Source organism: Panicum virgatum, chromosome 8N (genome assembly GCF_016808335.1).
Source record: "Panicum virgatum strain AP13 chromosome 8N, P.virgatum_v5, whole genome shotgun sequence".
Lineage (NCBI taxonomy): Eukaryota > Viridiplantae > Streptophyta > Magnoliopsida > Poales > Poaceae > Panicum > Panicum virgatum.
Window position 1 is genome coordinate 8,276,784 of NC_053152.1, and position 120,142 is coordinate 8,396,925.

The following is a 120,142-nucleotide window of genomic DNA, read 5'->3' on the forward strand; positions in this document are numbered from 1 at the left end:
ACAAGTTAGTGTGCAGGTACAGCTTATGGATGACCAGGAAAATGAAGTTGTTGGTAATAATGTTTCAGATAGTGTTCCTGATACTGTTCAGCACTCACCTCCAGTTTCACAGTCCGTTTTGCAGCAAGAGGAGGATCTAGATTTACCTATTACCCTTCGCAGATCAAAGAAGAGTTGTGGACCTCCAAATCGTTTAATTGAGGAGTGTAATCTGACTTATTATGCTTTGAATTGTGCTGAACAAGTGGAGGATGCTAGTGAGCTAGCAACATATTCTGAAGCCATTGATTCTGTTGATAAGGAGAAGTGAATCTTAGCTATACAGGACGAGATGCAGTCTCTTGACAAGAATGGCACATGGGGAGATTGTGAGCTTGCCTAAGTAAAAGAGCCTGTTCGCTGCAAATGGGTCTTCAAAAGAAAGGAGGGTTTATCTCCTAGTGAGCCTCCAAGATTTAAGGCAAGGTTAGTTGCAAAAGGCTTCAGTCAGATTTCTAGTATTGATTGTAATGATGTGTTCTCTCCAGTTGTGAAGTATAGTTCAATTCGGACTTTCTTTAGTATTGTTTCTATGCACGATTTTGAGCTTGAGCAGTTAGATGTGAAGACTGCATTTTTGCATGGAGAGCTTGAGGAGAAAATTTACATGGATCAGCCAGAAGGATTCATAGTGCCAGGCAAGGAGAATTATGTTTGCAAATTGAAGAAATCCTTGTATGGTTTGAAACAGTCTCCTCGTCAGTGGTATAAGAGGTTTGATTCATTTAAGTTGTTACATGGCTTTAAAAGATCTGAATATGATAGCTGTGTTTACATTAAGATTGTTGATGGATCACCTATATACTTGCTGTTATATGTTGATGATATACTTATTGCTGCCAAGAGCAGAAAAGAAATCACTACACTAAAGAAATTATTGAGTAGTGAATTTGATATGAAGGATCTTGGTGCCGCTAAGAAAATTCTTGGTATGGATATTACTAGAGATAGAAAATCTAGTTTATTATTTCTTAGTCAGCATAATTATATTAACAATGTTCTTCAGCGCTTCAATATGCATGATGCAAACCCAGTTTGTACTCCTATTGTGCCTCATTTTAAATTGACAACCGCTCAGTGTCCTAGTTCTGATGAGGATGTTGAATACATGTCAAAAGTCTCATATTCTAGTGTTGTTGGTTCTTTGATGGATGCCATGGTTTGCTCTCGCCCAGATTTATCATATTCTATGAGTTTGGTTAGCAGATACATGTTTAATCCTGGTAAAGAACATAGAAAGGCAGTTTAGTGGATTTTCAGGTACCTCAGAGGGACAGCAGATTCTTGTTTGTAGTTTGGGAGAACTGATCAAGGACTCATTGGTTATGTGGATTCAGATTATGCTGCTGATTTGGATAGGCGCATGTCACTCGCAGGTTATATGTTCACTGTTGGCAGTTGTGCTGTGAGTTGGAAGGCTACTTTGCAGCCTGTTGTTGCTATGTCTACCACAGAAGCAGAATATATGGCTATTGCTGAAGCGTGCAAGGAGTCAGTTTGGCTGAAAGATTTGTTTGCTGAGTTGTGTGCAGTTGATTCTTGCATTGATCTATTTTGTGACAGTCAAAGTGCTATATGCCTCACCAAAGATCAGATGTTTCATGAGAGGACAAAGTATATTGATGTCAAGTACCATTATGTGCGTGATGTGATTGAACAAGGTAAATTGAAGGTACAAGATCAGTACTCATGATAATCCAGCTGATATGATGACTAAATCAGTTTCTGTAGCTAAGTTTGAGCTTTGCTCAAGCTTAGTTGGTTTGACAGCTTAGCCTAAAAGGCTATTTGGCGCTAGAAGTTATGTTCTTTGTTGTGTTCAGGTGATGATTTGATATGCTACAAGAAAGAATTTATCTCAAGGTGGAGCATGTTATATTGTGATCCAAAATCTGTACAAAAAAAAGACCAACTTCCGACGAAGTGGAGCGGAGGCCCGACACCGTTAGGTGTTGTAAACACACACCCGATATAGTGAAGTTCTTACTGGCTGGCGTCCGTGGTTTTAATCTTTCGCATTGGAGGGGTTTTCCATGTTAAATCTCGTGTCTTCCTGCGGTTTGATCTTTCGTTCTTCGTCGTTTGTTTCGCTGTCGCTTCTAACAGAACCACCATCACGAATTAGTTTCTTACAAATTATTGGTTATCAAGGTCCCTATTTGCCATGTTGGATGAGGAAGCAACGCGATTATTCGAGTTTGGAGGCTATTATGTCAAAGCAAACCAGCCCATCACAATTCCTTTGGCTAATCGAACTATCACTAAAATTATTGCCGAACTTGAAGTGTCTCCAAGGACTTGTGGAGTTGCCTTCGTTGAAGAATTTATCGTTGACCGGAATGCCTAATTTGGTAGAGCTATGGATTACAAGTGCTTTGGAAATTGGATAGTAAGAAGTGCGAGTTCAGTACTGTTTCCCCGTGCTCACCAATTTATCTGTAAAGCATTGCCCAAAATTGTATGTGAAGCCCTACTTGCCACCATGGTTGGAGAAGTTTTTTTTTGATAAAACATACCTGTATTAACCATAAAGATACCGTACAAAGACGAGAACGCTTACAGGTACATTCTGGTAGAATACGGAGGACAGCTGTACCACCAGACTACTTGCACAAAGGCCCTTGTAAAAAAGTACAATTACAAAGAAGCCCCTAGAACCTTTGGACGCCAGATTCCGCCGTCGTCTGCACCTCCGACGAACATCCAGCACGATTGCCTCCAACCCCAGATCAGCCGGAACTCCATCGCAATGAAGCTTTGAAGAGCCGCAGTAGACACCCGTCGTTGTGGACGAGCTGAAGCTAGCGCTGCACATCCATCGGCCGGGAACACGCCCCGAGCTCCGGAGATCCTGGAGGCAGATCCACCGGCGACGACCGGAGCCGCCACCGGAAGACTAGATCTGCAGCTCCATCCTCCAGACCACCGTGAGACCCCAAAGCTGCCTCTGTGCCCACGAACCAAAAGCCAATCAAACTCACCTCCTTCACGGGTCGACGAGCCGACGGTGAAGATCTCCTGTACATGAGCTCCACAGCGGGAGCACTACCTCCACGAGCTCGCCGATAGCGTCGGAGAGAAGCACCACCGAGGCGAGGAAGAGCCCGAGAGGACTTATTCCGTCGCAGCATCGCCGCCGCCACCACCTCGTCGGCGATGCCCGAAAACCTAACCCTAGATGTACTAGGACCTAATACCCTACAACCTCCACCCACCGGCAAGAGGCCGGCGGTCTCCGCCCCCTCCCAACGACACATAGGCCATCGGAGGTGGAAGAGACCGCCGCCTCCGCCGGGGGCGACCAAATCGCCTTTCCGCCTCTCTCTCTCAACTGTAGCTGTGTGAGAGTTTGAGAGTGACAGTGGAAAGAAGCAACGAGCACTTGCTGCCCTCAAGTAGTTTGTTCTCTTGTCCTCTAAAACCAGATGTCGACAAATCCTCATCCTCCTGTAGCGCGCTTGGGGTGGTTCCTTGTCTCAAGGAACTGAGACTAGATGGACTGACGGTCTCATCATCGGTTTGGGAAGTTTTGCAGCACTTCAGTGAACTGGAGCTCTTGGGCATTCATGGCTGCCCTGACATGAGGCAATTACCTACGAGCATTGGCAGCCTCACCTCCCTCCGGCAGCTACAGATCACAAGATGCTCCTCTCTTTGCATGCTGCCTGAGGGGCTCCAGCACCTGACCTCCATTCAACACCTTGAATTGGCAGAATTGGATGCACTGACCATGATGCCAGAGTGGATAGGACAGCTTTCCGTTCTTCAGTCGCTCCGTATCAGCGAATGTCCTTCCCTTGAATCCCTGCCCCAGTCCATTAAATGTCTTACAGCTCTCCAAGAATTGTTCATTTTTGGCTGACGTGGCCTGACCAAGCGTTACGAGGAAGAAGTCGGGGATGACTGGAACCTCATCTCTCATATTCCTAGTGTGAGGATAGTTGATTTGGAGCTGCTAGCTCGGCGTCTCGGAGCCTGTACATCTGTTAACCCTTGAGTTAGGGACTATTGGGTAACTTTCTAGTATCATATCTCCATTAGCCAGTTCTATTTTCTATTAGCATCCTTTTAACTGTACTACTGTGCTTTAAAATGTTTAATATCAATGAATATTATCCATGCTCTCCTTTCCTAGGACACATGATGTGGTAATAATGTACGTCTAATCCTTGATATGATCTACATGCTACAACCCTTGCTTCTGCAAAAAGTTTTACGTTTGACTCTGAGTCAAACTGGATTTTTTACAAAAACTTTATTCACACCTTTCACTTTTTTGCTGGTCGCTTACCTGCTGCACTATCATTTTCTTTGGATTTGCGTTACTCAACTAGGAATTCTCCTGCTGTATGTACTTGTATTGCTAGTTGAACCTACTAGTATGGCTGTAGGTGAATTGGAAATCATATGCGTTTCCAAATCATTCAAAATAAACCAGAGCATTGCGTTGATTTTATGAAATAAAAATCAAGGGAAACTCTATATATCAGAATACTTATTATAACATCTGGAAGTTGATTTGAAATTTCATAACATTGTTGTACTTTCGTATGCGAAGCTCTTTAAGGGCTAGTTTGGGAAAGGAGGGGACTAATCCCCAGGGCATCATTCCCCTAGGGGGGAACCCCCAGCACCGATCGGACCCCGAGGTGCGCTCTCTGTAAGGAAAATGGCCTCATTAAGTCATTGTTTTGTGATTTTGGTGATTGAGTAACAACGCAATTAATGAGACTAATGTGTTTGTCAAGTAAACATTAATAGATCCCAGGGATGAAGCAAAAATGCCAAACAAAGCAAAACACGAAGAAGGGACTCAAAGAAACGATGATTTGGATGAGTTCCACAAAAAACAGCAGCACCGGATGAACCGGTGACCGAGCACCGGTCTATCCGGTAGGTCTCGGATGCACCGGTGCACCACCACCGGTGCATTTGGTCTGCGCAGAAGTCAGCCAAGTGCAGAAGTCCATGTTGCACCGGATACACCGGGGGTACTATCTTAAGGTGTCGGTGCATGCTCATTGTCATGCATCAGAGAGCATGTCAAGTGGCCTGGACGAGGTACTTCAGCACCGGTTGAATCGGTGGTGCACCGGAGGAAGCACCGGTGTATTGCAGTGACAGTTGCAAGGAAGAATAGCTGCACCGGATAGACCGGTGACTAGGCACCGGTCTATCCGGTGACACCACGTCAACTGTCAGAGACCCAACGGCTACCCCATGGCGCAGAGTGATTGGATGCACCGGTGTTATACCTTCGGATACACCGGTGCATGCGCAGAAAGTTGGGTAACGGCTCTAAACGGCTACTTCGACTTGGAGGCCTATATATATGCCATCCCCGGCCCTTTGAAGATTGTTGGAATTCAAAGAAGTCACAAATACACCCAAGAACATCTCCAAGCCATCCAAGAGCTTAGCACTCATATCTTTAGCTCTTAGCACACTTTGAGAGTGTTGTGTAGAGGATTAGCTCTTAGTGAGTGAGATTGCAAGACCAAATGCCTTTGTGCTGAGGTTCTTTAGTGAACCAAAAGAAGAATTCGGTGCGCCGGCACCTTGGAGCTTTGAAGGCTCGCCGGCACGTCATCGACCCTCCGACTTGGTGTGGAGCGGCGACGACAATTTTATGCGTGGGACGTAGAGACCCCCATCCTTTGTGGAGAAGCTTTTTAGTGGAACCCGGGGCCAAGGTGACCGTGATTGTGTTCACGGAAGAGACTTGGTGGCCGAGTAGCAATACTCTTAGTGAGTGCTACAACAACGTAAATGTAGGTGTGTCTTTGTGGCTAACCAAACCACGGGATAAACACTCGCGTCAAGAGTTTGCTTTCTCCTATTCCTCTCTTTAAGCTTCTGCATTTCATACTACCAATTTGTATGCCTTTACTTTCATAGAGTAGTTTCTTGTTAGGAAAAAATATAGGTTGCTAAACTCTTTTGGGATAGGAGTTTCACACTAGAACAATCATAGTTGCACATCTAGATAGTATGTTTTAGTTTAATATTGTGCAGTTTAGTTGGAGCCATAGGTCTAAGTTTTTAGTTACCTAATTCACCCCCTCCCCCTCTTAGGCTAGAGCGCGCTACCGGTCCTTCCAATTGGTATCAGAGTCGGGACTCACTTCTTTCACTAAGAATGCCAATTCCATTGGTAAATTGTGAAAACCGGCTCACTTGATCGGTTAGGCTTCACCGCCTAGTGAGTTAGCTCTTTGGGGAAGGGATGGATTCTCTAGAACCTCCTTCACGTTTCGATGGAACGGGCTTCCAACGATGGAAGATTTTAATGCAATCTCACCTCCAAGCAAAGGGCCTAAATATTTAGAGGTTAACTAGTGAAGGAATGAAGGGCAATAGTCAACAAGAGAAGCAATATGATGCTATAGCCAAATATGCTATTCTAAACTCTCTTGATGATAATGTGTTCAACCGTGTGTTTGCTTGTAAAAATGCCAAGGAATTGTGGAAAACTATTAGTGAGAACCATGAAGGAACTAAAGATGTTGCAAATGAAAAATATTATGTTTTCATTGATAAACTTAATAGTTTCAAGCAACTTGATCATGAAAATGCCGAAACTATGTACTCACGGTTGAATATTCTTGTGAATGAGATTAATTCTTTAGATGTAAAGAAAATTGATGATTTGGAGCTCATTCGCAAGATCCTTCATTCACTTCGAATGCCGGAGTATGATTTGGTGATCACAATTCTTTATGAGAAAGAGATAAACACCTTGACACCAAATCAAGTCTTAAACAAAGTGATTGCCCATGAGCTACGCCATGATATCAAGCCAAGAGCGCCACCTTCTTCACCAACACATAGCGCACTTGCATGTAAGCAAGTCAAAAAGTTGAAGAAGATGGCCATCAGGGGTAGCTCAAGTGAAGAGAAAGAAGAGGAGGCATGCTCAAACTCCTCAAATGATGAAAAAGAGCCAATGGACCCCAACCTTTACATGCAAGTCAATAAAATGAACAAATACTTGCAATAAATCAACTCAATTGGGTACATGATCTTCCTCAAGGATGGCCCTCATCACCAACTCATGAAGGTTGAGAAGAGATTCAAGAAGAAAAAAGAACAAAAGAAGGAGAAGAAGCCCAAGCATGAGTCATTTGCTATTTTTGGTGAATGGGTTAGTGGTGGTGAAGAATCAAGTGCTAACTCAAGTGATGAATCAAGCAAGAAATTCACCACCCGCACTAACATAGGATCATCATCTAACACTTGCCTAATGGCCAAAGGTATGGAGAGCGATGTAAGTGATGATGACTCCGATGCTCCTTCATATGAAGAACTTCTTGAACTAATTCATGAACACCAAAAAGTAATTAAGAAGCAATTAAATGAAATTGAAAACTTTAATGCTCTTAATGATTTTAATGCTATCTTTGCTACAAACTATAAAAATTTATTATGCAAATTTAAATTGCTTAGCGAAGAGCATGAAGAGCTCAAGTTAAAAATTGAGAGAATTAATGACGCTAACCATGCTTCAACTTCTTGCTTTGATAAATCTAACCCTTGTAATGAGAAATGCTTTGAGGATGTTGTAGAATCTTGTGATGATTTCATTGTCAAGGAAAATGATGAGCTCAAGCAAGAAGTACAAAGGCTCATGAAGGACTTGGCTAGATTGAAGGCAAAGGCATAGAGAGCAATGTCCAACCTTCTCAAGATAACCGTGAAGACATGGTGAAGAAGCTTGAGAAGGGGTCCACCGTGACTTGCTCAAAGTGCCATCACAAAGGCCACAAGTCCAATAAATGCCCTAAACCAAAGAAAAAACTTTCGGATGAGAAGAACAAGAAGAAACTCACAATCAAGAGTTCTCTCACCTACACCAAGCCCAACCGGAGGAACAAAAGTCATAGCACCTCCTATGTGATCAACAAAAAAACTAATGGCAAGGTAGTTACTCACAAGGTTGGAAAGCAAGAAAGTTCGGATGAGAAGAACAAGAAGAAACTCACAATCAAGAGTTCTCTCACCTACACCAAGCCCAACCGGAGGAACAAAAGTCATAGCACCTCCTATGTGATCAACAAAAAAACTAATGGCAAGGTAGTTACTCACAAGGTTAGAAAGCAAGAAAGGAGTTGGAATCACTCCATTTGGGTGCCCAAGGATGTCATCACCAATATGAAGGGGCCTCAAATAGTGTGGGTTCCAAAGGAGACTTGAAACCCAAGAATGGGTTCGGGGGATTTGGAGGCTTGGCTACCTAGAAGATGAAGGATTAAAGCTAAAGAAGCCAAACTCACATCTTGGATATTTATTGCCCAAGTCCCCCATAAGATAATGGTAGCTAGATTTCAATTCAAGCATCATGTAGCTCCATTGCTCTTACTAGGTTGTTTGCATTGCATCACCTAGTGTTATATATGGTGGGTTGCTTGTGTCATGATTCTAACCTATGAGCAATCTACATAGTTTGATAAGTGTGTAGAAAGCTACACAAGATTACATTTTCATGGTACATGGACTTCATAAAGTATTATTTCATTTGTGTACCATAAACACAAGCTATAGGATAAACTTCCTATTGTTGTCATAAACAATGTGCGTACTTTTAGTTGGTGATTCAAACACTAAATGCACACATTTATGGAGAGTTCATCATATGATTTGTGATATTGAGACTAACATGTTTACAAGTTTATCTTTTATAGTCTCATATTGAGCCATAGTCTATGGAACTAAATTCCATATCTAAGATCGTAGACTATGTGCTCAAAATTATCTTGATGTACCAAGTGTTCTTCAATTCAAAAACTTTCAATTGGTATTCAATTTCAATTGATATCATGACAAGTCACCTTCAAATTGATACATACAAAGTAACAAGGTCCCTCGGAGGTATGCATGGTCTATAACCCCTTCAATTAGTATTCTTGTCAATTCTATATTTTTAGGGCTATCTCCGTGCATGATATGATCTAAGCTTTCTCATTCAATGTTTAGTTGTGCACTTGATTTTCACATTATCATGTTGTGCACACGTTTTGTGGAAAGCTTAGCTCATGTCATGCTAGTATTATGTTTTTTTGATCCACCTTAGTAATCACTCATTTGGTATCTTTATTAATATCATACAATTGGATCATGATTCATGGTACTAACTCCGTAGGCTACTAATTTTTCCCTTTGAACTATATTGTTTTGCCAAAGTCTTTTTAGATGATTTGATTCCAAAGAGGGAGAATTTTGGATCAAAGCAAGGTGCAAATGAATATCTTCTCAAGGGGGAGCAACTTTGATTCAAAAGGGGAAGAAAAGAAGAAAAAATTAGGAGAAACAAAGGGGGATAATGAATTTAGGGAGATGCCAAGTCATTATTGGATGATGGTAAGCAACAAGCAAGTGTAAGTGGTTTTTAATTATTTTCAATTTGTATCAATTTGTCAAATTTTTGTAAATTTATGCTTGCTTTGATTGTGTTGTCATCAATCACCAAAAAGGGGGAGATTGTAAGGAAAATGGCCTCATTAAGCCATTGTTTTGTGATTTTGGTGATTGAGTAACAACACAATCAATGTGACTAATGCGTTTGTCAAGTAATCATTAATAGATCATAGGAATGAAGAAAAAAGGCCAAGCAAAGCAAAACACGAAGAAGGGACTCAAAGAAATGATGAATTGAATGAGTTCCACAGAAAACAGCAGTACCAGATGAACCGGTGACCGAGCACCGGTCTATCCGGTAGGGCTCGGATGCACCAGTGCACCACTACTGGTGCATTTGGTCTGCGCAGAAGTCAGCCAAGTGCAGAAGTCCATGTTGCACCGGATACACCGGTGGTACTATCTTGAGGCGTCGGTGCATGCACATTGTCATGCATCAGAGAGCATGTCAAGTGGCCTGGACGAGGTCCTTCAGCACTGGTTGAACCGGTGGTGCACCGGAGGAAGCACCGATGTATTACAGTGACAGTTGCAAGGAAGAATAGCTGCACCGGATGCACCGGTGATTAGGCACCGGTATATCCGGTGACACCACGTCAGCTGTCAAAGACCCAACGGCTACCCCATGGCGCAGAGTGACCGGATGCACCGGTGCTATACTTTCGGATACACCGGTGCATGCGCAGAAAGTTGGGTAACGGCTCTAAAAGGCTACTTCGACTTGGAGGCCTATATATATGCCATCCCCCGGCAATTTGAAGATTGCTGGAGTTCAAAGAAGTCACAAACACATCTAAGAACATCTCCAAGCTATCCAAGAGTTTGTGAGTGAGATTGCAAGGCCAAGTGCCTTTGTGCTGAGGTTCTTTAGTGAACCAAAAGAAGAATTCGGTGCGCTGGCACTTTGGAGTTTTGAAGGCTCACCGGCACGTCATCGATCCTCCGACTTGGTGTGGAGCGGCGACGACAACTTTGTGCGGGGGACGTGGAGACCCCCATCCTTTGTGGAGAAGCTCCTTAGTGGAACCCGGAGCCAAAGTGACCGTGATTGTATTCACGGAAGAGACTTGGTGGCCGAGTAGCAATACTCTTAGTGAGTGCTACAACAACGTGGATGTAGGTGTGCCTTTGTGGCTAACCGAACTACAGGATAAACACCCGCATCAAGAGTTTGCTTTCTTCTATCTCTCTCTTTAAGTTTCCGCATTTTATACTAGCAATTTGTGTGCCTTTACTTTCATAGAGTAGTTTCTTGTTAGAAAAGGCTATAGGTTGCCAAACTCTTTTGGGATAGGAGCTTCACACTAGAATAACCATAGTTGCATATCTAAATAGTATGTTTTAGTTTAATATTGTGCAATTTAGTTGGAGCTATATGTCTAAATTTTTAGTTGCCTAATTCATCCCCTCCTCTTCAACTAGAGCGCGCTACCAGTCCTTCCACTCTCCCGCAGGGGGTGCCATCCGGGCAGCATTTGGCGTCCAAAGCCCCTCCCCTGGCGATCCCCCTGTGATCGGAATGCACCAATTATTACCATGCACAGGAAAACCAGCACCTGCTATTTATTCAGAAAACCAGCGCTATTTCTTAAGAAAACAGGCTCGCAGGCTCGCAGAATTATTACCATGCACAGGAAAACCTGCTATTTCGGATGCAGCTTCAAAACAAGTAAGCCACGCTAGACTTGGCCGCAGCCACCAGAACTAAGAAGCAGCACATCCTGTAAACAACTCCCTCGAAAACAAGCTCGCAGCAAAAGAAACAAAAGCTGACAGAACATAAAAAAGAAGAACAGAACAGCTAAACACGGAAGCGCCCCAGATCGCCAGTCTTGCTCTCCATCTTAGATTGCAGCATCAGACTGCAGAGACTGCTGGCACTTCAGCCTTCAGATCGCTTCATTCACCCTGGATTGTTGTTCACCCCGACAGAGAACCACCCACCGCTGCATAAAGGAAATCAAACGAAAGACACAAACCTCAGTTGAGGAAATAACGACATTGTTAAACACAAAGTTATTTCTGATTAGCCACAAACTCCATGTTGCACAGCCAAGAGCAAAGATGTATATAGACTTAGTTTTGTTATTTGCACACTCCAGTCCAGAACACCCAATGAGTAGGTACATTGCACCATCAACAGGTCGATAATGAAATGCATATCCATTCCACCAAAACAATAACAGATCAGAGATTTTGGTGCACACGTATGTGCCTGTAGCAAGCAAGAATAAACTAAATCTCAAATCCAATCTGCTACAGTATTGTTTGTTTTGTATTTATCCAACTAGAAGGTAAAATTGATCCACTGGACACAAAGAGTATCACACATTCACACATGAATGGTACAAAGCTTCTGAAGTGACAATTTAAGAACTAGTCTTAACTCACCATCATGCCTTGTAAGTAGTCCTGGAGTGTCCATAACCTGCAAAAGGATGACATTGTTCAGTTGTTTAACAAAAAAAGAAGCAAAATTGGCGCGAAATCTAATGATTCTATGTGCAGGGTAAGCAGAAAGGCAAATGCTTGAACCTGAAAACGCTAATGATTGGATACAATGTGACCCATCAGAATCCCTCTTGTCGTGAATGGATAGCTGCACCGATCGTAACAAAGCCATGCACACAAACAAGCTTCTGCTTCTTATATATGTAACTTGCTAAAGTAACAAATCATCACTCCTTTAGTATAGCAGTTAAGCATCTCGGAGCTGAGAGCACCAACGGTCACTCTGTCATCTAGCTAATCTGCAGCTCCTACCTTATATGTGCAGATTTTCTGGATACTGAGCCCCAAAAAAGCTTTTTGCGATTTTCAGCCATTGCTGCGTTCCAACATTTGGAGATGGAGTAGGCGAAAGCAGCTGATCATCCAGGTACGTATGCACTATTGCTCTGATCTAAAACACAGTTGACACGATCCGTTCCAGCTCGTCTTTTTACCTTGGCCCCTGGTTTGTTTCTTCGGTAACCAACTCGAATCTTGTTCTCGGTCTCCTTGCAGTGAGTGCTCAGTCACATTCACGAAAAAAAGAGTGCCAGCGCCGCACACGCTCAAGGAGTTCACTGGGAACAAGTTAGTAAGCACAAGTGACGTTGCTGCTCCTCTGTAGAGAAGGTAATTGCTCTACGCCAATCAACTTTTTGCATCAGTTATTTGGTTTGCCAGTAGATGCTACATTAGCACTGACGACAACGAATTACTATAGGCTTGTAAAACTGAATGTATTAATTTGCTCCTTTCCTAATTTCTTTCTTACAGAGGCTCAAAACGAGAACCTCTGCAGTATGAGTGGAGTGGAGGCTGCTTTAGCGTCTGGAGTGTTGAAGACTGCTGGTGGCAAGCTAGTTTCACTGATATCCAGTGAGTTTACTTCCATAACAGGTGTCAAGAAAGACCTCTGTGAGCTCCAGGGAAAACATCAGGAGATAAGTAGCTGGCTGGCTGTAGTTCGTGACAGAGCATTAGGGAGTGGCACACAGCTTCCATGGGCGAACGAATTGAGAAATGTTGCCTATGATATTGATGATTTACTCTATGGAGTCCACCTTGAAGCTGAGAAAGACAAGATACATAGCGATGGTGACGAGCAAACAATAGCAGACTACTTCTGTGTAAAACCAAAATCATTACTGTTCAGATGCAAGGTGGCTAGTAAGATCAAGGCAATCAAGGTGAAATATGAGAAGATTGTGAAGCATGCAAGCGATGCCAACATTATAAGGAACAATTTACAAATGGATCATCCTGCTCGGAGCAGCAACACCAGGACTGCTGGAGAGCCCTCCATGCTATCTAATGTTGAAGACTCCAAAATACCAAGAAGAGATCAGGAGAAGGATGAAATTGTAAGTAAGATTTTAGAACCTAGTGATTTCTAAAGAGACAAACACATTCAATTTGAATTCAAATTCATAGAACTCAAATTCAAATTGAACTACAAACAATAAAATGATGCAAAGGCAGCATGAGATGCACAAAGCCTATTTAGCCTTATATTTTTTTTATGGCTAAACAAATTATTTAAATTCACGATAAATACTCTAAAGACAAAATAAATTTAAATAAAACCTTATCGAACCTATAATTAAAGTAATTAAATTTATTTGGGTTGCTAAATTAAAAATTAGGGTGTTACAGTCTAGCGCCGCCGAGACCCCTCCAGTGAGCTCTGACGGTGGCGGCGCGGTAAGGAACCAGCGGAGGTGAACAGTCCCGAGACAGATGATTCTGCAAAAATGGGAGAGGACCAATATTTTTCCAAGGTTCGTAATATACCAAATATAATCTCTAGATAGCTCATGTTAATTCATAATGTTCAGATCATGTATACTTATATCATACTTTTATCAGCAGAGCTGATTGGTCATCAAGAATCCAACTGAGGCAATCATGCACACCACCTCTGCAAGCACCATCGGGCACCTGCCATTAACGGATTCCCGTACTCTCGACCAGGCTTGGTCCTGATGCGATTGAAGGTGCAGCAGCCAGCAGGCCATGAGGACGAGGGAGGTAGCAGCCTGGACACAAGGAATCAGGTTTTCTTTTTTTTTTTTGACGGGAAGGGTTAGTTTTTTTTTATCCCCTGAAGACTCGAAGGTGATCGGCAGTCAGACACGCCTGCAGTGCGGACAAGAAAAAATTCTAGGCTATACTTTATAGAAATTATTGCAGACTACACTGCTACAAAAATGATTTATAAGAACACCTCATTTTTTCTAAGGACGGATCAAAAAACAACCTGTTTCTACAAATATGACTACTGTAGTAGTTGACCCGCCCATACAAATGAATTTTTAGGGGCAGGTGACGCTATCACCCACTCCTAAAAAGTGTTATTTTTAGAAGCGGATAATAGCGTCACCCGCCCCTACAAATATCATTTGTAGAGGCAGCTGCATCACCCGCCCTTAAAAATAGAGCGCTATTTTTAGAGGCGGGTGACACTGTGATCCGCCCCTAAAAAGTTTGAAAAGCGGTGTGTGAAGTTCGAAAAGCGGTGGCGCGGCGCTGGTCATTAGCATCAATGCATGCACACTCTCTCTTCCTTATTTATTTCTCCCCCTTTCGTCTTCCACCACACACGCGACCTCTCCTGTGTCTCTTTCTTATCTCTTTTTTCCCATCTCTCCCTCCCCTCCTCTGCCTTCCATGCAGGCTGCCGGCCGTGATGCTTGATGGAGGTGGCAGGTCTCCAACCTCGGGGGCCACGGACGACATGCGGTTGCTGTCCGTGAGCTGTGCGAGCTGCTGATGCGGGTGCTATTCATGAGCTGTGCAAGCTGCTGATGCAGGTGCTGGACGAGGCCGGCGCACCTCCAGCGGCCGTTCGGCGAAGCCGGGTGCCGCGCGACCCTGCAGCCGGACCTGACACTGGGGCTCTCGGCGCACTGGACCCAGGTGCCCTCATCGTGGTCCTCGCCGACGAGCACGTCTGCGGCCTGCAGGTCCGCCGCGGTGCCGGGGAGTGGGTCACCGTGCAGGGACCCCGACGACGGTGGCGCAACGACGGCTGCGCGCGGCATGGCCCACGGCAGCGGACCGGCGGCCAGCGCAGCAAGGCCCGCGGCGACTCGGCGCGTGGGGTGCGCGGCGAGGCCCACGGCGGTGCGGGGGAGCCGAGCGGCGGCGCGGGGGAGCCGAGCGGCGGCTCACAGCCCATGCTGCCGGTTGATTTTTTATTGTTTTATTTGATTTGTAGGCACGGATTGTGGCATGACTGTCCCTGAAAACTAATTTTTAAGAACGGGCCATGCCTCAACCCGCCCTTAAAAATAAGTTTTTAGAGACGGGTATAACATCCACTCCTACAAATAGCTATTTTTAACTGCGAAAAGCAGGGACAGGTGCAGTACCCATTCTTAAAAATAGTTTTTTACCCGCCCCTACACTCTTTTTGCAGTAGTGCTAATATTGTTCATGTGTTTTAGTGTGGAGAAAGAAAATTCAACCCACAAACAGCTAACTTAATAATTTTGGTTAATAATAAATAAGAGAAGGGGAGAGGGTGGTTATCATAATATTTGTTGTGACCGTTCACCCGCAATATTTCTGGCATATCGACGATAATGCTCAATGACAGTGGTCAGTAAATAAAAGGAAATATATGGAGAAATCGGTGAAGGTGGCATCCAAACAGAATTGAAGGTGGTGCGTACCTTCCATTAAAAGAAAGTTAACGAATTGAGGAGTTCGTGCCCTTGAGCATAATTATTTTGCTTCACCGTTTGTATTTTTTATCTTTCATAACCTTCTTCCTTTTTTTAATTTCTTATTACATGCTGATTGCGGTGGTTAATCTATTCATCCCGATTTGCAAAACTGTATAAGATTAGACCCCTTTACCATCCACGGGCGTCCGATCTGAATTTCCGAAATTGACATCCGGTCTGACTCTATCTCCGTTTCTTGAAGCCTCTCATCTAGGTATAGCTGTAGTATGAGTTCACACGTGCATGCACGCCCAACACATGCACACCTCACTCACACACCACATACTCACCCTACACACGCACACCTCACTCACACTCGACGTGCACAAACAAACCTACAACTACATTCAGATCTAGAAATCGCGTCCATCTTGACTCTTGAGATCACCTGATAACTCCGTTAGGCGATGGGTGTCTCGTAATCCCATTCCTTTGCAGCTCCACACGTGACAGGCTGCAGATTTTAACTGGGGAAAATCCCGGTGGCGGGCAGGCTGCACACCAGCAGCGCAACCAACCGAGGTAACGCTCGTTTTGGACTCTGTCTCCATTTTTCATTGTCCAGTAGTACATTAGGGCTACATACCAAAAGTATTTTTTTCTAGAAAAAACTGGTCCAGTTTGCCTTGCCGACTAAAGTAGTTTGATGCGTCCGATTGTCTCCTGCCACCAGCGAATGAACCACCGGTGCTCCCGACTAGTGTGAAAGGAATCGGGTGCTCGTAGCTTAAGAGACGAGAGGTGGATTAGGCAATTTAAAACCTTAACCCATGGTTTTAATTAGTTTGCACACAACTTAAACTAAAATATGCTATCTAAATGTGTAATTACGATTCATCTAGTGTGAAACCCTCATTCTAATACAAGTTTTGAAACCTATAGACAATCCTAGCTTGACGCTACTCTAAGAAAGTAAAGACACACATGTTGCAAGTATTAAATGCAGAAACATAAAGGGAATGAGAGAAAGCAAACTCTTAGACACAAGGGGTATCTCGTGGTATCGGTACGCACAAAAGACAACATTAATCCATGTTGTTGAAGCACTCACTAAGAGTATTGCTTTCCAGCAATCAAGTCTCTTCCGGGAAACCTTGACTTGCCACAAAGGCTCACGCCAAGCCCCTGATCACCTTGATCCCGTTTTCCACGAAGGAGCTTCTCCATTAAGAATGGGGTCTCCAAGTCCCCTGTACAAAGCCATCGACACTGCTCCACAACAAGTCGGAGGGTCGTAGACTTGCCGGGGGGCCTCCAAAAGTCCAAGGGGCCGGCAGACCAAGATACAAGCTTGAGTAGATCTCCAGCACAGCACACAAGGCACACAACCTTGCTTTCACATTCACTCACACTCTCAAGGATATGCTGAGGACTAAAGATGTGATCACTTTGCACTTCTATGGCTTGGAAAACTTCTCTAGTGTGTATGAGGCTCCTCTTATCTCCAGCAACCTCAAATGATCCAAGGTGAGGCCCTTATATAGCCTAAACACTCAAAGGAACCGTTGCTCCAACAGCTACAAAAATGCAACATAGCACCGTTTAAACCGATGCCTATTTGGGGGGGGGGGGGAGCATCTGTTCAACCGATCACCCTAACCCAGCATATAGCCGTTGAACCTTCTGACATGTTCTACAGCTGACTCATCAACCGTTGGTTAAATCGACGCTCAAATACCGGTTTAACCGATGTCCACATAACCTTCTTCTTCAGCTAACACACTCTCTGGATTATAGCAACATGAATATACCGATGCATGTTTTTTCTTAGCATTAGTCTAACCGGTGCTACTTGGTTTCTTCTCGTAGCTCAGCAATGCTCCAACCAATACAACGACGCTCTCAAACTTGACGCCATCGGCTTAGCTGGTGCCTAAGGCAGTTCTGCACTTGCCTTAGTAATGACTTATCCAGTGCACCGATGCCTTAGTGTCCGTTTAATTTAACTGGTGCAATGTTTTCTGCATCCACTGTCCAACTTGTCGTGGCTGTCATTTGCATTTGACATCTCTGGATTTTCACTATGATTTGGATATCTTGACAGCGAATTGGATACATCGGATTACATCCATGGAACCTTGAGATTCTACAAAGATGATCTTGAGGGACCGAAAGGGCGACCAGAGGGGGGGGGGGTGAATGGGAGCCGATTCAAAATTCTTGCAAACTGAAACTTCGTCTTAGTCCCAAAGTGCACACCCAACCCTAGAATCCTAGGTACAGTGTGGAGTAGCTATGGAGGAGCTACACCAACACAAGAAAGCCCTAGGAACAATCAAGAACAACCACGGAAGCAAACACGAGAAAACAGCGCAGAAAACGGCACGGTCTAACTCACCAGTTGATCCGACGCACTGATTTGAACAACGTCGGTTCAACCGATGAGCAGAGCCGGCAGCAGACAAAAGCCAGCACCGATTGATCCGACGCACATGTTTAGAAAGCGTCGATTCAACCGATGACCCTGCGCCGGATGATCCAACAAAATCAACTCTAATCGTCGGTGTAGTTGTCCAGAGACGCATCAAAACGTGCTTAGCAAGCAGCAGTTAAACCAACGCAAGCAAAACCAAAACACCGGTGTAGTTGTCCAGAGGAGCAGCAAATCGAAATGACCTGAGCACCGGTTTATCCAACGTCTAGAAAAAGCTATACGTCGATTGAACGGGCAAAACAACAAATTCAGTAGTAACACCGGTTGATCCGATGCATGTAGAGTCTGATGCACCGGTGCAACCACAGAAAACCCTAAAAACCCTAACACGTGATAAAACCACTCACCGGTTGATCCGACGTGGGTACTCTCAAAACGTCGGTTCAACCGGTGCTAGGGAAAAACTCTGTTCGAGTCCAGAAATGTTTTTCCAGCCCGCGTTCTTCGGAAAACTTGATGATTTTACGATCAAAACTCGTCCAAAGGGGCTCAAAATTTGCAGGCTCGATCACAAAGGACTTGTGAACATGTCCACGGAAGGTATCGACGAATCACTCCATGGTTTGAGAGGAATCGAGGAAAAACCGAGCTAAAATGGGGTTTTCTCAAGAATGTGAAAACTTCAAGAACTTCGATCCTAAAAAGCTCGTGATTCCTAGAGATTTTGCACTAGGCAAGAGGGATTAGAATCACTTCAAAGAGCTCAAAGAAGCATCACGATCTCGTTCATAAGAATCAACAAAGAAAAATCAAATTCATCCAAAACAAAACACAAATCGTACGAGATTGATTTGAATTCAAAACCCCGGAGGGCACAAGGAGGATTGGGCCTCCTTTCCCACACAATCTCAGTACAAAAAATCTCAACAATCCATACCTCTAATCCTAGGGAAGAGAAGGAAGAAGAGAGAGACAGGGAGAGGGCGCCAGGAGGAGGAGATGGTGGCATGCTACTGTTCTGGCTGGCGCAAGGGAGAGAGGAGAGGGGTGAGGGGGTATTTAAGGTGCCCACGTAGGGGTCCAAAATACCCCTAGACTCAACCTAGAGACTAAAACGCCCGTAGGGGCTAAACCAAAAATATTTACATGATCTCATCCAACGGCCGAGGTTCTTTCTTCGAAACGAATTCTTCTTCGCGATGCCGCCATGTCGATGAAGATCCGGTTCGCGGTTTTGATGGGTCCACGAAACCCGGGTAGGTGGCTGGTTTTGAGAAAACCGCCAAAACTCCACGCGCGGGAAGATTCCCGCCTCCACGCCGTAGCCCTAGACGTCGTTCTCGCCTCGGCCTTCTGACGGCCCCAGATGCCGTCCGACGCCCGTCACCTCCTCGCCCGCAGCGAGGCCCTAGACGCCGTCGACGCCCGTTCCTCTGCTAGTCCCGAGACTGATGCCCGTGCCTCCACAACTTGGCGTCTTCGACCGCCGTCCGCCTGCTTGGTTTGTGGCACAAACCAAGAAACCCGCCATCGACCGGTGCTTGCGCCCTTGATCCAGGAGTGGACGCCACAGCTACCGTCCGGCCCGAGCTCCGGTCCCGGTTGCCCTTCACCATCGTCCACCGCATGGTCCATCGGCCACAGCACCTCCACGGCAGCTCTCCGTCGACACTCGATGCCCATGTACCTGCAACCAAAGACCAAGCACACGATCACACCGCACAGTTGACAATTCACTCATCATAGCCAGGAGTGAGTACTGCTCATTCCTCAATCTCCCCCTTGATGAGTGTATTGTCAACACACCACCTGTAACCAGAGAAGTGAAAAATAAAAAGTGACAAGAAGAAAGTGAAAAACTCAAGCAAGTGACAAAAAGCTCAGAAAGGCAAGAATAGTCACTTGCTCAAGCAAAGATCGATTCCCTAAGACAAGGGCAACGGCTCGACGCAATCGATCAAAAGCCAAAACATGACTCCTCAAAGACAGAGGTAATGCTCGACGCAGTCATGCAAGAAGCAGAGGGAAAGCGAGGAAAAATCAGGAGCCAAGTCAAAGCAGACACTCCCCATGCAAAGTCTTTCCCTCTCACAAATGCAACTCTCCCCAAATGATGCACTCTCAAATCAAACAAGTCTCCCCCTTGTTCGATTCTCCCAAAAATTCTCCCCCTTGTTGGCACATGCACACATCAAGCCTAAAATATGCCTAAACCTCCCCCTGAAATCATGCTATGCAATGAATGTCGTGCAGAGGGTGTACGTGAGACCTTCAGGCATACAAGGATATGATCATCTAGTGACAGGCATGTGTGCTTCGTAAACAGGAACTGAATCTAGCTCATCAGGGTATATCAATCAAGTCTAGAGCTAGCAGGTTCAGTTCAACAAAAGTAAAAGCATCACCCATGGTCTAGCAACAGCAAGTAGGAGAAAGAAAGCAGTGCTAACAAACTCATACAGGGTGATCCAAAGCAGCCAAATTTTTTATCATGAATCAATTCTGCAACTCAAAACTTGCATTCGAATGATTTTTAACAGGTTATATCAAGCAAGTGATTCTGCCAGGGGTTGAAAGCTTGTCATGCTTTACTTAGCAGCGAGGCCAAGCCTATGCCAAAGGCAATCAGAAGCTTAAAGCACTCGCTTCAGTCATGCACAGCCTTGTCCGGGTTCTCACTAGTACTATGTGAGCCGTCCCGAAAGCTCGATCAGTGCGACAAGCAATCCCACCTGGATCTTTTCAATCCATTTCAGACATATATTCAACAATTTTAACAGTTTTAGCACATGTCAAGGATTAAAACCACACTAGCATGAGTAAGATAGCAACTCGTATCAAAGCAACCTAACATGCTAGTAGCCAAGACAGGGTGATCATTTTTTCAGATTTTCAAATCAAAATAGCTTAACTCAGATGATATGACATATACTGAAGAGCAAGCTATACATGATCAAGTCTAAGAAACTACACTAGCAAGCACAAGAAGATCATACCAGTGTATACAATAATGCTAGTACAGTGAAGCAATGCAAAATGCAAACATGTACAATGCAAATACATCTATCAAAAGCTAGAAAGCGAAGAGAAACAAAAACAAAGACCTACAAAAACTAACCAAAGAAAAGTCAGCAATCAAAAGGGGTAACAAACCCCAAGCTCCCCTCGCAAGTGAGCAAAGGTGTCCTGCTCAAGTGGTTTGGTTAGGATTTCTGCGGTTTGCCTCTCTGAAGGGACATGGTTCAAGTCTATGTAGCCTTTCTCATGGTTATCTCGCAGAAAGTGGAACTGGATATCTATGTGTTTGGTTCTGGAGTGTAGGACAGGGTTCTTTGCAATGCTAATGGCGGACATGTTGTCTACAAAGATCGAAACCCTACCAAAACTCAATTCATAATCCTGCAAGATTTATTTCATCCAAAGGATCTGGGAACAACAGCTAGCCGCGACAACATACTCAGCTTCTGTGGAAGAAAGCGCTACGCTAGCCTACTTGCGAGAGGACCAATACACCAAAGATGTACCGAGAAATTGACAAGTGCCAGATGACGACTTGCGATCCAACCGACACCCACCGAAATCGACATCAGAAAAACCCACCAAAACCAGAGAAGAATCCGTAGAGTACCAGAGACCAAACTTAGGAGTGAATTTGAGATACCTGAAGATGTGTTTCACCACTTGCCTGTGAGAGGTGCGTGGAGAAGCCTGATACCGCGCACAGAGGCCGACGCTGAACTGAATGTCCAGTCGCGTCGCCGTTAGGTACAGGAGGGAGTCGATCATGCTCCTGTACTCCTTCTGGTCCACCGCCTCGCCGTCCAAGTCCTCATCAAGTGCCGTCGAAGTGCTGATCGGAGTCGGTTGAGGAGACAAGTCACTCATGTCGAACTTCCGCAGCAAGTCCCTGATGTACTTGGCTTGATGGACGAACATGCCCTGAGGAGTTTGCTTGATGGACGAACATGCCCTGATGTACTCGGTTGAGGAGACAAGTCACTCATGTCGAACTTCTGCAGCTCACCCATCATGCTCATCTCGAACTCTCTGGACATCTGCTCAGAAAACTTGAAAATAAGAGTGTGAGAAGAGCCACCAAAGATAATATCATCCACGTATATTTGAACTAATAGAAAATCAGTGCCAGACCGCATGAGGAACAAAATTTTATCCATACATCCCATTTTAAAACCCTGAGCCAGCAAGAATGTTTTCAGTCTATCATACCAAGCTCTAGGCGCCTGTTTCAAACCGTAAAGAGCTTTCTGAAGTTTGTAAACTCGGTTTGGAAACTTGGGATTTTCAAAACCAGGGGGTTGTTTTACGTAAACTTTCTCTTTAATAAAACCATTCAAGAAGGCAGATTTCACATCCATTTGAAACACTTTAAAACCCTTGGAAGCAGCAAAAGCAAGAAAGATTCGAATCGCTTCTAAGCGTGCTACCGGGGCAAAAATTTCTTCATAATCAATATCCTCTTTTTGGCAAAACCCCTTGGCAACAAGACGAGCCTTATTTCGAACAACCAACCCATCCTTATCCTACTTGTTTTTGAAAACCCACTTCGTTCTGATGGGATTACAAGCAGGTGGAGGCTCGACTAAAACCCAAACTTGGTTTCTTTCAAAATTTTCGAGCTCCTCATGCATGGCATTGACCCAATTAGAATCAGAGAGAGCGTGTCCAATATCTTTGGGCTCAAAAGAGGCAACAGACACTGAATGAGCAAAGCCAGCAATAATTGTTACCTTGGACCATGTGACTCGCTCGTTGAGGTCACCTACCATCTGTTGAGGTGGATGGCAACGCTGAATGTGTCATGGTGCTTCCCTTGTCGAAGTCGCCTCCTCCTCAACCAAGGCTGGTGTCTCCTCATGTGCAGCTGGGGAAGGATGAGTCACCTGCTCGATCGGCCCCAGGGAAGTAGATGTAGTCGGGTCGGGGCCGTCATCATCGTCCGAGCTCGTAGCGGAGGCAGCTGGGTCCACAGCACGTGTGGTAGCCTCAGCATCACCCTCCACAGCTTCTTCCTCCTCATCTTCAAAGATGGGGGTGCCGAGCTCATCATCTCCTGCAACCTCAAAGACAGAAGAATTGCACAGTGCAGTCTCGTCGAAGGTGACTTGACCAGGCTCTCTGATGATGTTAGTATTAATAATCAGCACACGGTATGCTCTAGAGTGAGAAGCATAACCGATAAAAATACCGTCAGACAATCGAGACTCAAACTTATCAAGATTTCCTTCTTTCAGCACAAAGCACCGGCAACCGAAAACTCTGAGATGGTCAACACGGGGCTGGCATCCAAATCGCAACTCATAAAAAGTCTTGTGCATTAAAGCACGCAAGAAAATACGGTTGGACACAAAACAAGCGGTGTTCACCGCCTCAGCCCAGTATTTGCGAGGAGTCCTATACTCATCGAGCATCGTCCTGCCATCTCATCCAGCGTCCGATTCTTCCATTCTACAACTCCATTCTGCTGTAGAGTGTAGGGGAAAGATTACTGGTGTTCAAGTCCTTGATCACTGCAAAAGGTGTCAAAACAAGCGTTTTTGAATTCTGTGCCATTATCACTACGAATTGCTCTCATGGCCTGGGGTAGCTCATTTTTCAACCTCAGGATCAAGTCTCGAACAAACTCGAAAGCCTCATCCTTGGTTCTCATGAAAAAGACCCAAAAATAGCGAGAAAAGTCATCCATGATCACAAGAACGTACCACTTCCCACCAACTGACATCACCCGAGAAGGACCAACTGTATCCATATGTAGCAACTCTCCATGGTGAGCGGACATCACCTGATTAACAGGCGGATGAGAAGTAGAAATCTTCTTCCCGTGGCGACACGGATGGCAAACAAGGTCCTTTTCAAACTTCAATTTGGGCAATCCTCGGATCAGGCCAAGTGAGCTCAGTCTCGACAATAGACCAAAGCTCAAATGTACAAGTCTCCTATGCCACTTTCACAGATCAGAAGGACTAGCCAACAAGCAACAAGGAGGACCAAGAGATGTTCCAGAGAAGTCAACCAAGAAGACCCGATTGCGAGATAAAATCCAGCAAACCAAATCTCCTCTGGAATCTAAGACACGAGAACATCCCTCTTTGAAGCGAACCTCAAACCTCTCATCAAAAAGTTGCGAAACAGAGAGTAAATTGAACCCAAGGTTCGAAACCAAAACAACTTCTCTCAAGATAAAGCGATCTGAGACACGGACAGCGATCTGGTATATTTATCCGAATGTTAATTTTCACCCGTTCAACCTGCATTGGGTCACTTTGCGAAATCAATCCTCTCTCTATCGTTGGCATCCAGATTGCACGTCGGCAACCGTGTTTAGGCAAGTTGTCAACTTGTGGGACCCAGTTTTGGGTCCTTCTCGTGACAAATTCTTGGGTTTTTGCGTTGTCAGGGAAGTTTCATGGCATCTTCTCTTTCAGTAATTTTGTCCGCGTCCTCCAGGAGTCGATGTTGCCTCTCCATCTTTTGTTAACACATTGAAGAATTAAAATATTGTGATTATTGCATTTTTGTGTAATCCAAGTTAGTCTGGCCGATGAGGAAGCGTGAGTACTGAGTAGGCAGGTTATGGTAAGCTTTCCGACGGGCAATATTTGCAACTCTTTTAGGCCTCCTTTGGAACACAGGAAAGAAAAAACACAGGAATAGGAAAAACATAGGAATGCCATAGGAATACAGGTGCAAAACAGAGGATTTAGAAACATAGGAATTTTGTAGCAATGATTGTTTGGATGGCCTATAGGAAAAACACAGGAATCTTAGTTGAGTGTTAGCCATAATGCCTTGTGTTACTTTATTAGTTTATCTAATCAGTAGTAACTATTTCATTTGATGCTCACTGGAAAATGGGCCCATGAGCAAGAGGCATGATTAACAGCAGCAGTAGCAAGTAAGTTTCTCGTTCCTTGTGCACAGGAATTTTACAAAGAGGTTTGAGTGGATGCTAAAATTCCTATGGAATTGGTGTGCAAAAGGAAAGATTCCTATGGAATGCTAAGCACCGTTCCTGCAATTCAAAGGATAGGAAAGGAAAAAATCCTATGTGAACAGCATTCCTCCAAAAATCCTATAATCCAAAGGAGACCTTATTCATTTTTTCCTCTCCGTGATAGATGCGCGTGTTAAATCGCATTTTCCCTTGACTTTTTGTTTAGTTTTTACTCGATCATGGTTGTTAATTTATTCGGCCGGATAGTGAAATACTAAAATCTAAACTTGCTCCATCGCCGTCTGGTTTTTGCAAACTGTTCTGCTTTGAAACGTGTGGGGCCAAGAATTGATTGCTGGATGGCGAGGGCTGTTGTATTATTTGGAGCTGGCCCTGCCTTTTCATGGAATTTGACGTCCTTGAGAAATTTCATGGAAATTCTTGCAAAATATCTCGCCCCTGAGGTCTTTTATTTACTTGTGTGGCAGCAGTGTGAAAAGTGAATTCCTGTTTTGCAACGAAGTCTCGCCGTGGCTTCGTTTTTCTTTGTGGACCGTTCTTTGGCAGTGAAAGGGACCCAAGCAACGTGCTCTGTCCTTGCCTTCAGAGCTAGATGACAGTGAAGACCAAGACCCGGGAGCCCGTCGCCCAGAACTCCAGAAGCAAAAATAGTCTCCCTGCCATCTAGCTAAGCAACTCCATCCACCTCAGATCCACAAGCTCTGCTTTCGGAACCCAAAATCTCTGAACCTCAACCAGTTCCTCCTCTTCCAGCGCGCGTTTGGGGATCGGATCATTGCACTGGCACTGAGTTGGAACTAATCAAGGTACTTGCTCTGATCTAATTATGTAGTATGTGGTTCTCCATTACATCTCTTTCGTGCGTTCTCTCCTGGTTTATTCAGCAATATTAACTGAATGTTGATCTCACTTCTCACAGCCACCAGCAGCACAAGTGTCACACTGCAGTTGCTAGTGCTCTTGTCTTCTTTCTTTTTGAGGAATGAGCAGTACTCACTCCTGGCTGTGATGAGTGAATTGTCAACCGTGCGGTGTGATCGTGCGCTTGGTCTTTGGTTGCAGTTACACGGGCGTCGAATGTCGACGGAGAGCTGCCGTGGAGGAACTCAGGCCGAGCGGCAGCTGTGGCATCTACTCCTAGATCGAGGGCGCAAGCGGCGACGGAAGACGGGTTTCTTGGTTTGCGCCACAAAACCAAGCAGGCGGACGACGGTTGAAAACGCCAACTCGTGGAGGCATGGGCGTCGGTCTCGGGACTGATGGAGGTGACGGGCGTCGACGACGTCTAGGGCCTCGTTACGGGTGAGGAGGTGACGGGCGTCGGGCGGCGTCTAGGGCTGTCAGAAGGCCGAGGCGGGAACGGCGTATAGGGCCACGGCGTGGAGGCGGGAATCTTCCCGCGCGAGGAGTTTTGGCGGTTTTCTCAAAACCGGCCATGTACCCGGGTTTCACGGACCTTCCAAAACCGTGGACCAGATCTTCATCAAGATGGCGGCATCGTGGAGAAGACTTCATTCCGAAGAAAGAACCTCAGCCGTCAGATGAGATCGTGTACAGGGAGATGCTGCAGACCAACCGGTCTGACCGGTCCCTAGCACCGGTCTGACCGGTCTAACCAACCGGTCTGATCAGTCCATGAAACCGGTCTGACCGGTCTCCGCGGGTATAAATACCCCTTCACTTGTATTAGGTTATGGTTGCGGCTTTTGTATCTCGTCTGTGGATTGTTCTGTTCCTCCCAGGCCGCCGCCCATGTGTCTCTCTCCCCGTTATTCTCTTTAGATTAGGATTTGCTTATGGATTCGTGAGACTTTGTATTGGATTTGATTGGGAAAGGGGGCCCTATCCTCCTTGTGCCCTCTGGGTTTTTGAATCAATCCAATCACGTCCCTCTTGTGCTCTTTTGTGATGAATTTTTGTTTCATTTTTGGTGCACATGATTGCGATGGTTTGTTGAACTCTTTGTAACGATTCCGATGCATCTAGCCTAGTGCCAAACCCCCTGGAATCGTGAGTTCTCACGAATTAGAGTTTTTGTGTTCTTGAGAAAACTCCAATCCACTTTGATCTTCCCCCGAATTCTCAAGATTCTTTAATCTTTTGAGAGAGATCTCATGGAGATATGTTCACGGGACAGGTGTGAAGATATCCTCCAAGTTTCGTTGGATTTAGACTTCATTTGCTCGAGATTTGCCTTTTGAAGCTTTGGTTGTGGGCTGTCTGGGAGCGACCGGTCTGACCGGTCTGAGTAACCGGTCTGACCGGTCTGGAATTTCAATTTCAGACCCGACCGGTCTGACCGGTCTGAGCTAGCGGTCAGACCGGTCTGACTCAGCAGAGCTGTTGTTAGGGGAGTTTTCTCGTATTGCTTCTGTTTCTCTTCCTAGGTCTTTTTGCTTAGAGATAGCTAGTCCATAGCTACTCTCTCAACCTAGGTTCGAGGGTTTGTGGTGATTTTTGGGATATAGGCTGACGGATTGATTTCGAGAGAAATTTTGATCGGCTCCCATTAACCCCCCTCTGGTCACCAGTTTCGGTCCCTCAATTGGTATCAGAGCTCGGTTGAGGTTTTCAGTATCTTAACCGGTTCGAAAACCACTTGGCGACCATGGCGAGTCTTGGGAAGATCCTGGTATTTTCCGATGAGGACTATGCTTACTGGAAGGTTCTCATGAGAGCCGTCTTGCAGAGCATGGGAGCCGATATCTGGGATATTACCAAGAACTAGGCTTACGAGGTGCTTGCCGTTCGGACCGCACCTCTTCAGGTGTCCGAGCACGAGGCTAACGCCAAGGCTGTCAATGCCTTGTTCGCTGGCATTTCTCGTGCGGAGTTCTCACGCGTCCAGGGTTTTCAGGAAGCCCACAAAATTTGGACGTGCCTTGAGAACTACCACGAGGGCACACCTCAGGTGAAGGCTAGACTGTTCGGGACTCACCTGTGTGAATACGAGAACTTCACACAGGGGCCGGGTGAGAGCATTGGCGATATGTTCCGTCGGTTTCAATCGATTGTGAATAAAGTCAATGCGAACAGATCGGCTGATGTCCTTGAGTACACAGAGCACGAGAAGGCCCTCAAGTTGCTCTACACACTTGACCGCTCTGTGTGGGATCTCAAGGTGAGCACGATCATTGAGTCTGTTGACTATGAGACTCTGACCGTGAACGAGCTTTTTAGCAAGCTCAAGGCCACGGAGGTGGATAACCAGACACGAGACAAGCTCAATGGTGCCCCTCCTTCCAAGAGCATCGCTCTTGTGACTGGCCCATGTGGATCGAGCTCTAACGCTAACTCTGCTCTTGGATTTTCTCTTGCCTCTTTGTCGTCTGTTTCAGATGAGCAGTTGGAGACGCTGGGCGACGACGACTTGTGCCTCCTCATCAGCAAGTTCCAGCACGTCTACCACAACAGGCAGATGAATAAGAACCCTGGGTACTACAACTGCGGCGATTTGAACCACTTCATCGCCGATTGCCCCAAAAAGTCCGGCGGTGGCCAGAACAACCACTTCGACTACTACCGCCACCGTGACCGCGACGAGGGAGGCTCCAACAAGGAGCGTCAGCACCACAAGCACCGCAGTCATGACCGGGGGGGGGGGGGGGGGGGCGCTTCGACAAGGAGTCGCTCAAGAAGCGCTTCTAGTACAAGGCCAAAAAGCGGGAGAAGGCCTTCCTGGCGCAGCTCATCGACCTCGACAAGAGCTCCGACACCGATCGCTCTTCTTCACCGACCTCCGACGACGACGACAAGAAGAAGAAGAAGTGGGACAAGGAAGCCAGCGGCTTCATCGGCCTTTGCTTGGCGGCCGGTCGGCGCAAGAGCTTCTGCACCATGGCAGGCGTGGCCAATGGTGCTCGTGCGTCTCCAGGTGGACATGCTACACCGACGCACGATGACTCTTCTCCTGGATCCAAGAGTGATTCAAAGGTAAACTCCACGATCGACCTGCTTGATACTGAGGTTAGGGAGTTGTATGCCGCGCTCAACAACCAGAAGAGGCTGCTTAAGAAAGTAGCTAGAGAGCGTAGAAAGCTTAGGGCAGAGCTGGCTTGTGCTAGAGAGAAATCTAGTGAGGATGAGTGCGCTGGCTGCATATCTCACATGAATGATCTTGTTGCTCTCCATGCCAAGCATGATGAGAACGTTGCGAACTTAGATGTTGCTAAGACTTCGCTTGTTGACGTGTCTCATGAGCTAACCAAGGCCAAGCATGAGCTTGAACTTATCAAGGATGCTCCCATTGTTAGTGATGTGCTTGAATGTGATGAGTGTCCTATCTTTAAGTCTGATCTAGCTGCTTTGCAATCCAAGTTTGCTACTGTTGTGTGCGAGTTAGAGGAGATGAAGTCTAGGCCAGTTTTGCTTGGTGCTTGTAAGTTTTGTCCCATGCTTAGGTTGGAGCTAGATGAGAAGAACGCCTTGATTAAGTCTTTTGGGAAGACTAAGGTCGTGGAGTCTAGCTCACCTATTGATTGCTCTGTTTGCCCTGGTCTGATTTTTGATTTGGATGATCTTGCGATAGAGAAAGCCAACTTGGAGAATGAGAACACATATCTTAGGGCGATTCTTAGTTGGGTTTCGTCTAGTGAGCTGCAGTTGGGTATGATGATCAGTCAGTTTAACCGTGGTGATGGTTTTAGGGTCGGTTACACATACACGAAGTCTGACTTTGACAAGCTGTATGGTAAGATCGGCAAGACTGCTGGAGGTTCAAGTGCTCTAAACACTGCTAGCACGAGCACGCAGCCTTCGCTTGTTGACCCCATGGATGGTGTGCTTAAAGAACCATCGAAAGCACCTCCACAGAAGCAGGTTTGGGTTCCAAAACCCAATGAGCTGAGGAATCCCCTCGATACGCTCCCTGCTGCCACAGCCCAGGTTGCCCAGAAGAAGGGGACTGCTCCTCCCCGTCCGCAGGCTAGGACTCTACCTCCCAAGAGAGAGGTAAGGTACCACTGCGAGTACTGTGACAGAGAAGGTCACCTGGAGGAGTTTTGCTTCAGGAGGAAGCGGGCTGTGAGGGGTGAGCAGGAGAGACAGAACTCGGACATGTACTCTGCTTGGTTGCATGGTCCTTCTCGGCGTGGTGGTAGGCAAGATGCTAGGGCGCGCCGTGTAGGTGGAGGATAGGGAGACGGTGGTGCTTACCATGCTCCAGCGGGTGGTCGCTTTGCCGGTCGTACTCCTGGTCGTTTTCAGTACGGCTATGGACCACGGGACCGAGGCTTTGGAGGAGGTTACAATGCACCACGCTTTCCTCGCGGGGGTGTTCGTCAGTCACGCGGTAGACGGGACGAGGGATACGCTTTGCCTGGTTTTGCTAACCCTTCCGTAGAGCAAATGGCTCGACACTGGTTTGCTTCTCACTTTGCTAACCCCAGTGTTGATACATTTGCTCACCCTTTGTCTCACTACTGATGTGCAGGTTGGAGCCTTTGAGAACAAGTGGATCATGGACTCCGGTTGTTCGAGCCATATGACCGAGAATGACAAATGGTTCTCCAGCCTCACCCCGATGCGCTCAAATGAGTACATTGTGTTCGGGGATAATGGAAGAGGAAAGTTGCAGGAGATGATGAGCTCGGCACCTCCATCTTTGAAGATGAGGAGGAAGAAGCTGCGGAGGGTGAGGCTGAGGCTACCACGCGTGCTGTGGACCCAGTTGCCTCTGCCACGAGCTCGGACGATGACGACGGCCCCGATCCGACTACGTCTACTTCACGGGGGTCGATCGAGCAAGTGACTCAGGCTTCACCAGCTGCACCTAAAGAGACACCAGATTTGGTTGAGAAGGCAGTGACTTCGACAAGGGAAGCACCGCGACACATTCAGCGTCGCCATCCACCTCAACAAATGCTAGGTGATCTCAACGAGCGAGTCACCAGGTCCAAGGTAACGAGTATCGCTGGCTTTGCTCATTTTAAATTTTGTTGCCTCTTTTGAGCCCAAGGATATTGGACACGCTCTTTCTGATTCTAATTGTGTCAATGCCATGCATGAGGAACTTGAAATTTTTGAAAGAAACCAAGTTTGGGTTTTGGTCGAGCCTCCACCTGCTTGTAATCCCATCGGAACGAAGTGGGTTTTCAAAAACAAGCAGAGTGAGGATGGGCTGGTTGTTCGAAACAAGGCTCGTCTTGTTGCCCAGGGGTTTTGCCAAAAAGAGGGTATTGATTTTGAGGAGACTTTTGCCCCTGTTGCTCGTTTGAAAGCTATTCGAATCTTTCTTGCATTTGCTGCTTCCAAGGGTTTTAAAGTTTTCCAAATGGATGTGAAATCTGCCTTCTTAAATAGTTTTATCGAAGAAGAGGTTTATGTGAAACAACCCCCTAGTTTCGAAAATCCCAAGTTTCCAAACCGTGTTTATAAACTTCAGAAAGCTCTTTACGGTTTGAAACAGGCGCCTAGAGCTTGGTATGATAGACTGAAAATATTTTTGCTGGCTCAGAATTTTAAAATGGGATGTGTGGATAAAACTTTGTTTCTCATGCATTCTGGCACTGATTTTCTATTAGTTCAGATATACGTGGATGATATTATCTTTGGTGGCTCTTCTCACGCTCTTGTCTCCAAGTTTTTTGAGCAGATATTTAGGGAGTTCGAGATGAGCATGATGGGTGAGCTGCAGCTCTTTCTCGGGCTACAGATCAAGCAAACTCCTCAGGGCACTTTCGTCCATCAAGCCAAGTACACCAGGAACTTGCTGCGGAAGTTCGACATGAGTGACTTGTCTCCTCAATCAACTCCGATCAGCACTTCGACGGCGCTTGATGAGGACTTGGACGGCGAGGCAGTGGACCAGAAGGAGTACAGGAGCATGATCGGCTCCCTCCTGTACTTGACGGCGACGCGGCCGGGCATTCAGTTCGGCGTCTGCCGCTGTGCGCGGTACCAGGCTTCTCCGCGCACCTCCCACAGGCAGGTGGTGAAACGCATCTTCAGGTATCTGAAATTCACCCCTGAATTTGGTCTTTGGTACTCTGCGGATTCTTCTTTGGTTTTGGTGGGCTTTTCTGATACCGATTTCGGTGGGTGTCGGTTGGATCGCAAGTCGACATCCGGCACTTGTCAATTTCTCGGTACATCTTTGGTGTCTTAGTCCTCTCGCAAGTAGGCTAGCGTAGCGTTTTCTTCCACCAAAGCTGAGTATGTTGCCGCTGCTAGCTGTTGCTCCCAGATCCTTTGGATGAAGCAAACCTTGCAGGATTATGGATTGAGTTTTGGTAGGGTTCCCATCTTTGTAGACAATATGTCTGCCATTAGCATTGCAAACAACCCTGTCCTACACTCCAGAACCAAACACATAGATATCCGGTTCCACTTTCTGCGAGATAACCATGAGAGAGGCCTTATAGACTTAATCCATGTCCCTTCAGAGAGGCAAACCGCAGATATCCTCACCAAACCACTTGAGCAGGACACCTTTGCTCGCTTGCGAGGGGAGCTTGGAGTTTGTTAACCCTTTTGATCGCTGACTTTTCTTTGGTCAGCTCTTTGTAGGTTTATGTTTTTGCTTCTCTTTGTTTTCTAGGTTTGGTAGTTGTATTGTGCATATACATTATACTTGTTTGCATTTTGCATTGCTACACTGCACTGGCATTCTTGTATACACTGTTATGATCTTCTAGTGCTTGCTAGTTTAGTTTCTTAGACTCGATCATGTATAGTTTGCTCTACAGTATATGTCATATCATCTGAGTTAAGCTATTTTGATTTGAAAATCTGAAAACATGGTCACCCTGTCTTGGCTACTAACATGATAGGATGTATAGATGTGCTTTGCTATCTTATTCATGCTAGTGTGGCTTGTAATCTTTGACATGTGCTAAAACTGTTAAAATTTGTTTAAAATTTGTCTGAAATGGAATGAAAAGATCCAGGTGAGATTGCTTGTCGCACTGATCGAGCTTTCGGGACGGCTCACATAGCACTAGTGAGAACCCGGGTAAGGCTGTGCATGACTGAAGCGTGTGCCTTAAGCTTCTGACTGCCTTTGGCATAGGCTTGGCCTCGCTGCTAAGTAAAGGATGACAAGCTTTCAACCCCTGGCAGAATCACTTGCTTGAGATAACCTGTTAAAAATCGTTAAAATGCAAGTTTTGAGATGCAGATTTGATTCATGATAAAATATGTTGGCTGCTTTGGATCACCATGTATGAGTTTGGCTAGCACTGCTTTCTTTCTCCTACTTGCTGTTGCTAGATCATGGGTGATGCATTTATTTTTGCTGAACTGAACTTCCTAGCTCTAGAATTGATTGATATATCCTGTTGAGCTAGATTCAGTTCCTGTTTATGAAGCACACATGCCTGTCACTAGTTGATCATATCTGTGTATGCCTGAGTGTTTCACGTACACCCTCTGCACGACATTCATTGCATAGCATGATTTCAGGGGGAGTTTTAGGCATATTTTAGGCTTGATGTGTGCATGTGCCAACAAGGGGGAGAATTTTTGGGAGAAGTGATCGAACAAGGGGGAGACTTATCAAGGGGGAGACTTGTTTGATTTTTGAGACTTGTTGTGCACAGGGCTTTGAGAGTGCATCATTTTGGGAGAGTTGCACTTGTGAGAGGGAAAGGCTTTGCATGGGGAGTGTCTGCTTTGTTTTGGCTCCTGATCTTTCCTTGCTTTCCCTCTACTTCTTGCATGACTGCGTCGAGCATTACCTCTGTCTTTGAGGAGTCATGTTTTGGCTTTTGATCGATTGCGTCGAGCCATTGCCCTTGTCTTAGGGAATCGATCTTTGCTTGAGTAAGTGACTGTTCTTGCCTTTCTGAGCTTTGTGTCACTTGCTTGAGTTCTTCACTTTCTTGCTTCTCTTTTTATCACTTCACTGGTTACAGGTGGTGTGTTGACAATGCACTCATCATGGGGAAGATTGAGGAATGAGCAGTACTCACTCCTAGCTGTGATGAGTGAATTGTCAACCGTGCGGTGTGATCGTGCACTTGGTCTTTGGTTGCAGGTATACGGGCGTCGAGTGTCGACGGAGAGCTGCCGTGGAGGAACTCAGGCCGGGCGGCAGCTGTGGCGTCCACTCCTGGATCGAGGGCGCAAGCGGCGACGGAATGCGGGTTTCCTGGTTTGCGCCAGAAAACCAAGCAGGCGGACGGCGGTTGAAGACGCCAAGTCGTGGAGTCACGGGCGTCGGTCTCGGGACTGACGGAGGCGACGGGCATCGACGGCGTCTAGGGCCTCGCTGCGGGCAAGGAGGTGACGGGCGTCGGGCGGCGTCTAAGGCCGTCAGAAGGCCGAGGCGGGAACGGCGTCTAGGGCCACGGCGTGGAGGCGGGAATCTTCCCACGCGAGGAGTTTTGGCGGTTTTCTCAAAACTGGCCATCTACCCGGGTTTCACGGACCTTCTAAAACCGTAGACCAGGTCTTCATCAAGATGGCGGCATCGTGGAGAAGACTTCGTTCTGAAGAGGGAACCTCAACCGTCAGATGAGATCGTGTACATGGGGATACTGCAGACCAACCGGTGTAGCCTAATAGGGCCATGTTCGTTACATAGTGTGGTCCGGTGGTCTTCGTTCCCAATAGTTTTATTTTAGTTTTCACAGAATGTACAGTTAAATCGATTTCACAGGTCTTTGTTGGCATATGTTTATCTGATTATGTAGTCCTTGATCCTTTCTTGTCTGGTATATTTATCCGAATGTTAATTTTCACCCGTTCAACCTGCATTAGGTCACTTTGCGAAATCAATCCTCTCTCTATCGTTGGCATCCAGATTGCACGTCGGCAACCGTGTTTAGGCAAGTTGTCAACTTGTGGGACCCAGTTTTGGGTCCTTCTCGTGACAAATTCTTGGGTTTTTCCGTTGTCAGGGAAGTTTCATGGCATCTTCTCTTTCAGTTATTTTGTCCGCGTCCTCCAGGAGTCGATGTTGCCTCTCCATCTTTTGTTAACACATTGAAGAATTAAAATATTGTGATTATTGCATTTTTGTGTAATCCAAGTTAGTCTGGACGATGAGGAAGCGTGAGTACTGAGTAGGCAGGTTATGGTAAGCTTTCCGACGGGCAATATTTGCAACTCTTTATTCATTTTTTCCTCTAAGTGATAGATGCGCGTGTTAAATCGCGTTTCCCTTGCCTTTTTGTTTAGTTTTTACTCGATCATGGTTGTTAATTTATTCGGCCGGATAGTGAAATACTAAAATCTAAACTTGCTCCATCACCGTCTGGTTTTTGCAAACTGTTCTGCTTTCAAACGTGTGGGGCCAATAATTGATTGCTGGATGGCGAGAGCTGTTGTATTATTTGGAGCTGGCCCTGCCTTTTCATGGAATTTGACGTCCTTGAGAAATTTCATGGAAATTCTTGCAAAATATCTCGCCCCTGAGGTCTTTTATTTACTTGTGTGGCAGCAGTGTGAAATGTGAATTCCTGTTTTGCAACGAAGTCTCGCCGTGGCTTCGTTTTCCTTTGTGGACCGTTCTTTGGCAGTGAAAGGGACCCAAGCAACGTGCTCTGTCCTTGCCTTCAGAGCTAGATGACAGTGAAGACCAAGACCCGGGAGCCCGTCGCCCAGAACTCCAGAAGCAAAAATAGTCTCCCTGCCATCTAGCTAAGCAACTCCATCCACCTCAGATCCACAAGCTCTGCTTTCGGAACCCAAAATCTCTGAACCTCAACCAGTTCCTCCTCTTCCAGCGCGTGTTTGGGGATCGGATCATTGCACTGGCACTGAGTTGGAACTAATCAAGGTACTTGCTCTGATCTAATTATGTAGTATGTGGTTCTCCATTACATCTCTTTCGTGCGTTCTCTCCTGGTTTATTCAGCAATATTAACTGAATGTTGATCTCACTTCTCACAGCCATCAGCAGCACAAGTGTCACAATGCAGTTGCTGGTGCTCTTGTCTTCTTTCTTTTCAGAGATTCGCACTTGGCATGCTAAGCATAATCTTCCATTCGACTTTTTACCTCTTGTATACATGATCCTTACGGATCGTAATAACCAAGCCATGCACACATGTAACTTGCTAGTATAAGAGTTAAGCATTATCTCGAGCTACTGAAAGTACCAACGGCCACTATGTCATCTAGCTAAGCTGCAGCTCCTAACTTATGTGTGCAGATCTGCTGGATCTTGAGCCCCAAAAAACCATTTCGTGATTGCAACCATTGCTGCGTTTCAATATTTGGAGATGGAGTAGGCGAAAGCAGCTGATCATCCAGGTACGTGTACACTTGCTCTGATCTAAAACACAGTTGACCCCTGTTCCAGCACAAGTGTTTTACCTTGGCCCCTACTTTGTTTCTTCATTAACCAACTCGAGTGTTGCTCTCAGACTCCCCAGTGAGCGCCTGCGCCGCGCACGCTCAAGGACTTCACCAGGTAGTAAGCACAAGTGACGTTGCTGCCCCTCTGTAGAGAAGGTAATTGCTACTCCAATTAACTTTTTCCATCAGTTATTTAGTTCGCCAGTAGATGCTACATTAGCACTGACGACAACGAATTACTATAGGCTTGTAAAACTGAATGTATTAATTTACTCCTTTCCTAATTTCTTTCTTACAGAGGCTCAAAACGAGAACCTCTGCAGTATGAGTGGAGTGGAGGCTGCTTTAGCGGCTGGAGTGTTGAAGACTGCTGGTGGCAAGCTAGTTTCACTGATATCCAGTGAGTTTACTTCCATAACAGGTGTCAAGAAAGACCTCTGTGAGCTCCAGGGAAAACATCAGGAGATAAGTAGCTGGCTGTCTGTAGTTCGTGACAGAGCATTAGGGAGTGGCACACAGCTTCCATGGGTGAACGAATTGAGAAATGTTGCCTATGATATTGAAGATTTACTCTATGGAGTCCACCTTGAAGCTGAGAAAGACAAGATACAAAGCGACGGTGACAAGCAACCAATAGCAGACTACTTCTGTGCAAAACCAAAATCATTACTGTTCAGATGCAAGGTGGCTAGTAAGATCAAGGCAATCAAGGTGAAATATGAGAAGATTGTGAAGCAGGCAAGGGATGCCAACATTATAAGGAACAATTTACAAATGGATCATCCTGCTCGGAGCAGCTACACCAGGACTGCTGGAGAGCCCTCCATGCTATCAAATGTTGAAGACTCCAAAATACCAAGAAGAGATCAGGAGAAGGATGAAATTGTAAGTAAGATTTTAGAACCAAATGAAGGGGAGGATGGCAGAACGGTAGTATCTATTGTTGGATTAGGTGGGTCTGGCAAAACTACTTTGGCCAAACAAATCTGCCATGACAAGAAGATAAAGGAGAACTTCAAAGATATGATATTCTGGGTCTATGTGTCTCAAGAATTTGATGGAAACAAGCTTATTGGCAAACTATTTGAAGCTATCATTGAGGAAAAATCTGATCTTCATGTTCAACAGAAAATGCTCCGTGAAATTTCAAACAAGTTAAGTGGTAAGAAGTTTCTTCTTGTCCTGGATGATGCATGGCATCATAACAAGCATGACTGGGAACAACTCATGGTGCACCTAAAGAGTGGTGCAGTCGGAAGCAAGATTTTGCTCACTACTCGTGATAGGAAGGTTGCAGAAATTGTGAAATCAAGGCATATATTCAAGCTAGGGATGTTATCAGAGGCTGAGAGTTGGAGCTTGTTCCTAAAGAGCTCTGGGTGGGTAGAGGAGGATTTAGGCTCTGAGTATATAAAAGTTGGAAAAGTGATCCTGAACAGATGTAGTGGGGTGCCTCTAGCAATCAGAACACTTGGAGGTATCCTCTATGAAAACAAGGAAATAAGTATATGGAAAGCCATAGGACAGAGTGATTTATGGACGGATGAGAGTATAGAAGACAGAGTGTTCGCTTCTTTGAAATTGAGCTTCATTCACCTGCCAGATGAACTAAAGCAGTGCTTCACACTTTGCTCTATATTCCCAAAGGGCACAAAAATCTACAAAGATCGCTTGATTTCCCAATGGGTAGCCCATGGATTCATCAATTCAATGAATGGAAAGCAGCCAGAAGATATCGGAAGTGGCTACTTTGATTCTCTTGTAAAAGTTGGCTTTCTTCAGGATCCTTTTAAGGACAGGGATACTAAACAGCTAGTATGCAAGATGCACGATTTGATTCATGATCTCAGTCGACACATACTGCAGGATGAAGTGGTGACTTGTCCACCTAGTAATATGATAGCGAACCACACTCAGAGGTGCAGATACTTATCATTGACTTCATGTCCAGAGAAGGTTCATAGGAATTCATTTCACAAGGCCCGTGCTCTCTTTATCTCTGGAGGTAATCCAAAATTTGATAAACCAGTTAAGAAGAGCTCCAGTGTCCGCAGTGTTGTTCTGGAAAACACTCCATTTCCTCAATTCACACTGAAATTTGAATATATTGGATATCTTGAAATCCATGAGCTTGGTTGCACGAAATTTCTAGAAGCCATCTCAAGTTGTTGGAACTTGCAGTCACTTCATTTAATCAGGTGCAACGTTGCATTACCAGAATCTATTGGCAAGCTAAAGAAGCTCCGAATTCTAGAGTTGACTTTAGCTTATTGTCTTAACAGTTTACCTCAGTCAATTGGTGATTGTCGAGACCTTCAATCCTTGATTCTGTATCGTTGTGAAAATTTCAGAGAGATACCTGGCACCATATTTAAAATTAAAAACTTGAGGGGCCTTCATATATCTTCGTGTTCATTTCTGAAACAATTTCCGTCAGAATTCGCCGGGGTGTTCAGCAACTTGCAGACAATCAACTTAGCTAATTCTACAGAGTTTCAGGGGCTGCCAAGCACATTGTCATGTCCACTATTGTGTACACTTGATCTTTCTAACACCAAAGTTACCATGCTACCTCCATGGATTACTACAATTGATACTCTAGAGTGTATAAACCTTGAACAGTGCTCTGAGCTAGTGGAGCTGCCTAAAGGTATAGGTAACTTGAAAAGACTTGCAGTTTTGAACATAAAGGGTTGCAGCAAACTGCGTTGCATGCCGTCAGGTATTGGACAGCTGACCCGTTTAACACAGCTGGCCTTTTTTGTTGTCGGGTGTGGTAGAGATGATGCGAAAATCTCGGAGCTTGAAAATCTTGATATGCTAAGTGGTGAATTGGAAATTAGAAACCTTATGTATTTGAAGGATCCATGTGATACTGTGAAGGCTTGCTTGAAACAGAAGAATGGCATAAAGAATCTGGTTTTGGACTGGTCTTTGAGTGAAGGAGAAGAAGAGTTAGCTTCAGATGTGGAAAAAGAGCAGGGTGTGCTGAGTGGTCTTGAACCACCATCGCAAATTGAGAGCTTGGTAATTCGTCGTTACCAAGGTCCTTGTTTGCCACGGTGGTTGATGGAGCAGAATGGTTCTTCTTACTCTGAAGGCACTACGTTAAAGCAAACTGGTCCTTGTCAGTACCCGTCTTTAACCTGTCTGACACTATTTCGTTCTCCCAACTTGAAGCATATGCGAGGACTTATGAGATTTCCTTCGCTGAAGTCCCTCAATCTGTCGGAAATGGCAAGTTTAGAGGAGCTGTGGACTATAGCAAGCGGTATAGAAATTCAAGAGGTGGAATTAAGTGTACAATATTGCTTCCCTGTCCTATCGAACCTATCTATAACGGACTGCCCTCAATTGAGTGCTGTGAAACCGTACTTACCACCATCGCTGGAGAATCTGTCTTTAGATAGAAGCGACTTGCAGCTGTTATCCCCAAGTAACTTCTCTCGTCTGCTTCCATCACCTTCCAATGAATCCTCATCGTCCAGCAGCCTGCACTCAGCAGTCCCTCACCTTAGAGAACTGCAACTATATCACGGAATAGTAGGATCATCATCTGGCTGGGAATTATTGCGGCACCATACAAAACTGGAGACCATATCTTTCTATTTCTGCGATGACCTGACACAAGTACCTGAGAGCATTCGAAGCCTCACCTCCCTCCAGGTGCTGCATATCAGAGGATGCCCCGCCCTTGGCGCGCTGCCTGAGTGGCTGGGAGAACTGTGCTCCTTACGACATCTGAATGTCTCCCAAACCCCATTGATTTCTAGCTTCCCTCGATCGATAGGGAACCTAACGTCCCTCACCAAGCTTGAAATTGGATGGTGGGACAATCTGAAGATGCTGCCTGACGCAATTCAGCACCTAACCTCCCTTGAATCTCTCGAATTGATATATTGCCGTGCGCTGGTCGAGCTGCCAGAGGGCATCGGGCAACTATCTGCGCTTCGGCGGCTTTACATCGATGGTTGCTCTGCTCTTCAGTGCCTGCCTCAGTCCATCCAACACTTAACTGCTCTCCAGAGTTTGTATATTTACAACTGCCCTGCTTTGACGAGTCGTTACAAGCAAGGAGTGGGGCCGGACTGGCACCTTGTCTCACACATCCCTCGCGTGTGGATATATCCAAAGTTTTAAATCTCCCGCTATAGCTTCTGCTATAGACCGCTATAGCTATTTATGCATGGTGCCGCTATTTGAACTCACGTGTAATTTAGCCGCTATATCCCGCTATAGCCTCATTTAACCCGCTATTAGCTGTTTTCAGAATTCAGCCGCTAAACTCTTTAGCCCGCTATTTAGAACCTTGGATATATCCCTCCTAAGACATGCATGCGCGCGAACGCGGCAGCACCAAACTCCGTGGTACGTTGTAACAGCAATATTTTCGAGCTTTGTGTCATTACCGTGGAGATATTGATGGTTCTACAATGTGCTCTGCAGGGTTTGGCGGGGCGTTACAAGCAAGGAGTGCGGCCAGACCGGCACCTTTGTCTCCCTCATCCCTCGTGACTCATGCGACGATATAAACATTAACTGGACTATAGCACTCCTAATGGCCCAGCGCCTTGTGCCTTCCATATAATACGTGAACGCGGCAGCATCAAACACCTTGGTACGTTTTGCAATATTTCTAGAGCGTCCTATGATTTGCCTTTCGACACACTTTGTGCCACCGTCCGTTCCAAATTTCTAGAGCGTGCTAGTTACTACTTGTTCCTTCCTGATGGCATGGCAATGAGCGAACTGCAAACTGGCACATGTTCGGCCTCTCTCTGCAGCATGGTGCCTGCATTTATGTAGAATAACAATTTGACCAAAATTCGGCCAAGCTGTTCTACCGCTAAACGATCCCATTAATATATGTGACTCCTGGCTAATTACGCTTTCTTGTGCTTCTGCAGGATCGGATTGAATTTCAAGAACTATAGAAGGATTCGACTGCTGGTTGGTCCCTTTTCCCCTTTCCGTCTGGGCGGTGCGAAAAGCGACGACGACGAGCGAGTAGCTGCCAAGAGCGAGGGTCATTTATGCGCGCCCATGTATGATGCTTGTGCCCCCGGAAGTTCACGCCCGTCCCGTCGCCTTCCACTTTGCAAATTGGCACGAGATTGCCTCGGTTTCAAACATTTGGGGCCAAGTTTTGGGTCCTTTGTGATGTCAATGGATTGAATTATTTTTTGAATGGTCACGGGGGAGTATCCCCACCTTAATTGTATTCAAATAGTGTGGCAAACTGATCAAATACGTCATTCTTTTGGGGGAAATGAGACAAAAAAATCCTTGCTCCGATAATTCTGGGAAACAGGGCTAAAACCTAATAAGGTGGAAACAAGGCTAAACCAACACCAAGCCAAGCGCAAGAGCAATTTATGGGCGTAACCTCAATAGAAAAACACTACACCCGCGCATAAGGTGGAAATATGGCACAACCATTGAAAGCACCAACACAAGAGTCAGGAAGCTAGGGTAGTCGCTTGCACTGTCTTCCGATGATGAATTGCACTGGAAGAGCACAACAAAACTGGGCCACCCGCCTCAGTCCGCTGCAAGACCCTAGTTGTTCAGCGATGCCGGTGCTGCAAGCCTCGTCCTTCGATGCAGCCTTACGTTGCACTGACAGTATCTAAGCAACACCAGCCATCGTGGTTCACTGCAAGTAGTCAACCCGACAACAATGAGACAACCATTGGCCGCCACCCAACCGCAACCGGAGGCTGAGTTGGGTATCAAGAGATGATGCGGGCCGGAATGATGCCAGTGGCACGGCCGTCGCTCGTCCCGGCATGGTAAGGTTTTCAACCAGATAACTCGTGCGGTAGGGATTGGACTCTAAATGACGCCCCCAACGGGAGGAACGACGCCCTAGGACGCTGCTGCCATCGGCACTAGCAAGAATGTTGGTAAAAGCTTTCTCCTAGAGCATCCCACTACACGTACTCAGCCCTGACACACTACCAGCCTCCAGCGGACCACCAGGTCGGCCTTCCTTGCCGCAAATGATGTCCTCCGCACGGGCGCAGGTACGCACGGTCATGGATGGTTAGGATAAAAAAGAATGGACGGTTGTGATGATGAGTATCAGGAAGAAGTGAGGCAGGGTGGGTCAGATACCAGCGAAGAGTAGGACTAATAGGTCCTTAAGTACAATTGAAAAACTGGGTCCCTTTCACACTAACTTCCTGCCGGCGGAACATGGAAGTATAGTCAAACACGTTATATCTCCCGTTTCACCCAAACAAAATGCATATTAGGAGCTATATTTAAAATGGCTTGGTTCGAAAGGAATGTTCTAGCATTCGCAAAACGGAAGTTAGTAACTCAGATCCTTCTTACTGTTTAGTATCTAGGGTTTTACTGTTTAGTATCTAGGGTTTAAGATTTAGAGTTTAGGGTTCGGAGTTTCGAGTTCAGGTTTAATGTTTCGGATTTATGATTCCATTTTATGTTTTGCGGTTTATGGTCTCGAGTTTAGTGTTCAGTGTTTAGGGTTTATGGTTTATGGATTTAGGGTTTGAAATTTAGGGAATGAGGTTTAGAGTTCTAGTTTATTATTTAGGGTTTATGAGTTTAGTGTTTAGAGTTTAGGATCCCGGGTTTAGAGTTTAGGGTTTAGGGTTTAAGGTATTAGGGTTTAGGTGAAACGAACCGGGTTCCCGAAAGAGCAACCTGACTCCCTGTATCGTCGTGATAGTCCCTGGATCAGTCGCTATCACATACAGAACACATTTCAGGTAGTAATCACAGTCATTCCAGCGATTACAGAACATTCATGGGTTTAACTTATTACAGCATTCGGGATAACAGTAATAATCTCCGAGTACAAGCCCGATGGGCTAAATGAGGTGCAAACAGAAAGTGCAACGGTAACTAAGACTTCATGCTGTTCCTCCACCGTGAATCTTCTTCTCCACAGGCATCCTTGAGTGTAGCACGCATTCAATCATACCACCCATCGTCGTTGTTATCGTACTCCGAGTCATACGCTGCATCTACCCAATCTATCCCAAGGATGGGATAGGTCCACGTCACCATCCGTATGAAGCAATATGTGGATGCATTAAGGTAAAAACAATGCCAAGGAAAGGCTATGGTTTCCTATGCAAGCATTTATAACAAGTCATTCATTCTCCTTCAGACGCGGGCAGCTCCGGCACCCGGACTCCCGGTCAACTAACTTCCGCTACAACAACTACCCAAGTTCGGTGCGGGAACTCCCTCTCCCCGCACCTCAGCTGCTATCCGAGCAGGAAAGTGGACTAGAGGGAGGTAGAAAAGTATATGTGGATCTAACTACATTCATGGGGCCAGATCGAGAGTTGTACATGACCGAGTACGCGGCTATACGTATAGTTTTCACCCTGCAGGGGTTGTACACCTGTACCCACTCGCCCCGAATCCAGCCGGCAAGCAAATCCGACTATCTCCGAGGCACCAGTCAACAAAACTAACGGCTACGACACCATCCTAGTCCCGGTCTGGGGCGCGTCCTCCCGCAGTAGGTCGCCCGGGGCTGTGAAGCTATCTAGAATGGAATCTCCATGGATCCTGCGATCGGGGGTGATAGGGTCCTGCCCTCTCCCCCTGACACTGAAACACTATCGTCCTGCAGTAACGGTGCCGCACATAGCTAGCTCGCCCTGGGTCCACCCTCATAAAGGATAAGTGGTGTGCACGTTTGACATAGTTCCGTCACTAGGGCCACAAAGTCAAGTCCTTAACCTAGCAAAGGCAAGCGTCTTCGTCCACAGTTTGCGTTCCATAAACACAGTTCGCGATCGGCACCCATTACAGGTATTGCCACCTCAACTCCTCAACTCATGTTCCCACAGGAACAGCGTTGCACCCGCCACAAGTGCTCGTCACCCATCACAGGTGCTCACAGGGTCGTGCCCAACACACAACCCCAAGCTCCCGACCCTAAGGTCGGAGAAAGGGTCCGCTCGCCCCGCTGTAACCTATTCCCAACTCCTATATATGGGGAGGCACCTTCCAGCAAGCAAGGACTATATCATATATATATTCCCATACCCCAATCTCATACACATAGTAGCAATAGCATGTAACAACAATGATAAACATGGGAAACAAGGAATACGGTAGTAAATGGCTGTGCAAGCTCATCTCAACACTCAATTTGGGGGCGTAGCGTGTCTAGCAAGCAATGCCTAATAGGTATTCAAAACATGGATGGGTGTGAAGCTGGGGTCTCCTCGTAGTGCTCCTGGAAGTCGGGGTAGTCGTAGCCTCCGGTCTGCTCCTCGGTGTCAGGTCCTATTTGTAATTACGGGAAAGTATAAGGGTCCAAGTGCAAAGATGCACAAAAACTCTCCAAAACAAGATCCAAATCACAGCAACTCCTAGTCTAACTCGTAGGTCATGATTTTAGAAGAATTATGAAATTGTTTCATAATTTTCGGAGCTACGGTTGATTTATCATCAATTTTTAAGCCTAAAAGGATTTCTGAAAATAATAAAAGATTATCGGAAAACATAAAGGAAAAAATCAGTGACATGTGGCAGCCTCTGGACGTGCCACGTGGCATGCTGACGTCAGCATGACGTCATCCAGGGGCGGTTGTGCTGACGTCAGCATGGCCCATGCAGACGTCAGCGTTGACCAGGTGGGACCCGCGTGTCAGTGCCGTGAAAAAGAAAAAGAAAAGGAAAACGCACGTCGTCGGGCCGAAAGTCTTCATGGGCTCCTCTTCCTCTTGGGCCTTCTGGGCCGAACTCGGCCCATTCTCCTCTCCTCTTTTTCTTTTTCTTCTCATCCCGCTGAGTCTAGGAAGGGCCAATGGCGGTCTGGGACAGCTCTAAGCGCACGGACGCCGGCGAGGCGGCTGCGCAGCCAGGCGATGGCGGTGGTTTGCAGCACCGAGGCGGGCAAAAGCCTGGCCCCGGGCTCCCGTGTACGCGGGCACACGCGGCGGACACCAGGCAAGGCCATAGCGGGCCCGTGGTGGCGGAGCGGGGCAAGACCAGTGGCCTCCGCGGTGGCGCCACGGCACGCCAGCGGGGCGAATCAGCGAGGACCCATCCAGGGCGAGCAAGGGCGTTGCCCTGGTGGTCTGGCCGTGGCTGTGCGCACGCGCGCGAGTATCGGGTTCACCTGACCCGCGGTGTGGACGCGCGCTAGGCACGGCGGCGCTAGAACAGGGGAGCGGCGGTTTGCGCGGTTAACGGTGGTGCGGCTCGTCGGCTCCTGCAGGCGTGCACACACAAGGGGAAAGGGCTCCCTAGGGCTGTCTAGGGTCGGCTCAGCGACGGCCAAGGCATCGCCGGCACAAGGGAAGGGTAGGCGAGGCGGAACGGCGGTGCTCACCTGGCGGGCTCGTGGACGAAGGGCTCGGAGCGGTGGCAATTCGGTGCAGGCGGGCCGAGGCAGTGCCGTGCAGCGCGGCTACGGTGATGTCAAGGTACGGGTCGTCGGCGTGGGGAAGCTCCGGCGGCGACGGCGTCACCTCCTCCTTCCTTCTTCCCTCTTCTGTTTTCCTCTCTCTTGGCGGTAGCGGTGGTGAAGGGGGAAACCCTTGGGTGGCTAGGGTTTAGGCGTCGGAGCCGTGGGAGTTTTATAGCCGGGGTGCTAGGGTTTGGGGCCCGGACGCCGAAAAAGGATGGCAGCGATGTGATGGTCGCCGAGCAGGGGTATGTGGCAGCATCAAGGGCTCCGCGGCTAGGGTTTTCCCGGGCGCAGGCGGGTCGCGCGCGCGCGGTGGGAATCGTGGCCGACCGCGGGGGCAGACGCGGGCGTCAGCAGGGCAGGTGGCCGGCGGGAGACGCGCTCCGTGCGTTGTCGCGGAGTGCCGCGGTGAAAGAAGGGGCGAGGCGCGGCTGCGGGAGGAGAAAGGTAAAGCTGACAGGCGGGGCCCGCCTGTCAGCGACCCAAGGCGGCGGACGGGCGACACGGGTTGAAGCTAAAGGCTCAGCACGGACTGGGCCGGGCGAAGCAGGCTGGCTGGGCCTCGCGGGCTCGTTCGCGCGAGTGCGCGTGCAACCGGTCCGCGACGGCCGGTTTTGGGCTGGACGGGGAGGAAAGGTTGGTCGGGCCGGCCGGGCTAGGTGGGTTTCGGCCTAGTTTAGTTAGAGGGTTATGTTAGCTTTTGTTTTTAATTTGAATGGCTGATTCAAATTAAAAACCACTCAATTCAAACAAAAACCATTCAAACCAAATTGAAACAAGTAGAGCCAAATAAACTCCAAAGTTCAAATATAGCACACTAACATTTAGGTCCTTGTGTTAGAGTTATAGTTTAAATTCTTAAGAATTTGGGAAAGAATAGCATTATCCCTTGAGTGTTCCTAGCTACTAACACTTCCACGCATAAAGTTTTTGAAATTTCATATTTTTGAAGACTATAACATTCCGTAAAATTACGGGATGTTACAGTCTCCCCCCCTCACGAGAATCTTGTCCCCGAGATTAAGGGTTTTCCTGGGTTTCGAACAGGTGCGGGTACTTCTCCTTCAGGTCGGCCTCCTTCTCCCATTTGGCCTCTCGTTCTGTGTGATTGCTCCACAGAACCTTGCAGTAGGGTATAGAGGTCCTCCTCGTCTCTTTGACGGCTCTGTCTAGTATTTTCTCCGGGTACTCCATATACTTGAGAGTATCTTGCAAATCCACTGCTTCTGCCGGTATAGCTTCATCTGGCACTCGCAAGCATTTGCGTAGCTGAGACACATGGAAAACTGGGTGTACACCGACAGGTTCTTCTGGTAGCTGTAGCTTGTACGCTAGCTCTCCGATCCTCTGGATCACTGGATATGGGCCAATGTATCTTGGTGCAAGCTTCCCTTTCATATGGAACCTCCGAGTTCCACGAAGTGGTGATACCTTTAGGTACACATGATCTCCGACTTCAAAGGCAAGGTCGTTCTGCCTTTTGTCTGCATAGCTCTTTTGTCGGCTCTGGGCTTTCTTCAAGTTCTCCCGAACCTTGGTCACATTCTCGGCTGCTTCTTCGATTGATTCTGGTCCAAAGAAGGGTCGCTCTCCGACTTCCGACCACATTAGTGGTGTTCTGCACTTTCTGCCATATAATGCCTCGAAAGGTGACATCTTGAGACTTGCTTGAAAGCTGTTGTTGTAGGTGAACTCTGCATATGACAGTCTCTTTTCCTAGTCTGTGCCATAGGTCAAAACACATACTCTCAGCAAATATTTGAGTATTTTGTTGACTCTTTCTTTCTGACCTTCTGTCTGGGGGTGGTACGCAGAACTGTACTTTAGTGTGGTTCCAATGGACTTATGCAAGCTCTGTCAGAACTGGGCGGTGAACTGTGGCCCTCTATCTGATACTATACTCTTGGGTGCCCCATGCAGTCGCAGAATGTTGTTGACGTACAAATCTGCCAACTTGGCAACCCTGTATCGGTCACTGATGGGTATAAAGTGAGCCACCTTGGTTAATCGATCAACAATCACCCATATCGCATCATGCCCGTTCTGGGTACGGGGTAATCCCACGATGAAATACATGCTGATGTCGTCCCACTTACATACTGGAATATCCAAAGGCTTGAGCAGTCCTACCGGACGTTGGTGCTCGGCCTTGATTCTTCTGCACGCGTCACACTTAGCCACATACTCGGCTATATCTGTCCTCATATCTTTCCACTAGAATCGGTCTTTGAGGTCTGGATACATCTTCATACTCCCCGGGTGTATGGAGTACTTGGAATCATGTCCCTCTCTCAGAATCTCTCCCCTACTCTGTTCATCCTTGGGTACACATATGCGATCTTTCAACCATAAGGTTCCCTGCTCGTCAACTCTGTAGTCGACTGCTTTTCCCTCCTTTATTAGTTCTTGTATCTCAAGAATCTCGGGACACTGCTTTTGGGCTTCACAAATCCTGTCCTCGAGATCATACGTGATGTTCATTTCGCTCAGCTGCCCTTGCTCGATTATCTCAAGCTTCAGCTTATCTAGCTCGTCACACAAGTGAGGCTGTTCATCACAAACCATCACGTTATTGCAATAACTTCTTCTGCTGAGCGCATCTGCCACTACGTTGGCTTTGCCGGGGTGGTACTTGATATTGAGATCGTAGTCTTTGATCAGCTCTAGCCATCTTCTTTGCCTCATATATAGTTCCGACTGGGTGAAGAAGTATTTCAGGCTCTTGTGGTCGGTGTAGATATCACATTTATTGCCAATCAGATAGTGCCTCCAAATCTTCAGCGCATGCACAACTGCTGCAAGCTCAAGATCATGAGTCAGGTAATTGACTTCGTGCTTCCTCAGCTGGCGTGAGGCAAAGGCAACCACCTTGCCTTCTTGCATCAGTACACATCCAAGGCCTTGGTAAGAAGCATCACAATACACCACGAAGTCCTTCCGGATGTCCGGGAGCGTAAGGACCGGGGTAGTAGTAAGCTTGGACTTGAGTTCTTGAAAGCTAGCTTCACACTTCTCTAACCAGACGAAAGGTACACCATTCTTGAGCAGTTCTGTCATTGGCTTGGCTATCTTTGAGAAGTTTTCAATGAATCGGTGGTAGTATCCGGCTAATCTGAGAAAACTTCTGATGTCAGTGATGTTTCTTGGTTGTTGCCACTCTGTTACGGCTTCTATTTTAGCGGGGTCCACTACAACACCCTCGGCTGTCAGGACATGTCCCAGAAATGCAACCTTCTCTAGCCAAAACTCACACTTGCTGAACTTGGCGTATAGCTAGTTCTGCCTTAGCTTCTCGTGTACAATCCGCAGGTGCTCCGCATGTTCCTCTGCGGTCTTGGAATAGATTAGAATGTCGTCAATGAAGACCACGACAAACTTATCCAATTCTTCCATAAACACCTTGTTCATCATGTTCATGAAGTAAGCCGGGGCATTGGTCAGCCCAAAGGACACAACAGTGAACTCATATTGGCCGTATCTGGTCACAAAAGCTATCTTCGGAATGTCCTCGGGGCGAATCTTCATCTGGTGGTAACCGGACCTCAAGTCTATCTTGCTAAAGTACTTGGCCCTCTTGAGCTGATCTAGCAGATCATCAATTCTTGGCAACGGGTACTTGTTCTTGATGGTTACCGCATTCAAGGAGCGGTAATCAATGCACATTCTCATGGACCCATCCTTCTTCCTCACAAACAATACTGGTGATCCCCATGGTGAAGCGCTTGGTCGGATATAACACTTATCTAGCAAATCCTTCAACTGTTTCTTTAGTTCTACCAGTTCTTCCACCGACATCCGATAGGGCCGTTTAGCGATCGGAGCTGTACCGGGTACTAGGTCGATCGCAAACTCAATGTCCCTATCAGGTGGTAGCCCTGGCAACTCCTCCGGAAACACATCTGGGTACTCGCATACTACTGGTACATCATGTAGTGTTTGCTCTTCTGAACCTACTAGGCTGTACATCCGAGGTACCTCTCGGGATTTTAGGGGTTCTACCTCTATTTTTCTTCCACTAGGGTGTTCTAAGGTTACTAGACGAGGTGAGCATGAGATGACCCCCTTATGTTTGGTTAACCAATCCATTCCCAAGATTACATCTATCCCTTCTGACTTCAGTACAGTCAGATCAGCCATGAAAGGCATTCCTTGTATCATGATCCTCACCCCTTTGCACTCAAGGGTACACCTAAGATCTCCTAGTGGGGAATTGGTTACTATGGGTCGGCTTCTAATGGTCATAGGAAGGGAGTTTTGTGTAGCATACTTGGTAGAGACATAGGAGCTAGTCGCTCCAGAGTCGAACAACACCAAAGCTTTTGCACCATTGACTAGGTACATACCTGTCACCACCTCTAGCGCTTCACGGGCTTCCTCCTCAGTCATGTGGTTTAGGCGACCATGGTCGGCGGTGCGAGGCGTCTGCGCAGGATGGCCAACGGGTGCTGGGCCGTGTGTAGGCGTCTGGGTCTTCTTGTCGGGGCAGTCGTAGGACTTGTGGCCCGGCTTGTGGCAAGTGAAGCAAGCAACTGGAGTGGTACCGGTGTTAGCTCGCTGCCCCTGCTGGAAATGGTTGTAGCCTCCTCCACCTTGAGCCGGTCCCCTATTGCAGTTGTTCTGGTTGCCTCCTCCTCCGAAACTCCGGTTTGGTGGGACGGAGCCGGAGCGGTAGTTGCTCCTGGACGGGGGTGGTAGTGCACTCCTTTTCTTCTGGAAAGGGCGGTCGCGCATTGGCTGGCCAGCCCTTCTCTTCTTGTTGCGCTGGCGATCCTCCCAGGTAAGCCTATCCTTCTCTGCGGCGATGCAATGGTTCACCAGGTGGCAGAGCGTGGGGAACTCGCATCCAGCCACCAGCTGGCGAATACAGTGGTGCAAGCCGCGCTGAAACCAGAACTGTTTCTTCGCATCGGTGTTGGTGTCGTCGGGGGTGTATCGCATCATCTTCATGAAGTGGCGCTCGTACTCTTCCACCTTCATGGTACCCTGGACCATTGTGCGGAAATCCTGGGCCTTCTAAATCATCACTTGCTTCGGCACATGCTGGTCGCGGAATGCCTTAGCGAACTCCTCCCAGGTTATGTGAGCGGGGTCTACGTGGGAGTCGTAGTGGCTGTCCCACCAGGACTTAGCGGGTCCCTCCAGCCGGTGTGCGGCAATGGCGATGCACTCCTCGTCATTGCAGTCGGTGAGGTCAAGCTTCGACTCGATGACCCTGAGCCAGTCGTCGGCGTCCATTGGGTCCTCCGAGTAGCTAAACGTCGGCGCCTTCAGACGGATGAATCTCTCGATCTTCCGGTGCAGGCCTTCCTCCTAGGGGGCTGGGTGTGGTCCCCTGAGCTGGACCCCCTGCTCGACGAGCTGGGTCAGGCACTGCATCCACTGAGTCTGAGCAGCCATGACCTCAACGAGGTTAGGCAGTGGTGGTGGCGGTGGCGGCGCCTGTTGGTGCTGCGGTGGTTGTTCCACCTCGATCTCTTCATCGACTTCCTCGTCCTCGTCATCTTCTTCCTCGGCCTGCCCTTGGTGCTGTTGAGGGGCTTGGGCAGCCGGGGCTGCGCCCCTGCCACGCCCCGCAGGCGGTGCTGGTGCGGGAGCATGTCCGCGTCCGCGGCCACGTCTACGGCCACGTGCGGCGACAACAGCTTCCTCATGAGCGGCTTCCTCAAAGCGGGCCATGATCCGGTTGGACCGACGGATCGACATCTTTCAGAAACGAAGGTTAAAAGGTTTCACGAACGTCACTCAAAAAGAAGAGTCTTATACTACTTAATAATTATACAGTCAATTGGAAGAACGAAACAATAACATAAAGCATCAACATAAGATCCAAACACTCAGCCAACCATGCATGAGGTACAGAAGACACCAGTGCTTATCCGAGGCTAAACCCTAACCCTTGAATAGCACACCCAACTCATGCTCTAGAGAGATACATCGTGAAAAACTCAAAAGGGGTGACTCTTAATGATTACATGACACATCATGACAACACTGCCGGCAATTTGGTCCTCGGCACTACACTACTCATGACTCTCACGCTGAAATGGGACATCAGCGGCTACTGCTCTACAACTACCTTTTTCTAGCTCTACTACTCACACACCCTATTCTGAACGGGGGCTCTTGCAGAACAGGAGCACCCTCTTGATCTCCTCTGGGTAGTTGAGGGGAAAGATCTCCCTGACGGTCTTCAGGCTCTGTAGAACCTCCAGGGACTCAATCGCTGGCGGTAGGCTCTTGTAGGGGCAATGGTGCAGTTGTAGGTCTGTAGGGATAGGTTCGAAGTTCTCCTTGCAGACCTTGGTCCTACTCTCCTCTAGAAGCTGGTCCTGCAACTCCTGTAGCTCGCACACCCTCACTGCATCAGTCAGCCTCCAAGTCTGCTCCAGACGGTCGGCCTTGTCGCGGTAGTACGCGACAGTGCGGAGTAACTGGGTGAGGTTGTCTTGGTTCTCCCTCTAACGGGTCTCCATCTCAGTGACCATGTCGCTGACGGTAGTCTCCAGGATCCTCCGATCGGTGATGATCCGGTGAAGATCCTCCATCTGCTTGGCCATCTTGCGGTGCTCTGCCTTTGAACGTCGCAACTTCTCCTCAGCCTTGTCTCTGGCGTCCATCATCTTGTAAGTCTGTAACTCAGACTCGCGGACCTGGCAGAGCATCGACACCAAGTGGGTCTGAGCGAAGGCCATGTTCCTGTTCTCTCGCTCCAACCGTGGTATCAGCCTCGCGTGGCCTCATGAGGTAGAGTCCAGCTGGCGGTTCTCCTCAACAACGTCCTCCAGCAAACGGTCAGTACTGAGCAAGTACAAACCTATGGCATGTACCAACACACCACTTCTACTCCCCTCCTGGATGGGTGCTGAGAACGTCTCTAGACGGGTGAAGTTGGGGTCCTCTCCTGGTAGCACTGCTCGGGGAAGAAGACGGTAGCTGTTGTCTCAGAACTTGCCCTCCTAGTACTGAGCAAGCACCTTCTTCACCATCCGGTAGGCGGCGAGTTGGGCGCAGGTGTGGCAGTGATCGAAACTGCCTTAACCGACAAGCCGGTAGAGCCGGGGGGTAGTCGGATCAGGCATCACGACCAAGTCGGCGTCGTAGCTCTCAAAGTCTTCCTAGGACACCTTTTGTATGGCGAACTTGATGCGGTCCTTGGAGATGTCGACCTTCCTGAGGACTCGCTCGAAACATCCGAAAGCCTCGGCGCGGTGCAGCTGGTAAGCCTCCTCGTCGTGGCGGAGACACTGACTCAAGAGCTGCTCGATCTCCTCGACCTCGTCCATTTGCGCGTGAACGTAGAAAAATGTGTTAGCAAAAGGTGAGATGGTTAGATGAAGAAGGTGGTAAGAGTAAAGTAGAGTCAAAAGGGTAGTTATTTATAGTTCAAGGGGATATATAGGAGTAGATAGAGTAGTTTTAGATCGTTCCTAAGCTAACAACCATTCTAGGGCTCGTGCTATAGTCAAGTATGGCTCTGATACCAACTGAAACGAACCGGGTTCCCGAAAAAGCAACCCGACTCCCTGTATCGTCGTGATAGTCCCTAGATCAGTCGCTATCATATACAGAACTCATTTCAGGCAGTAATCACAGTCATACCAGCGATTACAGAACATTCATGGGTTTAACTTATTATAGCATTCGGGATAACAATAATAATCTCCGAGTACAAGCCCGATGGGCTAAATGAGGTGCAAACAGAAAGCGTAACGGTAACTAAGACTTCATGCTGGTCCTCCGCCGTGAATCTTCTTCTCCACATGCATCCTTGAGTGTAGCACGCCTTCAATCGTACCACCCGTCGTCGTTGTTATCGTACTCCGAGTCATACCCTGCACTACCCAATCTATCCCCAAGGATGGGATAGGTCCACATCACCATCCGCATGAAGCAATATGTGGATGCATTAAGGTAAAAACAATGCCAAGGAAAGGCTATGGTTTCCTATGCAAGCATTTATAACAAGTCATTCATTCTCCTTCAGACGCGGGCAGCTCCGGCACCCGGACTCCCGGTCAACTAACTTCCGGTACAACAACTACCCAAGTTCGGTGCGGGAACTCCCTCTCCCCGCACCTCAGCTACTATCCGAGCAGGAAAGTGGACTAGAGGGAGGTAGAAAAGTATATGTGGATCTAACTACATTCGTGGGGCTAGATCGAGAGTTGTACATGACCGAGTATGCGGCTATACGTATAGTTTTCACCCTGCAGGGGTTGTACACCTGTACCCACTCGCCCCGAATCCAGCCGGCAAGCAACTCCGACTATCTCCGAGGCACCAGTCAACGAAACTAACGGCTACGGCACCATCCTACTCCCGGTCTGGGGCGCGTCCTCCCACAGTAGGTCGCCCGGGGCTGTGAAGATATTTAGAATGGAATCTCCATGGATCCTGCGATCGGGGGCGATAGGGTCCTGCCCTCTCCCCCTAACACTGAAACACTATCCTCCAGCAGTAATGGTGCCGCGCATAGCTAGCTCAATCTGGGTCCCCCCCTCATAAAGGATAAGTGGTGTGCACGTTTGACATAGTTCCGTCACTAGGGCCACAAAGTCAAGTCCTTAACCCAGCAAAGGCGAGCGTCTTCGTCCACAGTTTGCGTTCCATAAACACAGTTCACGATCAGCACCCATTACAGGTATCGCCACCTCAACTCCTCAACTCATGTTCCCACGAGAACAGCCTTGCACCCGCCACAGGTGCTCGTCACCCATCACAGGTGCTCACAGGGTCGTGCCCAACACACAACCCCCAGCTCCCGACCCTAAGGTCGGAGAAAGGGTCCGCTCGCCCCGCTGTAACCTATCCCCAACTCCTATATATGTGGAGGCACCTTCCAGCAAGCAAGGACTATATCATATATATATTTCCATACCCCCAATCTCATACACATAGTAGCAATAGCACGTAACAACAATGATAAACATGGGAAACAAGGAATACGGTAGTAAATGGCTATGCAAGCTCAACTCAACACTCAATTTGGGGCGTAGCGTGTCTAGCAAGCAATGCCTAATAGGTATTCAAAACATGGATGGGCGTGAACCTGGGGTCTCCTCGTAGTGCTCCTGGAAGTTGGGGTAGTCGTAGCCTCTGGTCTGCTCCTCGGCGTCAGGTCCTATTCGTAATTACGGGAAAGTATAAGGGTCCAAGTGCAAAGATGCATAAAAACTCTCCAAAAGAAGATCCAAATCACAGCAACTCCTAGTCTAACTCGTATGTCATGATTTTAGAATAATTATGAAACTGGTTTCATAATTTTCGGAGCTACAGTTGATTGATTATCAATTTTCTAAGCCTAAAAGCATTTTTGAAAATAATAAAAGATTATCGGAAAACATAAAGGAAAAATCAGTGACACGTGGCAGCCTCTGGGCGTGCCACGTGGCATGCTAATGTCAGCATGACGTCATCCGGGGGGCTGGCTGTGCTGACGTCAGCATGGCCCATGCTGACGTCAGCGTTGACCCGATCAATGTTGACCCGGTCAATGGTCGATGGGGGCCCACTTGTCAGCCTGCGGGTCTCACCGACAGGTGGGAGCCGCATGTCAGTGCCGTGAAAAAGAAAAAGAAAAGGAAAACGCGCGTCGTCTGGCTGAAAGTCTTCATGGGCTCCTCTTCCTCTTGGGCCTTCTGGTACGAACTCGGCCCATTCTCCTCTCCTCTTTCTTTTTCTTCTCATCCCGCTGCAGCTGACAGCCCGGTCCCACGTGTCGGCGACTCCTGGATCTCGTGCGGCTCCTTCTTGATCCGGTGCGAACTCCAGCACGTGTGTGCGTGTGTGTGTAGGCTGCCAGTGCACAGGGTGCACGCCTAGGTCACACCGCGAACGCGACGTCGCGGCGCGGGTGCGGTCACCAGGGTGCAACGGCGAGGCAGCGGCGACGTTCCACGGCGACGGCGGCTCGGCTCCAGCGTGCTAGCGCGCAAAGGCCCATCCTTGGGCGTTGGCATGCACGCGCGGAGTCTAGGAAGGGCCAACGGCGGTCTGGGTCAGCTCCGAGCGCATGCACGCACCACGAGGCAGCAGCGCGGCCAGGCGATAGGGTGGTTTGCAGCACCGAGGTGGGCAAAAGCCTGGCCACGGGCTCCCGTGTACGCGCGCACACGCGGAGGACAACAGGCAAGGCCATGGCGGGCCCATGGCGGCGGAGCGGGGCAAGCCCAATGGCCTCCGCGGCGGCGCCATGGCATGCCAGCGGGGCGAATCGGCGAGGACCCATCTAGGGCGAGCAAGGGCGTAGCCCTGGTGGTCTGGCCATGGCTGTGCGCACGCGCGCGGGCATCGGGTTTACCCGAGCCGCGGCGTGGCCGCGCGCTAGGCACGGCGGCGCTAGGACAGGGGAGCGGCGGTTTGCGAGGTGAACGGCGGCACGGCTCGTCGGCTCCTGCAGGCGTGCACACACAAGGGGATAGGGCTCCCTAGGGCTGTCTAGGGTCGGCTCAGCGACGGCCAAGGCATCGCCGGCATAAGGGAAGGGTAGGCGAGGCAGAACGGCGGCGCTCACCTGGCGGGCTCGTGGACGAAGGGCTCGAAGCGGTGGCGATTTGGTGCAGGCGGGCCGAGGCAGTGCCGTGGAGCGCGGCTACAGCAATGTCGAGGTATAGTTCGCCAGCATGGGGAAGCTCCGGCGGCGACGGCGTCACCTCCTCCTTCCTTCTTCCCTCCTCTGTTTTCCTCTCTCTTGGCGGCGGCGGCGGCGAAGGGGGAAACCCCTGGGTGGCTAGGGTTTAGGTGTTGGGGCCGTGGGGGTTTTATAGGCGGGGAGCTAGGGTTTTGGGCCCGGACGCCGTAAAAGGACAGCGGCGATGTGATGGTCGCCAAGCAGGGGTACGTGGCGGCATCAAGGGCTCCACGGCTAGGGTTTTCCCGGGAGCGGGCGGGTCGCGCGCGCGCGGCGGGAATTGTGGCCGACCGCGGGGGCAGACGCGGGCGTCAGCAGGGCAGATGGCCGGCAGGAGACGCGCTCCGCGCATTGTCGCGGATTGCCGTGGCGAAAGTAGGGGCGAGGCGCGGCTGCGGGAGGAGAAAGGTAAAGCTGACAGGTGGGGCCCGCCTGTCAGTGACCCAAGGCAGCGGATGGGCGACACGGGTTGAGGCTAAAGGCTCGGTGCGGACTGGGCCGGGCGAAGCAGGCTGGCTGGGCCTCGTGGGCGCGTTCGTGCGAGGGCGCGCGCAACCGGTCCGCGACGGCCGGTTTTGGGCTGGACGGGGAGGAAAGGTTGGTCGGGCCGGCCGGGCTAGGTGGGTTTCGGCCTGGTTTAGTTAGAGGGTTATGTTAGCTTTTGTTTTTAATTTGAATGGCTGATTCAAATTAAAAAGCACTCAATTCAAACAAAAACCATTCAAACCAAATTGAAACAAGTAGAGCCAAATAAACTCCAAAGTTCAAATATAGCACACTAACATTTTGGTCCTTGTGTTAGAGTTATAGTTTAAATTCTTAAGAATTTGGGAAAGAATAGCATTATCCCTTGAGTGTTCCTAGCTACTAACACTTCCATGCAAAAAGTTTTTGAAATTTCGTATTTTTGAAGACTATAACATTCCGTAAAATTACAGGATGTTACATTAGGGTTTATGGACTTAGTGTTTGAGGGAACGAGGTTTAAAGTTCTAGTTTATTATTTAGAGTTTATGAGTTTAGTATTTAGGGTTTAGGGTCCGGTGTTTAGATTCTGGTTTATGTTTTACAGTTTAGGGCTTAGAGTTTATGATTCATGAGTTTTAGAGTTTAGGTTTCGTGTTTAGTGTTTAGGGTTTACCGCTTTATGATTTAAGGTCTGAGATTTAGGGTTCCATTTTATATTTTACAGTTTATGGTTTTAGAGTTTAGGCTCGGATTTATAGTTTATGGTTCGTACTTATTAGACTCTGTTTTCTTTGTAGGCGCTGGCCCTGCTATTATTATCCAATACCAATTTGTTGACGCATGGGCCCCTCTGTCGAACGGACCTGTAATGGCCCCGGAACCAGTTAACCTATCGCCCGTGGGGTTCAGGCTTACATTGTTAATGCTTACGACCAACCAACAACCAAGGTCATTAGGTGGGTGAGCACTTAAGCTGCACGAATCTTAAAGCAAATATGGATGGCAAATAAAGGGTGCGTACCTGTGCACCTGGATAGGAAATCCGTGTCGCCTTCCTTGCCCCACAACCATCTCCTCATTCGCCATCACTGGCGACCCAAGCGTGGTGGCTAATCCTCCAATGGCAAACTCGGAGTAGCCAAGCGGCACCTGGAGGCTGGTGGGGAGCTGGATCTTCCAAAAGTCAAGCTCGGCAAGGGGCGGTTGCATCGGCACCGCTGTAGCGGCGTTGCTATCAGCGGTGGCGACCAGGCCAGCCGAGCAGGAGGATGAGGGCTGCCACCCAGACTGCACCCCACGCTGCCCCCACAAAGTGGGCTGCAGCAGCACCCGCGCCACACACCACACTCCAATATATAATGTTTTTTCAGACATCAACGCATTCTTCAAAAACATAATATTTCAAAAAAAATAATTAGGCTTTCTGGAGCTCATTCTCTCTCATTTTCATTTATCTTTTCAGGCTCAGTAGTGTTGTCTCTTACATTGTTTCTGTATTGGTAGTTGCTTCTTTTTTCTGTCCTGTAGTTCCTATCCTGGGTTAAGCTGATGTCCCTAGCGGTCATGTATGAACAATATACTTTCCATAATAGCAGGAGTTTTTTTAAAAAAAAGAGTTCTCAAATAGTGTGGGCAGCTTAAAACCGAAGCTGCCCGCCAGCAGGGAAAGATTTATGCTGGCAGGCATTTATGTTGGTAATAGAATGGTACCTGTTCTGACGTTCAACATTGGTCACTGGACTAGTGTAAATCGCAACGATGGCAAGATCCGACCAAAACTTCTACATGAACTATCACTACAACCGTGTGTTTTAGTATTGTAAGTACACTCAATATTAACCCTTATACTAAATAGCATACAATGGACCGAACAGTCGGAACAGAACGTGGCAGAATAGCAATGTCCACGGATAATCTTACTATTACTAATGGAATGCTCCTTTTAAACCTTCACGAAGACATCTAAGATTCAAGGTGAACACTCTAAAAAAAGAAAAATTTTAAAAATTGTCACAAATATCAAAAACATCCAGCCATCCTAATAAATTAGCCACATCTGCCAGTTTGAAAATAGACTAAAGTAACCCTAAACATATATGTAAATTACCTACCTACTTCTACCATTATAAAATAGACTAAAGTAACCCTACATATGTATGTAAATTACCTACTTCTGCCATTATTATTGTCATCATGTAAATTGCTCACCTATGCTATTATAAAAATGATGCAAATAGCCCCCCCTAATTTTGCATATAAATCATCCAATTACATCATTATTAAAAGTTAAAGTAGCCCATAAACCTAAATCTAAATTATATAATTATAACAAAGTATTAAAGTGCACCAATATAAATTTCAAAATTACTATTTATATCATTACTAATATATTATATATATTATTATTAATTTAAAAATAGGTAAAATCTTTGGCTTCGTCTGCTGACATAAAAACAACCATTTCCATGTCTTCGGATTCAACCCAAAAAGGTTTGCCTGCTCCTAGATGCATAAACCCTTGTGACCATATCGCAAACTTTGTGTAACTGTTCCACTTCTAGTAAAAATTCTGACATCCTTGCTTGATAATAAGCACTAGCAGGTTGGTGAAGCATAATCCTAGCTTGAGGAAATGCTATATGTTTGGTGGGTTCTCCTTCAAGCAGAATGAAGGAGATATGGACCCACAATATGTGTTACCATGTATTAATGTATGATGGAAGAGATAATAATGGCAATTCACGAACAAATGGTTCAGTTAAGTATATATATTAAATACACCTAGAGGTGTGATGCAAAATAAAATATACTACAATTAGATAATGATAAATATATACTTTATAGTATGTGTTAAAATATTTAATAAATGAAAGAGGACATGAGATAAATAATTATAATTATTAGCTATAAGTCTATTTTTATATTAATTCGAATTAGCTCGTACGAGAGCATAGGTTGATAGACTAGTTAATAGCGAATGGGAGATTTGAATATATAAGCTCTAGTGATTTTATTGTAAATGTGTTATTAGCATATAGCTGGCTGATACTTATTGAACATTAGTGGTACGTAACCACGTCGTCATCACATCTATAGTGACACCTCATTAGAGCATTATCGATGATGCGATTTGGTTCAGCTGCGGCTGGGATGACAAGGTCTCTATCGCATCGCCCAGGGGCCACGCTGCGTATTTCACCTTGGTCACGAGTGGGAACTCTTTGGTCGGCTCCAAACCTGTACTCCACGTCCCAAGCCGTGGGATACGCAGCTTTGGCATCCTCCATGCTCAATGAGCAGACCTTCAACGCCGCATCTGCAATTGCGGCTGGAGTACTCTTCCCATTGGGCGCGTCGTCATTGATGATCCCGACCTGTGAGGCCCTGTCGTAGATGTAAGAAGCGACGTAACGGTCGGCCTGGCCGGCGCCACCGCCACCGTTCCACACGCCGTTGAAGGTGCAGTTCTTTGTCTCACAGTAGGCGCCCAGGTTTAGGGCTGCAGTTGCAACATCTCTGCACTTGTCGTAGGACGCACCTTCCGGTGGAGCTGTTGCATCATACTCTTCGCCATTGTAGGTGTATATACCTTGCATGATGTCGTAAGAGAGTCCCATCAGCAAGTAATAAATCAAAACAGTGGAATGCTAATATATTTTTTTCAAGTCCATGTACATATATTATGATGTGAAAGCAGGGAGGGGCAATTTTTGTGCCACGTACCTCTGAATCCACCGAGAATACAGTAGCTAAATGGTCCGTTTTTCTCTTTCAGTATCTCTGCCCGAGCAGCTAAAATTCCATAGTGCAAGTAACTGCAAAGGCATATATATATATATATATATATATATATATATATATATATATATATATATATATATATATATATATATATATATGCCTTTGCAGCTATATATATATGTTGCTTCTATTTATGGACAGTATGAAAAATTATTTCCGTAGAAAAAATCTTGCAACAAACATCATAAACACGTGAACTCATCAGTGAATGTACACAAATTTTCAACTTCAGATCACAAAAATATGTTAATAAAATGCATCTATGAAACCTGTGGACATAAAGATTGTATTGTTTTTCTTTGAGGTATTCCTTGGTAATATAAGGGTCCTGCCCATCTGATACCACAGGGGCGTTGGCAGCCGCACCATCAGATACAGCATAGGCCATCTGCACACCTCCAAGATCAACCACACCTACGGTCTTTGAGAAGTCACCTCCAAGGTTACCCAATAGATAGTTCAGGGCAATCTGTCACAATTACCATAAGTATGAAAAGTCAACACAAAATGATTATATTAAATCAAAACTTTTAAAACGATGTGCAGAAATGATGATGTAGAAGAAAAAAAAAACAATTATCAGTACCCAAAAGCTACATGAAGAGGCCTCTCCAATTAACCCTATCTCGAAAGCCTTTTTTGTAATTCCATCATATGAGCACAAAGAGAACTCTGCCCATCCACAGGGGCGGAGCCAGGAAGTTGTTTTTTCCATTATTAGAAGGGGCCAACCATACTAATTTATATAAAAATTTAATCAAATTTCCAATGTAAATTTGGGAACCATAGGGGGCCAGGCCCCTGTCCGCCCCCCTGGCTACGCCACTGCCCATCCATTAATGTTTTTGGGTACGGTTGGGTTGGGATGGAGAAGCAGAGGGACCAAATCCCTCGGACTTAAAACGTAATATGGGGGTGTAGGTCGGTTGGGCGTGGTGGTGGGCTGTGAAGGACATTAGGTGGAGAGGGATGGGGCGGGGACAGAGAATGATGGAGTGGTTTTGAGGCAGCGGTGCAGTGGCTGGTGAGGGCAGGGTGGGCTGGACAGGTGGTGTGTGCCAACGATGCAGTGAGGAAATGAGCGGCTGCCGAGAGTGGGAGATGGGTGGAGGCGGCGATCTGCCGCCGACCGTGGGAGGTGGGTGGAGGCGGTGGCTGGGGTGGGGTGTTGTTGCAGATGGAAAGACGTGTGGGGGTGGAAGATAGGGTAGTTTTAGTTTATTTTTCCACGGAGGGTCACGGAGGCAAGGCGAATAGATAATTTGATCTCGATGCGGCTGTCCAACGGAAGAGCTCCCTCGGTGTAGAAGCCTCTTGTCAGTATACTCTTGGTATAAAATAAACTATATCTATCTTCTCAGTAAATAAGTAATTCCTTACCCACATGTAAGAGCCCTCCTGAGATCCCTCAAGGATAGCGATCCATTTAGGGTTGTACTGGAATTTGCTCTTGCGGTAGACAAGATCGTGAACCTGCAAGCGTATAGTATTTCAGTATCTAGCACATGTTTAAGACAATGCAATTACTATGAAGATAAGGTAAAGGTGAAATCACCGCTTCAAGAATTTCTCCTGATTTCTCCTCTCCAATAAGTCGCTGTCCAGCAGTTGCCTGCAAATTAATAAATTGTTAGTATTGATCTCCGCCAGTTGGCCCAACAGCAAACTGGGCCCTTGACTCGCGTCCTGATCGGGGACGCCCAGCCCAAGATGAGGCTGGTGGGCCCCCGTCACGCAGCCCTATAAAGAGGAGATGGAGACTAGCGGCTCGTGAGATGAGGTTTCCCCGCCGTCAGTTCCCCACCGCCCATAACCCTAATCCGATGTAGAGAAGGGCTGTCAGCGACGGGATGCACTACCGGCGCCGCCCTCCACAACTCTGGCGGCCCGCTGCGTCAACGGCCCTCACCAACCTCGCCATCGCCACCGCGATGCCTCTGCGCCCCGCGTCGCTACCTAGAGCAGTCCTTCCCCAGCGAACCAGTGATGGCCAGGTCGAGTCCCTCAAGAATCAGTGAGTACTCCCACTCGATCTACTGCTAGTTGATCCAAAATATTCTAACAATGGTATCAGTTAGCTGATCTAGCGAAGTAGATCGATTTGTGAATGGATCTGACCACGGATCGAAAGAATCACATAAAGGAAAGAAAGAATTTCGATTTCGAATCGAATCAAAAGAGCAAAGACCCTAACCCTAGGGGATCGAGGCAGGTGGGACTCACCTCCACCGCCGGACGGAGCCGCATGGGAAGACCCATGAGCCCCGGCTCACCGTAGCTCCAGCGCTGCGCCGCAAATGTACGAGAGGCGCCGGCTCGCCGGCGCATGGCTGGCGAACGGCTGCCACGGGCGGGAAAGACGCTAGCCGCTGCGCTAGAGGAAGGATCCTCTCAACGCGCGCGCTCGGGGCCTAGGGCGCAGTCCCGGAGACGCTCGACAGCGGCGCGCACACCAAGGCGAGAGCGCACGCCGGCGAGGGGGCCCGCGGTGGCGCCATCTCCTCCGGCCGCCGCTCGGTGTGCTCAGGGAAAAAGAAAGAGAAAGGGGTTCGGGTCGCCGCCCATGGCACTGGTGACCGGACCTGGTCGAGCGCCGGCAAAAGCTGCCACCGGCGCCGGCTTGGATCGTGAGAGAAAGGGGAGAAGGGAGTGATCTAGGGTTACCGGGAGCCGTCCGGAGGCCGTTTTGCTCTAGCGAAAATGACGGGCGCCCGTCGGATGGATGTCATCCGACGGTCAGGAACGCCTGAGCGGCTTCGGGCCAAATTGGGCTAAGGAAGGGGCGAGCTTTCCCGGCCCAGGCCCAGGTTGCGGCCTGGGCGCGGGGAGCGCGTCGCGCGCAAGCAGGCCACGGGCCGAACTTTGAGATGGGCCGCTTTAACAGTAAAGTTTGCAAATTGTTTTATTCTTTTTCAGAAACTTTTCTTCCAATGAATTTTGCATAGTTTTGATCTCTAAACAAATTTGAACCAACGGGATAATTTGTTTTAGAGAACATTAAAGTTTATAGTACTATAGCTTCTGCATAAGTAAGTTTGTTTTGTTTCCGCTACAAAGTAAAAGTTTCATCCTCTATTTAAATTAGAACCAACGGGACAATTTAAATAGAGGAGTAGAAAGATATTGGTTTAAAGTTAATTATGGTATTGTTATTTTCTGACCAATGTTGATAATAACAATATTATAATTTCATTATAATTTTAAGTTCAATGTTAGATCTCTAACCTTTTTCATCAAAGTGATCAATTTTTCAGGGAATAGAGAAAGACAAAGAAAAGCTTATGAAAGAAAGAAAAGTTCTCCGCTGCAATAAAGAAAGATAAACACAGATGAGTTTTTCCCTGTGGGAAAAAGCAGCCTGTAAGTTTAAGGTTAAGAAAAGCTTCCGCTGTTGTAAGTCAAAGAAAGGTTGTTTTGGCACCATTTTGCCATTGTAAGTGTCAAGTAGAGCATTAGTTTGCTCTTAAAAGAAACGAAATATAAATTTTATTATGATGTTGTTATTTTCTGACCAAAGTTGATGATGTCAATATTATAATTTTTTATTCTAGTCATGTGTTCTATTTCTGCCCAACGGTGATATAGAATTGAAAGTAAGGGAAAGTTGTATATTTTAATTTTGACCAACATTAAATTAAGACATACAATTCTTCCCAAGTAGAGAGAAATTAACAAACAAAAGTTGATTCCAATCAACGTTACAGATAAAGTTTTGAGGTTACTCAGCTGTATAGTTGAGGTTAAGAAAGAAGAGTGCTTGTTCCATTCAGATTTTTAGTTGATATGGAAAAGAGATGCAACTTATTCGGAAAGGTTTTTGGTTTTTCTCTCACTAAAGTTTTTGTAATATAGAGATTTGTTAAATTTTCTGATTAAATTTGAACCAACGGGAAGATTTAATCAGAAAAGAAAGTATATATGCATATTTTATTCATTGTGACTAAAGTTTTGTCACTATAAATTTTTTTTTTGTCCTTCAATAGTAAAGACAATGGTTGAAATGAATAAGATGCATGTTCAATTCGACCAACGTTGAATTTAACATGTGAATTAGCAAAGTTGTTCATGTCCTGCATGGTAGGGAAAGTTTGTGATAACTCATGTACTACTTGAGTATCACAGAAAAGAGAAGAAGTCTGGGGGGTCTTTTAAGCTATCCCAGCAATACTCATGCACTTCAATAGTATCATGTTGGATAGTGACTTGGAAATAGTCGAAGGACAAAAGAAAGTGGTATATGAACCAAAAGTCAAGATTGCAAGCATGACTTGCAAAAGTATAGCAATATGAAGAACTCTTATGAGTTCTTTGAAAGCGTAATAGTAAGAAGAACTCTGATGAGCTCTTGAAATGAAATGAGGAAATGGTACTCCCATTGTTTTGCATGACTTGATCATGTGAATAAACTAAGTAATGAAAGACTCCTCGTTTCGCAAGTGTTAGAAATTATTTCGAAATTATGGCAGCAAAGTTTGTGCCATATTTCGAAGGGGAGAAAGATTAGAAAGACAAGAAAGATCCGCCAGTCTTCGTCAAGCAGGCGCTCGATCCGCCTTCGCACCTCGAGCCATTCTCGCGCGGACAACGCCGCCGATGTTCCTGAAGGAAGACGTCGTCGCCACCCCTGATCTGAGTGCGACACTTGCTGCAACCTGCGCCATCACCACCCCTGTCCTGAGCGTGACCTAAGTCACAAACCGCGCCGTCTACCATCGTCATCTGCCACACCATCCGGCTGCTGTCTTCGGCAGGAAGCTGCTGAGTTTGTGTACTCGAGCACCTCGACGACGCTTCGACCCGCGCCCCCTCCACGGCTTTGACCACGTCCACCTCGACTTCGGCTACTATGGCACTAAAGGGCTATCATCTGCATGAGTCTCCAGTCAAAGCTTTCGCACTGGCATTCCGACTACAGGGGGAATACGTCTCTATTGTTCTCTAGTCTGACCGTTCGTGTTGCTACCGCTACGACTGTCGGAGGGGGGGGTTAGAGTATATTAGGCAACTCTGAATATGGTTAGTTTAGAATTGATTGTAATCCCGGGATAACCTTCCTTCTAGGAGAGGCAACTTGCCCTCCAAGCCATGTACTCCTACATATTCGTCCTAGAGACTCAATGCAATACATCGACCACATTATACGCATCCTACTTTTCTACAGTGTCGTTCATGCGCTCTTGTAGTCTTGTCATAATCTGCCTTTGTTCTAAAGATGTTTAATACAAGCTAATCAGCTTTAAAATTAACTAACTAGCTTGTCCGAAACATGACGTACTATTTGAGAACGGAGGTAGTAATTAGGCCCTGTTTAGATCACAACCCGTAAACCCTGTAAACGCAAAAAAAAGGCACATCGAATGTTTGGACACATGCATGGAATATTAAATGAACTCTATTTACAAATTTTTTTGCATGGATGGGCTGTAAATTGCGAGACGAATCTAATGAGCCTACTTAATCCATGATTTACAACAGTGATGCTATAGTAACCATCCGCTAATTATGAATTAATCATGGATTAATTAGCATCATTATATTCGTCTCGCGATTTACAATCCAACTGTGTAAAAAAATTTATAAATAGACTTCATTTAGTACTTCAAATTAGTAAGATTCCATCGCAAAAAATTTTTGCGTTCCATCTAAACAGGCCCTTACATGCAGTAGGCCCGCCACGTCGGCTCCCATCTTGGTGTCATTAGTACGATGTTCCTTCGAACTAGCTAGAGGTCCAAATGCAACGAGCCAACGTCATTATCCTTCTACTAGAGCCCTCGTGACGCACCCAAACAAAAAAGAAATGAAATGATTGCTAAAAAAGAAATGAAATGATTGCTGGGAGTTTTAGCAACAACAGAGGACAGCATTCACCCACTACGTCCATGACAAAGGCTGCAGGGGCATCAACTCTTGGTACCACCACCACATGGAGTGGACCCTCGCTCGACCATAGTATTCCCATCCAGTCAATGCGTAGTCAACTACGTGTGCAAATTACAATGCAGTCAATGTGTAGTCAACTATGTAGTCATGGAGTAATTCTGGCCTTATACTCTCTAGATTCTGTTGTGCATTGGATCTGAGAATTTCGTACCATTTTTTTTAAATCCAAAGGCTTTATTATTTTTTGTTTTTTCCCCGGAAGTGCAGATGAGTTGCTCATCATTCTTCCATTACTACATATCGACATACACTCTGATTCCATTGTCCTTTCTTCATTATTAAAATGAATGAGTTTTAAAGGAAGAAGAGCCCGGGAGAAATGGGGATAATGCGCTGCACTATTCAATCAAACACAGAATAAATGAGGTTTCAGCCTATCCTACTGGAATTTGACGTCCTTGAGAAATTTCAGTGAAATTCTTGCACAACGTCTCACCTCTGAGGTCTTTACTTACTTGTGTGGCAGCACTGTAAATTCCTGTTTTGCAACGAAGTCTCGCCGTGGCTTCCTTTTCCTTTGTGGACCGTTCTTTGAAAGAAAAAAAGGGGAGACAAGCAACGTGCTCTGTCCTTGCCTTCAGAGGTGACGACCCGGGCACGACCAGAAGCAATAATGCTCTCCCGGCCATCTAGCTAGGAACGCCATACATCCACCTCAGACCCCCAAGATCTGCATTCGGAACTAATCAAGGTACTTGGTCTGATCTAGTAATACAGTGTGTAGTTTTTTTTTACATCTCTCTCGTGCATTCTCTTCTGGTTTCTTCAGCAGCTATAACTGAGTTTTGATATCAATCTTCTCAGCCATCAACACATGTGTCACACTGCAATTGCTTGCTGCTTCTCTGGTCTTCTTTCTGTTGAGAGGTTGGTATGCTAAGCAATCTTTCATTCGTTCTTCTCCATCATTCCAGGTAGACTCATTTCACTGCATCTTCACATATACATGATCCTTATATATGTAACTTGCTAAAGTAACAAATCATCACTCCTTTAGTATAGCAGTTAAGCATCTCGGAGCTGAGAGCACCGACGGTCACTCTGTCATCTAGCTAATCTGCAGCTCCTACCTTATATGTGCAGGTTTTCTGGATATTGAGCCCCAAAAAAGCTTTTGCGGATTTCAGCCCTTGCTGCGTTCCAACATTTGGAGATGGAGTAGGCGAAAGCAGCTGATCAACCAGGTACATATGCACTATTGCTATGATCTAAAACACAGTTGACACGATCCGTTCCAGCTCGTCTTTTTACCTTGGTCTTGTTCTTCGGTAACCAACTCGAATCTTGTTCTCGGTCTCCTTGCAGTGAGTGCTCAGTCACGTTCAAGAAAAAAAGAGTGCCAGCGCCGCACACGCTCAAGGACTTCACTGGGAACAAGTTAGTAAGCACAAGTGACGTTGCTGCTCCTCTGTAGAGAAGGTAATTGCTCTACGCCAATCAACTTTTTCCATCAGTTATTTGGTTTGCCAGTAGATGCTACATTAGCACTGACGACAACGAATTACTATAGGCTTGTAAAACTGAATGTATTAATTTGCTCCTTTCCTAATTTCTTTCTTACAGAGGCTCAAAACGAGAACCTCTACAGTATGAGTGGAGTGGAGGCTGCTTTAGCGTCTGGAGTGTTGAAGACTGCTGGTGGCAAGCTAGTTTCACTGATATCCAGTGAGTTTACTTCTGAGGAATGTTGAGTATAATATCCTGCTTGTGATGAGTGAATTGTCAACCGTGCGGTGTGATCGTGCGCTTGGTCTTTGGATTGCAGGTACACGGGCGTCGAGTGTCGACGGGGAGCTGCCGTGAAGGTGCTGTGGCCGATGGACCGTGCGGTGGACGGCGGTGAAGGGCAGCCGGGACCGGAGCTCAGACCGGGCGGCAGCTGTGGCGTCCACTCCTGGATCGAGGGCGCAAGCGGTGATGGAAGGCGGGTTTCTTGATTTGCGCCACAAAACCAAGGAGGCGGACGGCGGTTGAAGACGCCGAGTCGTTGAGGCACGGGCGTCGGTCTCGGGACTAACGGAGGCGACGGGCGTCGACGGCGTCTAGGGCCTCGCTGCGGGCGAGGAGGTGACAGCGTCGGGCGGCGTCCAGGGCCGTCAGAAGGCCAAGGCGGGAATGGCGTCTAGGGCCACGGCGTGGAGGCAGGAATCTTCTCGCGCGTGAGGTTTTGACGGTTTTCTCAAAACCGGCCACCTACCCGGGTTTCGCGGACCCTCCAAAACCGCGGACTGGATCTTCATCAAGACGGCGGCATCACGGAGAAGACTTCGTTTCGAAGAAAGAACCTCGGCCGTCGGATGAGATCGTGTACAGGGGGTGCTGCAGGCCAACCGGTCTGACCGGTCCCTGGCACCGGTCTGACCGGTCCCGCGGGTATAAATACCCCTTCACTTGTGTTACGTCAAGTGTGGCTTTTGTATTGTATCCGTGAATTGTTCTGTTCTCCAGGCCGCCGCCTCTGTGTTCCTCTCCCCCTGTTCATCTCTTTAGGGTAGATTTGAATGTTGTTTGTGAGAGAACTCTTATAGATTTGATTGGGAAAGGAGGCCCTAACCTCCTCGTGCCCTCTGGGCGGTTTGAATCAATCCATCTCCTCATTTTGTGCCTTGTTTGATGAAATTTCGATTTCATTTTTGGTGCACTTGATTGCGAGGAGTCCACGAGTTCTTTACTGTGATTCCCATGCCTCTACTTTGTTCTTGAACCCTCTGGAATCACTAACTCGTTCAAATTCGATTTCTTGGAGACTAGAGAAAACCCCACCCCCTTTGATCTCATCCCGAAATTCTCGTGCTATGGATATCTTTAGGGTGAGATTTCTTGGGGTAGGAATGAAGCTATCCTCCAAGTTTCATCCAATTTGGACGTGATTTGCTCTCGATTCACGGTTTTGGAACTGAATTTTCGGGGTTTTCTGGACGCCACCGGTCAGACCGGTTGGCGAGACCGGTCAGACCGGTCTGCCTATTTTTGAACTGCTTGACCGGTCAGACCCATTCACCACCCCCCTCTGGTCGCCGGCTTCGGTCCCACAATTGGTATCAGAGCTTGGTTGTGGTTTTCAATACCTTAACCGGTTCGAAAACCACTTGGCGACTATGGCGAGTCTTGGTAAGATCCCGGTGTTTTCCGGCGAGGACTATACCTACTGGAAGGTTCGCATGAGAGCCTTCTTGCAGAGCATGGGAGCCGAGGTCTGGGAGATTACCAAGAACTAGCTTTACGAGGTGCTGGCTGTTCGGACCACGCCTCTTCAGGTGACCCAGCACGAGACTAACGCCAAGGCCGTCAATGCCTTGTTCGCTGGCGTTTCTCGTGCGGAGTTCTCACGCGTCCAGGGTTTTCAGGAAGCCCACAAAATTTGGACGTGCCTTGAGAACTACCACGAGGGTACACCTCAGGTGAATGCCAGACTGTTCGAGACTCACCGGCGTGAGTACGAGAACTTCACACAGGAGCCGGGTGAGAGCATTGACCTGATGTTCAGTCGTTTTCAGTCGATTGTGAACAAGGTCAATGCGAACAGATCTGCTGGTGCCCTTGAGTACACAGAGCACGAGAAGGCTCTCAAGTTGCTCTACGCACTTGACCGCTCTGTGTGGGATCTCAAGGTGAACACGATCATTGAGTCTGCAGGCTCTGAGACTCTGACCGTGAACGAGCTTTTCAGCAAGCTCAAGACCACGGAGGTGGATAACCAGACACGAGCCAAGCTCAATGGTGCCCCTCCTTCCAAGAGCGTCGCTCTTGTAACTAGCCCAGGTGGATCGAGCTCTAACGCTAACTCTGCTCTTGGCTTTTCTCTTGCCTCTTTGCCTTCTGTTTCAGATGAGCAGCTGGAGACACTGGGCGACGACGACTTGTGCCTCCTCATCAGCAAGTTCCAGCACGTCTACCACAACAGGCAGAGGAAGAAGAACCCCGGGTGCTACAACTGCGGCGATCTGAACCACTTCATCGCCGATTGCCCCAAGAAGTCCGGCGGTGGCCAGAACAACTCCTTCGACTACTACCGCCACCGCGACGAGGGAGGCTCCAACAAGGAGCATCGGCGCCACAAGCACCGCAGTCATGACCGGGGAGGGCACTTCGACAAGGAGTCGCTCAAGAAGCGCTTCCAGTACAAGGCCAAGAAGCGGGAGAAGGCCTTCCTGACACAACTCAGCGACCTCGACAAGAGCTCCGACACCGACCGCTCTTCTTCACCGACCTCCGACGATGACGACAAGAAGAAGAAGAAGCGGGACAAGGAAGCCACCAGTTTCATCGGCCTTTGCTTGGCGGCCGGTCGACGCAAGAGCTTCTGCACCATGGCGGGCGAAGCCAATGGTGCTCGTGCGTCTTCGGGTGGACATGCTACACCGACGCACTCCGACTCTTCTCTTGGATCCGAGAGCGATTCAGAGGTAAAATCCACAATCGACCTGCTTGATACAGAGGTTAGGGAGTTGTACGCCGCTCTCGACAACCAGAAGAGGCTGCTTAAGGAAGCAGCTAGAGAGCGTAGAAAGCTTAGGGCTGAGCTGGCTTGTGCTAGGGAGAAATCTAGTGAGGATGAGTGCGCTGGCTGCATATCTCACATGAATGATCTTGTTGCTCTCCGTACCAAGCATGATGAGAACGTCGCGAACTTAGATGTTGCTAAGACTTCGCTTTCTGACGTATCTCATGAGCTAGCCAAGGCCAAGCATGAGCTTGAACTTGTCAAGGATGCTCCCATTGTTAGTGATGTACTTGAATGCGATGAGTGTCCCATTTTTAAGTTTGATCTAGCTTCTTTGCAGTCCAAGTTTGCTACTATTGTTTGTGAACTAGAGGAGCTTAGATCTAGGCCTCCTTTGCTTGGTGCTTGTAAGCTTTGTCCCACGCTTAGGTTGGAGCTAGAGGTGAAGAACGCTTTGATCAAGTCTTTTGGAAAGACTAAGGTCATAGAGTCTAGCCCACCTATTGACTGCTCTGTTTGCCCTGGTTTGATCTCTGATTTGGATAATCTTGCGGTAGAGAAAGCCAACCTGGAGAATGAGAATACCTATCTTAGGGCGATTCTTAGTTGGGTTTCTGCTAGTGAGCCACAGTTGGGCATGATGATCAAGCAGTTCAAGCGTGGTGACGGGTTTGGGGTCGGTTATACACACACAAAGTCAGACTTTGACAGGTTGTATGGTAAGATTGGCAAGGCTGCTAGAAACACTGCTAGCACGAGCACACAGCCTTCGCTTGTTGACCCCGCGGATGGTGTGCTTAAAGAACCACCTAAAGCACCTCCGCAGAAGCAGGTTTGGGTTCCAAAGCCCAATGAGCTGAGGAATTCCCTTGACACGCTCCCTGCTGCCACAGCCCAGGTTGCCCAGAAGAAGAGGACTGCTCCTCCCCGCCCGCAGGCTAGGCCTCCACCTCCCAAGAGTGAGGTGAGGTACCACTGCGAGTTCTGTGACAGGGAAGGTCACCTGGAGGAGTTTTGCTTCAGGAGGAAGCGGGCTGTGAGGAGAGAGCAGGAGAGACGGAACGCGGACATGTACTCTGCTAGGGTGCATGGTCCTTCTCGGCGTGGGGATAGGGGAGATGCTTGGGCGCGCCGTGTAGGTGGAGGTGAGGGAGACGGTGGTGGTTACCGTGCTCCAGCGGGTGGTCGCTTTGCTGGTCGTGCTCCTGGTCGTTTTCAGTACGGCTATGGACCGCAGGACCGAGGCTTTAGAGGAGGTTTTGAGGCTCCACGCTTTCCTCGCGGTGGTGATCGTCAGCCTCGCAGTAGACGGGACAGGGGATACGCTTTACCTGACTTTGCTTACCCTTCTGTAGAGTAAATGGCTCGTCACTGGTTTGCTTCTCACTTTGCTAACCCCAGTGTCGAGACTTTTGCTCCTCCTTTTGTTTCGATGGTGATGCAGGTTGGAGGCCTGGAGAACAAGTGCTCCATGGATCTTGGTCTTATGCAGGTTTGATCAAGACTTGATGGTTCTCCAAGGCTGATGGATAGCCCATGATGGCTGTTGTATCCTCTGTACATTTGAGTTTGTCTTTTGAGTTCTTTGTACATTGTTTGCGTGTGACATGTTGTAGATTCTACATCTCTACTTGTTTTGCTTGCTAGGTCTGTGCTTGTGCTACGGAGGACTAGCAGCTCTGTATGCTAGTTTTTGTGTTTTTCATATTGTCATGATTCTTGCTAGCTCAGGGTGTGTGCTTTGTCCAGTTTCCTATGCTTGTGTAGCTTTTGCTTCTTAGTTCTGGTTGCTAGCTCAAGTATCTCCTTCGTATCGTCTAGCTACATTGGTTCTTGCTATTGAGTGTCTTTAGACTTTTCTAGGGATATTTTCTGTCTTAATATGTTCTAGAGTATCTTTTGGTATACTTTTGCATGTAGCTTGACTAACACCTAACCGTTTGCTTGAGTTTTGCTCTGGATCTTTGGTGTTTGCTATTTCCTTGTGTCCTAGCTTCTCTTGTGCTAGGTATCACTTGTTGAGGGGGAGCTCTACCTCAGGTGCCGATGATGATCCGGAGTTACTGCGCCGGCTGCAGGCTCCAGCCCCTTCTGCTTCGACTACCTCAGCTCAGGAGGACGATCCAGTACCACTACTTCCACTTTGATCGTTCACCTCTACAAGAACCTGTTCGAGCAGAAGATGGATCCGCTGAGGACGCAGGGGAGGTGACCTCGAGCTTGCTATGCTCTAGGTCCAGCGGGATCTTCATCGAGGTTTGTGAGCGTTCGGCTTGTACGTTTTCCTCTCAGGATGGACTTGTGGTTTTCTGATTGTTGTCTTTTCCATGGTACTCAGTTGGATCCATGTGGTCTAGTCCTGTGTGTCTTTGAGCCGTTGTATTTGCTGAATTCTTCAGTTGCTTAAGTTTTAGCTTGGTTAGTTGCATTGTGCATATGCATTGTACATGTTTGCATTTTGCATTATCTCACTTGCACTAGCATTCTTGTATACATTACTATGATCCTCTAGTGTCTGCTAGTGTGAGTTGATAAACTTGATCATGTATAGCTTGCTCCACTGTGTATATTACATCATCTGAGTTAAGCTATTTTGATTTGAAAATCTGAAAACATGATCACCCTGTCTTGGCTACTAGCATGTTAGGGTGTGTTGATATGTTTTGCTATCTTATTCATGCTAGTGTGGCTTTTCATTCAGCAATTCATATTTGAAATGATCTAAATCTGATAAAATTGCTTGAACTGCTCTTGAAATGGATTGAAAAGATCCAGGTGGGATTGCTTGTCGCACTGATCGAGCTTTCGGGACGGCTCACTTTGCACGTGTGAGAACCCGGGCAAGGCTGTGCATGACTGAAACGAGTGCTTTAAGCTTCTGATTGTCTTTTGGCATAGGCTTGGCCTCGTTGCTAAGTAAAGCATGACAAGCTTTCAACCCCTGGCATTAAGAATTGATTGCTATAAATTTGATTGAAAAATGAATGTTGGCAACTTGTTTTGGCTGGTTTGGCTCACCTGTATGAGTTTGAGTAGCACTGCTTTCCATTTCCTACTTGTTAGTGCTAGATCATGGGTGATGCTTTTATTTCTCCTAAAACTGAACTTGCCTAGCTCTCGACTGATTTGATATACACTGTTGAGCTAGATGCAGGTCTTGTTTTTGGATGCACACGTGCTTGAGACTAGATGTTGCTCATATCCTTGTATCCCTGAATGCTTTCACTTACACCTCCTGCATTGCATTCATTGCATAGCATCTATTCAGGGGGAGTTTCAACTTCAGGGGGAGCTTTAGGTCTTTTTAGGCTTGATGTGTGCTTGTGCCAACAAGGGGGAGAATTTTTGGAAGAAGTGATCGAACAAGTGGGAGACTTGTTTGATTTTTGAAAAACTTGTTGTGCACAGGGCCTTGAGAGTGCATCATTTTGGGAAAGTTGCACTTGTGAGAGGGAAAAGCTTTGCTTGAGGAGTTTCTGCTTTGTTCTTGGCTCCGGGTTTTCCTCGTTTTCCCTCTGCTTCTTGCATGACTGCGTCGAGCGTTACCTCTGTCTTTGAGGAGTCATGTTTTGGCTTTTGATCGATTGCGTCGAGCCGTTGCCCTTGTCTTAGGGGATCGATCTGTGCTTGAGTAAGTGACTGTTCTTGCCTTTCTGAGTTTTGTGTCACTTGCTTGAGTTCTTCACTTTCTTGCTTCTCTTTTTATCACTTCTCTGCTTTCAGGTGGTGTGTTGACAATGCACTCATCAAGGGGGAGATTGAGGAATGTTGAGTACTCTATCCTGCTTGTGATGAGTGAATTGTCAACCGTGCGGTATGATCGTGCGCTTGGTCTTTGGATTGCAGGTACACGGGCATCGAGTGTCGACGGGGAGCTGTCGTGGAGGTGCTGTGGCCGATGGACCGTGCGGTGGACGGCGGTGAAGGGCAGCCGGGACCGGAGCTCAGACCGGGCGGCAGCTGTGGCGTCCACTCCTGGATCGAGGGCACAAGTGGCGACGGAAGGCGGGTTTCTTGGTTTGCGCCACAAAACCAAGGAGGCGGACGGCGGTTGAAGACGCCGAGTCGTGGAGGCACGGGCGTCGGTCTTGGGACTGACGGAGGCGACGGGCGTCGACGGTGTCTAGGGCCTCGCTGCGGGCGAGGAGGTGACGGGCGTCGGGTGGCGTCCAGGGCCGTTAGAAGGCCGAGGCGGGAACGGCGTCTAGGGCCACGGTGTGGAGGCGGGAATCTTCCCGCGTGTGAGGTTTTGGCGGTTTTCTCAAAACCGGCCACCTACCCGGGTTTCGCGGACCCTCCAAAACCGCGGACTGGATCTTCATCAAGACGGCGGCATCGCAGAGAAGACTTCGTTTCGAAGAAAGAACCTCGGCCGTCGGATGAGATCGTGTACAGGGGGTGCTGCAGGCCAACCGGTCTGACCGGTCCCTGGCACCGGTCTGACCGGTCTAACCAACCGGTTTGACCGGTCTAACCAACCGGTCGGACCGGTCCCGCTGGTACAAATACCCCTTCACTTGTGTTAGGTCAAGTGCTGCTTTTGTATTGTATCCGTGAATTGTTCTGTTCTCCAGGCCGCCGCCTCTGTGTTCCTCTCCCCCTGTTCATCTCTTTAGGGTAGATTTGAATGTTGTTTGTGTGAGAACTCTTGTGAATTTGATTGGGAAAGGAGGCCCTAACCTCCTCGTGCCCTCTGGGCAGTTTGAATCAATCCATCTCCTCGTTTTGTGCCTTGTTTGATGAAATTTCGATTTCGTTTTTGGTGCACTTGATTGCGAGGAGTCCACGAGTTCTTTGCTGTGATTCCCATGCCTCTACTTTGTTCTTGAACCCTCTGGAATCACTAACTCGTTCAAATTCGATTTCTTGGAGACTAGAGAAAACCCCACCCCCTTTGATCTCATCCCGAAATTCTCGTGCTATGGATATCTTTAGGGTGAGATTTCTTGGGGATACACTCTTGGGGTAGGAACGAAGCTATCCTCCAAGTTTCATCCAATTTGGACGTGATTTGCTCTCGATTCACGGTTTTGGAACTGAATTTTCGGGGTTTTCTGTACGCCACCGGTCAGACCGGTTGGCGAGACCGGTCAGACCGGTCTGCCTGTTTTTGAACTGCTTGACCGGTCAGACCGGTCCTCTATACCGGTCAGACCGGTCTGTGCCTGAGCAGATTCGATTTGAGAAGTTTCTCTCGCTTTTGCTTCCGCTTTGCGACTCGGGTCTTTTGCTTCGAGATAGCTTGTTCATAGCTATTCTCGCTGACCTAGGTTCGAGGATTTGCGGTGGTTTTGGGATATAGGCCGACAATTCGAATTTCGACGAAATTTTGATCGGCTCCCATTCACCCCCCCTCTGGTCACCGGCTTCGGTCCCACAACTTCCATAACAGGTGTCAAGAAAGACCTCTGTGAGCTCCAGGGAAAACATCAGGAGATAAGTAGCTGGCTGGCTGTAGTTCGTGACAGAGCATTAGGGAGTGGCACACAACTTCCATGGGTGAACGAATTGAGAAATGTTGCCTATGATATTGAAGATTTACTCTATGGAGTCCACCTTGAAGCTGAGAAAGACAAGATACATAGCGATGGTGACGAGCAAACAATAGCAGACTAAAGACAAGATACATAGCGACGGTGACGAGCAAACAATAGCAGACTACTTCTGTGCAAAACCAAAATCATTACTGTTCAGATGCAAGGTGGCTAGTAAGGTCAAGGCAATCAAGGTGAAATATGAGAAGATTGTGAAGCATGCAAGCGATGCCAACATTATAAGGAACAATTTACAAATGGATCATCCTGCTCGGAGCAGCAACACCAGGACTGCTGGAGAGCCCTCCATGCTATCTAATGTTGAAGACTCCAAAATACCAAGAAGAGATCAGGAGAAGGATGAAATTGTAAGATTTTAGAACCTAGTGATTTCTAAAGAGACAAACACATTCAATTTGAATTCAAATTCATAGAACTCAAATTCAAATTGAACTACAAACAATAAAATGATGCAAAGGTAGCATGAGATGCACAAAGCCTATTTAGCCTTATATTTTTTTATGGCTAAACAAATTATTTAAATTCACCATAAATACTCTAAAGACAAAATAAAATTTAAATAAAACCTTATCGAACCTATAATTAAAGTAATTAAATTTATTTGGGTTGCTAAATTAAAAATTAGGGTGTTACAGTCTGGCGCCGCCGAGACCCCTCCAGTGAGCTCCGACGGTGGCGGCGCGGTAAGGAACCAGCGGAGGTGAACAGTCCCGAGACAGATGATTCTGCAAAAATGGGAGAGGACCAATATTTTTCCAAGGTTCGTAATATACCAAATATAATCTCTAGATAGCTCATGTTAATTCATAATGTTCAGATCACGTATACTTATATCATACTTTTATCAGCAGAGCCGATTGGACATCAAGAATCCAACTGAGGCAATCATGCACACCACCTCTGCAAGCACCATCGGGCACCTGCCATTAACGGATTCCCGTACTCTCGACCAGGCTTGGTCCTGATGCGATTGAAGGTGCAGCAGCCAGCAGGCCATGAGGACGAGGGAGGTAGCAGCCTGGACACAAGGAGTCAGGTTTTCTTTTTTTTTTGACGGGAAGGGTTAGTTTTTTTGAACCCCTGAAGACTCGAAGGTGATCGGCAGTCAGACACGCCTGCAGTGCGGACAAGAAAAAATTCTTGGCTATACTTTATAGAAATTATTGCAGACTACACTGCTACAAAAATGATTTATAGGAACACCTCATTTTTTTCTAAGGACGGATCAAAAAGCAACATGTTCCTACAAATAGAGCTAGACTACTGTAGCAGTTGACCCGCCCATACAAATAAATTTTTAGGGGCGGGTGACGCTATCACCCGCCTCTAAAAATAACACTATTTTTAGGACCGATAATAGCATCACCCGCCCCTACAAATATCATTTGTAGAGGCGGCTGACAGCATCACCCGCCCTAAAAATAGAGCACTATTTTTGGAGGCGGGTGACACTGTGATTCGCCCCTAAAATGTTTGAAAAGCGGTGCGCAGAGTTTGAAAAGCGGAGGCGCAGCGCTGGTCATCAGCATCAATGCATGCACACTCTCTCTTCCTTATTTATTTCTCCTCCTTCCTCTTCCACCACACACGCGACCTCTCCTCTGTCTCTTTCTTATCTCTTTCTCCCATCTCTCCCTCCCCTCCTCTGCCTTCCATGCAGGCTGCCGGCCGTGATGCTTGATGGAGGTGGCAGGTCTCCAACCTCGGGGGCCACGGACGACATGCGGGTGCTGTCCGTGAGCTGTGCGAGCTGCTGATGCGGGTGCCTATTCATGAGCTGTGCAAGCTGCTGATGCAGGTGCTGGACGAGGCCGGCGCACCTCCAGCGGCCGTTCGGCGAAGCCGGGTGCCGCCCGACCCTGCAGCCGGACCTGACACTGGGGCTCTCGGCGCACTGGACCGGGGTGCCCTCACCGTGCTCCTCGCCGACGAGCACATCTGCGGCCTGCAGGTCCGCCGCGGTGCCGGGGAGTGGGTCACCGTGCAGGGACCCCGACGACGGTGGCGCAACGATGGCTGCGCACGGCATGGCCCACGGCAGCGGACCGGCGGCCGGCGCAGCAAGGCCCGCGGCGACTCGGCGCGTGGGGTGCGCGGTGAGGCCCACGGCGGCGCAGGGGAGCCCAGCAGCGGCTCACAGCCCGTGCTTTGATTTTTTATTGTTTTATTTGATTTGTAGGCATGACCGTCCCTGAAAACCAATTTTTAAGAACGGGTCATGCCTCAACCCGTCCTTAGAAATGAGTTTTTAGAGACGGTTATAACATCCACCCCTACAAACAACTATTTTTAACTGCGAAAAGCAGGGACGGGTGCAGTACCCATTCTTAAAAATAGTTTTTTACCCGCCCCTACACTCTTTTTGCAGTAGTGCTAATATTGTTCATGTGTTTTAGTGTGGAGAAAGAAAATTCAACCCACAAACAGCTAACTTAATAATTTTGGTTAATAATAAATAAGAGAAGGGGAGAGGGTGGTTATCATAATATTTGTTGTGACCGTTCACCCGCAATATTTCTGGCATATCGACGATAATGCTCAATGACAGTAGTCAGTAAATAAAAGGAAATATATGGAGAAATTGATGAAGGTGGCATCCTAACAGAATTGAAGGTGGTGCGTACCTTCCATCAAAAGAAAGTTAACGAATTGAGGAGTTCGTGCCCTTGAGCATAATTATTTTTCTTCACCGTTTGTATTTTTTATCTTTCATAACCTTCTTCCTTTTTTTAATTTCTTATTACATGCTGATTGCGGTGGTTAATCTATTCAGCCCGATTTGCAAAACTGTATAAGATTAGACCCCTTTACCATCCACGGGCGTCCGATCTGAATTTTCGTTAGGACATCTGGTCTGACTCTATCTCCGTTTCTTGAAGCCTCTCATCTAGGTATAGCTGTAGTATGAGTTCACATGTGCATGCACGCCCAACACATGCACACCTCACTCCCACACCACATACTCACCCTACACACGCACACCTCACTCACACTCGACGTGCACAAACAAACCAACAACTACATTCAGATCTAGAAATCGCGTCCATCTTGACTCTTGAGATCACCGGATAACTCCGTTAGACGATGAGTGTCTCGTAATCCCATCCCTTTGCAGCTCCACACGTGACAGGCTGCAGATTTTAACTGGGGAAAATCCCGGTGGCGGGCAGGCTGCACACTAGCAGCACTACCAACCGAGCTAACGCTCGTTCTGGACTCTGTCTCCATTTTTCATTGCCCAGTAGTACATTAGAGCTACATACCAAAAGTATTTTTTTTCTAGAAAAAACTGGTCCAGTTTGCCTTGCCGACTAAAGTAGTTTGATGCGTCCGGTTGTCTCCTGCCACCAGCGAATGAACCACCGGTGCTCCCGACGAGTGTGAAAGGAATCGGGTGCTCGTAGCCTAAGAGACGAGAGGTGAATTAGGCAATTTAAAACCTTCACCCATGGCTCCAACTAGTTTGCACAAAACTTAAACTAAAACATGCTATCTAAATGTGTAATTACGGTTCATCTAGTGTGAAACCTTCATTCTAATACAAGTTTTGAAACGTATAGCCAATCCTAGCTTGACCCTACTCTAAGAAAATAAAGGCACACATGTTGCAAGTATTAAATGCAGAAATATAAAGGGCATGAGAGAAAGCAAACTCTTAGACACAAGGGGTATCCCGTGGTATCGGTACACACAAAAGACAACATTAATCCACGTTGTTGAAGCACTCACTAAGAGTATTGCTTCCCAGCAATCAAGTCTCTTCCAGGAAATCTTGACTTGCCACAAAGGCTCACGCCAAGCCCCCGGTCACCTTGATCCCGTTTTCCACTAAGGAGCTTCTCCATTAAGAATGGGGTCTCCAAGTCCCCTGTACAAAGCCATCGACACTGCTCCACACCAAGCCGGAGGGTCATAGCCGGGGGGTCTCCAAAAGTCCAAGGGGCCGGCGGACCGAGATACAAGCTTGAGTAGCTCTCCAGCACAGCACACAAGGCACACAACCTTGCTTTCACATTCACTCACACTCTCAAAGGATATGTTGAGGACTAAAGATGTGATCACTTTGCACTTCTATGGCTTGCAAAACTTCTCTAGTGTGTATGAGGCTCCTCTTATCTCTAGCAACCTCAAATGATCCAAGGTGAGGCCCTTATATAGCCCAAACACTCAAAGGAACCGTTGCTCCAACAACTACCAAAATGCAGCATAGCACCGTTTAAACCGATGCCTTTTTTTTGGGGGGGGGGGGGCGGCATCTGTTCAACCGATTACCCTAACCTAGCATATAGCCGTTGAGCCTTCTGACATGTTCTACAGCTGACTCATCAACCGTTGGTTAAATCGACACTTAGATACCGGTTTAACCGATGTCCACATAACCTTCTTCTTCAACTAACACGCTCTCTGGATTATAGCAACATGAATATACCGATGCATGTTTTTCTTAGCATTAGTCTAACCGGTGCTACTTGGTTTCTTCTCGTAGCTCAGCAATGCTCCAACCAATACAACGACGCTCTCAAACTTGACGCCATCGGCTTAGCTGGTGCCTAAGGCAGTTCTGCACTTGCCTTAGTAATGACTTATCCAGTGCACCGATGACTTAGTGTCTGTTTAATTTAACTGGTGCAATGTTTTCTGCATCCACTTGTCCAACTTGTCGCGGCTGTCAATTGCATTTGACATCTTTGGATTTTCACTATGATTTCGATATCTTGACAGGGAATTGGACACATCGGATTACATCCATGGAACCTTGAGATTCTACAAAGATGATCTGACAAACTTGTTAGCCCATTGATTGCGTTGTCATTTGATCACCAAAATCACAAGAAATAATAGCACTACTACAGAAATGGCCTTTGATCCTGCACATTTATCCCGACAATCTTTGGACCCGGGACCAATGAAGGCTTTAGTCCCGGGTCCAACGGTTAGGGGGCATCCAGGAGCTTTAGTCCCGTTTGGTGGCTCCAACCGGGACAAAAAGTCACCCTTTAGTCCCGGTTGGTGGCTCCAACCGGGACCAAAAGTCCTGAAAATTTAGTCCCGGGTGGTAACACCAACTGGGACTAAAGGATGACCCTTTTGTCCCGGTTGGTGGCTCCAACCCGGACCAAAAGAGCCTTTAGTCCCGGTTGGTCGCTTCAACCTGGACAAAAGGGAGCTTCACGGGTTAGTTTGAAAGAAAGGCATCTCATTCAAAGCCACATGTGCAGTGTAGGTGGGGTGGTAAGGAAGTCACGTGCGAGTGTAGGTGGGGTGGTAAGGAAGTCACCCGTGAGGTGAGACATCTCAGGTTCGAGTCTTCAGTCTCGAACAGTCTGGCCTTCACCTGAGGTGTGCCCTCGTGGTAGTTCTCAAGGCACGTCCAAATCTTGCAGACTTCCGGAAAACCTTGGACGCGTGAGAACTCCGCACGAGAAATGCCAGCGAACAAGGCATTGACAGCCTTGGCGTTAGCCTCATGCTCAGTCACTTGAAGAGGAGTGACCCGAGCGGCAAGCACCACGTAAGCCTTGTTCTTGGTAATATCCCAGACCTCGGCTTCCATGCTCTACAAGAAGGCACTCATGCGAACCTTCTAGTAGGCATAGTCCTCGCCGGAAAATACCGGGATCTTCCCAAGACTCGCCATGGTCGCCAAGTGGTTTTCGAACCGGTTAAGGTACTGAAAACCTCAACCAAGCTCTGATACCAATTGAGGGACCGAAACTAGCGACCAGAGGGGGGGGGGGTGAATGGGAGCCGATCAAAATTTCTCTCGAAATTCAAACCGTCGGCCTATATCCCAAAATCACCACAAGCCCTCAAGAGTTCTAGGTGAAGTTTGGAATAGCTATGGAAGAGCTAAACCAACACAAAACACCCCTATAACGTGCGAGAGAAAACACGGAAGCGAACGAGAAAATCTGCAGACCTGGCAGACACGGACCGGTCAGACCGTTCTCTCCGACCGGTCAGACCGGTCGGGCTGGAGTTCAAAAACCCAGATCGGTCAGACCGGTTTCAGAGACTGGTCAGACCGGCTGCACCCAGACAGGTCGCAAACAAAGCTTCGAACGTCAAATCTCGAGCAAACGAAGTCCAAATCCAACAAAACTTGGAGGATAGCTTCAAATCTACCCGTGAACATATCCCCAAAAGATCTTTCCCAAAAGATTAACAGATCATGAGAAATCAAGGGAAGATCAAAGAGAATTGGGGTTTTCTCAAGAACCCAAAAACTCCGATTCGTGAGAACTCTCGATTCCAGTAGATTTAGCACTTGGCTAGAAGGATTAGAATCGTCACAAAGAGTCCATCAAACCACGAATTCAAGGGTTCGTCTCCTCCGAACACAAAACACACTAAAAGAGGAGAATCGAAACCCAAAACGCAAGAGAGGAAGGGGACGAAAAGCTCAGCACACACGGGTGAATCTCAAATCAATTTCATTCATAAATAATGGAGGAATTCACCTATACAAAGGCTAGAGCCGACCACACCATCATCCACCCTCTAGATTGGAGAGATTAGCTATAATCTAACCCTCTTTTGCATTGGAATCCTTGGCCCTAACCTAGAGCAGGGGCAGGGAGTAGGAAAAACGAAGAGAAAACAAAAGACTCAAGAAACTCACCCAACCACGGGCTGGTGGGGGTATTTATACCCAGCTGCTGCGGCCAGACCGGTCAGACCGGTTGGGTCTGCAGCAACCCGCTGTACAGACTCAATCAACGGCGGAGTTTCTTGGCTGCGATGCCACCACATCGACGAAGTTCCGGTCCGAGGTTTTGGAGGGTCCGCGAAACCCAGGTAGGTGGCTGGTTTTGAGAAAACCGCCAAAACCTCACGCGCGGGGAGATTCCCGCCTCCATGCCGTGGCCCTAGACGCTGTTCCCGCCTCGGCCTTCTGACGGCCCTAGATGCCGCCCGACGCCCGTCACCTCCTCGCCCGCAGCGAGGCCCTAGACGCCGTCGACGCCCATCGCCTCCGTCAGTCCCGAGACCGACACCCGTAACTCCACGACTTGGCGTCTTCAACCACTGTCCGCCTCCTTGGTTTTGTGGCGTAAACCAAGAAACCCGCCTTCCGTCGCCGCTCACGCCCTCGATCTAGGAGTGGACGCCACAGCTGCCGCCCGGTCTGAGCTCTTCCACGGCAGCTCACCGTCGACACTCGACGCCCGTGTACCTGCAATCCAAAGACCAAGCGCACGATCACACCGCCCGGTTGACAATTCACTCATCACAGGCAGGATAGAGTACTCTCGTTCCTCAATCTCCCCTTGATGAGTGCATTATCAACACACCACCTGAAAACAAAAAAGTGATAAAATAGAAACAGGAAAGCGAAAAACTCAAGCAAGTGACAAAAAGCTCAGAAAGTCAAAAATAGTCACTTACTCAAGCACAGATCGATTCCCTAAGACAAGGGCAACGGCTCGACGCAATCGATCAAAAGCCAAAACATGACTCTTGAAAGACAGAGGCAACACTCGACGTAGTCATGCAAGAAGCAGAGGGAAAACGAGGAAACCAGGAGCCAGAAACAAAGCAGACACTCCCAAACCAAAACTTTTCCCTCTCACAAGTGCAACTCTCCCAAAATGATGCACTCTCAAAGCCCTGTGCACAATAAGTTTTTCAAAAAACAAACAAGTCTAAGTCTCCCCCTTGTTCGATCACTTCCCAAATTCTCCCCCTTGTTGGCACATGCACACATCAAGTCTAAAAAGACCTAAATCTCCCCTGAAGCTGAAACTCCCCCTGAACAGATGCTATGCAATGAATGCAATGCAAGAGGTGTAAGTGAAAGCATTCAGGGATACAAAGATATGAGCAACATCTAGTCACAAGCACGTGTGCATCCATAAACAAGACCTGCATCTAGCTCAACAGGGTATATCAAATCAGTCTAGAGCTAGGCAAGTTTAGTTTAGGAGAAATAAAAGCATCACCCATGATCTAGCACTAACAAGTAGGGAATGGAAAGCAGTGCTAATCATACTCATACAGGTGAGCCAAACCAGCCAAAAACATGTTGCAAACATTCATTTTTCGATCAAATTTATATCAAGCAATTCTTAATGCCAAGGGTTGAAAGCTTGTCATGCTTTACTTAGCAACGAGGTCAAGCCTATGCCAAAGACAATCAGAAGCTTAAGACACTCGTTTCAGTCATGCACAGCCTTGCCCGGGTTCTCACAAGTGCAAAGTGAGCCGTCCCGAAAGCTCGATCAGTGCGACAAGCAATCCCACCTGGATCTTTTCAATCCATTTCAAGAACAGTTCAAGCAATTTTATCAAATTTATATCATTTCAAGTATGAATTGCTGAAAGAAAGGCTATACTAGCATGAATAAGATAGCAAAGCATATCAACACGCCCTAACATGCTAGTAGCCAGGACAGGGTGGTCATGTTTTCAGATTTTCAAATCAAAATAGCTTAACTCAGATGATGTCATATACACAATGGAGCAAGCTATACATGATCAAGTTTATCAACTCACACTAGCAGGCACTAGAAGATCATAGCAATGTATACAAGAATGCTAGTGCAAGTGAGACAATGCAAAATGCAAACATGTACAATTCATATGCACAATGCAACTACCAAACCTGGAAAACAAAGAGAAGCAATTAAAACCTACAAAGCTAACCAAAGAAAAGTCAGCGATCAAAAGGGTAACAAACCCCAAGCTCCCCTCGCAAGCGAGCAAAGGTGTCCTGCTCAAGCGGTTTGGTGAGAATATATGCGGTTTGCCTCTCTGAAGGGACATGGTTCAAGTCTATGTGGCCTCTCTCATGATTGTCTCGCAGGAAATGGAATCTGATATCTATGTGTTTGGTTCTGGAGTGTAGGACAGGGTTCTTTGTAATGCTAATGGCTGACATATTATCTACAAAGATGGGAACCCTACCGAAACTCAAACCATAATCCTGCAAGGTTTGCTTCATCCAAAGGATCTGGGAGCAGCAGCTAGCAGCGGCAACATACTCAGCTTCTGTGGAAGAAAGCGCTACGCTAGCCTGCTTGCGAGAGGACCAAGACACCAAAGATGTACCGAGAAATTGACAAGTGCCGGATGTCGACTTGCGATCCAACCGACACCCACTGAAATCAACATAAGAAAAGCCCACCAAAACCAGAGAAGAATCCGCAGAATACCAAAGACCAAATTCAGGGGTGAATTTCAGATACCTGAAGATGCGTTTCACCACCTTCCTGTGGGAGGTGCACGGAGAAACTTGGTACCGCGCACAAAGGCCGACGCCAAACTGAATGTCCGGCCGCGTCGCCGTCAGGTACAGGAGAGAGCCGATCATGCTCCTGTACTCCTTCTGGTTCACCGCCTCACCGTCCAAGTCCTCATCAAGCGCCGTCGAAGTGCTGATCGGAGTCGGCTTTGGAGACAAGTCGCTCATGTCGAACTTTCGCAGCAAGTCCCTGGTGTACTTGGCTTGATGGATGAACGTGCCCTGAGGAGTTTGCTTGATCTACAGCCCGAGGAAGAACTGCAGCTCAACCATCATGCTCATCTCGAACTCCCTAGACATCTGCTCAGAAAACTTGGAGACAAGAGCATGAGAAGAGCCACCAAAGATAATATCATCCATGTATATCTGAACTAATAGAAAGTCATTGCTAGACCGCATGAGGAACAAAGTTTTATCCACACATCCCATCTTAAAGCCCTGAGCCAGCAAAAAGGTTTTCAATCTATCATACCAAGCTCTAGGTGTCTGTTTCAAACCGTAAAGAGCTTTTTGAAGTTTATAAACACGGTTTGGAAACTTGGGATTTTCGAAACCAGGGGGTTGTTTCACATAAACCTCTTCTTCGATAAAACCATTCAAGAAGGCAGATTTCACATCCATTTGGAAAACTTTAAAACCCTTGGAAGCAGCAAATGCAAGAAAGATTCGAATAGCTTCCAAACGAGCAACAGGGGCAAAAGTCTCCTCAAAATCAATACCCTCTTTTTGGCAAAACCCCTGGGCAACAAGACGACCCTTGTCCCGAACAACCAATCCATCCTCACCCTGCTTGTTTTTGAAAACCCACTTCGTTCCGATGGGATTACAAGCAAGTGGAGGCTCGACTAAAACCCAAACTTGGTTTCTTTCAAAATTTTCAAGTTCCTCATGCATGGCATTGACCCAATTAGAATCAGAAAGAGTGTGTCCAATATCTTTGGGCTCAAAAGAGGCAACAAATGCTGAATGAGCAAAGCCAGCGATACTTGTTACGTTGGACCTGGTGACTCGCTCGTTGAGATCACCTAGCATCTGTTGAGGTGGATGACGACGCTGAATATGTCGAGGTGCTTCCCGTGTCGAAGTCGCCTCCTCCTCAACCAAATCTGGTGTCTCCAAAGTTGCAGCTGGTGAAGCCTGAGTCACCTCCTCTATCGGCCCCATGAAGTAGAAGTAGTCGGATCGGGGCCATCATCATCGTCCGAGCTCATGGCGGAGGCAACTGGGTCCACAGCACGTGTGGTAGCCTCAGCCTCGCCCTCCGCAGCTTCTTCCTCCTCATCTTCAAAGATGGAGGTGCCGAGCTCCTCATCTCCTGCAACTTCAAAGACAGAAGAATTGCACGGTGCAGTCTCGTCGAAAGTGACTTCACAAGTCTCTCTGACGATGTTAGTATCAATAATCAGCACACGGTAAGCTCTGGAGTGAGAAGCATAACCGAGAAAAATGCCGTCAGACGAGCGAGACTCAAACTTATAAAGATTTCCATCTTTCAGCACAAAACACCGGCAACCGAAAACTCTGAGATGATCAACACGGGGCTAGCGTCCAAATCGCAACTCGTAAGAAGTCCTGTGCATGAAAGCACGCAAGAAAATGCGGTTGGACACATAACAAGCGGTGTTAACTGCCTCGGCCCAGTATTTGCGAGGAGTCCTATGCTCATCGAGCGTCGTCCTCACCATCTCAACCAGCGTCCGATTCTTCCGCTCTACAACTCCATTCTGCTGTGGAGTGTAGGGAGAAGAATACTGGTGTTCAAGCCCTTGATCACTGCAAAAGCCGTCAAAACGAGCGTTTTTGAATTCTGTGCCATTATCACTGCGAATCGCTCGCATGGCCTGGGGTAGCTCATTTTTCAACCTCAAGATCAAGTCTCGAACAAACTCAAAAGCCTCATCCTTGGTCCTCATGAAAAAGACCCAAGAATAGCGAGAAAAATCGTCCACAATCACAAGAACGTACCACTTTCCACCAACAGACATCACCGTAGAAGGACCAACTGTGTCCATGTGTAGCAATTCTCCAGGGTGAGCGGTCATCACCTGATTAACAGGTGGATGTGAAGTAGCAATCATCTTCCCGTGGCGACACGGATGACAAATAAGGTCCTTTTCAAACTTCAATTTGGGCAATCCTCGGATTAGGCGAAGTGAGCTAAGTCTCGACAACAAATCGAAGATCAAACATCCAAGTCTCCTATGCCACTTCCACAAATCAGAAGAAGGAATAGCCAACAAGCAACGAGAAGGGCCAAGAGGAGTTCCAGAGAAGTCAACCAAGAAAACCCGATCGCGAGTTGTAATCCAGCAAACCAAATCTCCTCTGGAATCTAAAACACGCGAACAGCCCTCCTTGAAGCGAACCTCAAACCCCTCATCAAGAAGTTGCGAAACAGAAAGCAAATTGAACCCAAGGTTCGAAACCAAAGCAACCTCTCTCAGGGCAAAGCGATCAGAAACTCGAACAGCGCCAAGTCCACGTACCTTTCCTCTTCCATTATCCCCGAACACAATGTACTCCTTTGAGCACATCGGGGTGAGGCCGGAGAACCATTTGTCATTTCCGGTCATGTGGCACGAACAACCAGAGTCCATGATCCACCTGTTCTCTAAGCCTCCGACCTGCACATCAGTAGTGAGACAAAGGTGAGCAAATGTCTCAACACTGGGGTTAGCAAAGTGAGAAGCAAACCAGTGTCGAGCCATTTGCTCTACAGAAGGGTTAGCAAAACCAGGCAAAGTGTATCCCCCGTCCCGTCTACCGCGTGACTGACGAACACCACCGCGAGGAAAGCGTGGAGCATCGAAACCTCTTCCAAAGCCTCGGTCTCATGATCCATAGGCGTACTGAAAACGACCAGGAGCACGACCGGCAAAGCGACCACCCACTGGAGCATGGTAATCACCACCGTCTCCCTGACCTCCACCTACACGGCGCGCCCTAGCATCTTGCCTACCACCACACCGAGAAGGACCATGCACCCGAGCAGAGTACATGTCCACGTTCCGTCTCTCCTGCTCTCGCCTCACAGTCCGCTTCCTTCTGAAGCAAAACACCTCCAGGTGACCTTCCCTGTCACAGAACTCGCAGTGGTACCTCACATCACGCTTGGGAGGTGGAGGCCTAGCCTGCGGATGGGGAGGAACAACCCCCTTCTTCTGGGCAACCTGGGCTGTGGCAGTAGGGAGCGTGTCGAGGGGATTCCTCAGCTCATTGGGCTTTGGAACCCAAACCTGCTTCTGTGGAGGTGCTTTTTGTGGTTCTTTCAGCACACCATCCACGGGGTCAACAAGTGAAAGCTGCGTGCTCGTGCTAGCAGTGTTTCCAACAGCCTTGCCAATCTTACCATACAACCTGTCAAAATCTGACTTCGTGTATGTGTAACCGACCCCAAATCCATCACCACGCTTGAACTGCTTAATCATCATGCCCAACTGCGGCTCACTGCTAGAAACCCAACTCAGAATCACCCTAAGATAGGTATTCTCATTCTCCAAGTTGGCTTTCTCTATCGCAAGACTATCTAGATCGGCAATCAAACCAGGGCAAACAGAGCAGTCACTAGGTGGGCTAGACTCTACGACCTTAGTTGTTGACGTTCACTAACGCCCCCGATTTGTATACCGCAAGCGCACGGTTCGTGGTAGCTTTTCCCTTAGAGTATTCCCCCAATGTTTATCAATCCGTGGATCGACAATGAACTTACTAGGGTTTTCCATCTAATCTAACGGATCTATCCTAACATGAAGTATTAATTGCATATCAAAGGTGAACCTTTGATAGATATGAGTGATGTACGAAGGTTGATCTCATCCATGAACATCGGTAAGGATAAAGCATGACCGAAGGCATGACTAAACCTATCACACGCATTCTAGTTGTAGTTCTAGCTAAACGAGTAAGCTCAACATGCATCTCATCCAAAGCCTCTTTAAATCAAAACCTCCAATCCAATCCCTCGATACCCAACCTACTCTGTGGAGACGGCCTGTCACGACGCCCCCCTTTTCAACGGGATACCCTGAAGCAAGTCGAACCCCCTTTGGGTAGATCCGGTATGAACTCCTAGCCACCATAGCTACAAGAACACCCCATGCAATCTATCTCGAGAATAGATCTAGGAATAAGCGCACCCAAAGCAAGAACGAAATCGAAAGAGGAGAGACATGATCGCTAAATAGATCGGATGACATGAAGACATTACTCACATAATAGATTCGTTTGGATCGCCACCACCGCGTATACACCATTGACGACTCCAACTAGCTCATGAACTCCACCATGACACAACCACGCAGGGAGGCCATGGCGGATAGGGATGGCCTAAGCCATCTCCTAGACAACTTCGAAGACTTGCGGCAGCCGTCGTCTCCCTCCGGTCTTGGCCCTAGGTTTTCGTCAAGTTCTGGTTGGATGGATGCTTCGAGTTGAATAAGGTGCGTGCTATTTATAAGCCGAGGAAGCCACCGGTCGAAGGGGAAGGCAAACCGCCTCAGAAAAGGGCTGGGCCGGCCGGCCCCATGGGCCTAGGCCGGCCGGCCTACCCCTTTTCGGGCTCGCCTCGGTCTCATTTTTGGCGTGTAGACTCCTCGCATCTTCTAGAGTTTCTGTCCTTCACGATTGCACCCCTTTGGACGTTGTTATCTTGGAGATATCTTCGAGGAAAGGATAGGATAGGGAATCCTTCCTTAAATCTTCATTTGCTTTGCTTAATCCCGAAGTATCTTGATCTCATCTTCGTGGGCTTGGTCCTTTGGGCTCTCTTGGAGGATGGATGTGCATGAATGTGCTTCGAATCAACATGGGCTTTGGTCCTTCCTTTGGGTTTTGGCCTTCGTCTTTCTCCGTGTTAGCGCTCGATCACGGGCCTCGTCATTTCATGCTCCAAAATAGGCCAAAAACCTGCAAAAACGAAGTTCCTCCAACATATATGTGCATATGTGAAAATGACCAATAATTAGGCCGGGGTTAGGACGGTTAGTGATTTTGATATTGAATTCATGCCATTATCAAGGATAAACAAGGGATAAAATGGGTACTTAAGGAGCGCCAACATTCCCCCCATGCTTAAACCTTGCTCGTCCTTGAGTAAGTCTAGGAGCTTTGCTTATAAAGAAATCAGCGTTGCCCCTCAATGTCCTCTCTGCACTTAATCATACATAACAAGACATATTGCTCTCTCAAGTATTTAGCATTTAAGTTCATGTTGTGACTGGCTACTTCTTTATTATGGAAGATAGACTAGCAATTAAAGAACAAGCCACAATAATAAATAAATGCAATGCTCTCAAACTTAAGCGAACTTCAAACCTTTACCTTGTTTCATCGTGAAGAGTTTTCAAAAGAATGCATATCAAACATAATTGAGGTTCTCTTGCAAAAGATCATGGAAATACTCATCTCATCAAGTCGCTCAAGCCTACATTAGATTGTCTTCAACCTATTCTACTCATATGTAAAAGTGGAAGGCTTATGTGGAGCTTGGTAGGTAAAAACAATCCTAGCAAAACATTATATCTGAAATATTGTCAAACTAAGAGAGAGATCTATTGGATTTACTGAGACTAGTCAAAAAGGCCATTGGAAAATAATGTTGGAGAGGGGGAAAGATGAAACACACACATTTAGATAGGTGGACATGTGCAAGTGGCAAATGGATGATCCCGAGACACAAATGAAGTTCTTGTTATCGGATTGCACATGGTTGGAAGATTTGAGTATGGAATAATTCTTCAAAGTAACTTGGAAAATTAATGAAACAAAAAAGAACTAAGGAGCGTTTTATTCTTCTCTTTCTTTTTTTTCTCCCCTTTTTTTCATTTTTATTTTTTTTTCTTTCTTTTTGCTCCTTTTTTTCTTTCTTTTTGCTCCTTAGAACTTTTGATAACATAGAATACTTACCCAGCCATCCCCCCATGCTTGAACGAATGCTCGTCCTCGATTATGAATAGTGGGAGAACCAACTAGCTAGGGTAAGTATCTCAAATTCACCTTCTTCTTCGTAAAACCGCTTGAAGGTGTGTTCCAGGATCAAAACCTTTCCCTCCTGCATACTATCACTACACGAGGATAATCGGTAACGAACAACAAGAACACGATAGTTGATGTACTCTAGGTAAACCATGCAAGAGCAAAGGAAACCCAAAGCCAAGTCGCGATTCTATTAGGCATCAAAGTATCTCCGGGGAGCCTTGTCTCCCAAAACTTTTCTTTATATGGTGCCCTTGATTCTTTTGATTCCGTCGAAATGATAATCCATACTCAAATTGGGTTGTGGTCAAGGAGGTAGTCACAAAAAGATATTTTTGGTTTAGGGTGGATATCCAGCGAGGTTTGCAAAATTCCCGAAGTGGAAACTCACAATGCATGGATAAATAGGCTAGCAAAAAGAAGGTTACACAAAAAAAATGGAATGACCAGCTTCTTAGTCTCCTACCAAAGAAATCAATCTTAATCCAACTCATCAAAATATAAGTTTGCAATCTAAAGGTTTCATCATGAAAGAATATGCTTCTATAGGCTTTGGTAGGTAGAACTTTGCAAGAGATTCACAAATGTAGATAGCATAGGAATTAAGTTTTCAAATTAAACAACACAAGGTGTAAGGTCATCGGTAGACTTAAATCAAAGAGCAACATAGAATATGTGGGTTTAGAATTTAGTCATTTAACCTCCACAAATAAAAGAGCCGGTATTTAATCATTTTAATTCCATTTAATTGAGAGCAAATGGTCAAGTCATATACAACATAGCGTAGGTAAAACAAAGCAGCAACTTTCATCATTTTTCCATAAGCATAAGGCATTGCAAAAATGTATCAATGTGGTGAGCACAAAGTGATGGTGATCCTACACTTATTGAAAACAAAAACAAAACTAGGTTGTCCTAGAAGCCATATGATAGGTTGAGAGATATATACAAAGGTTGCATCTATGGTTGAAGGCATATATGTACAAGCATTTAGAGAAAGAGAGAGTTGAGGAAGAATTACCGTCCTTCTCGATGCTCGTAATGAAGTGTAGCGCGGCCTCCTCCATACTTAAGCATTGTGCTAAGCATGGAAGAAGAATCATAAGCATCTTGTGGCAACCGTGATTATCTTACTCCATGAGATCTTTCTTCCTTGTCCACGAAATCCTCCCCCATGCTTAGCATGATGCTAGGCGTGGAAGGAGAAGATGGACCATCTTGAAATTCTTGAAGTCCTTCCCTCATGTGTATGAATATCATTTTCAATGTGTATTCACCTTTGTTGCCTCAATTTCCTTCAACTTCTTCTTGTACTAAGTCATGGTCCCAATCATTGCTTCACGTCGTCGTCGCCACCTTCAATTCCTTGTTGTCTCATTGCTGCCGCATCTTCACAAATTTTTCTTTCAATTTCCAGAACAGAACCTGTACTGAAACATTGCTCCATTGCGAAGTGCACGAATTTTCCTTTCCAACGAGTTCTTATTCGCCCAAAAATTGATTCCGAACAAGAGAGTTATGTCCATTTTATCCCAGCGCTACAATCTGTCTCGATGAATTTCAGAACGTGCAACGTCCAATGTTCTTGCCATATCTCCTTGTACGGGTCTTCAAATTCATTGATCTTGAATGCGTTGGAATGAGAATTTGATGGAGCTTCTGAATATCAACTTTTTGCTTTTTTTGTACAGCTCTGAACATGTTCTAAAATTGATGAAAACAGCTGCATCCTTCTCAGGTTTCGATGATGTTGACGATCTTGATTGAAATTCTTTTGGTCTTGAACTCATGGGAGCGCTTCTTCATGCCTGCAAAATATTTTAAACACACACTACCCCCGGGGTGACGGTCGGGAGTAGAAACAAATGCCAACAAACCTACCATTCCTAAGATCTCAATTTGTGGCAAAGTTAACTTAGCGAAACTAGTGAGTGTATGTGTGTGCTAGTGTAAATGCAAATGATAGGAATGTATATAAACAAAGACAATGTTTACATCTAGTTCTAAACACCATGTTTACAACTAGATTGCCGAACTTCTCCATAGCCACAAAGACTTATTTAACCAAGGTCAAAACACCATGTCTATCCCAAGATCAATAGGCCTTCATAGCACAAGAAAAAATAAAGCGCATTGCAAAGCTTATAAACCAACCAAATGCAACCTCATAGCTTGGTAACTAAATGATGATGGTCTTCAATCATGTCTAAACACCATGTTTACACAAGATTGTAAAAAGGAAAATGCTCACGTGAAGCATTAACATGGATATGAAAGCTTTCATCAATAAAGTTGAGACCAAGCTAGCAAAATGAGTGCATGAACAATGGAATGGATGCAAAGTGCAAATGCAAAGTTAGCAAAAAAAGTGTTAGCAAGGTTGAAAGGACCTTTTGATGTTGTTCCGCAACTAGCTTATTCAAAAACAATTGCTAAGAGTGACAAAAAGCCTTCGCGGCACTTCATAAGAAGTGAGGCTTTTGTCAATGAAAAGGTTATTTATCGAAAAAGGATCAAGCAACCGAGCTAACAAGGTTTTAGAAGTAGGTTTATGGGTTTCCTATATTTTTGGCTTAAAACAAAATTTTTGAAGATAGAGAGTGTTGGGTATAGTCTATCTAAGGTGGTTTCAAAAAAAACTAGAGAGAAACAAAAGTTAGATTTTTTTTTGAATGAAAAACATACCCTATGGTTTTAGGATTGCTCTATGAGTGGTTTTCCTAAGGGTTTTAGGATCTCAAAAGCGAGGCTAGTCAATATTTTTAGAAAAGGGTTTTTTTTTAAATGCAACATGCAATGCAATGCAAGGGTGAGACGAACAACATGGTATGCAATGTAACATGGGGTGGGTGAACAAAATGATATGACATGATGAGGTGGTCTAAAACAAAACAAAAAGTTAGCCTAAGTTAACTAGCCACAAGTTTAGAATCAAAGGGTGGTGCAATGCTTCATAAATCTCTCTAAAAAGACACAAATAAAAAAACTCTAAACACTAATAGGCACACAAAAAGGTCTACAAGTTTCCCAAGATCAAATAACAAAGTGCTTCCTCAATGACATTTAGAATGAACAACATGAAGTTGTGGTTTTTGTTAGAGCAATGGTACAATGTTACTTGATATTCCGATTAAAGAGTGCAATGTAGACGGTCATATTAATATATAAAATAAAAGATCGGGTTGCCTCCCGCAAAGCGCTTCATTTAGAGTCATAGAGCTCGACTTTCTTACATACCTTCTCATTGATGCGAAGCCATGGTCCTTCATGCAAGAGGTGAAGGTGTTCCATGCAGCTCTTATTCCATTTCCCATGTTGGACATGATCAATCACGCTTAATGGAAAACTTGCCCAATCGTCTCTCACATCATGGTCACCTCCTTCTTTGTTGTCCTTCATCGCTACCTTTCTTTGCACAGATTTTCCTCTCTTTCCAGATTGGGAGTTGCACCAACCAATTGATCCAATGCAAGGTGCATGAAATCTTCTTTCCAACAAGTCTTCATTTACCCAAAACGCATTCCAATTGAGGGAGTTATGCCCCTTTTTCCCCGTTATTGCAATCTGCCTCGTGCTGATTTCAGTACGTGCATCTCCGATGTTTGAGACATCCTCCCGTGGGTTTTCAATTGTATCGATCATGGATGCGTTGAACCGAGGACTTGATGGAGATCCTGAATATTCAACTTTCTTGCATTATAAACCTCTGGACTTGTGCACAAAATTGATGAGGCTTAGCGACGTCCGTTCTTGAAACTTGAATATGTTGATGATGGTGTTCAAAATTTTGGGCACGGTTTCCCTCCTCATCATTTGAGTTTCATGTCCTGCATGGTTAGTGAAATCCCGGGATTCAACCAACATGTGCTCTTTTAGGGTCATGAGCTTGACCAAGCGCAAAGCAAGATCGAGATTTGCAATTATTTGTAAACATATGCAACATAATCACATCCTCAATTAAATTTCATCAACAAGGCATGGTGTAATTAAATGCGGCATGTGTTTCTTGCATAGCGCGGAGCTCATTATTAGGCATAGGTTCTTTAAGCATGAAATCAACCTTCTCAAGAAACTCTAGCCTATTATCATGAAAAGAACAAGGCATAGAATTTAAACTTTCATTCCGACTATTGGTTCGAGCATGAGATTTTTAATGATTATCAACAAAACCAATAGAAGCTTGAGAATTCACTGTATACCTTAGCCTCGGAGCTTTTTCATACTCATTGGAGTCGTGGTGCTTTGTGCAAGATGTCATCTTGATACACTCTTCGTGGTCCATCGTGGTTTGCTTCTCACGTCTCCATGTGTTGAATGTTGCGCTCTTGTAATCCGTCGTGGTTTGTTTGCAACATCTTCGTTTGTCGAAGGTCGACCGCTTGTGCCTTCATTTGCCAATGTCATTGGGGTTCTTCCTCTGCTCCAAGCCTCTGAATTTTATCATGTACGCTTGATGAAAACATCGCCCAAGCTCCTCTTCATTGTTGTCATCGTCATCTTTTCTATCTTGTTCTCATCGCGTTGCTCCTGCCTCTTCTTCGTAGAATCTCTCCTGTATACTCAACAGAACATATACCAAAATACAGCTCTATTGAAAAGTTTATGAAATTACCTTTCCAATAAGTGTTCATTCGCTTTAAACGGAGTCCAAACGAGTAAGGATGGATTCGGATCGGATACAGATGAAATCGGATCCGGATGTCACCTTTTACCACATTTTAATCCGGATACGAATATGAATGCGGATCTCATCGGATACGAATACAAAACGGATAGTTCGAATCCGGATACGAATCCGGATACCTTCTCGATTTGAAACATAGAGCTATCATAAGTATATTTATTTTTTCAATAATTTTATAGCAGATCAAAATCATTATACAAGTAGGGAGTAAAGGATTAGGAGATAGCTAATAAAAAAAGAATATAATTATCTATGCATAGCTTTTATATTAAATATATAATACTAATTATAAATGTAAAATAAATAAATATTTAAATACTTAATAATTACGATATATAAAAAAAGATTTTATCATTAAATAAATAATTAATTTGACTCGTATTAAATAATTTTAATCATGAAATAAATATATTAAATAGTTAAAGTTAATTTTTATATCATTATTAATTTTAATAAATATATTATTAGTTATCTAGCTTTTTAAATAATTTAAATAGTGTACATCATTAAGTAATAGGTATAAAGATAAGTTTAAGATTGTCTCACTAGTCATTTTTTCTTTGCGGATACGGATGGATACGGATGTGATCGGATATTCTTCGAATACGAATACGGAATCGAATAGAGAAAAGTTCTTAAAATCGAATTCGGATGCATCCATATGACATCCATATTAAATTCGAATACGGATACGGATATTCATATTTACGTTTTAAGCGGATACGAATACGGATAATTCGGATGTTCAGACATCCGAATCCATCCTTACAAACGAGGGAGTTATGCCCGTTTCACTTTTGGCGCTGCGTGCTGTCCAGAAATTTCCAGAGTGCACAACCTTCAATGTTTTGGCCATACCCGATTGTAGGAATCTCCGATTGACTTGGTTCTTGATTCGTTGGAATTGGAACTTCGTGGAGCTTTTGAATATCCAAAAATATACTACAATTTTCTTCTGAGGTCGAGCAGAATATTGATGAGAACAGTATCTTCTTGTGAATTCATCCGAAGATGTCAATGATCTCAATCATGTGGTCTTTGGAGCGTAGTGTCGTGCGTCCCTAGGCTTCAAGGTCATGACCATTGATTACCAGCAATCACAGCTTCAATGATGTGTCTTCTCCATTGTTCTTGCTTTAACCAAGGTGTCGGGATTGGAAGATGCTCATGTGCTTCGTGTTGATGATCCGAACGGTTTCCTTCCTTAATAGCATCACTCGATTAGAAGTATATCGAGCATCTCACTGGAGAAGATAGGTGGTGTTGTGGTTCTTCTAATCTTGTTGCCTCCAGCTTTGGTCAACTTCAAATCATCATCTTTTGTGTACACAGCCTTCCAATCATCATCGTCATCACCTTCTTCGTCGGTTGCTACTGCCTCTGTCCTAGTTGAATTCCCCTTCATCCAATGCAGAACATGTACTAAACTTCTGCTCCATTGCAAGGTGCATCAAATTATCTTTCCAACAAGTGGTTATTCATCCCCAATTAGACTCCGGATAAAGAAGTTATGCTTGTTTTATTACGGCGCTGCAATCTGTCCAGAGGGATTTCAGAACGCGCAGCGTTGAAAGATTTTACCATAACTCTCCACACCGATCTCCAAAGCTGATGGTTCTAGATCCGTTGGAAACAAGACTTGATGGAGCTTCAAAATAATTTATTATTTGCTCATGGTACTTCTCTGATCTTGGACGAAAAATTCATCACATTAGTAACACTTCATAGATGATGATGATCGCACGATTTTCTTCGCGGGCATGCTTCATACCTATTGCTTGAACAAACAATTCTTCCCCAAAACATCAGTGTTTAAAATTAATTGACATGGAGGCATACCTTATTTATCATATTTTTCTTTAGGGAGTGGGGACTCGATAGCGGATGTTGGGCCACTAACAAAAGTTAGCACCTACCACTAAAGAGTGAATCTTGATGTTGTTGCCATCATGTCGATGTGGACGTTGTCGATGTTCCATGTCGAGGCTCCTCGATCATCTTGTTGCCGATTGTTGAAATTTGTCGAAGTGGATTATGGACTTCTCGAAGTCTAAGTTTGGTGTCTAGCTTTTTCCACCTGCTTTCAAGGACACAAACAAGAAAACAAGGGTATATGCAATAATAAAAATTAAGGTTAGTCCAAAAAACTAGATAGATCGCCCTAGGGTTCGAGTTGCCGATCCCCGGCAACGGCGCCAGAAAAGCTTGTTGACGTTCACTAACGCCCCCGATTTGTATACCGCAAGCGCACGGTTCATGCTAGCTTTTCCCTTAGAGTATTCCCCCAAGGTTTATCAATCCGTGGATCAACAATGAACTTACTAGGGTTTTCCATCTAATCTAACGGATCTATCCTAACATGAAGCATTAATTGCATATAAAAGGTGAACCTTTGATAGATATGAGTGATGTACGAAGGTTGATCTCATCCATGAACATCGGTAAGGATAAAGCATGACCGAAGGCATGACTAAACCTATCACACGCATTCTAGTTGTAGTTCTAGCTAAACAAGTAAGCTCAACATGCATCTCATCCAAAGCCTCTTTAAATCAAAACCTCCAATCCAATCCCTCGATACCCAACCTACTCTGTGGAGACGGCCTGTCACGACGTCCCCCTTTTCAACGGGATACCCTGAAGCAAGTCGAACCCCCTTTGGGTAGATCCGGTATGAACTCCTAGCCACCATAGCTACAAGAACACCCCATGCAATCTATCTCGAGAATAGATCTAGGAATAAGCGCACCCAAAGCAAGAACGAAATCGAAAGAGGAGAGACATGATCGCTAAATAGATCGGATGACATGAAGACATTACTCACATAATAGATTCGTTTGGATCGCCACCACCGCGTATACACCATTGACGACTCCAACTAGCTCATGAACTCCACCATGACACAACCACGCAGGGAGGCCATGGCGGCTAGGGATGGCCTAAGCCATCTCCTAGACAACTTCGAAGACTTGCGGCAGCCGTCGTCTGCCTCCGGTCTTGGCCCTAGGTTTTCGTCGAGTTCTGGTTGGATGGATGCTTCGAGTTGAATAAGGTGCGTGCTATTTATAAGCCGAGGAAGCCACCGGTCGAAGGGGAAAGCAAACCGCCTCAGAAAAGGGCTGGGCCGGCCCCATGGGCCTAGGCCGGCCGGCCTACCCCTTTTCGGGCTCGCCTCGGTCTCATTTTTGGCGTGTAGACTCCTCGCATCTTCTTGAGTTTCTGTCCTTCACGATTGCACCCCTTTGGACGTTGTTATCTTGGAGATATCTTCGAGGGAAGGATAGGATAGGGAATCCTTCCTTAAATCTTCATTTGCTTTGCTTAATCCCGAAGTATCTTGATCTCATCTTCGTGGGCTTGGTCCTTTGGGCTCTCTTGGAGGATGGATGTGCATGAATGTGCTTCGAATCAACATAGGCTTTGGTCCTTCCTTTGGGTTTTGGCCTTCGTCTTTCTCCGTGTTAGCGCTCGATCATGGGCCTCGTCATTTCATGCTCCAAAATAGGCCAAAAACCTGCAAAAACGAAGTTCCTCCAAAATATATGTGCATATGTGAAAATGACCAATAATTAGGCCGGGGTTAGGACGGTTAGTGATTTTGATATTGAATTCATGCCATTATCAAGGATAAACAAGGGATAAAATGGGTACTTAAGGAGCGCCAACATTAGTCTTCCCAAAAGACTTGATCAAAGCATTCTTCTCATCTAGCTCCGACCTAAGCGTGGGACAAAGCTTACAAGCACCAAGCAAAACTGGCCTAGACTTCATCTCCTCTAGCTCGCACACAACAGTAGCAAACTTGGACTGCAACGAAGCTAGATCGGACTTAAAGATAGGACACTCATCACATTCAAGCACATCGCTAACAATAGGAGCATCCTTAACTAGTTCTAATTCATGCTTGGCCTTAGCGAGCTCATGAGACACGTCAGCAAGCGAAGTCTTAGCAACATCTAAGTTCGCGATGTTCTCATCATGCTTGGCACGGAGAGCAACAAGATCGTTCATGTGAGATATGCAGCCAGCGCACTCATCCTCACTAGATTTTTCCCTAGCACAAGCCAGCTCAGCCCTAAGCTTTCTACGCTCTCTAGCTGCTTCCTTAAGCAGCCTTTTCTGGTTGTCGAGAGCGGTGTACAATTCCCTAACCTCTGTATCTAGCAAGTCGATCGTGGAGTTTACCTCTGAATCACTCTCGGATCTAGGAGAACAGTCGGCGTGCATCGGTGTAGCATGTCCACCCGAAGACGCACGAGCATCATCAGCTTCACCCGCCATGGTGCAGAAGCCCTTGCGCCGTCCGGCCGCCAAGCAAATACCGATGAAGCCGGTGGCTTCCTTGTCCCGCTTCTTCTTCTTCTTGTCGTCGTCGTCGGAGGTTGGTGAAGAAGAGCGATCGATGTCGGGGCTCTTGTCGAGGTCGCTGAGCTGCGCCAGAAAGGCCTTCTCCCGCTTCTTGGCCTTGTACTGGAAGCGCTTCTTGAGCGACTCCTTGTCGAAGCGTCCTCCCCGGTCACGACTGCAGTGCTTGTGGCGCCGACGCTCCTTGTTGGAGCCTCCCTCGTTGCGGTCACGGTGGCGGTAGTAGTCGAAGTGGTTGTTCTGGCCACCGCCGGACTTCTTGGGGCAATCGGCGATGAAGTGGTTCAGGTCACCGCAGTTGTAGCACCCGGGGTTCTTCTTCCTCTGGCTGTTGTGGTAGATGCGCTGGAACTTGCTGATGAGGAGGCACAAGTCGTCGTCGCCCAGCGTCTCCAGCTGCTCATCTGTAACAGAAGGCAAAGAGGCAAGAGAAAAGCCAAGAGCAGAGTTAGCGTTAGAGCTCAATCCACCAGGGCCAGTCACAAGAGCGATGCTCTTGGAAGGAGGGGCACCATTGAGCTTGGCTCGTGTCTGGTTATCCAACTCTGTGGCCTTGAGCTTGCTGAAAAGCTCGTTCACCATCAGAGTCTCATAGCAAGCAGACTTAATGATGGTGTTCACCTTGAGATCCCACACAGAGCGGTCAAGTGCGTAGAGCAACTTGAGGGCCTTCTCGTGCTCTGTGTACTCAAGGGCATCAGCAGATCTGTTCAAATTGACTTTGTTCACAATCGACTGAAAACGACTGAACATCAAGTCAATGCTCTCACCCGGCTCCTGTGTGAAGTTCTCGTATTCACGCCGGTGAGTCTCGAACAGTCTGGCCTTCACCTGAGGTGTGCCCTCGTGGTAGTTCTCAAGGCACGTTCAAATCTTGTAGGCTTCCTGAAAACCCTGGATGCGTGAGAACTCCGCACGAGAAATGCCAGCGAACAAGGCATTGACAGCCTTGGCATTAGCCTCGTGCTCAGTCACTTGAAGAGGAGTGACCCGAGCGGCAAGCACCACGTAAGCCTTGTTCTTGGTAATATCCTAGACCTCGGCTTCCATGCTCTGCAAGAAGGCTCTCATGCGAACCTTCTAGTAGGCATAGTCCTCGCCGGAAAATACCGGGATCTTCCCAAGACTCGCCATGGTCGCCAAGTGGTTTTCGAACCGGTTAAGGTACTGAAAACCTCAACCAAGCTCTGATACCAATTGAGGGACCGAAACTAGCGACCAGAGGGGGGGTGAATGGGAGCCAATCAAAATTTCTCTCGAAATTCAAACCGTCGGCCTATATCCCAAAATCACCACAAGCCCTCAAGAGTTCTAGGTGAAGTTTGGAATAGCTATGGAAGAGCTAAACCAACACAAAACACCCCTACAACGTGCGAGAGAAAACACGGAAGCGAACGAGAAAATCTGCAGACCTGGCAGACACGGAACGGTCAGACCGTTCTCTCCGACCGGTCAGACCAGTCGGGCTGGAGTTCAAAAACCCAGACCGGTCAGACCGGTTTCAGAGACCGGTCAGACCGGTTGCACCCAGACAGGTCGCAAACAAAGCTTCAAATGTCAAATCTCGAGCAAACGAAGTCCAAATCCAACGAAACTTGGAGGATAGCTTCACATCTACCCATGAACATATCCCCAAAAGATCTTTCCCAAAAGATTAACAGATCATGAGAAATCAAGGGAAGATCAAAGAGAATTGGGGTTTTCTCAAGAACCCAAAAACTCCGATTCATGAGAACTCTCGATTCCAGTAGATTTAGCACTTGGCTAGAAGGATTAGAATCGTCACAAAGAGTCCATCAAACCACGAATTCAAGGGTTCGTCTCCTCCGAACACAAAACACACTAAAAGAGGAGAATCGAAACCCAAAACGCAAGAGAGGAAGGGGGGACGAAAAGCTCAGCACACACGGGTGAATCTCAAATCAATTTCATTCATAAATAATGGAGGAATTCACCTATACAAAGGCTAGAGCCGACCACACCATCATCCACCCTCTAGATTGGAGAGATTAGCTATAATCTAACCCTCTTTTGCATTGGAGTCCTTGGCCCTAACCTAGAGCAGGGGCAGGGAGAAGGAAAAACGAAGAGAAAACAAAAGACTCAAGAAACTCACCCAGCCACGGGCAGGTGGGGGTATTTATACCCTGCTGCTGCGGCCAGACCGGTCAGACCGGTCAGACCGGTCGGGTCTGCAGCAACCCGCTGTACAGACTCAATCGACGGCGGAGTTTCTTTCTTCGACTCGAAGTTTTTGCTGCGATGCCGCCACGTCGACGAAGTTCCGGTCCGTGGTTTTGGAGGGTCCGCGAAACCCGGGTAGGTGGCCGGTTTTGAGAAAACTGCCAAAACCTCACGCGCGGGAAGATTCCCGCCTCCACGCCGTGGCCCTAGACGCCGTTCCCGCCTCGACCTTCTGACGGCCCTAGACGCCGCCCGACGCCCGTCACCTCCTCTCCCGCAGCGAGGCCCTAGACGCCGTCGACGCCCGTCGCCTCCATCAATCCCGAGACCGACGCCCGTGCCTCCACGACTTGGCGTCTTCAACTGCCGTCCGCCTCCTTGGTTTTGTGCGTAAACCAAGATACCCGCCTTCCGTCGCCGCTCGCACCCTCGATCCAGGAGTGGACGCCACAGCTTCCGCCCGGCCTGAGCTCCTCCACGGCAGCTCACCGTCGACACTCGACGCCCGTGTACCTACAATCCAAAGACCAAGCGCACGATCACACCGCACGGTTGACAATTCACTCATCACAGGCAGGATAGAGTACTCTCGTTCCTCAGATGCTCATTGGAAAATGGGCCCATGAGCAAGAGGCATGATTAACAGCAGCGGTAGCAAGTAAGTTTCTCGTTCCTTGCGCACAGGAATTTTACAAAGAGGTTTGAGTGAAAAAAAACTTGACCTGCGGGGGGTAAGACCGCCCCCACGGCATTGTTTGAGAGGTAGAATGACCTTCTCACAGCAGGCCAAGAAAACCCCCGAACCCCTGCCCCACCCGTACACGGGGGCCCGTCGCCTTGTGAGTTTGGCCGGGCTCCACAGTGCTTTGGACATGAGGCAGGCGAGGAGGTTTTTTTAACCGGAGGCGGAAATTCGCCCCTTCCGGGGATCGAACCCACGACCTCCGGAGTGCCGCCGGACTGCCGGAACCAATTGGCCCGACATCCTTTGGCACAAAGAGGTTTGAGTGGATGCTAAAATTCCTATGGAATTGGTGTGCAAAGGGAAAGATTCCTATGGAATGCTAAGCACCGTTCCTGCAATCCAAAGGATAGGAAAGGAAAAATATCCTATGTGAACAGCATTCCTCCAAAAATCCTACAAAATCCTATAATCCAAAGGAGACCTTATTCATTTTTTCCTCTCCGTGATAGATGCGCGTGTTAAATCGCGTTTCCCTTGCCTTTTTGTTTAGTTTTTACTCGATCATGGTTGTTAATTTATTCGGCCGGATAGTGAAATACTAAAATCTAAACTTGCTCCATCGCCGGCCGGATAGTGAAATACTAAAATCTAAACTTGCTCCATCGCCGTCTGGTTTTTGCAAACTGTTCTGCTTTCAAACGTGTGGGGCCAAGAATTGATTGCTGGATGGCGAGGGCTGTTGTATTATTTGGAGCTGGCCCTGCCTTTTCATGGAATTTGACGTCCTTGAGAAATTTCATGGAAATTCTTGCAAAATATCTCGCCCCTGAGGTCTTTTATTTACTTGTGTGGCAGCAGTGTGAAATGTGAATTCCTGTTTTGCAACGAAGTCTCGCCGAGGCTTCGTTTTCCTTTGTGGACCGTTCTTTGGCAGTGAAAGGGACCCAAGCAACGTGCTCTGTCCTTGCCTTCAGAGCAAGATGACAGTGAAGACCAAGATCCGGGAGCCCGTCACCCAGAACTCCAGAAGCAAAAATAGTCTCCCTGCCATCTAGCTAAGCAACTCCATCCACCTCAGATCCACAAGCTCTGCTTTCGGAACCCAAAATCTCTGAACCTCAACCAGTTCCTCCTCTTCCAGCGCGTGTTTGGGGATCGGATCATTGCACTGGCACTGAGTTGGAACTAATCAAGGTACTTGCTCTGATCTAATTATGTAGTATGTGGTTCTCCATTACATCTCTTTCGTGCGTTCTCTCCTGGTTTATTAAGCAATATTAACTGAATGTTGATCTCACTTCTCACAGCCATCAGCAGCACAAGTGTCACACTGCAGTTGCTGGTGCTCGTCTTCTTTCTTTTCAGAGATTCGCACTTGGCATGCTAAGCATAATCTTCCATTCGACTTTTTACCTCTTGTATACATGATCCTTACGGATCGTAATAACCAAGCCATGCACACATGTAACTTGCTAGTATAGGAGTTAAGCATTATCTCGAGCTACTGAAAGTACCAACGGCCACTATGTCATCTAGCTAAGCTGCAGCTCCTAACTTATGTGTGCAGATCTGCTGGATCTTGAGCCCCAAAAAACCATTTTGTGATTGCAACCATTGCTGCGTTTCAATATTTGGAGATGGAGTAGGCGAAAGCAGCTGATCATCCAGGTACGTGTACACTTGCTCTGATCTAAAACACAGTTGACCCCTGTTCCAGCACAAGTGTTTTACCTTGGCACCTACTTTGTTTCTTCATTAACCAACTCGAGTGTTGCTCTCAGACTCCCCAGTGAGCGCCTGCGCCGCGCACGCTCAAGGACTTCACCAGGTAGTAAGCAAAAGTGGCATTGCTGCTCCTCTTTAGGGAAGGTAATTGCTATGGCAATCAACTTTTTTACATCACAGTTATTTGGTTCGCCAGTATATGCTACATTAGCACTGACGACAATAAATTAGTATAGGCTTGTAAGACTCAATGTACTAATTTGCTCCTTTCCTAATTTCTTTCCCACAGAGGCTCAAAACGAGAATCTCTGCAGTATGAGTGGAGTGGAGGCTGCTTTAGCGTCTGGAGTGTTGAAGACTGCTGGTGGCAAGTTAGTTTCACTAATAGCCAGTGAGTTTACTTCCATAACAGGTGTGAAGAAAGACCTCTGTGAGCTCCAGGGAAAACATCAGGAGATAAGTCGCTCGCTAGCTGTAGTTCGTGATAGAGCATTAGGGAGTGGCACACAGCTTCCATGGGTGAACGAATTGAGAAATGTTGCCTATGATATTGAAGATTTACTCTATGGAGTCCACCTTGAAGCTGAGAAAGACAAGATACAAAGCGACGGTGACAAGCAACCAATAGCAGACTACTTCTGTGCAAAACCAAAATCATTACTGTTCAGATGCAAGGTGGCTAGTAAGATCAAGGCAATCAAGGTGAAATATGAGAAGATTGTGAAGCAGGCAAGCGATGCCAACATTATAAGGAACAATTTACAAATGGATCATCCTGCTCGGAGCAGCAACACCAGGACTGCTGGAGAGCCCTCCATGCTATCTAATGTTGAAGACTCCAAAATACCAAGAAGAGATCAGGAGAAGGATGAAATTGTAAGTAAGATTTTAGAACCTAATGAAGGGGAGGATGGCAGAACGGTAGTATCTATTGTTGGATTAGGTGGGTCTGGCAAAACTACTTTGGCCAAACAAATCTGCCATGACAAGAAGATAAAGGAGAACTTCAAAGATATGATATTCTGGGTCTATGTGTCTCAAGAATTTGATGGAAACAAGCTTATTGGCAAGCTATTTGAAGCTATCATTGAGGAAAAATCTGATCTTCATGTTCAACAGAAAATGCTCCGTGAAATTTCAAACAAGTTAAGTGGTAAGAAGTTTCTTCTTGTCCTGGATGATGCATGGCATCAGAACAAGCATGACTGGGAACAACTCATGGTGCACCTAAAGAGTGGTGCAGTTGGAAGCAAGATTTTGCTCACTACTCGTGATAGGAAGGTTGCAGAAATTGTGAAATCAAGGCATATATTCAAGCTAGGGATGTTATCAGAGGCTGAGAGTTGGAGCTTGTTCCTAAAGAGCTCTGGGTGGGTAGAGAAGGATTTAGGCTCTGAGTATATAAAAGTTGGAAAAGTGATCCTGAACAGATGTAGTGGGGTGCCTCTAGCAATCAAAACACTTGGAGGTATCCTCTATGAAAACAAGGAAATAAGTATATGGAAAGCCATAGGACAGAGTGATTTATGGACGGATGAGAGTATAGAAGACAGAGTGTTCGCTTCTTTGAAATTGAGCTTCATTCACCTGCCAGATGAACTAAAGCAGTGCTTCACACTTTGCTCTATATTCCCAAAGGGCACAAAAATCTACAAAGATCGCTTGATTTCCCAATGGGTAGCCCATGGATTCATCAATTCAATGAATGGAAAGCAGCCAGAAGATATCGGAAGTGGCTACTTTGATTCTCTTGTAAAAGTTGGCTTTCTTCAGGATCCTACTGAGGACTGGATGACTAAACAGCTAGTATGCAAGATGCACGATTTGATTCATGATCTCAGTCGACACATACTGCAGGATGAAGTGGTGACTTGTCCACCTAGTAATATGATAGCGAACCACACTCAGAGGTGCAGATACTTATCATTGACTTCATGTCCAGAGAAGGTTCATAGGAATTCATTTCACAAGGCCCATGCTCTCTTTATCTCTGGAGGTAATCCAAAATTTGATAAACCAGTTAAGAAGAGCTCCAGTGTCCGCAGTGTTGTTCTGGACTACACAGAATACACTCCATTTCCTCAATTCACACTGAAATTTGAATATATTGGATATCTTGAAATCCATAAGCTTGGTTGCACGAAATTTCTAGAAGCCATCTCAAGTTGTTGGAACTTGCAGTCACTTCATTTAATCAGGTGCAACGGTCTTGTTGCATTACCAGAATCTATTGGCAAGCTAAAGAAGCTCCGAATTCTAGAGTTGAATTTTGCTTATGATCTTGACAGTTTACCTCAGTCAATTGGTGATTGTCGAGACCTTCAATCCTTGATTCTGTATCATTGTGAAAAATTCAGAGGGATACCTGGCACCATATGTAAAATTAAAAACTTGAGGGGCCTTCATATATCTCCGTGTTTATTTCTGAAACAATTTCCGTCAGAATTCGCGGGGGTGTTCAGCAACTTGCAGACAATCAACTTAGCTAATTCTAGAGTGTTTCAGGGGCTGCCAAGCACATTGTCATGTCCACTGTTGTGTACACTTGATCTTTCTAAAACCAAAGTTACCATGCTACCTCCATGGATTACTACAATTGATACTCTAGAGTGTATAAACCTTGAACAGTGCTCTGAGCTAGTGGAGCTGCCTAAAGGTATAGGTAACTTGAAAAGACTTGCAGTTTTGAACATAAAGGGTTGCACCAAACTGCGTTGCATGCCGTCAGGTATTGGACAGCTGACCCGTTTAACACAGCTGGGCTTGTTTGTAGAGATGATGCGAGAATCTCGGAGCTTGAAAATCTTGATATGCTAAGTGGTGAATTGGCAATTAGAAACCTTAAGTATTTGAAGGATCCATGTGATACTGATGGTTCTACAATGTGCTCTGCAGGGTTTGGCGGGGCGTTACAAGCAAGGAGTGGGGCCAGACCGGCACCTTTGTGCCTTCCATATAACACGTGAACGCGGCAGCATCAAACACCTTGGTACGTTTTGCGCTATTTCTAGAGCGTCCTATGATTTGCCTTTCGACACACTTTGTGCCACCGTCCGTTCCAAATTTCTAGAGCGTGCTAGTTACTACTTGTTCCTCCCTGATGGCATGGCAATGAGCGAACTGCAAACTGGCACATGTTCGGCCTCTCTCTGCAGCATGGTGCCTGCATTTATGTAGAATAACAATTTGACCAAAATTCGGCCAAGCTGTTCTACCGCTAAACGATCCCATTAATATATGTGACTCCTGGCTAATTACGCTTTCTTGTGCTTCTGCAGGATCGGATTGAATTTCAAGAACTATAGAAGGATTCGACTGCTGGTTGGTCCCTTTTCCCCTTTCCGTCTGGCCGGTGCGAAAAGCGACGACGACGAGCGAGTAGCTGCCAAGAGCGAGGGTCATTTATGCGCGCCCATGTATGATGCTTGTGCCCCCGGAAGTTCACGCCCGTCCTGTCGCCTTCCACTTTGCAAATTGGCACGCGATTGCCTCGGTTTCAAACGTTTGGGGCGATGTTTTGGGTCCTTTGTGTGATGTCAATGGATTGAATTATTTTTTGAATGGTCACGGGGGGAGAATCCCCACCTTAATTGTATTCAAATAGTGTGGCAAACTGATCAAATACCTCATTCTTTTGGGGAAAATGAGACAAAAAAAACCTTGCTCGGTTAATTCTGGGAAACAGGGCTAAAACCTCATAAGGTGGAAACAAGGCTAAACCAACACCAAGCCAAGCGCAAGAGCAATTTATGGGCATAACCACGAATAGAAAAACACTACACCCGCGCATAAGGTGGAAATATGGCACAACCATTGAAAGCACCAACACAAGTGTCACGAAGCTAGGGTGGTCGCTTGCACTGTCTTCCGATGATGAATTGCACTGGAAGAGCACAGCAAAACTGGGCCACCCGCCTCAGTCCGCTGCAAGACCCTAGTTGTCCAGCGATGCCGGTGCTGCAAGCGTCGTCCTTCGATGCAGCCTTACGTTGCACTGACAGTATCTAAGCAACACCAGCCGCCGTGGTTCACTGCAAGTAGTCAGCCCGACAACGATGAGACAACCGTTGGCCGCCACCCAACCGCAACCGGAGGCTGAGTTGGGTATCAAGAGATGATGCGGGCCGGAATGATGCCAGTGGCGCGGCCGTCGCTCGTCCAGGCATGGTAAGGTTTTCAACTAGAGAACTCGTGCGGTAGGGATTGGACTCTAAATGACGCCCCCAACGGGAGGAATGACGCCCTAGGACGCTGCTGCCATCGGCACTAGCAAGAATGTTGGTAAAGGCTTTGTCCTAGAGCATCCCACTACACGTACTCAGCCCTGACACACTACCAGCCTCCAGCGGACCACCAGGTCGGCCTTCCTTGCCACAAATGATGTCCTCCGCACGGGCGCAGGTACGCACGGTCATGGATGGTTAGGATAAAAAAGAATGGACGGTTGTGATGATGAGTATCATGGAGAAGTGCGGCAGGGTGGGTCAGATACCAGCGAAGAGTAGGACTAATAGGTCCTTAAGTACAATTGAAAAACTGGGTCCCTTTCACACTAACTTCCTGCCGGCGGAACATGGAAGTATAGTCAAACACGTTATATCTCCCGTTTCACCCATACAAAATGCATATTAGGAGCTGTATTTAAAATGGTTTGGTTCGAAAGGAATGTTCTAGCATTCGCAAAACGGAAGTTAGTAACTCAGGTCCTTCTTACTGTTCAGTATCTAGGGTTTTACTGTTCAGTATCTAGGGTTTAAGATTTAGAGTTTATGGTTCGGAGTTTCGAGTTCGAGTTTAATGTTTCGGATTTATGATTCCATTTTATGTTTTGTGGTTTATGGTTTCAAGTTTAGTGTTCAGTGTTTAGGGTTTATGGATTTAGGGTTTGAAATTTAGGGAACGAGGTTTAGAGTTCCAGTTTATTATTTAGGGTTTATGAGTTTAGTGTTTAGAGTTTAGGATCCCGGGTTTAGAGTTTAGGGTTTAGGGTTTAAGGTATTAGGGTTTAGGGTTTATGGATTTAACGTTTGAGGGAACGAGGTTTAGAGTTCTAGTATATTATTTAGAGTTTATGAGTTTAGTATTTAGGGTTTAGGGTCCGGGGTTTAGATTCTGGTTTATGTTTTACAGTTTAGGGCTTAGAGTTTATGATTCATGGGTTTTAGAGTTTAGGTTTCGCGTTTAGTGTTTAGGGTTTACCGGTTTATCATTTAAGGTCTGAGATTTAGGGTTCCATTTTATATTTTACAGTTTATGGTTTTAGAGTTTAGGCTCGGATTTATAGTTTATGGTTCGTACTTATTAGACTCTGTTTTCTTTGTAGGCGCTGGCCCTGCTATTAGTATCCAATGCCAATTTGTTGACTCATGGGCCCCTCTGTCGAACGGACCTGTAATGGCCCCGGAACCAGTTAACCTATCGCCCGTGGGGTTCAGGCTTACATTGTTAATGCTTACGACCAACCAACAACCAAGGTCATTAGGTGGGTGAGCACTTAAGCTGCATGAATCTTAAAGCAAATATGGACGGCAAATAAAGGGTGCGTACCTGCGCACCTGCGTAGGAAATCCGTATCGCCTTCCTTGCCCCACAACCATCTCCTCATTCGCCATCACTGGCGACCCAAGCGTGGTGGCTAATCCTCCAGCTGCTACATGGCAAACTCGGAGTAGCCAAGCGGCACCCGGAGGCTGCACTACGTGAAAACCTCAAATAGGTAACACGGCATTAGTAACGGGCTCTAGAAGCCCGTTACAAAGAAGTAAAACTGTAACGGACCACAAACAACACGCGTTACCAATAATCCTGGCAGGGCCCAGCCCGACCACGCCACCACAGCGCCCGTTACTAATAATCAACAATAGTAACGGTCGTAAGTAAAGACCGTTACTGGATTCTGGGCCGTAACGGTATCTGCACGCAACCGTTACGAATGGGGACATTATCAGTAATGGTTTGTTAAAGACCGTTACTAAAAATACCAAAATGTGTAACAGTTGGTTTAACCCCCGTTAGGAATGGCACTGACATGAGTAACGGTCTGCTATGGCCGTTACCGATGTCTTATTTTCGTAACGTGGGAGAGAACCCGTTACGTATGTTTTTTCAACGCCCGTTATAAATTGTCTAGCAATGATTGAGGTGGAGCACTGTAGCAATGATTGACGTGCGGCATCATTCTAGCCTCTCGATCGCCGGCGTCATCCACCCGGCGCTGGCGGTCCTTCACCGCTGAGACTGCCGCCGCTGTGGCCGCCGGCGGTGTCTCTGCTGCGCCTGGTCGCACTCCGGCTCCACCACCACCAGCGCCCGACGCACTGCTCCTCTGCTGCTCCTGCCGGCGCCTCTGCTCTGCTCTGCGACTGCCGGCAGTGCCTCTGCTCGCCCGGACCATCAACCGCCGCTGCTCTACTCTGCGACCGCCGCCGGCGCCTCTGCTGCGACCTCGGGCCGCCTCTACTGCGAGTTGGCTCCACTTAGCTCTACCGGCGACCCCGCCGGCGCCTTTGCTCCACTTGGCTCCACCGGCGACCCCTACGGCAGCTTGGCTCCACCACGTGGCTCCGTCGCGCCACCGTGTTCCCTCCCCGCCGCTCCTACAGCAGCACAATGAGAGGGTAGGTAATTTGAGCCTCCTAATCCTCCCAAGTATTTGGCAAACCTCTAGTAGAATAAATATTTATCAAATACAACCAAAATACTCTTGTTGATCCATGTTTTCAAGTTTTTGCTAAAGCCTTTGTAACACTTTATTTCATAGTACAAATTTGACCAATATGAAATGAACAAAACACTTGTAGATGGCGGTTGATCAGACTTGGATGTACAATCAGCTCCGAGTTTGGGAGACCTTCCTAAGTGGGGTGAATGGTTTCCTTGCTCAAGCAGAGGCAGACATGAGAAATCGGGGTGTGCCTTCAATGCATTGCCCCTGTGTTGACTGTCTGAACCAGAAGAAGTTTGGACAACGGGACAACATTTTCCATCATTTGATCACACGTGGATTCAAAAAGAATTACATGTGTTGGAACAAGCATGGTGAGGAAGGCCTTAATGAAGACGAAGATGGATGCCTTAATGAAGATGTAGCGCGACGCCATGCTGAAGTCCATAATGAAGGTGAAATGAGTAACTATTGACTTTACTCATTGATTTCTCATTGTTACAGGGTAGAGCATAATGGATTAACTCTTTGATTTGTCATTATTATAGGAGAAGAAGAATGTGGCAATTATGACTTTGAGGAAGATGAAGCATTCCCACCGGGCGTGATGCAGCCTGAGGAAATGACTAACCAAGAAGTTACGGGTTTCAACTATGATGATTTACTGCCTCGTGTGAACAATGTTGATCAAATGTTGAGAGATGTTGAGTTTCAGGGTGTGTACACATCTTCAGAATTATCGAGGCTGAAGCAATTCGTCGAAGATTCAAAGAAACCCCTGTACCCTGTTTGTCACAAGTACTCTCGGCTTTCTGGTGATCTCAAACTTCTGCAGCTTAAGGCAAGTCATGGTTGGACAGACAAAAGTTTCAAACAACTATTGGATCTGCTAAAAGACATGCTACCAGAGGGAAACCAAGTGGTCGGGTCTGTCTATGAGGCTAAGAAGATAATATGTCCTTTGGGTTTAGAGGTGGAAAGAATACATGCATGTAAGAACAGTTGTGTGTTGTTCCATGGATAGTATGAGGACCTTGACAATTGCCCTAAGTGTGGGTTCGGTTGTTTCAAGAGGACAAGATGGCGGATATAATAATACTGAAGACGGGAACGAGCCCGTGGAGATTAGAGGCAGGAAGGGTAACAGAGGGGGTCCTGTGAGAGTGGCATGGTATTTTTCACTCATTCCCCGCTTGAAACGCATGTTTGCCACACGAAAGGAGGCCCAACTCTTGCGTTGGTATAAGGAAGGCCGTAACAAGACCGGGGATGGCAAGCTTAGGCACCCAGCAGAAACAGCATAGTGGGGTAACATTGATGCCCACTTTCCTTGGTTTGAAGAAGATTGCAGGAACATTCGGTTCGCTATGAGCACAGACGGGGTGAACCCATTCGGTAATCAGAGTTCAACGCATAGCACCTGGCCTGTCGTGTTGTCAGTGTTGAACCTTCCACCGTGGCTCTACAAGAAATGTAAATACTTGATGTTGTCAATCTTGGTCTCGGGGCCAAAGCAACCCGCTGACCGTATTGATGTGTACTTGAGGCCCTTGGTTGATGACCTGAAGACACTTTGGAAGCCTGGTGTGAAGAATGTTTGGGATGAGTTTGAGTGTAAGGACTTTACGTTGCACGCCATGTTGTTCACCACCATCAATGACAACCTCTCCGGGCAGAGTAAAAGGAAAGGTGAAGCTTGCCCCCACTGCTTAGATGAAACCTGCTAATTGTGGTTGAGAAAGTCAAAGAAATTGGTCTTTTTGGGGCACCGTCATTTCCTCCATAAGAAACATCCATACCAGAACATGGATTGTCAGTTTGATGGGGAAAAGGAGAATCGAATGGCACCTCAGCATGTGTCTGGAATGGAGGTCCACTTGCAAGTCAAAGACATCAAAACTATTGAGGAATTACCTAAGGATGCTATCCTTGGCAAAAGAAAGAAGCGAGATGGTGAAGAAGAGGAGGAGCAGGGGATGTGGAACAAAAAATCAATATTATGGGAACTAGAGTATTGGCAGCTGTTGGATGTGCGTCATTCGATTGACACCATGCACATCAAGAAGAATGTGTGTGAGAGCATGTGTGGAACATTGTTACAACAGAGGGGCAAAGGAAAAGATCATGAAAATGCAAGGGAGGATCTGAAAGATATGGGCATTGGCATTAGGCCGGAGCTCTATGCAGAGGAAACAGACACAGGGACGGTCCTTCCTGTAGCTGCAACCACATTGTCAAAGACGGAGAGAAAATAATTATGCAATTTTTTGCATGGTTTGAAAGTACCTTCAGGTTACTCATCGAACTTCAAGAGGCTAGTGTCGGTGAAGGACATGAAAATGAATTTCTACTTGATGAAATCTCATGATTGCCATGTGTTGATGACAGCTCTTCTGCCTGTTGCACTTAGAGGTATCAAGACAGTACTGGTTCGCGAGGCTGTCATGAGCTTGTGCTTTTTCTTCAATGCGATAGAACAGAAGGTGATTGACGTGGATGCACTATCGAGGTTATAGAAAAGGCATTTTGAGACCCTATGCTTGCTTGAGGGTACTTTTCCACCAACATTCTTTGATCTCATGGTCCATTTAACAGCACATCTTGCGAAGGAGATCTTCTACCTTGGCCCATCTTACTTTCATCAAATGTTTCCTTATGAGAGGTTCTATGGCTTCCTCAAATCTTTGGTACATAACCGGTCTTTTCCTGAGGGAGCCATGGTTCGTGGCTATGGTACCATCGAAGCAGTGGAGTGAGCCATGGGTTATATGGACCCCCAAAACCCCATTGGTGTGCCTCATTCACGGCATGAAGGTAGGCTTGCAGGTGTTGGGACCTTGGGCAAAAAGTCAATCACTCCTGGTCGAGATTCCTTCAACAATGCTCATTTCATCGTGCTACAACAGACCGACATAGTTACACCGTATGTCAACGAGCATTTGCGACACCTACGTGAAGGTAATCCTAATCGAAATGAGGCTTGGGTTGCAAAGAAGCACATGCAAGGCTTTAACACTTGGTTTCGAGATTATGTCCAGAAAGGCAGCACTGCTATAACCGATCATGAGATAAGAAAACTAGCAGCAGGGACATTATTCACTATTACAACATACCAAGCATATGATATCAATGGATACACTTTCTACACCATGGCCCAGGATGCCAAGAGCATCTATCAAAATAGTGGTGTGCGTGTTGATGCCGTCGACAACAACATGGAGACAGACACATATTATGGTCAAATAGAGGAGATATGGGAACTTGACTATGTTGGATTGAAGGTAGCCCTGTTTTGGTGCCGATGGGTCAATGGGAAGAAAGGTGTGACCGAGGACAAATATGGGTTTGTTAGTGTTGATCTACTAGTTTTTGGTTACAAAGATGAACTGTTTGTCTTCGCCAAGGATGTGCAGCAGGTGTTCTATGTACCCGACCTTGCAAAGAAAAACTGGTATGTGGTTATGCCTGGGAAAAAAAAAGGATTGTTGGGGTTGAAAATGTTGTTGAGGAGGAGGAATACAACCAATTTGATGAAATTCCTTCCTTTGACATGCCATACGTGCCCCGACTCTTGGCAGATGAAAGAACACCATACTTGCGACGCGACCATCGGGAAACCATCAAAGTCCATAAAGAAAGGAAAAAGCAAGCTTGATGTATGTATTGTTTAAATTGAGCCTTTTTTGTTGACTTTGTATGTGGATTGGTGATTTTTGAATCCATTTGTAATATATGATGTGGATTGCTGATTTTTGAATCCATTTGTATTATATGATGTGGATTGGTGATTTTTTAATCCATTTGTAATATATGATGTGGATTGGTGATTTTTGAATCCATTTGTAATATATGATGTGGTAAATTCAGACATGGTGATTGGTGATTGGTAATATTCAGACATGCTTGACTTGGTAATATTCAGAACACATTGAAATTAGTAACGGGCCTTACGAATGTGCCCGTTACAAATTAGTCATTAGTAATGGGCCATACGAATGTGCCCATTACATATGACACAATTCCCAGTATTGCTTTTAGAGATTAGATCACAGAGCACAGATCACAGAGCACAGATCAGATCACATAATGGGCACATTAGTAATCTGTGTCATACATAATGGGCTTTTAGAGATCAGATCACAGAACACAGATCACAGAGCACAGAGCACAGAACACATGACACATGACACAGCTCATTTTTAGAGATCACATAATATACACACACACACACACACACACACACACCCTTTAGTTTTTCACAAGTACATATATATATTAGCAGGAACACATGACTAATTGGGCACACACAGAAATGGACAAAATCGGTGTGCCTTAGAACAGGGGCAATTAGAAAGTATATGAGGCACACACAGGCATGGACCAGTTCAGTGTGCCTTGGTCAACCTCTAGCCTAAGAACATGGCCATTACACAGTCTACCAAAATCAGACATGGCCATTGGAATCCAAACCAAAATGAAAACATGCCTGGTGGATTAGATGTTTCTGCCACCTCTCTGAGCCTTGATCGTTGCTTTCAGTGCACACTCAATGGCCTTCTTCCTTCCTCTCTCCCCAGCAAGCTCATCTTGAAGTGCCACCACCCTCTCATGTGAGTCTGCTAAGGTGTTGTGCAACTGCATGATGGTCATCTGATCAAAAGGTACCTGCAAGACAAAGTTTATCAAACAGAAACTAAATACCATGAATTAAATCTAGATTTTTCCATACACAGAAACTAAATACTATGAATTAAGTTCATCAAACAAACATTAAACAGAATATATGGCAAACAAGATCTAAAAATTCTCTAACTTATATATCAGCAAGATCTCAGTAACATGTTCATCCAGTAAAAATTTCAGAGCTAAACTATGACTAGGTCTACCAGCATTAATGTATGAAGTTCACTAGTAGATTTAAGAATCTTTACCATTTAAGTAAGTAAACGAGTTCAAATAGAGTTCATATTTTTACCAGGTGTTTCTAACAACACTATACCCAAAAATCAAGCCTAGCCACTGAACTAAACTACCAGAACATTTATGGGCTATTTATTCTATTCTTTTTTATAGATTAAAATGTGGACAGATTCTGATGATTTGCATCTAACAAAACTTGTAGATTTCGTTGCAAGCATTACCTAAGATGTGTTGGAAGGGCCCTACCCCGCAGCCGGCGGCGGCGGCGGCGGCGGGGGGGGGGGGGGTGGAGTGCGAAGCGCCGCCATCCTCCACCTTGGGTCCGAAGCCCGGCGGGTAGGGCAGGAGGGGTCCCCGCGGCCGCCGTCCCCGCCGCGGCCGCCATAGCCGCGGCCGCTTTCCCCGTGCGGGTCTTCATCCCCGTGCCCGCCATCCCCGCGGGCGCCTTCATAGCCGCGGGCGCCATCCCTGCGCGGGCCTTCTTCCCTGCGTGGGCCTTCGTCCCTGCGGCTGCCTTCTTCGTGTATGCCGTGCCTGGCTTCTTCCCCGGGATCCAATGGCCGTCCTCTCGGAGTTGCAGGGCGACCAAAGCACGCCGCTTGCGGGGAGACATTGCCACCAGAGGCGAAGAGGGAGACAACGAGGAGAGGAAGAGGAAGAGGAAGAGGAAGAGGCAGAGGGATCGAGGGAGACGAAGAGGAAGAGGAAGAGATGGAGGGGTCCTGAGGCTGTGGGGTGTGGGTTATAGAGTCTGGCCTGGAGCATTGGTAACGGGCATTAATGTGACCGTTACTAATACAGTTACTATTTGTATAGATACATTTCAAATTGCTGACTAAATGAACTTACTCGCATAGCGCAGCAGAAAGGCTTTTCAGTGTGGATCAAGTCAGCCGCGGTTCGAATCAGGGCAGCACGTCCAAATTTTTTGATGTTTTGTCGACCGAAAAAAAAACCTCCAAAAAAGAGTGTCAGTGGGGGGATTCGAACCCGAGACCAGCATTTCATGAGGTTCAAGCACTACCACTCCGCCACTTTGTTGTTTGTTGCACTATACTGAGTTTTCTATTTTTTACTTAGTTCTACGCTGCGGGCCAGGTGGCAGCGCGCGGTTGCCTCGGGGCCAGGTCGCAGCGCGCGATTGGCCCAGTTCTATTGCCCCGGTTGCCATTTGTCCTTTTATTCTACAATTAAAATTTGTAACTGGTATTACTCTGTCATACTGTCATACGGAATCCAAATTCGATGTTTTTTTTCCTGAATTTTTCTAAAATCACCCTCCTTCCTTTAATGATGCTTTCAAGTACATATTCAATTTATCAGATTCTATTTCTATACCTGACCTTGTTTGACCTAAATAGATATTAGAAAACACATTTGTTTGACACTACCATTACCTTGTACTTCATCGTATTTTGCAATATTAAGGTGAGGAAAAGGTTATGTTGAAATTTGACATGCATACGAGTTCGAACATGTTGTAAAGTATGGAAGACTTCAATGTTGGAGTAACATTGCATGGAACTATGTGGAAGATGTAGGCATTTGTACACAATGCGTATTCTTCCTTCATCGAATCCATTTGAAATTTTTATGTAAAGCTTAGGGACCCAAATTATGTTGCCACATCAATTTGTAGAACTTTTAGACCAAGTTAAGATGTTATTAAAATTTTTATATCATATTAATTTATACAGGATGCATCATATTGTAAAGTAGGTTACATTCTTAGCACACAATTATGAATTATGTTATTTTATTCAAATACTATATGTCAAATGATGAATTGTTGACATTTTTAATGAATTTTTAGGGGCTGTTTTCTGAACTCTAAAATTAATGGAACATTCAACTTGGGCTGTTTTTCTTTTTGAGTTGTGAACAAAACATAGCAAATCCAAGGGTGATCCATATCTTCGATTGTTACCTCTGTTTTTATCTTTCCAGAAACATTTTTTGTTGAATTTTTGAACTAAAGTAGCTTAGGCATTTGAAGGTTCAAATTTTAGTTTGAAAAAAATGATTTCGGGCCCACGCGTCAGCGTCACAGGCCAAATCAAACCGCAGGCGCAATCCGGCCGAAATTTTGGAACCGCCTTGCATGCCTTGGCCACGGGCCCACGCGTCAGCGTCTGTAGCCCAAAACAAAGCGCTTCTCCGCTGCCGAACCAAATCAAATCATCTTCTCTTCTCCTCCTCCGCCGCCCTCCTCTCCTCCTCCTCCGGCGCCGCTGCTCTCCTCATCTGGCCCTACACTCCTCCTCCATGCGACTCGCCTCCTGCCCTACTCCTCGGTGCCACTCGCCTTCTCCTCCCGGCGCCTCTCCTCCACTTTGTTCCTCCTCGCGCCGTCGCAGCTAGGGCTTGAAACCCTAACCCGACCCGACGCCGGTGAGGCGGCACCTGGCGTGATGACGGCGACCCGGCTGCTGGCGTGACGACGGCGACCCGGCTGCTGGCGTGACGACGGCGAGGCGACTGCTGCCGTGACGATGGCGAGCCGGCTCCTGCCTTAACGACGGCGAGGCGGCTCCTACCATGATGACGGCGAGGCGGCTCCTGTCGACGACGACGCATCCCAGCAACGGCGACCCGGCCACCTCAGGCAACGACGCGACACAGCCACCTCGCGACAAAGGTAAGGGCTCCTTCCTCCAATTTTAGAGTATAGAATGATCCAATTTGGCCAACTACCGAGCAGTGACTTCATGAGGAGTGAAAGTGTCCTACTGAATGATTAGGGATGATGCATTAGTGAATGTGTTCACAGTTTCTGCTCTCACATGCTACTTTGCTGTGGTTTTGGGTAGGAATTGCCTATATTAGTTACATGAACTAGTTAGACATTTTTGTGCTACTAGGGAGAAATGCCACTTTGATGTGGTTTTGGGTAGAAATTGCCTATATTAGTTACAGAACCTAGAAATTGCCTATATTAGAGAGAAATGCCACTTCAATTTTTATGCTATTAGGGAGACATGCCATTTTGTTGTTGTTTAGGGTCATTTCACATAGGATTAGCAGTCCTTTCAAAACTGTGAGCTAAGCTAATTTAATTTGTCTGCCATATCTTTATGTTCAAGAGAACATGCCTCATCTGCAATTGAAAAGAACAACAATTTTTTTGGCTGTGGTTTAGTTGTTTAGGGGTGTCTCTTTATTTCATATCTCACCACCTTTTTGCTGTTGTCT

The 120,142-nt window shown here is 46.7% G+C and overlaps 1 protein-coding gene, 2 long non-coding RNA genes and 1 pseudogene across 21 annotated transcripts; 2 read left to right on the top strand and 2 right to left on the bottom strand.

Annotated features, from left to right (window-relative positions):
• Positions 1-11,158: 11,158 nt before the first annotated feature.
• On the bottom strand, positions 11,159-12,051 carry LOC120686644. The gene is made up of 2 exons (XR_005680287.1): positions 11,845-12,051; positions 11,159-11,399 (listed from the first exon to the last, which is right to left on the bottom strand). It is a non-coding gene; the product is annotated as an uncharacterized LOC120686644 (long non-coding RNA).
• Positions 12,052-12,165: 114 nt separating this feature from the next.
• LOC120686640 (disease resistance protein RGA2-like) lies at positions 12,166-108,988 on the top strand. 17 transcript variants are annotated; one of them, XR_005680270.1, is made up of 6 exons: positions 12,166-12,331; positions 12,460-12,573; positions 12,718-13,326; positions 37,167-40,627; positions 40,706-40,877; positions 41,167-41,525. XR_005680270.1 is itself a non-coding variant. In XM_039968849.1 (6 exons), the coding sequence occupies exons 4-5, from the start codon at positions 105,682-105,684 to the stop codon at positions 108,330-108,332; spliced, it is 2,484 nt and encodes an 827-aa protein (XP_039824783.1). In that variant the 5' UTR covers positions 104,557-104,835; positions 105,209-105,309; positions 105,423-105,510; positions 105,656-105,681; the 3' UTR covers positions 108,333-108,355; positions 108,645-108,988. The 17 variants fall into 17 exon arrangements, 3 of the variants coding, with proteins under 3 accessions (XP_039824785.1, XP_039824784.1, XP_039824783.1); XR_005680271.1 differs by lacking the exons at positions 12,166-12,331; positions 12,460-12,573; positions 12,718-13,326 and adding exons at positions 35,324-35,738; positions 36,114-36,214; positions 36,328-36,415 and having other exon boundaries at positions 36,558-40,627; XR_005680283.1 differs by lacking the exons at positions 12,166-12,331; positions 12,460-12,573; positions 12,718-13,326; ... (1 more) ...; positions 40,706-40,877; positions 41,167-41,525 and adding exons at positions 67,046-67,198; positions 67,312-67,374; positions 67,591-67,691; ... (1 more) ...; positions 68,071-68,172; positions 68,273-68,342.
• On the bottom strand, positions 59,870-63,293 carry LOC120685431 (annotated as a pseudogene).
• LOC120686643 lies at positions 75,336-78,862 on the top strand. 3 transcript variants are annotated; one of them, XR_005680285.1, is made up of 5 exons: positions 75,336-76,853; positions 77,142-77,266; positions 77,358-77,542; positions 78,167-78,268; positions 78,305-78,862. It is a non-coding gene; the product is annotated as an uncharacterized LOC120686643 (long non-coding RNA). The 3 variants fall into 3 exon arrangements; XR_005680286.1 differs by lacking the exons at positions 78,167-78,268; positions 78,305-78,862 and having other exon boundaries at positions 75,338-76,853; positions 77,132-77,266; positions 77,358-77,775; XR_005680284.1 differs by lacking the exons at positions 78,167-78,268; positions 78,305-78,862 and having other exon boundaries at positions 75,352-76,853; positions 77,358-77,775.
• Positions 108,989-120,142: the final 11,154 nt, after the last annotated feature.

What these genes read in the sequence shown, in the direction of transcription:
- LOC120686640 (XM_039968849.1), top strand. Translation starts at nt 105,682, where the DNA reads ATGAGTGGAGTGGAGGCTGCTTTAGCGTCTGGAGTGTTGAAGACTGCT. An exon ending in ACTGCGTTGCATGCCGTCAG is followed by an intron (nt 108,095 to 108,261) that starts GTATTGGACAGC and finishes TGTGCTCTGCAG; the next exon opens with GGTTTGGCGGGGCGTTACAA.